Source organism: Sus scrofa, chromosome 6, assembly GCF_054392235.1.
Source record: "Sus scrofa isolate SSC_HxYL_T2T_F1_AM1 chromosome 6, Sscrofa_HxYL_maternal_Yorkshire_Landrace_v2.0, whole genome shotgun sequence".
NCBI classification, from domain to species: Eukaryota; Metazoa; Chordata; class Mammalia; order Artiodactyla; family Suidae; genus Sus; species Sus scrofa.
Window position 1 is genome coordinate 139,332,562 of NC_139388.1, and position 130,593 is coordinate 139,463,154.

General features: G+C 38.1%; 1 long non-coding RNA gene across 1 annotated transcript; it reads right to left on the reverse strand.

Moving 5' to 3' along the window:
* Positions 1 to 30,774: 30,774 nt before the first annotated feature.
* Positions 30,775 to 119,122, reverse strand: LOC106510698 (uncharacterized). The gene is made up of 3 exons (XR_014805171.1): positions 119,051 to 119,122; positions 43,148 to 43,256; positions 30,775 to 30,888 (listed from the first exon to the last, which is right to left on the reverse strand). It is a non-coding gene; the product is annotated as an uncharacterized LOC106510698 (long non-coding RNA).
* Positions 119,123 to 130,593: the final 11,471 nt, after the last annotated feature.

Here is a 130,593-nt window from a genome sequence, read left to right on the forward strand (position 1 = left end):
GAGAGGGATGGATGGGCATTTTGGGGGGTTTTTTGGATGCAAACTGTTGTATTTGGAATGGATGGGCAATGGGACTCTACTGTATAGCACAGGGAAATGTATGTAATTGGGTCACTTTGTTGTACAACAGAACTTGACAAAACACTGTAAATAAACTGTAATAATAACAATAATAATAATAATAAATTAATTAATTAAATGTCTTTTCTCGGAGTTCCTGTCATGGCTCACTGGTTAACGAACCCAACTAGTATCCATGAGGATGCAGGTTTCATCCCTGGCCTTGCTCTGTGGGTTAAAGAGCCCACGTTGCCGTGAGCTGTGATGTATGTCACAGACACAGCTCAGATCCCAAGTTGCTGTGGCTGTGGTGTACGCTGGCAGTTACAGCTCTGATTTGACTCCTAGCCTAGGAACTTCCATATGCCGTGGGTGTGGCCCTAAAAAAAGACAATAAAATAAAATAAAATAAAATATAAAATAAAATTTTTCTCTAGAGTTCAGTAAGAAATTAATTAAATAGTAAGAGCCCTTTAACACCATTAGAAAATAAAAGTTTTAGAATAATGCTTCAGAGAGGGCTTTTTTATGTATAAGATTGAATACTTGAGCATAAAAGAGTTAGATGGCACAGACCAATACTTAAAAATATTTCATTTTAAAATTACAGGAAAAACTATATTTATAAGTTGACACCTTTTTCTTTCTTCTGTTGGTTCCCAGGGATCTCAGTTCAAAAACAGACTTTGCATACATGTGTGTGTACAGCAAGTGTATGAGGCAGGCTAAAATTGGTGCAGGCTAAAACAACCAGCTACCAATGGGAAGTAACAATCTACGGCTCAAATGAATTCACTTTCTTTTAAAGTCAAATAACAATTAAGGAAAAGTTTTTTGTTTTGTTTTGGGTTTTTTTGTCTTTTTAGGGCCGCACCTGAGGCATTCACAGGCTACAGGTTGAATCAGAGCTGAGGCTGCTGGCCTATGCCACAGCCACAGCAACTCCAGATCTGAGTGGCATCTGCAACCTACACCACAGTTCATGGCAACACAGAATCCGTAACCCACTGATCAACGCCAGGGATGGAACCCGCATCCTCATGGATACTAGTTGGGTTCATTACCACCAAGCCACAACAGGAACTCCAGGAAAAGATTTTTAATTACTGAAGCAGTGGCAATCTTCACTATGAAACTATTCCTATGCCCATCAGCATTTTCTCTCTAGAAGAACTGAAGACAGGTTTTATGATTCACAGCTCTCAAAATTCATCCCTGGTATTTTTATGAGGTTCAAGATAACTTTGCAAAAACGAAGACCTAGATTGTCTGGACATCTTTCAGAAAAGAAAAGTTGAGGGATAATAGGAAAAATAATGTCAGCCATTCACCAGCATCTCTGGAAAACTCAGGAAAGTAGACCAAGTGATTCAAAAAGACATAGAACAGGAGTCCAAAGGCTGTAGAGGAAGACTCCCTAACTCAGGCTGCTGCCAGGGCAGAAAACTGGCACTGAATGGCCAGGCATTTTTTCCCCATCTGCGGTGCCTCCGGGGGAGAAGTGAGTATTAAACTACTCTGAACTGGCCGTGCAGAAAGTGTCAAATAAATGCTTGGGTCTTACTATCATTTCCCTCATTAAAAAAGGGAGGCGCTAAAAGTTTCATTTGAAAAACAGTCATTTTTCATTGTTTCTCAAAGGGAAACCTAAAATGATGTATGATTCCAATTAGATTCTTTTGTTGCTGTTTATAACACACAGTTTATCAACGGCTAACAGAAACTTGGGAGTTTACATTAATAGCAATGTTATTTTCTTATAATTTTAAGTTGAAGTTCAAAGTTTTTTAAAAATAAAAATGTACATTATGATTAGATTGAAAAAGATTTCCCGGGAGTTCCAGTTGTGGCACAGTGGTTAACGAATCCAGCTAGGAACCATGAGGTTGCAGGTTCGATCCCTGGCCTTGCTCAGTGGGTTGAGGATCTGGTGTTGCTTCCAGCTGTGATGTAGGTCACAGACTCGGCTCGGATCACACATTGCTGTGGCTCTGGCATAGGCTGGTGGCTACAGCTCCAATTAGGCCCCTAGCCTAGGAACCTCCATATGCCATGGGAGCGGCCCAAGAAATGGCAAAAAGACAAAAAAAAAAAAAAAAGAAAAAGAAAAAAAAAAGAAAAAATATGTTCATCAAGATAAGTTTTTGTAATTTTTCCTATTACATTTTAACGAATGTAAATCTTAAAAATAAAATATCAAGTTACCAAAAAATTTGGATCACAAAGTATTGTTCTCCTACTCCCCTCTCCTTCCCTTTTTGAATTGAGAAAAGTAGTTTGTGGAAGGATCTAAGAAATATAAAGCATAACTAGAAGATAGAATAAAAAAAGAATAAGATAGGTATGGCAGAGAGAAGTAACAGGGACAAAAATGATTATTATTTGCAATTTAATTTTATTTATAGAAAATTATATAATTTTATTTTTTAAAAAAGTATGCCAGAAATCCAGTTTCCCTGTCATGAGCTGTCATTAAAAGTGAAATTTTATTTACTTAACAAATAATTCTGGGAGTTCCCCTCGTGGCTCAGTGGTAATGAACTCGATTAGCATCCATGAGGACTCAGGTTCAACCCTTGGCCTTGCTCGGGGGGTTAAGAATCCAGCATTGCCATGAGCTGTGGTGTAGGTCACAGGTGCAGCTCGGATATGCATTGCTATGGCTGTGGTGTAGACTGGCAGCTATGGCCCTAATTCGACCCCTAGCCTGGGAATTTCCATATGCCACAGGTGTGGCCCTAAAAGAAAAAAAAAAAAATTGGAGGGCATTGCTATGGCACTGGATGACACTCTGGCATACAGCAGTGAACAAAACACCAAAATCCTTTCTCTTGGGGAGCTTTCATTCTAACGGGAGAAGACACTGGGCCCTGGCGCCAACTATTCCCTCTGTCATGACTGCTCTTACTGTTCTCTGTCAACTCCCTCTCATACTCCAGGCTTCCAGTGAGGAGGTAACCACATCAGCCCAGGAAGGATATGATGGTGGCTTGGACCAGGTTGTGGAAATGTGAGAAGAGGTTGAACATATTTGGAAGGTGGAGCCAATAAGATTTACTGCTGGATTTGACACAGGGTGGAAAGAAGAGTCAAAGGTGCCTCCAAGACCTCGGTCAAAGCAACTAAAAGGATGGAGTTTCTTTTAGCTGAGAAGCATAAGACTAAGGGAGAGAAGGTTTGGTGAGGGAGATAAAGATTCAGTTGCTGATATGATAAGTTTTAGATGTCTGTTAGAGATTCAAGTAGAAGTGTTGATCAGGCGGTATATACATGTCTGGAGATCAGAGTGAAGATGTAAATTTCAAATTGTTACAATAGATGATATTTAATACTAGGAGACTGAATGAGATCAACAAAGGAATAAGTAGTTAGAAGAAAAAGAGGAGGGGCTCTTACATTGAGTACAGGTTGATGATAAGGGAATAGCAAGAAAGATAAAGAAGTAGCAGATAGATAGAAAGCAAACCAGGCAAATATGGTATTTGGGGTGGGGGAGTAAAAATAAAAAAAGCAAAGGTGAAAGACAAAAAAAAAAAAAAAAATCAACTATGACGGATGCTACCAAGAGGTCAAATAAAGAATTGATATTTAAGAAAGTGAAAATATCTGGTGACTCTGACAACAGTACCGACTATATACTATATTAAATGCTATATACTATACTAAATACTATATACTACTAGCTATATACTATATACAAATAAATATACATTAAATACTAAATTTTACATTAATACATAATTTTTCATTTGCTGTGGCATGAGAAAAAGTTTGGAAAGTGAGTTACGAAGTCAGATCTCAAACCCAGGTCTTCAGACTCCAACTTTTTATTTATATACTTACTATAATCTTAGTATGTAGGGATAAGCAGCAGTAGTAATATTTTGATCTGGAAGGGAGTCTCATATGACTGTTGAGGTTATTTCCTGCTCAAAGGTGCCCAGCAAAGGGAACAAGTAGAGCTCTAAGTGTGTGAAGTTGCAAAGAGGAGATCACGCTGTGTACTGCTTTGTAAGCTACTTTTCTTTTCTACTACATTGAAAACATTTCTCACGTGGTCACATTTGGAGATTTTTGGCAACAGAGACATTCATTTAAAACCATAGGTAAGAGTGAAATAACTTTGGGAGAAATGAAGACAAATAAAATAGGAAGCCTACTAAAGATGTTGAACATAAGAGAAACAAAGAAGAAGCAACATGAGAGTTCCTGCTATGGCGCAGTGGAAACGAATCCAACTAGGAACCATGAGGTTGAGGATTCAATCCCTCGCCTCGATCAGTGGGTTAAGGATCTGTTATTGCCGTGAGATGTGGTGTAGGTCACAGATGCGGCTCAGATCTGGCACTGCTGTGGCTCTGGCATAGGCCAGCAGCACAGCTCTGATTAGATTCCTAGCCTAGGAACCTCCATATGTATGTCCCGGGTGCAGCCCTATAAGGCAGGAAAAAAAAAAAAAAAAAAGGCAACATAACTACAAGTTGGAGGTCATTAGTGAAATTAACAAAAGAGGTTTCAGTGGGGTGATGTAGCTCAAGCCAGACTGGAGATGGTTTAAGAGTGAATGGAGGTGAGGAGGAAAAAGCAATATGTGTAAAAACGTCTTTCGAAGAGTATTGTTTTACATGCATTAATTCATTATATTCTCACAAAACTTATGAAATAGGTACTCTTCCTATCCTCATTTTACACATGAAGAAGCTCAGGCTTAGAGAAGGTAAGTAATTTCCCCAAGATCACAGAGCTACTAGGTGGCAGAGTTGGAATTTGAACTTTAACTCTTAAGCCCATGCTCTTAACTACTCTTCTAAATGGCAAGATACATAGCACAAGAATAAGTACAGATTTAGATATTCTCTCATTCATTTGTTTAATGTACCTGAGTTAAAGGTGACAATAAACTTTGAGATGTTTAACACAGAATCAATTTTGAATATCTGAAAAACCAGATTTGATATTCAAAAACAGGCATTTAAAACTGGGGACCAAAATGTTAATCAATCACCAAAAATGCATTCACCACTTCCTATGTACTTAACAATGGTGGGATAACACTAAGTATAACTAAGTTGTCTGTTATCAACTAGCTGAATTCACTTGGCTACTACTTTAATAAAATGATGAGCCAAACCATTAACACTATGTGTAATCTAGGTAGTATTTGCTGATATTTCTATGTGGGACAGTGGAAAGAGATATTTGCAAGGTTGTTATAAACTCGTTTTAAAATACTCAAATCTAGTTTATTTTCCAGGCAATTTTTCTTTTTTTTTTTTTTTTTTAGGACCACACCTGCGGCTATGGAAATTCCCAGGCTAAGGTTCTACACCACAGCCACAGAAACACGGAACCCAAGGGTCACGTCTGTGACCTACACCACAACTCAGGTCAACGCTGGATCCTTAACCCACTGAGCGAGGCCAGGGATCAAACCCACACCTTCATGGATAGTACTCCTCCAGGCAATTTTAAAACTGGGAAAGGTTAATATTTCAACACTCTTTATGCATTTTTCTTTTTTACCATCCAATTACTCCAAAATCATATACCTTAGGTTATACACACACTTTACAGGTCATGTGGATATAAAACATGCAGTACCACACTGTTAAGAGTATTCTTACGTCTTGACATTTCCATGGATTTCAAAAGGTGTACAATTGGGTGTTTTATTTCCATTCCTATGTACTTGAATAGAATTTCCTTCAGTATTAAGTTGTTCCAGCTATTATCACACTACAATGTGTCCTTTCTTCTACATCAATCAAAATCCCTTTATTAAAAAAAATCTGTAATTTTTTACATTCTTCTTTGCATTGCTCTAATGTTTTTCCAGACTTTTTCACTTTATCACAGGATTTTTCCATGAGTGAACTTTCAGCCAAATTCTTAAGATTCATGCTTGATTTTTATACTGCATTGCTTCCCAAATTCTCCACAAGTGATTTACTATTAGACTGACAAGCTAGAAAATTCTCTAGGAATTCATGTGTACTTATAAACAGTCCCTAAAACAAGGTGTGTGTATTCAACTCCACTAACAATTAGTAATATATATGGATATATATCAGCATATGTGTTAATAATAATAATAATAGCTGCCATGTTCTCTATCTCTTATTTGGAAATATTCTTGGAAAATAATTCAAAATAGAATTGATGAGTCTATTCAAGGTAGAGCTATATTCCACTCATGCATATGGAATACGCTACATTCCACTTGTGTATTGCTATATTCCAATTCTATATAATTATATTGATTTTAAATTAATATACTTAAAATATATTAATAATTTAAATTAAACTAATATATATTAGTCATAACATGTAATTATGTTATATATTCATATATATATTGCTAGTAGAATAGAGCAAATCTATTGCTCAACTCTGATTTAGATTTCAGACTCTACAAGTTAGATTACTTTCCAAGAGTATTTGTTATTTCCAAAAAGTATCAGAGAATATGGTGCCTCTATATAAACAGAATGGTGCAGAGCAGCCAGAACTTGGCATTTTTCTTGACTGGGAGATGTTGACAGCTTTAATCAATCAGTTGAACAGCAACCGAGCTGCTTATGCTGGAGACCCACCCACAACAAAGGCCTCTAAGACAGCTCCATTGTCATGCTCACATCATTTCACGAACAGCAAGCATGCCCCTGAGATTATGCTCACCAGATCACCAGTAATTCTAGGACTCAGCTGAGAATTGGCAAAGGATCTCAGTCATCTTTGCATCCCATGCCACAGCAGCAACCCAAGCTGCTGCAATGACAACATTGGATCCTTAATCCACAGGACCACCGGGGAACTCCTACATCCCCAGTTCTTGGCATACAACTAATACCTCAAATGTTTGAGAAATGAATGAGGATAATGAATAAGAAGGCAGGATGAACAGTGTCACTAATACTGCATTGTAATTCTGTACCTCCTTTCCACCAACTGAATAATTTGAGGATCTCTCAATGTCCTTATTTCTTTTAACTCCCCAATCCCTTTCATCTAACTTATTGGTAAATTTAGTTGGTCCCGCTTCCAATATAAATTCCACCTCCATCCACTCCTCTCCTCCTCTCTGCCTCATAACATAGCCCAAGCCACACTCTTAAGTCTCACTTGCAGTACTACAAGAGCCTTCTTACTAGTTTCCTGCTCCCACTTTTGTCCACCTCCAACGTTCCTTACAACTTCCAGAACAGTTTTTTTAAATGTGAATCTAATCAATGCCCCCGACTTGCCTAACATGCATCAACAACTTCCCAATATGCTTTAAATGAAAACCTACCCTTCTCCTCCAAAATATCTACATAATCTAGACACTGTCTACCTCCCAACCTCATCTTCTGCCCTTCTACCCTGAGCCCACACATTTCCAAGCACCCGAGCCCTGTTGTAGTTTTTCAGATACACAAAGAACTTCAGGATTTGCACACATAATCCTCTCTCTGCCAGACTGAAACCATAAGAGAGAAACAGTTCCCCAACAAGGAAGGGGTTGATTCTTTAATGTTAGGGAGCATAGCTAGACATTTTCTAGTGAAAGTTTAAATTCCACAGTTGCAAAGAAAATGCTATATACTTACAGAAATAATTTTAAAAAGATTATCCCCAAATGAAAGAAAATCAAACAGGTGTTAGATTTCAATCCTATATTATTAAGCAAGAATTTTAAAAGCCAATCCTTTAGCAGCTCCTAGAAAAAAAAAAAAAAACAAAACAAAACAAAACAGAACCCTGAGAAAAAGAACTGTGACCTCAGAAATATTTGTCAGATCAAGAAGAAAAAATTAAAGAAGGTAACAGAGTTTTGCAATAACTTGATAAGCTTGATTTATTAATACATAAAATTTTGTACCCAATAAAACATTCTTTTCAGATACCATGGAATTATCTTAAAAGTTAATGATATAGTAACCCATAAAAGAAATCATAGTAAGTTCCAAAAAGCATAAATATTACAGTGTGCTTCACTGACCATAAAAGCAGGTATTACTAGCAGGCATCCTCCACACCCCCGTTATCCAGCAAATAATTTGCAACTTAAAAAAAAAAAATCTTTCTCCAAATTATTCGGGTTAAATAGAAATTGACTCTGAAATGACAGAATTTTTAAATGAAAGGCAGTAATAACACAGTGAAACTATTAAGATGAAGTCAAAGAGTACGGAATAAAAATACTATAACCCCAATTGTATTTCTCAGAAAATATGAAATATCAAACAAATTAATTCATCATTCTTCTAAAGGAGCTAATGAAGGAGTAAGTGAGCAAGCCAAAAGGGAGTCAAAAGAAGGAATTCATATAGATAGAAATAGAAATTAATAAACTAGAAATGTAGTGTTTCTAAAAATTATGAAATGGCATTAAAACCTTTTGCTAGTCCAAATAAGACAAACATATAGAAAGACTGAATAAGAACAAAAAAGAGAAAGAACAAATGATATGCAAAATTAGCAAAAAGAAAGCCAATCTAGTCACAAATACCGGTGAGACTGAAAATCTAGGAGTTCCCATTGTGGCTCAGCAGACTAAGAATTCGACATAGTGCCGCCTGTGAGGATGCAGGTTCAATCCCTGGCCTCGCTCAGTGGGTTAAGGATCCAGCCTTGCCTCAAACTGTGGCATAGCCATGAAGCCATGCAGCTGCAGCTCCAATTTGACCCCTAGCCCAGGAATTTCCATATGCCTCAGCTGTAGCCATAAAAAGAAGGAGAAGGAGGAAGGGGAGATGGGGAAGAGGAGGAGAAGTAGGAGAAGAAGGGGGAGAAGGAGAAAATCTAAATAAAATAGGTGATATTCTAGAAAAAAATAAATGATCAAAATTGACCCAAGAAGAAGCAGACAACCTAAAAGGCAAATCTTAAGAAATAAAAATTAAAAATTGTCAAATTTATACCATCCTAAAAGTCACCAGGCTTTTAACAGCTACCATTATTAATATTCAACATAAGCAAGAAGGATTGGCAGTTAGCACTTTCCAAGCACTGTCCTGAGCACTTGCATTACTTTGTTAGGTAACTACTGCCTTGCACCACTTTATAAGCAAAGAAACAGAGACAGGCAAAATACCTTGTCAGATTTCACACAGCTAACAATGGGGCAGGCCGGGTACTGGAATACAGACTGCATGTAGAGACCACAAAGCCTAACTTCTTAACCTCTAAGAAGAATGATTTCACATGAAAACAGGGTGTTATTTTTAAGAGTGAGAGAAGAAACACTAATCATTTCAGCAAGAGTAGAAAATTGATAAAATACAGTGTCAATTCCTGCGTTTGAAGAAACATTCACCTTCCTTCACAGAATTAAAAAAAAAAAAAAAAAAAGTATTTCTCAGGAGCTCACAGCAGGTACAATACTCAAAAGTGAAATGAGAGAGCCAAAATTCTCAAACTGGAATTAAGGCAGGAGATGTCCATAGGTATGTTTAGAAAAAATTGTCTTTCCCAGAACAAACAAGTTCGTTTGTTTAGCTATTAAGCAAGTTAAAAGGGTTTCTTTTACACGGAGGCATTTCTCAGGGGCTTTAATATGCTACTGTGTTTGTTCTGTGCCTCCCCTGGAAGAGAATTTGCTATGCAGTTTCCCAAGCTTCTTTGACTACTGAACCCTTTGTTCTCCCCCTCTGGGAACTAGTGTCCATACCTACGCCGTTTAGAAAAGACCGACCACTCTGCAGCCTGATAGAGCTGAAGGCATTTGTACTAAAAATCCCAATGAAATAAGGATTCTCACTCTGACAGCTTCTATTCAGCATTACTCCAGATGACCTCGCCAGTGCACAAGAGGAAAAGAATAAGAGGTACATATTGGAAAGGAAGAAAAAACAGTATTTGTAAACGATATGATTGCCTACATAGAAAACTCAAGATCAAGAGAGTCCATTAAATTATTGTCTTTAAAAGACAATAACTTAGATAGATTTTTAGATATGATAAGTATGTGTATAAACTGGCCTCTATGCTCAATGAGCTCCCAATTTATCTAGCCAGATTTATATGTAGTCAGAAGGAGGTGAAAAATAAGGATAAGAGAGGAAAACAATCATTGAACATAAATAAATCAGTTAATAATTTCCCCATCTTATCTCAAGAGTAGCAATAAGATTAGAGGGAAAGCACATTTCCCTTGTTCTGAATTTGGTATTCACGGAAAATTGCATCAACATACAGGATAGTGGCTAATACAGTTAGAAGTAAGTCTGCTTATAATTAGCTGTGTGACCTTTGATAAGCTAAATTTCCTGGGTATGAGATTTGGCAGAATCTTGGAATTAATACAAAAATTACAAATCACCTAATATGGACCAAAAGCCTTATAAATATTTACTTTGATATACCATATCACTTCAGAGAATTTATCATAATAAAGAAGTAAAAAATATGAACAATTATGCTCACATCACATTTTAAGAGTGCAACTTTGCAAACAACTTCAATGTACACAAAAGCCCATTGTTATAAGAAATTACAGTACATCCACACTGTGTACATAAACTGTGTATAGTACACTGACCTTAAAAATACTGTGACCACATGAGCAATGTTTGCAATGTATTACAAAATGAAAGTAACTTACAAAACAACATAGAGTGTGATCCTAGCTTTGCAAATTCACACACTTGAATGGGCCCCACTTGCCTCCTTTGCTGGGCACCTGTGAGCAGGAAATTACCTAAACAGTTAGATAGAGATGTCCTGGGGATCAAAATATTACTGGTACTTATCTCTACATACTAAGATTATATAAAGATGATTTGTATTTTCCTTTCAGGCTTCCCATGTATGCTTAACCTACCCAATTCTGTGGCACATTTATGCAATGGAATACTACTCAGCCATAAAAAGAATTAAATAATGGCATTTGCAGCAACATGGATGCAACCGAAGATTCTCATACTACGTGAAATAAATTAGAAAGAGAAAGACAAATACCATGTGATGTCACTTATATGTGGAAACTACAAGATGACACAGATGAACCTATCTACAAAATTGAAACAGACTCACAGACATAGAGAATAGACTTGTGGTTGCCAAGGGGGAGAGGGAAGGGAGTGGGATGGATGGGAGTTTGGGGTTGGTAGATGCAAACCATTACATCTGGAATGAATAAGCAATAAGGTCCTACTGTACAGCACAGGAAACTATATCCAATCTCTTGGGACAGAACATGATGGAAGATAGTATGAGAAAAAAAATATATATCTATGAATGGGTCACATTGTACAGCAGAAATTGAAGTAACATTGTAAATCAACTATACTTTAATTTTTAAAATCCCTTTAAAATTCAATAAGTGATATTTTATCTAGGTTAACCGCTAAACATGTTTAGTCCTCTTGAATAAAATTTCTCCCAGTGTGTTCTTCCATTCCATATTCAAATGTCTCTGATAACATGACCTGAGGGTCCACAACTGTAAGAGAATTTGTTCTCATGTTTAGCTGTAACCTGATTCCCTATAACTTCCATTCAGTGGTCATGGAGAATAAGTTTATTCCTATTAGAAACAAAAGTTCTTCAAAAAATTTTAAGACATCAATCAGGTAGCATTGATTCTTCTTTTCTCCAGATAAAATATCCTCCCAAATTTTTATATTATTCCTCTTGGTGGAAGAGATTTATAATATTTCCTTCCACATGTGAAAAGATCTTTTCACATATTTAGTGTGGGAAAAAGGTGAATACAATCTTGCCAGCTTCTCAAACTGGAATAGGCATGGTAAAAATAATAGTTGGAGTAACATTTTATGATGCAGCATTCTTGCTACACTGCCTTTGCTAATTTAAAAGAGCAAAGTTTTTAAAACATATTCAAATTATTAATCTATTTTTGAAAGAATCAATGTCTATCAAGTGTCTAAGCTGGATTTAGGGTAAGTTACAACCTAAAAAGTCACAGCAAAAGATCACATTCTTTGTCATTTTGTTCTGTTGTTCAAGAACTCTCATAATGATTCCGCCTCTTGGGTAAGGAGTTGGCAAAAAGAATTGTTCCACCAATTTCTATATGGGAGATGAGAGAGAAAAAGAATGAGGCCCATTGTTAATGAGAAATTTCTCAGCCCCAAAGATGTATAAAGAGTCCTAGTAACAGCATATCTTAATACAAAAAGTTCCAATAAAAGCAAAAAATAAAAATCATTATTAAAAAAATAAAAATAAATAAAAACAAAACAAAACAAAAAAAAAGCAAACAAAAGTACATAAATCATCCATGCAAGCCTGTAAAACCTACTTAGTCATACAAGCAGACTTACAGTATAAAATAAATAGAGAGTTCTCTTTGTGTCTTAGTGGGTTACCAACCCAACTAGCACCCATGTGAATGTGGTTCAACTCCTGGCCTCGCTCAGTGGGTTAAGGATCTGGCATTGCCATGAGCTGAGGTGTAGGTTGCAGATATGGCCAGGATCTGGTGTTGCTGTGGCTGTGGCACAGGCCAGCAGCTGCAGCTCCAATTCAACCCCTAGCCCAGGAACTTCCATATGCCACAAGGTGTGGCCCTAAAAAAAAAAAAAAGAAAAAAAAGAAGTAGATAGAAGGAAACAGAAGAATGGAATTGAAATATACTCAATATCTTGTAATGATCTACAAGGGAAAAGAATCTGAAAATGTATACTTTGCCGTACACTGAAATTAACACAGCATTGTAAATCAACTATACTTTAATTTACAGCATAAAAAGAAATAGAGAATTGAGGAAACTGTGATAACAGTCAAACGTGATAAAGGCTAAAAGACACTCCCACAGTCGCATTCTGGATAAAGGGCTGGGTGAGAACCTCTGGAGGAGGAAGGAGGAGGAAGAAGATAAGCACACAGTCCCTCTCACCCTGACCCCCTTGATTCTTCCATCACAGAGACACTGGGACATAGGGAAGAGACTCCACAAAGCAACGTCCTGAATTGTCTTCAGTTCTCTGGGATAATTTTTCAACTGGGAAGTTAAGACATAGGAATCTTCCCCGAACGTCGTTTCTCCAGGTATCCCCGTCCTGCACTGTCAATCTCCCCACCTCTATCCTGAAGCATTCAGACATGCTCTAAGGTCTCTTTCCTGGATCCCACCCACGCCCACACAGCTACTATTCCATACCCCTGCTCTGATTCACAACAAAGCTTAGCAAAAAGTCTCCCAGTACCCTATCACCACTTCTCTACCTTCCATTCCCTTTCCTTTTTAACAGTTTTTATTAATTTTGAATTGAATAAACATGCTTACTCATTGTACCTAGTGAAGAAATCCAATGGTACTAAAATAACCTTTATTTTATGCAAGGTCCCAATGTTAATAATGTGGTTCATCCATACCCCTTTCCATGCATGAAAACCTATATGCATGTCTACAGGGGCTTTGTTATCATATTCATTCTTTTTTTTTTTTTTTTTTTTTTTGTCTTTTTGATATTTCTTTGGGCACTCCCGCAGCATATGGAGGTTCCCAGGCTAGGGGTCGAATCAGAGCTGTAGCCCCTGGCCTACGCCAGAGCCACAGCAACATGGGATCCAAGCCGCGTCTGCGACCTACACCACAGCTCACGGCAACGCCTGAGCAAGGGCAGGGACCGAACCTGCAACCTCATGGTTCCTAGTCGGATTTGTTAACCACTGCGCCACGACGGGAACTCCTCATTATTCATTCTTACAAAGAGAAATTGCATTGCATAAAATATTTGCTACTCGCTTTACCAATTTGACAATCCATGATAGAATCTACTTCAATCTGGCTTCTGTCCTACTGTGCCCCTGAAATTGCTTGTCAATATTACTACAGTTCTCCCTGTGTTACTCACCACCTCCATGCTGTCACTTCTGCAGTTTTCTCTTTCCTCTGGTTCCCGGCAGAGTGTGAGAGAGGAGACCACCTCTACCGCAATCAAGCACAATCCTGGCTTGATTTTGTGATGCCTCAGTCCCTAGGGTTCTTCCTATCTCACTAGGTATCTCTGCAGTGTCTTTTGTTGGCCCCTCCTCTACTGACCCCTAAATGTCTGACATCTTGGGGCCTTTTTCTCTTTTCTACTTCTGCAATCTTAATTTGATATCTAATAGAAATTGTGTATTTCTCATGTCCAATTGAACTCAGAAATTCCCATTGCGGCAACGCAGAAATGAATCCAACAGTATCCATGAGAACATGAGTTCCATACCTGGCTTCACTCAGTGGGTTAAGGAACCAGTGTTGCTATGAGCTATGAGCTGTTGGCGTAGGTTGCAGACATGGCTTGCATCCTGTGTTGCCGTGGCTGTGGTGTAGGCCGGCAGCTGTAGCTCTGATTCGACCCCTAGAAACTGGGAACTTCCATATGCCACAGGTGAGGCTCTAAAAAGCAAAAAGTAAATTAAAAAATAAAATTGAATTCATCTTAACCACTAACTACCCATTCACTCCAACAAACATCCAAACGGATCATCAGAAAGGTCGTGGACCTAATAAGTTTGGACATCAAGGAAAACTTATAATATATGAATCATCAGTAATAGATGGTTTTAAAGCCATAGGTATGAATGAGATAATCTAAGGAGAGGCAACAGTCAGAGGCCTTCCCAAATCCCTTAAAGAAATCAAAGAAAAGGAATGTTTTATTATTTCAAGTTTGAGGGTTTTTTAAAAGAAAAACACAGTGTGGAGATTACAGATTATTTCATGACCGTGAATCAGCCCTTCAGTCCTAAAAAAGAGGCTCTGCTTGCAGATATTTGAATGGTTCAGAGGGAAAGACAAGACAGTCAGGGGTTACAAAGGACGAAAGAATCCAAACTGAGCCTAGCTGTGACACGGGCAGTACCAGGGGCCCCATTTTCCTAATCGGCTTTTACACACAACCTTTACTCCAGCTGGACTTCTTTGTCAAAAGCCAGAGAGCAACTATCTGACCACCATCTCTTCATTATCTTTAGAAGGAAGCTCATTCCTTGAGTTATACGTGGTTTTGAGAACTACGAAAACAGCAAGTGAACTTCTCTGGGTTTCTTATCTGAAAATCAATCCCACTGCTAAAGCCGGCTGAACCAGGTGAAATACTGACATCAAACTGCTGACATATAGAGCATATAGGCTGAACAACAGTCACATAAAATCAATGAAATAACCAAGAATTCCTGTCTGCCAGGTCAAAGTAACTCTTAAGACTTTTATTTTGTTTTTGTTTTTTGTTTTTTGCCATTTCTTGGGCTGTTCCCACAGCATATGGAGGTTCCCAAGCTAGGGGTCAAATAAGAGCTGTAGCCACCGGCCTACACCAGAGCCACAGCAACACGGGATCCGAGTTGCGTCTGCAACCTACACCACAGCTCACGGCAACGCCGGATCCTTAACCCACTGAGCAAGGGCAGGGATCGAACCCACAACCTCATGGTTCCTAGTCGGATTCGTTAACCACTGAGCCATGACGGGAACTCCTAAAACTTTTTAAAAAGTAGTTATCATAAACACATTGCTGATGCCCATGATCAGCCTTTTTGAAGAAGCGATAATGTGATCACATAATTTGGAATTTGTGTCTTTTTCTGAGTTACAGAAAACTCATTTATTGTGAGGCTGAGTCTATATAACAATACTATACTATATTCGTTAAATATAACAATTACTTAATAATATATCCAAACAAGTGTTTAATGTCATATATTCCAAGCATCAGAATGAACTGTAGTTTTTTGTTTGTTTTTTTTTTTTTTTTTGTCTTTTTGCTATTTCTTTGGGCCACTCCCGCATATGGAGGTTCCCAGGCTAGGGGTTGAATCGGAGCTGTAGCCACTAGCCTACGCCAGAGCCACAGCAACGCGGGATCCGAGCCGCGTGTGCAAACTACACCACAGCTCACGGCAACGCCAGATCGTTAACCCACTGAGCAAGGGCAGGGATCGAACCCGCAACCTCATGGTTCCTAGTCGGATTCGTTAACCACTGCGCCACGACGGGAACTCCTGAACTGTAGTTTTGAGGAAATCAGGAGTATCACCCATGAGTGTTCACTTTATATTCTACTTTAGCAATTCATTCTAACTCATTATCATATCAGAGATCAACTAAGTAACCTAGAAAAGTTTGCAGTCCAGATAGTAACCCAAAGAAACCATATCTTCCAAAAACAACATTCATTGCTTTGTTCAGTAACCAAACACTGACTGTTACCGATGTATTAGACACTTAGCCCAGTAGAGACAGCTGCATGATGCATAACCACTCCCACAACATAACCAGAGCCTATGCGAACACAGCTATGAATTCCGAATATTACCTATATAATAATGGGGTGTGTATATACTAGGTGGGTTTATTTTTTTTTTTTAACTTCCACTAATTAGAAAAGAGCTTATGCAGGACAAGGGAACTTTAGAACAATAGTAAATTGATAATGGTGAAGAAAGAATTAGTTCAAATCACTGAAATAAGGAAAAAAAAGAATTCCAAGAAGGTCAATTTTTTTGAAAAGGTCATAGAAAGAGTTGAATGTAATGAAAGTTTAGCCATGTCAGAGTTGAGAAATTTGGCTTATCCTTAAGGAAACAATGCTAAGTACACAAGAAAAATTCTCCCTTTGTAGAAGGAAAAAGTTCAGCAACCAAGAAAACATGCTGCACAAAGAGTGTCTAAACACCAGAAGTACGAAGGACAATGTAGCTCAGGACATAGGGTTGAATAGAATGGACGCTAAGAGCTGGGCCCCAGGCAGAGTTCCCAGGACTGAATTCTGACTCCACTATCTATTATGTTATGTGACTTTTGGGTAAGTTTTCAAACTTCACAGTGCCTAATTTTCCCTGGTTATACATTAAAACTAGGTCAATAATAGCCCTTACATTATAGATTTACTTTGTCATTTCTTCTCCTCCTCCTCCTCCTTCTTCTTCCTTCTTCTTCATTTTTTTATTTTTTTAATTTTTTTGGTCTTTTTGCTATTTCTTTGGGCCGCTCCCACGGCATATGGAGGTTCCCAGGCTAGGGATCGAATCGGAGCTGTAGCCACCAGCCTACGCCAGAGCCACAGCAACGCAGGATCCGAGCCGCGTCTGCAACCTACACCACAGCTCACGGCAACGCCGGATCGTTAACCCACTGAGCAAGGGCAGGGACCGAACCCGCAACCTCATGGTTCCTAGTCGGATTCGTTAACCACTTAGCCACGACGGGAACTCCTTATTATTATTTTTAATAGTTATTTCCCCAAGAAAATTTTTTTTTTCTAATGTACAGCATGGTGACCCAGTTAACATACAAGTACGAATTCTATTTTCGCACATTATCATGCTCCATCATAAGTGACCAGACATAGTCCCCTGTGCTACACAGCAGGATCTCACTGCCAATCCATCCCAAAGGCAACAGTTTGTATCTATCAATCTCAAGCACCCTATTCATCCCACTCCCTCCTCCTGCCCCCGGCAACCACAAGCCTATTCTCCAAGTCCATGACTCTTTTCTGTGGAAAGAATCATTTGTGCTGTATATTAGATTTCAGATATAAGTCATATCATATGGTACTTGTCTTTCTCTTTCTGACTTACTTCACTCAGGATGAGAGTCTCTAGTTCCATCCATGTTGCTGCAAATGGCATTATTTTGATCTTTTTTGTGGCTGAGTAGTATTCCATTGTGTATATATACCACATCTTCCTAATCCAATCATTCGTAAATGGACATTTGGGTTGCTTCCATGTCTTGGCTATTGTGAATAGAGCTGCAATGAACATGCAGGTGCATGAGTCTTTTTTAAGAAAAGTTTCATCTGGATATATGCCCAAGAGTGGGATTGCTGGGTCATATGGTAGTTCTATGTGTAGATTTTTAAGGTACCTCCATACTGATCTCCATAGTGGTTGTACCAGCTTACATTCCCACCAACAGTGTAGGAGGGTTCCCTTTTCCCCACACCCCCTCTAGCATTTGTTATTTGTGGACTTATGAATGATGGACAATCTGACCTGTGTGAGGTGGTATCTTGTGGTAGTTTCGATTAGCATTTTTCTAATAATCAGGAACGTTGAACATTTTTTCATGTGCTTGTTGGCCATCTGTGTATCTTCCTTAAAAAAATGTCTATTCAGGACTTTTGCCCATTTTTCACTTGGGTTGTTGGCTATTTTGCTGTTGAGTTGTATAAATTGCTTGTATATTCTAGAGATTAAGCCCTTATCAGTTTAGATTTATTTTGAAGTTTAAGTTAACTCATCTCCTTAAAATACTTAGCTCAGCTCCTGATACACAGTCAAGATCCAAACAAACATTTTCTGTTCTTGCTAGTTTTCTAGAGAATTCTTACTTTTACTCCTCATACATTTATAGAGTCCACCAAGTAGATTACACTCAGCCTGAGCTGTCACTAGGAGATAGATATTGGGAGAACAAAATTGATGAGATCCCTGCCTACAGAGGGCTTACAACTGGCAGGACAGAGAGAGAAATAATAGACAATCGCAACATAATGTGAACTTAGAAAAGGAAAATAGAAATATATACAATTCCATAAAAATAATAAAAACTAAAAATTTAGTCAACTACTGGGGTTGACTGATTCTATTTCTCAAATGCACAGGATGGTTAGGTGAATTGAATGGATCATCTGTTTTAGCATCCTAACAAAACATACCAGTTTTCTAAGTTAAGGCAGAGGCTGTGGGGAGAAAGCAGAGTAAAGAGTGACCACTTTTGCATTTGGAATGGATAAGCAATGAGATCTTGCAGTAAGCACAGGGAACTATGTCTAGTCACTTGTAATGGAACATGATAGAAGATAATGTGAGAAAAAGTGTGTATATATATGTGTGTGTGTGTGTGTGACTGGGTCACTTTGCTGTACAGCAGAAGTTGACAGAACATTGTAAATCTACTATAGAAAAAAAAATAAAAAAATCTTAAAAAATAAAATAAAATAAAAAATAAAAGGAACAGGAATAAAAAAATAAATAAAAGAGAGTGCCCAGCAGCAGGAATAGGCTGTTCAAAAGAGTCCCCAGAGTTCAAGCCCCATCCTTCCTGTAGAGAAAAACAGCAAATGTGAATTCTCTTCTCTATATTTCTCCTTCTTTGACCTTATCAAGAATAGAAATTTGCAAATTACAAAATTGGTAATATATTGTGGGGAAATTGGTCCAAGTAAGTGAATATCTGAATTAAAGAATTTTTTCTTTTTTTCCTTTTTTTTTTTTCAGCTGTAACAGTGGTATGTGGAAGTTCCCAGGCCAGTGATTGCATCCACACTGCAGCTGCCACCTGCACCACAGCTGCAGCAACATTGACTCCTTAACCTACTGTGCCACAGCAGGAACTCCTTGAATTAAAGAATTGTTAATTATAGTTTTTCCACTTTTAAGCATATAAAATAATGAAGCTGTTTCCCAGGCACCAAGAAAGATATTTAGAAAGCAGGAAGGACATGTATCTAAAATATATATATGAAATCATATATATATATATATATGATTCCTTATATAAGCAGGGACTCATAGTCCCTGTTTTCGAGGTGCTCAAAATCTAAAGAAAAGAACTCAGGCTACTGCAATTGTGTCTAATTTAACTCTTTGTTCTGGCTGCCTTTCAATGCATCCAAGAGCCTGGGTAATCTTTCTAAAATCCAGATTTGATCAAGACCTTCCTCTGCTTAAAAGCCTGCACTGCTGTTATAATAAAATGCAAACTTCTGGGCATGCCACATGCCCACCCTAACCCAGGCCTTGCTACCTCTGCAGCTGTTACTCAGCTCAATCCTTGACTGAATTAAAGAGGTCTGTCCCCGTTCTAACTGCTTCCCAGAAGAAAAGTAAATTCTGTTGGAAGGAAGAAAATATTTTCCAGAACCTCAAATTATCTCTATTACTCTTTATAAACAATGCTGTTACAGCCAAATGGTATCCCCCCAAATTCATATGTTTAAAGCCTAACTCCCAGTAACCTCAGAACGTGACTATACTTCAAAGTATGGCCTTTAAAAAGGTAATTAAATTAACACAAGGACAAAAGGGTGGATCTTAATCCAGTCTGACTGGTGTCCTTATAAGAAGATGAGATTAAGATGCAGAGGCAACCAGAGCACAGAGGGAAGATCATGTGAAGACACAGTGAGAAGGCAGCTGTCTTCAGGGGAAGGAAAGAGGTCTCGAAAGAATCCAAACCTGCTGACTTGTTGATCTTGGACTTCTAGCCTCCAAAACAGTGAGAAAATAAATTTCTGCTATTTAAGCCACCACAGAAACAAGATAATTTCTGGTATTTTGTTATGACAAACCTAGCAAATTAGTATACATGTCCAGAAGTTAATTTTTTTAAAGGAAAAAAGAAGAAGAAGAAAGGAGCCGACCACAAACTAAGGGGAAAAAATTACACAGAACAGGCTTGTGGGAGATCCAAATTTTGGAATTAGAAAAAATATTCTGAAAGAATTGTTATTTATTGTTCATAAATGAAAATGGAAAATCTGGAGTTCTCACTGTGGCTCAGCAGGTTAAGTACATGACCATGAGGATACAGGTTTGATCCCTGGCCTTACTCAGTGGGTTAAGGATCTTGCATTGCTGCAGCTGTGGTGCAGGTTGTAGATACTGCTGAGATCGAGCCATTGCTATGGCTGTGGTATAGGTCAGCAGCTGCAGCTCCAATTTGGCCCCTAGCCCAGGAACTTTCATATGCCGCTGGTGCAGGCCTAAAAAGAAAAAGGAAAAAAAAACAGGAAAATCTCATGAGAATAGTGAAAATAATTTTTTAAAAAACATTCTAAATATTTTTAAAATATAATCATTGAAATTAGGATAAGTTTAACAGCACATGAGACACAGCTGAAGACCAAAGTTATAGACTGGAAGATTAACCAAAAGAAAATATCCAAACTGATGCAAAGAGAGACAAATGGACTTGAAACAGAGGTCTAACACACATGTTATTGAAACTGCAAAAGGAAAATGGACAGAAGTATTATTTGAAGAGACAATAGCTGATAACTTCCCAAAGCTGAATAAAAGACATCAAGTCACAGCTTCAATAATCTCTACAAATCACAAGCAATGGAAACCACACCTAGGCATGTAGGCATTGCACAACTACTGGAAATAAAAAGCAAAGAGAAAATCTTAAATGCTTCCAGAGATTATTGCTGACTTCTCAAAAATAAAAAAACAATAGGATAACATATATAAAGTGCAAATAGAAAATAACTGTCAACCTAGAAGTCTATATTCAGCAAAAAAATGTTCTTTGAAAATAAATATGAAATATGAAGTAAAGATATTTTTGGAAAAACAAAAATTTGGAGACTTTATCACCAGTACACTAAATAATTCATTATATAACTAATGAAAATACTAAAGAGAATTCTTTGGGCAGAGGAAAATTATCCTACATGTAAGCCCAATAATTCCATAAGAAACAGTGATAAAAAGAGCAAACACATGGGTAAGTCTAAATGAATATTGGCCATATAAAACAATAATTTCTTATGTGGTTAAAAAATATATTGAATTAAAATGCATGACAGTAGTACAAAGGAAAGAGGTGAGAAAGTGGAATTAAAGTGTTCTAAGATCCAGAAAGTAATGTAAGTAGTACTATTATACTTCAACAAATTAAGGATGCATACATAGTGTAGATATTAATACTACAGGAAAATAATGGATAAGAGATGAATTATCTTAATTAATTCCTTAATTAACCCTAAAAAGTAGTTAAAAGAGAGAGAGAGAAAAGAACGTAGAATAGGTAGAACCAATAAAAATTAAAAGTTGACTGAATTAAAGACATTTAACTGCCATATATCAATATCTATATTAAATGTACCAAAATACTCCAAATAAAAAGATTTTCAAGCCAGATTTTTTAAGTACATTGTTACAGGAGACAGCTCTTAAGTAAGGGTAGAGAGCTGATGTTTATATGAGATCGGATGAGATCACTAGGGAGTAAGTTTAATTAGAGGGGAAGTCTAAGGACTAAGCCATAGAGCACTCCAAAGTTATTGAGAGGATGAGGAACAACAAGTGGCTCAGCAGAAACAAAATCTGACTAGCATCCAAGAGGACACCGATTCAATCCCTGCCCTGCTCAGTGGGTTAAGGATCCAGCGTTACTGTGAGCTGTGGTGTTGGTCACAGACGAAGCTCAGATCCCTCATTGCTGTGGCTGTGTCATAGGCCAGCAGCTACAGCTCCGATTCGACCCCTAGCCTGGGAATCTCCATATGCTGTGGGTGTGGCCCTAAAAATCCAAAAAATAAATAAATAAATAAAATGACTATTGGAGAGTTGTCATATGATGCAGCAATCCCACTCCTGGACATATATCCAAAGAAAACTATAATTTGCACCCCAATGTCCCAATCTTCATAGCAGCACTATTTACACTAGCAAAGACATGGAAATAACCTAAAAGTCCGTCAACAGATGAATGGATAAAGATATGGTATATGTATGTACTACTCAGCCATAAAAAAAAGAATGAAATAATCCAGCAACACGGATGCACCTAGAGGTTATCATATTAAGTAAAGTTAGAAAGAGAAAGACAAATACCATAGGATATGACTTATACGTGGAATCTAATATATGACACAAATGAAATTATTTATGAAACAGAAATAGACTCACAGACAGAAAACAAACTTATGGTTACCAAAAGGTAAAGGGGAGGAGGGATTAAGTAGGAGTTTGGGATTAACAGACACAAACTACTATATATAAAATAAGTAAAAACTTCCTACTATATAGCGCAGGGAACTATTTTTAATATCCTGTAATAAATGATAATGGAAAAGAATATGAAAAAAGATATGCATGTATATGTATAACTGAATCACTTTGCTATAAACCAGAAATGATAGCAACATTGTAAATTAACTATACTTCAATTTTTAAGAAAAGAAAGCAATGACTATTGGATTTGGCAGGATGGTAGTCACTGGTAACCTTGACACGAGCAGTTTGGGTGGACTGATGAGAGTAAAAATGTGACTAGAATGCGTTAAAAAAAGAAAGGGACAATAGGTATCCAAGCCATTAAGTACAGCTATTTCAAGCAGGCTTACTCTAAAGGAGAAAATGGGAATGAGGCAATGGCCAAAGAGGAAGTGAGATCTAGAGAGGTATCTTTCTGTTTTGTTTTGTTTTGCTAAGGGAGAAGGGAAAAAACAACCCATCTCTGTGCTACTGAGAATGATCCAGCAAAAAGAGAAGGGGAAAGTGCTCAGGTGATGTCTTAGGTAGGTAGAAAGAGATGTAAACTCATGTACAAGAGGAGAGATCAGCCTTCAATAAGAGCATGGATATTTTATCCATAGTAACATGGAGACACAGAGTCTGTGTTTAGATACGCATGGGTGGATGGATGAGATGGGAGCTCGAGGGTGTTCTCTGCAGAATGTTTCTATTTTCCTGGTGATATAGAAAGAAAGGTCATTACCTAAGGGTCAGGATGGAGGAGGAAATTCTCAAAACTTGAAAAGGAAAGTAATGAAATAATTGTCTAGGAGAGTGAAAGAGAGTGGACTACAGAAATAGGGTGTGACTGCTGAACAGCACAGAGGGGTCCAAATAAAGGCAGCTTGCAGGAGTAGAGAGGGAGTAATTAATATTAATCGAGCTCAGGTAAGAAGGCGGAGGGAGGAGGAATAAATACTTACAAGCTACTTGCATCTCTTTAGACTCAGGACCTTGTCCAGTGTCTCTTTTAGACTTTGTCTCACAAATCCATGGCTATGATCATATTTCTTTTGCCTTAAAATACTCTTTCTTCTCTCTTTTCCCTGGCAGAACTCTTTCTCATTCTCTGAGGCCCCCACTGGTCCATGGAAAATCACTGCATTTTTCCATCCTTTATGCTACCATTCCCCCTAGTACCTACCTCTCTTACTGTACTTAGCACAATGTAGGGTGATATTTTTAATTTAGTCTTCCTAATGAACTGTGGGCACCTTCAGAGTGAAGACTATTTTAAGCATTTCTGTGTTCTTACCCAACACACTCTCTAGGTATTCATCACATTCGACAGATGATTGGATTAGGAAGATGTCACACACACACACACACACACACACACACACACACACACAATGGAATACTACTCAGCCATAAAAAAGATCAAAATAATGCCACTTGCAGCAACATGGATGGAACTAGAGACTCTTATCCTGAGTGAAGTAAGTCAGAAAGAGAAAGACAAATACCATATGATATCACTTATATCTGGAATCTAATATACAGCACAAATGAACCTTTCCACAGAAAAGAAAATCATGGACTTGGAGAATAGACTTGTGATTGCCAAGGGGAAGGGGGAGGGAGTGGGATGGATTGGAAGCTTGGGGTTAATGGATGCAAACTATTGCTTTTGGAATGGATTAGCAATGAGATCCTGCTGTGTAGCACTGGGAACTATGTCTAGTCACTTATGATGGAGCATGATAATGAGGGAAAAATAATGTGTTCATGTATGTGTGACTGGGTCACCACGGTGCACAGTAGAAAAAAAATTGTATTGGGGAAATAACAATAAAAAAATTTCTGAACAAGGAACTGAATGGATAATGCTCTGCCTTTAATTCGAGTATCAGAACACACTTCAATCTTTTTTTCCAACAAGGAAAATTAAAAACTAGGCACATTTTTAACAAAAGATTTTTTACATGGCCTGTGTAATTATCTACAAGAGTGATATGAAAAGCGTCACCATTCATTTCTCTTCTTTGTATTCATATCTACCAGCTTGTAATGCCTAATTAAATGTACATTAAAAATCCACTCTTTCAAGTAGATAATACATAAGTGAGAAATAATCTACTTTTCAAGAAAATTAGTACTTAAATGTGGGCAACAGTTGTAGTGTGTTCATTTTGAGTTGTCCCGCCCTTCTTTTCTGACTTTACCATCCTTTTTTTTGGAGGGGGTCGGGGGGAAGGGGCCGCCCCTGCAGCATATGGAAGTTCCCAAGCTAGGGGTCAAATCGGAGTTGTAGCTGCAAGCCTATACTACAACCACAACAATGCTGGATCTGAGCCCCATCTGCGATGTACACCACAGCTCATGGCAATGCCTGACCCACTGAGCAAGGCCAGGGATCGAACCTGCATCTCCACGGATACTAGTCGGGTTCTTAACCCACTGAGCCACAAAGGGAATTGAGAACCTTCCTCCCTCACATCTAGCTAGCCCCATTTGCATGGTGAAAGGAATAGCTCCTGGAATTGCAGTTAGCATGTGACTCCCATCCCCTTAACCACAATTGGCTAGTGTGAAAGTAATCACCCTAACCAAGCTTGCCCAAAAAGAGCTCTGCCTCTAAAATCTAGAATTTGGAACAAAAGAAAAATTTAGTCTTTCTTCTGGTGGATGAACTTGTTACAAGTAAATTCAGAAACCATCTGAACCATATTCTTCCATGTAGACCAAAGAAGTTGAAATCTGTCTGTAGGAGAGAAAAATGATGCAGACTTGGAGTTCCCATTGTGGCTCAGTGGTTAACGAATCCGACTAGGAACCATGAGGTTGCAGGTTCGATCCCTGCCCTTGCTCAGTGGGTTAACGATCCGGCGTTGCCATGAGTTGTGGTGTAGGTTGCCGATGTGGCTCGGATCCGGAGTTACTGTGGCTCTGGTGTAGGCTGGCGGCTACAGCTCCAATTAGACCCCTAGCCTGGGAACCTCCATATGCCACAGGAGTGGCCCAAGAAATGGCAAAAAAAAAAAAAAAAAAAAAAAAAAGATGCACTCATCCAAAAGATAGTGAATGAGAGACATAGAAAAAGCCTGGTAGTATTACAGCACCTAGTTCTAGATGTAACTACTACTCAGCCCTTGGATACCATGAGCTATCCATGCATCCTCTTTCTGCTTTATCCTAGATCAGATGGAATTCCGTTGCTTGCACAATAAGAGTTATAAAAGAAATTTATTAGAAACTCTCCAACTAAAGTCTAATGCCATTTCCTTCTTTAACAAAGAAATGTAAGCAACTGTAATTAAATAATACAGGACACTTCCCAGCAAACCTCTCCCCAGTAAGGTGCTGGCTATCCACAAGGTAAACTTTGATGAGAGGATGGTTTGGGGACTCCACAGTGGTAGATTTAAATAAGTCTGTATGGCTGAGAGTGTTGAATAGTCACAGCTATGGAACACTGAGCATCTGGAGGATGGTAGAGAAGGATTATAGATCAGGAATAAATTTGCTAAAATGGAAAAAGACGAAAGTTGACATTTGCCAACTTTGCAATTCCCAACGTGGAACCAAGGATACCATTATTGAGATACCCAAGGAAAACAGTGAAATGCAATAGGAAGATCAAGAGGAAGAGGAGTAGAGGAAGGAGGAAGAGAGGAAGGAGAAGAGGAGGAAGAGGAGACAGAAAATGACCAAGAGACAGATGAGATGATCTCTCAAGTTCTCTTCAACTTTAAGAGGGAACATGAGCTGTGATTAGAGAGAGGCCAATTCTTGAGTGTTATAGCTCAACTGTAATAACAGCGCTGCTGCAGATTTTTTAAAAACAAACAAACAACATGCCTGTTAAATTATTGGGTGTTCAAATTCTAGCAATTCACTAGAAAAAGAAAATTTGATCCCCCTTGCATTTCTCATAACTGAATTTTTTTCTTTGGTAAAAGAAATAAATGATCAATCATCAGACATCATCACAAGGAATGGGCTAACTTAGGAACACATTAGGTTTGAGGCTTATTTCAAGATATTTTTCAAATGTTTGTGGCTTTACCAAACCCAACACACGTTTTGTGTTTTACCCAAACCCAATAAGTTTTGCCAAGTACTTTTTTACATTTAATTTTTTGAAGTCATGTATTTTGTGTGAAATTTAGCTCATATGTTTCTGATTTATTTATACACAAATAATCAAAACTTTGTTTTTTAAGAACGATTTGATGTCCACAGAGGCATTTTATAAACTGTCTAAAGTAGTTTAATAATTTTTAAAGATTTTTTCCCTAGAAATAGGCAATTTTTTTCCTTGCATTTACTTAAAGCTTCTCCTGAGTCCCCAAACTTAGGTCCCCAAAGTAATTAAAATGTAAAAGCTAGCAATTTTGGGGGTTTAGTTACAAATTAAGAAAGCTCCATGTTTTCCCTAGTAACCTAAAGATAGGAAACTGGGAGATTTTCTTGCTGATCCCATTTTTTGGGGGGCCCTTTTATTTCCTTTTTTTCTACATCTTACTAGTGAAAAAAATATTATGTATGTTTAATGGAAGAATTTAGTGTAAAGAATTTGATTTCCTAGAAACAGTGGCAACGTTGGTAAAGTCTATATTGCATGAGCAAATTTAGACAACAATTACATAAAAAATAACCATGCAGCACCATATTTTCACCATTAATGCTAAAACTAAAAAGACACTAAACAAAATTGATCAAATGCCGTTGTTGATGGCTAGTTCTCTGCAATAAAATGTAATCAAGGGAGCTAATTAAGATATCTTTATGCCTCCTTTACCTTTCCATTCTCTCCTTCACCTGCTCCATCTCTCTCATGCACATACACACACACACCACACACACATACACATTTTTAAAATGAGACAGTAAAACTTAACATTTGATGTCATAGTGTGATATTTTTCATCTTTTCTTCTGAATAACCTGGAAGCATTGTATAAATTATCTGTTTGTTTGGAGAGGTTCTTTGCCTCTCTGTAATATAAATACCAACAATAAGAAAAGTGTGTATTTCATTTGAAGATTTAACTCAACAAAATTATTTCTATCCTACATTAATAGCTTATCTATTTTGATTAATTTCCAAAATATACAAACACCTCACTCAGCTCAATATTTAAAAAAAACAACCCAATCAAAAAATTTCTATTTAGAAGATCTAAATAGAAATTTCTTCCAAGAAGACATACAGATGGCAAACAGCATGACTCATTATTAGAGAAATACAAATGAAAACTACAAATGCAAATCAAAGCAAAACTACAAATGCAAATCAAAACTACAAAACCTTACTCCAGTCAGAAAGACATCATCAAAAAGTCTACAAATAACAAATTCCAGAGACAGTGTGGAAAAAAGGGAACTCTCCTACGTTGTCAGTGTGACTATAAATTTGTCCAGGTACTAGAGAAAACACTATGGAGGCTTCTTAAAAAACCGAAAATAGAGTTTCATATAATCCAGTAATCCCATTCCTGAGCATATATCTGGAAAATACAAAAACTTTAATTCAAACATGTATCCCAGTGTTTACAGCAGCATTATTTATAGCAGCCAAGACATGGAAGCAACCTAAATGTCCATCAGCAGATGAATGGATAAAAAAGAGGTGGACTATAACTCAGCCATAAAAAAGCATGAAATATGCCATTTGCAACAACATGGATGGACCTAGAGATTATCGTAAAATAGAGAAAGATGAAAAATATCACATGATATCACTTGGATGTGAATCTTTAAAAATGCTATAAATGAGCTTATTTACAAAACAGAAATAGACTCAAAGACATAAAAAACAAACTATGGTTACTAAAGGGCAAAGGTGAGGAAGGAGGGATAAATTGGGGTTGAGGACTAATTGATACACACTACTATATATATAGAATGGATGAACAACAAGGACCTATCATATAGCACAGGGAACGCTACTCAATATCTTATAATAACCTATAATGGAAGAGAATCTGAAAAGGAATATATGTACACATACATATGTATAACTGAATCACTTTGCTGTACACCTGAAAAAAGCACAACACTGTAAATCAATTATACTTCAATAAAAATAATTAAATAACTAATTTTTAAAACTAGTTTATTCCTTTAATATTTTGTTCCTCTGTTGAGAATTCCTTCTATCCCTACAATACTAGAGGTGAACTTCTTAATCTTCTATCATTTTGCCTACGTATTTCATTCTTTTTTAAAATTATATGTACTGGACACTTACTGTAAACAAGGCATTCTTCTAGGTCCTAAGGATACATTCGTGATTAAAACTGACAAAATTCTCTGTTCATATAGAGCTGATATTCCAGAATATGTTATTACCATAAAATTAACTAGACAGAAATGATAGGTAGTAGAGAACTTAAAATTAAGAGTTATGATTAAGGATATCCCTCAGTGAACTAGCTATGGCCTAACCATCACTTTTGTCATCATAAGTATTTATCCTTAAGCTCTTTACAATTTCACCTGATATTTGTGCTCCTACCCTAATGTCTGCATCACAAAAATATCCCAAATAGATATTAGGACTAAAAACCACAGCCCTGACCGCTCTATGAATAGTAAATTCAACTCTCATTTCTACCCATGTAGCATACCATTCTTTCAGATGAAGGATTCCACCTCTGAAGCCTTAGGAGAAGTTAAATTATCATCATAAGATCACCAAATTCCCAAATAAGTGTCACCTTTACTGCACAAAGTTTGGGATGTCAAATTTGCTCAAACTGAATCTCCATAGACACAGATTTGGAATTACCTTTCCAGTGGGAAAACACAGCTTACCTGCAGCACTCAGCTTACAAAGAGGGAATTAAGCCGTTTGTGAAACATTGCATGTCAAGAGTTAAATAAGCCTAAAAATACACTTTTCCAAGTAACTACAAATTATTCCACAGGACAGAGCTTTAACAGTAATTCTCTTTTGCTTGAAATTTCTGGCCCAAGAGTGCTCTTATCACATGAGTCATAGACAAACATCCAGCAAATGGACTATTTTCTAGTCATATAGTGCAGCCACAGGAGGGAGGGCTGTGGGGTCGGTTCTGGATTAGAACACCACCTCGACCACTTTCTAGTGATGTGACATTGGCTGGGTCACTTTAACCTTGGTGAGATTTATAGGGCTATTATGAGAATCTAATGTACCAGATACTACCAGTTTCATCTCATTTAATCCTCACAGCAGTCCTGTAATAGCTCAATGAGAACACCATGTAATAATCTAACAGGTATTTTAGAGTTGAAGAAATAATTTAAACAAAATGTCTACCACAGTCCTCAGCACATAATAAACACTCTTCCACTCCTGTATGCATGTGCCTGAAGCCCCTTGTATGTGTACGCAGAATAAAATGTCTACAGCTGTTACTCACTTAATACTTGTCTTGGTCTTAATAAACTCTGCTCATCCTGTTTACACTCAGTTCTTGCATCACCAAGAGATGGTTATGGAGTGCATGACCCTAACTTTCTATCGCTTCAGACTAGCTGTCTCTTTCCTTTCACACGTCAAAAAACCCGAGAGGCATATTGTAAAGACTACAGATGAATGAGCTGAGTTACCTCACATTCCAGGAGATTCCATTCTTTTGGTGTCTCTTCAGAGAAAAAGAAGGGTCAACACGTAAGAGTGTCACTCCTTATAAAGAAAGATGGGTGGGCTTATCTTCCCTTGCCTTCTACCCTTTCAATGATTTTTATCATTGACTTGGTTGAAAGCATTAAGGAGGATCGTTGACTCTCTATACTAGTTTTTGGTTATGCAGAGGGGAAGTGCACACAGCAGTTTGGTTGGTCAGGAATTGAAGAAAAATCCCCAGAAAAGAGATAAAAGAATTCTCCCCTGGACAACAGGACTGGAGATTTCCTGAAAGGAGCTGGGAGAATGCTATGAAAACACCTCGGGTTATATAATTGCTGCTGTTCTTACCATTTTCTCTTCTATACAATCCTGAATTCTGAGTCACTGACTCACAACATCAACAAACGTGCTCACAGGAAAACCGTGGCAAATCGGAATGTTAGGACAACTGTCATCACCTACCTCGCTGGTTGGCTCTGAAGTTTAAATCCTTGGGACTCATCCCGTCCTGAGCGCCATGACCCATGGGGACCACCTCATGTTTTTCCTTTTTATGTTTCTGTTGGCTTTTTCTCCTGTAATTACAATAGTCATATGTTAGGTTGGATGGTTTCTCTGGCTATGTAAATCATATTTGTAGTCCATGTTTAAACTCCTTCTGTTTGGCAACTTATTCGTATACTAACAAACATTTCTTTTTCTGTAATGAGTTTTCTTAAGATTTATAAAGTTATTTTTTTTCTTAAGACATATATTAACTTCTAATTCATACATATAATGTGGATCCTCTATCCTTCTACTTAAAAATACTTGATTTCAGACTTGATAATAACATTTTTAAAGTGACTCCTCATTGACAGTTAGCAAGCTTCTGGCACATATTTTCAAGTTTTGACCTTCATTAAGCTGTCTAAATAGTTACCAAATATGTATTTATTGAAAGTCAAGAAACATCAAACTTACATATGTGTACAGAACTGCACTAAGTACTAATATATGATAATATGTTTGAGATTAAACTAAAGTAACTGCAGCAATGTCTATCCATGTATGATTAATATCAATAATAACAGAATTTCTTAATTCACTTACAAATGTAATTGAATACATGTAATAATTATTTCTTCCTTATATTAAGTTTTTAAACCCTTTAATAATCTAAGATCTTCTCTATTCCTGTAATATTTTAATTTAACTCTTTAATATTCTATCTTTGTGTCTAGGATACAAGTTAATTTGTTAACCAACAAAGCAAAATGTGAACTCAATCTTATTTTGTAAGTGGTGGCCCTACCTCCCACTTCCCTAAAATATATTGTAATTACTTGATAAGTACTTGTTTTCACCATGCAGTCATACTGTTTTCTTCAAGCAGCTGAGTAACTTGTTTTTATGTTTAACACTAAATGGTCTAACAGTTTATTACCAATATGAAGCTCAACCATAAAATTTACCCCATCTTCATGGCAGGGTCCAGTCTCTGGCAGAAGCAATAACCAAAATAGAACTTTATAACTTACAGAAATAGTTCTCCAAATAAATAGCCCTAGCTTGTTTTACTACCTAAGTTTTGTAATTTTCTCTCTAAAGCAAGAGCAGTTAATTACTCGATTCTCCGCAGTCTTTCATACAGACAAGGCCCAATTCCTCTAGCTGCATGACATGTACAGTGCTATTTACTGCTCACTTACCTGGGCACAGAGGGAAAATGTATGAGTTGATGTTGAAAAGCAATGAGTGCCTCATATCAAAAGATAATGCAAATACCATGTGACATTACATCATCAGAAATAAAGATTGTTTGACTGAATGCAGCAAATGGAAAAGGGAAATTGAGAAGTTGCCACGACATTTATTCCCACACCCTGGAGCCAAAGTCATGCTGGCCATCCTTTCTTATGCTTCTTTGTTCCAAATATTATATAAGACCCCACAAAGTTTCACAAATTTTGGTCTAGGTTGTCGGGGGGAATTCATCTTGCAACTCTGAGTAAGGCTTAGATTTTCATTCATGAAGTCTTCATTCTTAATGATTGGAAAAAAGAGAGCCATAAATTTCTTTATGTGTAAATCATGTTTTGTTTACTATGGCTTATATAAAGGAAACTAAAAAACCAAAATTCCATTCTGTTTATTATAAGAAGATTAAAGCACATGAATTGAATGATTGTAACAGGTGCCAACACCAGACTGATAGCAAGATTCTGGAAACTGAAGGACGTTTTTCCCATTGCGATGCTGATGGCCAAACAATGGCCAGAGTGTCTGTGATATTGTATGACATACAGGTCACTAGAATAACTTTATACTCAGTCTCAATACAGATGCAGAGAAACACTGATAAAACAGTAGATTCTCGATGCCCCAAGCTACGCCACCCAACCTCAGACATAAATATTTGTGGAACTTGTCATGATCTCACTTGTCTCCTGTCCAACAGAAGTAAAAAGGTGGGAAGAGGACCTTTGGAATCAAGACAAGGCAATGATACAAATATTTATTAGCTCTTTCTACACCTTCCTTGTTGGAACAAATATTCATATATGCACATTGATTGTTCTAAGGTACCAATCTTAATAAAGTTTCATTTCCTGAGTCCCACTCCAGCCTGATATCTTTCTGGATCATTCTCTCCTTAGACTTGATATGCAACCTTCTCAAGCTCCCTTCTCAGATTCTTTTATTTTTCCATGATGGAAGAGCTAAGGTAAGGAATGGGAAGTTGTCCAGAAACTCTTGAAATCTGCCTTTCCAAGAATCAGTTTGGGTTTTTGTTTGTATGTTTGTTTGTTGGGGGGGGGGGTGCACCTGCAGCATGTATGTAAGTTCCCAGGCTAGGAGTCAAATTGGAGCTGTAGGGCCCAGGCTACACCATAGCCACAGCAACATGGGCTCCAAGACGCATATGTGACCTACACCACAGCTCACGAAAACGCCAGATCCTTAACCCACTGAGCAAGGCCAGGGATCGAACACGCATCCTCAAGAATACTAGTTGGATTCGTTTCTACTGTGCCACAACAGGAACCCTCAGAATCACTTTGTTGACAGCGCTAAGAACCTCAGATACACCTGTACCTAAACCCATGTTGAAGTCATATAAAAATGTGTTAATTATTTTCATCATTTATCTTTCTAAATAACAGCTTAATCATGTTCAATAAAGTAAAGAATGATTATAGCAGTCAATTATATTTGGATTTGAGTCTTGGCTCAGACCCCTATTGATCATCAGCAAGTTGTTAAACCTCTACAAACCTCATTTTACTGTTTTGTAAATGGGTGGAATAATACCCATCTATTAAGAAAATTGGAAATAATATAACTTAGGCACCCAACACATAAAAGTACACAATAAATATGAACAATTATTCTTCTTAACTTGCTATGAAATTATTCCCAGAACCCTTATTCCTAAGCCATCACCCTGAGAACTTGCTTGGTCAAGCTACCCCCATTCTGTTTTTCCCCTTCATCTAATTTTTAAAAAGTCAGAGTGGTCCAGAGACAGAATGCCCCCCTTGGCCACTTCTTATGTTCTTGTTGGCAGACCTTTGCTTTACTGACTAACAAGTGCTCATTCCACTCCACTTCTAAAACCATCCGACAATGTCTTTCTCATTTCAGTTTCTGCCCCACTGCATTACCTCTAAAGCAAACTTTATAAACCAACTTTTCTTCTTCCACTTCTTCTTTTTTTTCCTTTCCCTTTCCCTCTAGAATAAGGGGAGAATGGGGTGGACTGGGATTTTGGTGTTAGTAGATACAAACTATTGCATATGGAGTGGATAAGCAATGACATTCTAGTGTGTACAACACAGGGAACTATATCTAATCATTTGTGATAGAACATGGTGGCAGATGATGTGAGAAAAAAATTTATAAATATATGAATGACCGCCACTTTTCTGTGCAGCAGAACTTGACAGAACATTGTAAATCAACTATAATAGGAAAAAAAATTATTTTTCAAAAAGAAAAAGGAAAAAAACTTTTAGGGGGGGGCTAAGCAAGGTAAACAGGAACACGGAGGCTGTGGGCACAAGGAGGTGTCTCAGCTGGAAAACTGGAGCCCAAGCAGGAGGAGGAGGACACTGACCTAAGGAAATGGTGACAGTGGTGGCCCAGTTTGGGGTGGCAGAGCTCTGAAATGGGTGAAAATAAAGTCCCAGCCAGGAGAAGGCCCAGAGTGGGTTGTCAAAGGCTGAGCAGGGTGAAGAAGGTATCCACACGGAGGTGTGGCCACGTGCAGGCTGTCAGCCCCATGAAGTAGGGAGAGTCTCTCTGTATGACAGCAATCAGTGTCACAGCCCAAGCAAGGTGAGACATCTGGTTTCAAAGCCTAAGCAAAGTAAACAGAAAACCAGCATGAGGGGGATTGGCAGCAGGAGATTGGTTATACACAGGAGAACTGAGCAAATAAATATACTGAGGATATTGGGAGCTAGATTTCTCACAGTTGGGGAAGGGAGTTACAAATATGAAAAGAAAGAAAAACTGGAATGAATCTTGGGGTATTAGCATTGGAGATATCTCTGTGAACTCAGGGTTTTGACATTTAAATAGAAATTTTAAAAATACAGATGTAAAAATATATATTTAGGAGTTCCATTGTGGCTCGGTGGAAATGAATCTGACTATTATCCATGAGGACACAGCTTTGACCCCTGGCCCCGCTCAGTAGGTTAAGGATCCAGCATTGCTGTGAACTGCAGTGTAGGTTGCAGACACAGCTCGGATCTGGCGTTGCTGTGGCTGTAGTGTAGGCTAGCGGCTATAGCTATGACTCGACCCCTAGCCTGGGAACCTCCATATGCCACAGGCACAGCCCTAAAAAGCAAAGTATATATACAAATATATATATATATATATATATATATATATATTTGTTTCTTCTCCTGGGAGACTTGAGTGGACAAAGCTCGGGAACATAAAATTATATATTATATATAATAGCAAATAAATAAAGAATATATAATATTATAATTATACATAACAAATAAATAAATCATATATAAATACAGTATTATATATTCCCCAGCTTTGTCCACTCAAGGGGTCTGGGAGCAGCAACATCACAATAGCAGCCATGAGTTTACCTAACACCACAATCCTGGCTTATAAACACCATTCTCTAATGACATGGATCAGAAGTCTTTGGAGAAATGAGTGTTTCCAGGACTGTGGCAGGGAAAATACAAATGAGCCCAGAATCTCTTCTTGTGCCGAAAGCACAGCTGTGTTCAAAGGATTAACGGGTTATGTCAAAAGGACACAGAAGGAGTTCCCGTCATGGCTCAGTGGAAATGAATCTGACAAGCCTCCATGAGGATGCAGGTTGATCCCTGACCTTGCTCAGTGGGTTAAGAATCCGGCATTGTCGTAAGCTGTGGTGTAGGTTGCAGATGCAGCTCAGATCCATCGTTGCTGTGGCTGTGGTGTAGGCCAGCAGCTGCAACTCCAATTCAGCTCCTAGCCTGGGCACCTCCACATGCCGCAGATGCAGCCCCTAAAAAAAACAAAAACAAAAATAACAAAAAAAAGGACACAGCAACCAGCTTGAAGATTATTCCCCCATCAAATGAGGGGATCACTTAAGATGAGAATAAATAATGATAGAAATAGATTATAATTTTTAAATAAAATAGGAATTCATAAGTCCACAGTGAGAGAGAGAGAGGGAGATAGATTAGACAGATAGATAGATAGTGGGAGGGAGGTGGAAGGGAAAAAGAAAAAGAAATAGTTTGTTAAGGAATAGGATGTCTAGCTACTCTCAAAGGACCACTTTACAAAATATTAATTACAAAGAGTAATTACAAAGGTAAACTGGCAGACACCACCTTAATCAAAGGATCAAAGATCATTAAGTGATTGATAAGCACGTCATCAGTAATGGGAAAAACAGAAATCCTGATGGAGACAATGAGATGAGCCTAGCACCACTTTTGTGATATTCCTGCCAAGGACACATAAGCTGAATCTTATCAATAGAAAACAAGAAAAACATTCCTCAGTGTGTTACTTTGTACAAAATAACTGCCCCATAATTCTCAAGGTCATGAAAGTCAAAAAAAAAAAAAGAGTGGGAAAAGGGGAAAACTAAAGAGGCATCTAAGACAACTGAGTGATTTTGACTTGGATGATCCTGCTACAAAGGGCACTTTCAAGATAATTCACAAAGCTCACGTGGTGTTTGAGGGTTAGAGGGTAGTGATGTGTCAGTATTAATTTCCTACCCTTGATGGTTTCACTGTGATTCATTAGGAGAATGTTGGCAGCGGTGGGAAATACACTAAAGTATCCAGGGGTGAGGGGCAACTTGTTCTCAAATAATTGAGGAAAAAAACTCTTTGTACTCTTTTTGCAATTTCTCTATAAATTTGAGATTACTTCAAAGTAAAATATATTTTCATAAGTAAACACACTGATATAAATGCACCGAAGTACAAAAACGTTCAACACATCAGAAAAAGAGAGAAGCCAAGCTCTCAAAACACATCAATAGTTTCTGCAAGCTACCTGACAAGTTTTATGCGAAGATTTGTAAAATAAAATCTGCTTTATTGTTCACTGAATGGCCATTTCTTTTCTGGCTGTCTGGCTGCCACCACCAAGGCTTGATCTTGTCCCTGCTTTTCAAGTGAGGTGCACAGAGTAGACACTGGAGCACAAGAGGGACTCTGTCTAGAGAAGAGCTCAGTAAGCTCCTGAGACAACTTGGAATGCTGAAACTCATCAGGGCAGCTCCCGTCTTTGTTTACCTACTGGCCTGGGAAACCCTCCACGCCATCACGATCTCATATCCAAGCTAATTTTTTAAAACCAAAACTGGCATTCCATAGGTCAATTTTAGTGCCAGAGAACCCGTCACACATGCGGTTTTGAGACTGTGCCATTAAAGAAATGGCAGGTACCCTAAACCAATGTGGCTGACAAGTTGATGGCAGGAAGTACATAGCCTAAGGAGGTATATAATGGTTGGCATGGTGACATTATTTATAAAGTGCAAAATCCTAGAGTGTAAAACAAAAAATTCCTGGGCTTAATGTCTCCAGGGTTTAATCATTTGAGAGTTGTCATATGGCAGAGTGTTCTAAATTAATCTAATTCATAATCTGATATAAAATGTATTTCTCAAACATAAGCTAGGTTTGGACCACCCCAAATGTGAATCTACTGTTGGTAACCACACAGATGGATTCATATCTTTAAATCAACAAGCTCCCTGTTCCAGCAGGGAGTTCATAACACAAACGAGGTAAAGGCAACCTCAGTCATTTTCCAAATTAATTATATATTTCCTATTGTGGTCTGCATCCTATTATATTCCCCCACACCAGGGGATGTATCTATTTTATCCTTACTTAAATGGTATCCGTATACTTACGCTGGTTTGTTTTTTTTCCGCCCTTAGCAGCATATTAAATTATAATTATTTCTCATGTCAAGGAATATTTTTCTGAACCCGGCTACATAAAATTCTCCTAAATAGATGTACCTATTTTTTGGAAGCTTGTTAGTTGCCATATTGTTGACAAAAGTTGACACTTTTTATCTGAATCTCTGATTGTTTCCTTGGCATAATCCCCTAAATGTGAACTGTTGAGCCAGTACGTGTACACACATTAGGCTTTGATAGTATGAACAAACTGCCCTCCAAAAAGGTCCTCCCCTGAGCTGCTTCCCCTGTCCCCCCTTCCCAGCAACTGAGTATTATCACATTTCAGTGATAGGAGTTGAATTTTGTTTGTTTGTTTGTTTGTTTTGTTTTTTTTTATGTGTGTGTGTTGCTGTTGTTGTTTGTTTGTTTGTTTGTTTGTTTGTTTTTGCATTGCTGTGGCTGTGGTGTAGGCCAGCAGCTACAGCTTTTATTTTATTTTATTTTTTTGGCTTTTTGCCATTTCTTGGGCCGTTCCCGCAGCATATGGAGATTCCCAGGCTAGGGATCTAATTGGAGCTGTAGCCGCCAGCCTATGCCAGAGCCACAGCAACACGGGATCCAAGCCGGATCGGCAACCTACGCCACAGCTCACGGCAACGCCGGATCGTTAACCCACTGAGCAAGGGCAGAGATCGAACCCTCAACCTCATGGTTCCTAGTCGGATTCGTTAACCACTGAGCCACGACGGGAACTCCGGAGTTGAATTATTAAAAAATTAAATAACTTTACCTAATTGAGTAGAGCACTCCTTGGGGGGAAAAAAAAAAAAATATATATATATATATATATTATATATTGCTTCAAGAGTTAACATCTTTTGAGCGCCAGGGGGGTTTTGGTTGTTTTTCAGAGAACACTATGGCCTTAAAAGGCTGGTTATCTGCTAATCTCAAAGTGAACAACTTTCTGGATCCTACCACCCCTCATAGAGCTGTCTGACTAAAGTAAATTGCCCCAAAAGCAAAGCACTGTTTGCTTCCTTGGATTGCTTTCTGAGTTCTACACCAGTCACTTCAAGTGTTGTAACTCATTTCTTTTTGCCAAAATCAGCTCACTCACCAACTGTTTTTAATTAGCTATGGTTAGGATGGCGTTGGCATTTTCTCCCCCTCCCGCTTTTAGAATACAAATTTCCAAAATAATTACCTATTAGGCTTGAAGTCTTAGGTTTTTGCTAACCCTGAGGGAGGAGTGTTTTGTTTTGTTTTGTGGGGTTTTTTTGTTTTTGATTGGGTTTTCTTGTTTTTTGGGGGGGGTTGGGTTTTTTTTTTTTTTTTTTTTTTTTTGGTTCGTGCTTGTTTTGGAAAGTTTGTAAAGCCATTTAGTTCTTTCCGCGGATCAGATAGCCAAATAAACATAGGTGCCATTTTTGACAGCACAGTTATTAAAATACTATACATTCTTTGGGTTATTCTACTGGGTTTTGGCTTTTTTAAGTACTATGGAAAACATAAGATTATTGATTCATTCACATTATTATAAAAATCAAGGTGAAAAGACACAAGATAACAATTGGGTTTAGCTAAATGGATCCATTTAGAGAAAAGTGCCCTTAAACGTGCACAAGCAGACATCTAACTTATTTGCTTGGTTTTTCAAAATTAACCTTTCCTGGAGTTCCCACTGTGGCACAGCAAGTTAACTATCCAGCACTGCCACAGCCAAGTGACCTTAGGGTGTAGGTCACAGGTGCAGCTCAGATTCAGTTCCTGGCCTGGGAACTTCCATGCACCACGGGTGCGGCTGAAAAAGAAAAAAAAAATTTAACTTTTCTCATACTGGCAAAAAGTAGAATTTCCCTCCTCACTATCCCATTGTTTTTTATTTGAAATATGTTTTATTGTACAGGGTAATGTAGTATAAAGAAAGACACTGTAAATGCAATGAAGGAGAAATCCATAATTACGATTGTGTACTCCTTTTAATTTTAATGTGTGTTTTGGTATAAGCGAAGTCTCATCCTAATGTTGCATAAAAAGTTATTTTTGCATTTACATTTCCTTGCTCTTACACAAGATCCATTTGGGATAAGGCAGATGGAATCAGAATTTTGCATTAATGAACCAGGAAGAATGATGCCTCATAAACAGTTAGGCACCATGAATGTCAGGTGCTATTACGTGTTCCGAATTACATCTGCACCATCGTTTGGCCTAGTTATACAAGGGAAAAATAACCAAACAATTGTATTTCTTGAGAACTGGACTGAGCAACAAAGTTAAATCAGGAAATGAACTCCACAGTTTATGAGGCTCCTCAGGATTCAGCTTGACTCTGCAATAGCTCAAAAAAAAATTTAATTTCAGTTTCAAAATGGAGCTTTTGTTTTGCACATATCCTCTGTGTGTGTGTGTGTGTGTGTGTGTGGTGTGTGTGTGTGAGATCTGGAGTTAGTTCCCTCATCAGACTTTCTTGAGAAGGGATGTGGATAATCTTTTTACTGGAGCAAATAATTCTGAAACTTTAGGGAGAACAAGTTATTTGCTACTTGGGCTGAACGCACTGATAATTGAGCTCCTCTCTGCACATTGGGGGGACCAGCTCCTTCATGAGTTGTGCCCACAAAACTCAGGCCAAGCTCTGGGCACAACAGACAAACAGGATTGCAGGGTGTGGAGTCAAAGAGTCCTGGGCTCTAAACCTGTTTCTGCTACTTGCTGGCTGTGTGGGCAAAGTCATTTGGCTTTCATGCCTCAGTTTTCTCATCTGTAAAATGGGAAAAATAGCAATACTTGCTTGACAGAGTGGTTATGAAGATCAAGAAATATAATGCATACAGAGAGCACTTTGCAAGGTTTAGAACATTAGGCACTATAATATTAGCTATTTTTATCTTTTTTTTTATTTTACTATCTATAGGCCAGAAAACTTAAAAACCCAATTTTTTTTCAATTTATTCAAAATTTAAGCTCATTGAAATGTTTCCAATTTTATCATTTCTTTTCCTTTGGCTACTCAAAAATAGCCAGTTTTAAAAATTACAGCATTTTCCAGACATATTAAGATATAAATATGAGATTTTCTTACATATGCATTATTTCACATTTTAAAAAATTTTCAAAATTTTTTTTAAAAATGGCAAAATCAAATGTTCCCATGGAAAGACTCAGAATAACTTTAAAATGCAAGTATTTAAAAATTTTTTGAAAATAAAATAGTGTTTGCTCTCCAAGATAAAAAGTTTTTGAAAACTTTAAAAATTACCCATGTGGTGGACTTGGAGAATAGATAGACATGTGGTTGACAAGGGGGAGGGGGAGCGAGTGGAGTGAATTGGGAGTTTGGGGTTAATATATGCAAATTACTGCTTTTGGAATGGATTAGCAATGAGATCCTGCTGTGTATCACTGATAACTATGTCTAGACACTTATGATGAAGCATGATAATGGGAGAAAAAAGAATGTATACATGTATGTGTAACTGGGTCACCATGCTGTACAGTAGAAAAAAAATAATAATGTATTGGGGAAATCTAAAAAACTGGTAAAAAAAAAATTATCCATGTGGGAGGAGAGAAAGATATTTTAAGGGAGGTATATTTTTCCACTTTAAAAACTAATTTGTCTATTTAACAAAATTTCATTCATTAAGCATCATTAGGAAGTTCCCGTTGTGGTACAGCGGAAACAAACCCAACCGATATCCATGAGGATGCAGGTTGGATCCCTGGCCTAGCTCAGCAGGTAGGGGATCTGGCATTGCCATGAGCTGTGATGTGGGTCACAGATTCAGCTCGGATCCTGCATTGCTGTGACTGTGATGTAGGCCGGCAGCTGCAGCTCCGATTTGACCCCTGGCCTGGGAAATTCCATTTGCCTGGGGTGAGGCGCTAAAAAAAAAAAAAAAAAAAAAAAAAAAAAAAAAAAAAAAGCATTACTAAGTACGTACTACACACCAAGTATCTACTAAGTTGGTATTAAACACCTGCTTCAAGTACCTGTGCTTAGCATTAGCAGTGAGCAGATGGAAGAAGTTTCTGGCTTCCTCACAGAGCTCACTGACACTGTTCAGCTCATGCTGCTCACAGTTCCAGCAAAAATGATGGGCAGGTCCTAGGATTGATCTTTTTAAACATATACTTCTTTAAGGGAGTTCCCGTTGTGGCTCAGTGGTAACAAACCCAACTAGTGTCCATGAAGATGTGGGTTCGATCCCTGGCCTCGCTCAGTGGGTTAAGGATCTGGCATTGCCTGAGCTGTGGTACAGGTTGCAGATGCAGCTCAGATCTTGTGTTGCTGTGGCTGTAGCATAGACCAGCCGCTGCAGCTCTGATTTGATCCCTAGCCTGGGAACTTCCATATGCCGTGGGTGCAGCCCTAAAAATCAAAAAACAAAAAACACATACCTGTTTTAAAAATGAATAAATACAACATCTGGGTTCTATTTACAACTCAATTTTTCCTGGAGTTTTTCCTCCTGACTCAGAACCACAATTTCTAAAGTCTGTGAGGGGTATTGATTTAGCCTTAACTCATACTTATTAAAAAAAAATCCAATGGCTGACAAAGTAAATTATATTTTTAATTTTGCTTTCAGCTACATTTGTTTTTTTTTAGAATCACATAAACTACCCCACAGGATAGTTTTGAAGATTAAATGCCACAGTGCTTATACAGGACCTCGTAGAGAGTAAGAATGCAATCGATATCATTCTCTCTGGTCTAAATCTGCATGTGCTAATATAATAATTCTGAAAGGGCTGTATTCATTTTGGTATTTCACAGGCGAGGAGACTGAGGTTCCAGGAGTGAAATAATCTGGCCAAATCTACAAGGTTAGTAAGTGGCAGAACCAGGATTCAAACCTAGACTTGTCTTATTCCAAAGTCTTTCCATTTGCCTCTATTAGGAGACTTTTCTGAATAAAATTGAATTTGTAAAGTTGTTTTTCAAACTCTTCTTTCTTCTTGAGTCCAGAATTCCTAGAGACTCCAAAGAGGTGCCTGGGATTTACTAACCACTATTCCAACAAAACTATACAAAAAAAAAAAAAATCTGTGGTTCGATTTTTAATAATTTCCCCACATTGAATAATTTCCCCATATTGAAAAAATCTGAAGGGTGATTTAGAATGACAGAAGCTTCACCTGAAAGCTTAAGGCCTGGACTGATAATATACAGTTTCTTTCTCTCTCCCACTTTATCTCTTACATAACAGAAACCAAAGAACAAAACATGGGACTGTCATGTAGAGATTCCCTTTCTAAGCATCAGCACACCCCCATATGGTGACACCTGCACTCCTACCTCACGGTTGAAAAACCAAGGCAACTTTGGAAACAAGACCAACACTGAATGACAAACAAATGGAGAGTACAAAAGATCCATTACATAAAAATAGGAATATAGCGGTGGCCAAAATTGCCACCAGCTTACTGATCCACGTCACCTTCTAGACCGACGAGGTAATTCTGCAGGGGAAACATGGATGGTTCAGATGTCGGTTACCCATCGGGAAGTCGGAAGGAGAGATGAAGACGCAAGCTGAGCAGTTACCCCTGAAATAAAGAGAAGCCTGTTCTTAGGGCGGGCAAGGACTCTCCATGAATAACAAAATGAACAAGACATGAAGTACTTTGTTTAAGGCAGAAGCTAAAATTCAATGATTTAATTGGGAATCTATAATTTTCTTAAACTGCACAGTGGTAATTTTAGTGTCCAATATTCATTTCAATACTCTGAAATCCCTGCTGATTTCTCACTGACTTTCTGATGTAAGCAATTTCTTGAGATACTTCCCATTATTCACCAATGGTATATATTTTATTCAATCTCTTACCTAACTGCAGAATCAACCCTATCTTTAATCTGCTCAGGCCTCGGGAATCATAGCAGAATGAGGAGGAATACCCCCAGAGCTCTTTTGCCTGGTCATTCCATCCAACCGCAACCTCAAGCACAGCTGACTGAGCCAAACACATATCAATACAAATAAAACATTGCAAGAGACTTGGCAGGTCTCTGCATGTTGTCTGAACATTTTCCACTGACCAATGCCAGCTCCGCCACCACTTAGCTACTCCTATTCTACTTGTAATCAAAACTCCCACATCTGGAAAGAATAATCATAATTTTTAACATGTTAGTCCTTAGAGGGCTCATGAGAGTAGAGAAAATAAGAAGCCCCCCCCCAAGGATGTCCAAGTCATTTAGAAAGTTAAGTTGTAAAAAAAATGAGTCTTTCTTTGCCTTACATTTATAGTTAAATGTAGTTTTAACTCTTTGTAGTTAAAGAAGAAGACCAAAATTAAATACACATGGGGCACTGTCTTTTACTGGAAGAATGTCTTGTCGATCTTATAGACTCTACTGGCACTAGCAGTGGTAGCAAGAGTATTCTCCCAGTAAACTCTTTAAATGTTACCTTTAGGATAATGTCATTCTTGCTGGTCAAATCCTTTGAAATCTTGATGACTATGGATCATGCAGCTTTCATACTGGGAAGTAGCAAAAAGCAACAGGAAGAACAAAGACAGGCCTGAGTTTCTATCCCAGCTCTGCTTTGTTCCCCCAGGCCAATTATGGAATTTTCAGGGCCAAGGTTCCCTCATCTACAACAGAGGTTCCAATGGAAATAACCTTGCAACTTCAAGAAAATTAAATGGAACAGTCCACAATCCAGCATAGTGCCTGAGACTTAATAGAGGTTGGTTGCAATAAAATTGAGTGAAAAATCAACATGATCTGAACAATCCATATTTCCCCTGCAGAATTACCTTGTCAGTCTAGAAGCTGACATGGATTAGTAAAGCTGGTGGCAATTTTGACCATGATTATATTCCTTTTTTTTTTTTTTTTTTTTTTTTGTCTTTTGTCTTTTTAGGGCTGCATCCACAGCATATGGAAGTTCCCAACCTAGGGGTTGAATCAGAGCTGTAGCTGCTGGCCTACGCCACAGCCATAGCAACGTGGGATCTGAGCTGTGTCTGCAACCTACACCACAGCTCATAGCAACGCCAGATCCTTAACCCACTGAGTGAGGCCAGGGACCAAACCCGCATCTTCATGGATACTAGTCGGGTTTGTTAACCACTGAGCCACAACGGGAACTCCATATTCCCATTTTTAAGTAAAGGATCTTTCGTACTTTCCATTTGTTTGTCACCCAATTTTAGCCTCCTAAAACACTCAAAAAAATAATAATAATGAAAAGGACTGTGGTATGATGGTTCAAAATTAATACACAAGCATACAAAGAATTGCCCCAATCTGGATAGGAAATACTCACTAAATATAGGAAACTCACTCTAAAGTAAGGATGTCAAAAGACTCAGATGCAGCCCTAAATTGATCTCTGCTAGAGAGTGATAACTGAGTTCCACAGGGGTCAAGCCCATCCAATGTCTCCCGTTACCTTCTTTGGGCCCGAAATCTCATTCCCTGGGAAAGCATATTCCCCAGTTTTGAGAACAGGGCCACAGACACTGCTCCAAGAGCAGCGGCAGAGGTGGAGATACTGACGTACAGTAGCCCCGGGAACAAGGCAGGAAAAACAGGGCAGCAGCAATAGCAGAAGCCAGAACTCACAGCCGGGAGTGCTCAGAACTTGTAGGCTAGAGACAGAGACACCAGTAATACATGACTACCCATGCTCTTGGTCAACTTGCAAACAAAGACTACAGACAGGAATTCTATTCTATTCAGTCAGTATTTATCCAGTCCCGTAAAGAAGCATGGCTTGGGGTCCACTTCTAACAGGGCTAGAATTTTATTGAAAGGAAAATAATTCTATGGAATTTTGGGTGTAGACAGATAGCAAAATGGATGTGAATGGACAGAGCCAAGAATATAAACAATCCTGACGCTGGTGCTTTCTTAATTATTTTGAAACAAGAACATCACAGAGCCTAGCTTCAGATTCCTTAGCTGTGAATCGAATACAATTCTACTTGCCATAAATGCTCCATAGGTAGTTCTAAATTTGTAATGAGATTATGTACTCATAAGTTCTTGGAAAGGAAGGATATGATTTTGTTCTTGTTCTGGGAAACAAAAGCAATTGGCTAGGACATCAGATGGAGGAAGCTTCAGCATTGGCGGTAATTTGAGTTTACTATACATCCAGTTCAGATCCCTCAAAGACCCTATCATCAAGCCCAGGAGATTAACATAGAAATAACCATAATAAATTATGCAGTAGATGAGCAGACAAATTGCTACAGAAACACAGTGAGCTATGCTGGAGAGGCCACTGAAGACATGACATACAAGTAGGAGTTTGCCAACAGAATGAGTGTGGAGGATGTATGGGTGCAGCTCAGAGGGGTGGGATCCACCAGGTAAGAGGGACCATATGAGCAAAGGCAGAGAGGCATGAAAGCACATGACGTGTTTGGGGATCAACAGTATTCTTGTTTGGCCACAGCCTAAGACACATGAGAGGGAATAAAAACTGGAAAATTCATCTAGGATCAGAGTGCAAAGCTATACTGAGGAATCTGACCTTTTTTCATTAGGCAACAAGAACGTCACTCAAGGTTGTTAAGCAAGGAGAGTGACATAATTGGATTCCTGTTTCAGAGCGCTTACCCCAGCAGCAGTAAGCAAAACAAATTGGAGACAATTACAGCGGGCCTTCTATTTATTGCCAAATACGTATCCCTTAAGTGCTTTGCTACAGGAGGCCAGGAAGAGGGGTGTCTTGTTCATCTCATTGGAGACACAGGGCCTAACATGGTGCTTGGCTTACGGCTAGGATTCATAAATATTTGTTGAACTAATTCATCACTATTGGAATGACTGTGGAGATTTTATACAGATGTACTTTAACCTTATTTAACCCTCAATGCTGAAATTTGCGACGCTCTTTTCACATATTTATATCCTGGTCATCTTTGTATTCCCAACACTTGGCTCATTCTCTAGCATACAATAGGAGCTCAATAAATCCTCGGGAATTGGATTGAACACGAGTACATTCACAAGACCTGCCCAGTGGACATGGGGAACGTGAGTACTGTTGACCTTCAGCAAAATGAAGGTGTCCAAATTATGACGGACATATTTCACTTTGACCTGAATTTGCAAAACAGCTAGGTCCACTCTTTAATTAGCCACCCTCCAAAAACCATATATATGTTTTTACTGGGATGTGTATTATGAAGTACAAAAATGTGACAAATCAGCTAACCAGACGATAGCAGAAGCCCATTGTTGACCCAAGTGGACTTCAAAGAGTGAATGAGCACAGTGCCCTAATTTCCAAATTGTGGTGAAAACATTAAATTCAAAGGGGAAAAAATCAGTGAGCCTATGAAAATAATTATTACCAATATTTGTTGCTATTTTTGTAATTATAAAAAAAAATCCTAACAGTAATTTCACATAGATTAAGCCAAGGTTTGTTCAATACAAGTCAACCATGTTTTCTGAATAACTCTTCTTGATAATGTATCAAAAAAAGCTCAAAGATGAGAAAAAAGATAGACACTGGTCTTTCTTGCTGTATGTGTTAAATACAATTGACTACGTTAAGAAACTTATTACTATTCAATTCTAAAATTTATGAGCAATGTTAGGTAGATTAAGCTGCCAAAGCAAATTTTATTTGTGGTAAAAATATTTTAAACTTTTCAAAAATTTAATAGAATTTTTATGTATGCTAATAGAAATTTTATGTATGCTACACAGGACTAAATCCAATGCCAAAAATTTGAACAGGCCATCAAACCAGTTATTCACCATTATATAGAATAATGAAACCTAATATTTTTGCTGAGTTCAGTCAAATTTATTTCCTTGCGTGAAAATTTATTTCCTTGCGTGAAAATAACCATATTGTGGGAGAGACGTGTAAATGATAATAATTAAGACTCAGTGAATACTAAAATGAGATGCCCCAGAAGGCAACTGACTTGGCAAACAAATAAGATAATTTATAAACAAATAGAGCTTAGTGTTCCAAGAGTTGCTGATGGAACAAAGAACAGCCCATTAGAAAAAAATATACATATAAACACAATGCTAGGGAAAGAGGACTTTGGTTGGTTACGAGAAATATTTCCAACATTCAGGAAGAAACATGTTAAATATGAGAAAATAAGAGCAGAAAAATAGCATACAAGTCCCATGGAACAAAAGGAAAGTAAAAAAAAACATAGCTGAAAGGGATCTCCCCCTCTGCCTTAGTCTGCTCAGGTTGCTTAACAAAAATACCTTAGACCAAGTGGTTTAAACAGCAGACATTTATTTTTCACATTTCTAAGGCATGGGAAGTCAAAGATCAGGATGCAGGCAGATGCAGTGTCTGGCAAGGGCCTTTCTCTTGACTTGTAGATGGCAGCCTTCTAGCAATGCACTCACATGGTCTTTCCTCAGTGCCCACACAGAAGGAGCAAGCTCACACTCTCTTCCTGTTCTTCTAAGGCCACCAATCTCCTCAGGACAGTCCCACACCCACCACCTAATCTAAGCCTAATTACCTCTCAAAGGTCCCACCTCTAAATACCACCATATTGAAAAGCAAAGCTTCAATATTTAAATTCTGAGAAGACACATTCAGTCCATAACACCCATAAATCCCTCAATTTCACCAGAAGCAATTCTTTCTGTCAGGTTAAGTTCCAGTGCCTTCTAGAGGTCCAGTGTCTAGAGGTGCTATAAGAAATGTTATTCCTGGAGGGGATAATAACCTACCTAGAAGAGGCTGGAGCCTATATTTGAGAACACAGTACTGATATTAGGAACCCAGGAATGAAATGCTAACAGGCACAAAAAAGAGGACTTAGTATCACAATGAACTGACTTTCCATCATCTACACAGATAAATCATAAAGACAACATATACCAAAAATATTCTAGCCAGTTCCTAACAACCATTTTAGGAATCTGCAATATGGCCTATATTCTTACTAAGTACTTACATACCCATTAAGAATTGCTTCTCTGTAGCTACCTAAATGTCCATCAGCATTCAAATGGATTAAGAAGATGTGCTACATATATATACAATGGAATACTACTCAGCCATAAAAAGAATGAAATCATGTCATTTGCAGCAAGATGGATGCAACTAGATTCTCATACTATGCAAAGTAAGCCAGAAAGAGAAGGACAAATAGCATCTATCACTTAAATGTGGAATCTAAAAGATGGCACCAAGGGACCTATCTGCAAAACAGAAACAGACTCACAGACATAGGTAACAGACTTGTTTTTGCCAAGGGGGAGAGGAAGGGAGTGGGATGGACTGGGAGTTTGGGGTTGGTAGATGCAAACTACTACATTTAGAGTGGATAAGCAATGAGGTCCTACTGTACAGCACAGGGAACCATATCCAGTCTCTTGGGATAGAACATGATGGAAGCTAACATAAGAAAAGAAATGTGTGTGTGTGTGTGTGTGTGTGTGTGTGTGTGTGACTGGGTCACCTTGCTTTACAGCAGAAATCAGAACATTGTGAATCAACTATACCTAAAAAACAAACAACAACAAAAAAGAATTGCTTCTTTGTTTGCTCTAGTCTTATGGGTCCCAGGGACACAAGCCCTACAGGCTTTCAGAGTGAAGTGTTTTGGGAGCCCATTCCACCCTTTCAGTTGGGGCTCTGGATGTGGAGTCCAAACCCTTCACTCCTCAGAGAGAAGCTGGAAGTCGGAGTTCCCTCCCAATGATATAGTGCTCTGCTGGTAGTGGGGCTCCTGGCAGGCGTGTGTCTTAACCTTTCCCACGTGTTCCTCTATGGGTATTTTCTCAGTTGTCAGCTGTAGCAGTCCCGCAGCTCATTTCTGGGTCTTTTTCAGAAGAAACTGCTCCAAGCGTAGCCGTGCATTCAGTGTGTTAGAAGGAAGAGCGGAGCTCGGGAGCCTCCTGTGTTGTCATCTTGAATGACTCTTTGTGAACTCCAGCATGACACTCTTCACAGAATCAGATAGTTTACCAATTAAAAGTAAAAATTGGTTTCCGCAGCAAAACATTTTTCATATACTTGGATTTTTTCTGGTAATATGGCATGATGTACTCTTTTTTTTAATTGTATTGAAAATTGAAAAATATAAAAATATTTTAAATGTAGAAAGAACATCCATCCATAGTACCTGATCAAAGATAACTAGAATTAATATTTTGATGTGCTTCTTTTGATTTCTTCCATATTTATATTTTAAATATAAATGAGTCCAGATTTTTCTGAATCCAAAGTCAATTAATACTGCAGTGAACATGCATAAAGCTTTTATTTTTCTCTTTGTTTGCTCTTTAAATATTATTTCCTTGGGATATATTTCCAAGAGACAGAATATGGAGCCAAAAGTGAGCCACAGAGAAAAGAATGGGTCAAAACATGATGTGTATTAACAATTTATCTTTCAAAAGTGCAAGCAATTGCCTCTTTCACTCCCTCCTTAAATGTTAGAATATCATCACTCTTCACGCTTTATGAATTTAATAGGAAAATAAAGCTTCATTCTTGTCTTAGTTTTTATTTATTTGATTATTTGCTATACCAAAGATTATTCCACATGTTTATTGGTCATTCACGTTTCTTCTTTTAAGGAGCTTTTTCTGTTCATGCTCTTTAACTATCCACTGCTGAGATCTCAGAACTTCTACCATAAATTTCTATATACCCTGTATATATTAACAGCAATACTACTTATCAAAACCGTTATAAATATATTCCTATTTTATTTATTTTAAAATGTTTATTATTTTCTTAAAGTACATAAAGATATTTTAAATATTTGTGTATTCAGATCTGTAAAACTTCCCATTTTCTAGCATAACATATTTCAAAAAAGAAACCTGGAGTTCCCGTCGTGGCACAGCGGTTAACGAATCCGACTAGGAACCATGAGGTTGCGGGTTTGGTCCCTGCCCCTGCTCAGTGGGTTAACGATCCGGGGTTGCCGTGAGCTGTGGTGAAGGTTGCAGACGCGGCTCAGATCCAGCATTGCTGTGGCTCTGGCGTAGACCGGTGGCTACAGCTCCAATTGGACCCCTAGCCTGGGAACCTCCATATGCCGCGGGAGCGGCCCAAGAAATAGCAAAAAAAAAAAGACAAAAAAAAAAAAAAAAAAAAGAAAGAAAGAAAGAAAGAAAGAAAGAAACCTTACCCCCACCTCATTTGGGGTAAAAAAAATAAAAGCATGGTCTTGACATATGTAATGCAAGATCTTGTTTTCTTTGACTAGGAAAGAGTAATAAATCCTAAGCTATGACCTCTGCAGGATGAGGTTCAACTAGAAGAGTCCAAAGCCTGGGATAGAATAACAGCCATCTTCCCAGATCAGTCAAAACCAGAGAAAAATGCATGTCTAGCACTTTCCAAATCTAAGAATCTCACCACTATTTTTTCTGGGAAATCTTGCCTGTCCAAAAGACCACAAACCACTTCTAGGCCTTCCCAATAGTAGGGAAATTATGCCAACCAAGCTTTGAAATTCATAGTACATAAATACAAGATAATATTCACAGTAGGACGACCACATACCACTATCAATATGCTTACTCAATTGATTACCAGGAAGAAGACAAAGCTTTTCTAGAGATAAGGCCATGGTATTTTTCCATCTGAAATATTTTTCTGCCTTCTCACCTTTTACCTCCTCTTAGGTAAATCATTCAACATCCAGATCATTGCCCCATCTTCTGTCAAATTTGCCATGATTACTCTGTTAAGTATAAGCTCCTTCTTCTGAAAGCTTTATTGTGTATCCCCCTTAAGTGGTTCTATCATAGAACCTTATTTTATAGTTTTTTCTACACTTGGTTTAACCCCTCCTTCTTATCACAGACACTGTTACCATCATCGCCGTCTTCATCAATACTAGACTGCAGCAATGACGTCTTCCAAGCTTTTATCGTCCTTGAACATAGTAAATACTCACAAAATATTTTCAGTTTATGTGAACAAATAAATCTTTTTAATGCACAGTTTCCTTTGCTACTCCCTCAAACATCTAAAATAGAAAATATAAAGGTAGCAAACAGCAAAACAATTTCCTTTAAGACAAATAGTTCTCTTGGTAATTTTCTGTGGCCACAGTCGCTGTTAAGTTACTATGAATCATAAAAGGATTCAGGGACTGATTTTTCCTCTAGTCCTATATCTGCTTGAGGACTATACTCCACTGTACTGTGGTGCATGAATATAGAAGGCAAAACTTCTAAAGACGTGAGAGCTGTATAACAGACACATAGGTGAAAACAATTCACTTAGCTTATGAGATAATGTTCGAAGTGAAGCATGCATGTTTTTCAACTCTTCCCTGATCTGTAATCCTGCTTGTCATCAACCTTCCTTAAGCTTTGAATTGAAGCTAGGTCACTCTTTGGTCCAATATCTCAATCACACTTTGGTTCAGCTTTCCTGGAGAAGCAGAGTTCTCGTCTGATTCTGGCCAGATCCCCCTTCATGATTTTAGGTTCTAAACTTCTAGAAGTCAACAGAACTTTAATTCTCCTTAACACTTCCTGAAAAGATTCTCTATTTTATGACCCTATGACCCCACTCAGCTTACCTATTTATTTTTCTTTGAATAAACATTTATTGAGCATCTGCAACATGCTCAGTCCTGGAGAAACAATGATACACATGGTGACACAGTTCCTGTCTTAGCAGATCTAAGAGTAATGGGAAAGGCGTGCAATTAACAAGTCCAACAAGATGCGTGAGAAATTAATTGATGCCTTAATTTCTAAATTTATTTATAGAGAGATAATATAGTTAGGAGTATTTGGGGGGATTGTTGTTGATTTTTTTTTTTTTTTTTTTTTTTTTTGCTTCTAGCGACTCACCAGCAAAATTTATATTGATCTTCCTTTCACAGGAGCAGACCTCTGTGTTGCAGAGTCTGTAGCTCCTTGTCTAAGTAGCTTGATTAATGTGTATTTGAATATGCAGGCCAAGTAAGAAAACCCAGCCAAGGGAGCTGAGAGGGTGACAGAAACAGAAACTGATGGTTGGCAGAGAAGGGGTAATGATCCAAACCCCACGTTCAGAGTGAGAGGTGGCCATGGAGGGAACAATGAAGGAAAAAAAAGAGAGGTGATTCTAGCCAGTTCATACCCAGCACCCTGGATGTGGCAGAGTACCTCCAGGGAGGTGGATACAAGAATGAGTACCATGTCAGCAGTAAATGCCTTGGCTTCAAAGACTGCATGGCAGGAAGGAAGTGGGTAACCCAGCAGAGCCTCTGCCTTTGAAAGGGCTGCATGGAGTCTGGAACAAAAGCCTCTCAGGCGTGACCCTAAGTACCCCTGACCTCTCCCTCATTTGTCTTGTGTTGCATGCACCCCAGGGTCCTGACTCAACCCAAAGGAGGAGGAAGCAATCTCAAAATAATATCTGAAATTGTATCTCTTCTCAACCTTGGAACAGGAACTGGAAGCTAGACTTTTAACAGAGAGAAATTTGATATTTCTTACACCCTGCGTGTCACAAACATTTCACAATCAGCTGTCATACGAGTAAGTACAACAAATCATGAGAAATGAGCTAAGTCTCCTGTCTTGACTACTCCATGCCAGATTCTCCCTACATCTCGCTCTCCCCCTTCTGAGACCTTCTTCACAGCTCCATGCTCCCCAGTCTCATCAGCCCATGGAGCTGTCAGATTTCAGGCTGCTAGTCCCAGGATAGATTTTTCAATACGCATTCAGGGAGCCTCTTCCTGCCTTGGTACAATGTCCCCTTGTCCACAAAGAGAATTAATAACTCTATTTGTTTTCATATTGAGTTGTTTATTAATTCTAGCAAGGCAACACAGCTTTTCATACACAAGGCCAAAGAAAGGTCTTTTTTTAATTGAAAGGCCTTTCCCTTTGGTTAAGCACTTAGTATGTTGAACACAGACTTCGTAAGGCATTCATGTAAAGAAACGAAGGAGGAAGAAGCTACAAACCCAGCTAGCCAGATCAGACAAGTTCTCCCTGAGGAGCCATGAGGTAGTAGCAAATATTACAGCCAAATTACCTTAAATTTTATTGCAAAGCCAAAACCTCATATTTACATGCATACAACTCTCCTAAACAGTATGAAATCCCTAATTAGTCCACAACAGTTCCATTAAAGAAAATCTGTGTTTTTTCCCCCACAAAGGGATCCATAAGGATGTAATCCAATGGGCCATCCATTAGTATAACTCATAGTATTAGCAAGGCCACTCAAATGGTAAACTCTCCATCTAATTGCCTATCAATCACCATTTATTATGGCAAACTCTTTGTTTAAACTCAGTTTATACTGATATACCCTGCCATGCCTCTTTGACCTTATTTTTTAACCCAGGCTTTCCAAAGAGTTTCTTAGAAGACATTGTTATTTTCATTTAATCATAGGTTATTCATGGACTGGCTTCTAATAAAATTTTCTTCTTGGCAACATTTAAATGAAGGAAGTTTAGGAATATCACATTATCCAGTAGGGAAATTATTTTTAGATCACCACCCATTCAGCCTCTTTTTTTTTAAGTATATTTATTTATATTTAAATATATTTATAAATAAAAATTTGTATTCAAATATATTTAAAATTAAAAATCTTATATTTAAATATATTTATAAATAAAGTATATTTATATATAATTAGACTATATTTTCATCAGTGTTTGAATGACCATTAGGGTTTACCCTCCAAGGATATCTGCGCTTTAAAAGAGGAATTTGATATAAACAAATGACATTCAAATTCGTTGGAATCGATGTGGCATCAGAAATTCAGGAGTCCCACTACTTCCTCCAGGAGCTGGGAGCACTGGAGTTGAACTTGTCCCATGTCTTGGCCCCACTGTGTTGTTCCAACAGCACTCTCAGTCAAACCTGGTACACAGGGGATGCCGAATGGGAGATTCGGGTGTGGGTGGCACAAAGATGGTCACAGCTATGAAATCTCAGCTATGTCACATAGGATAGGGAAGATGGGGGGAAGATGCCGCCTCCAGCAGGAACCATGTCAGGATCCAAACTGGTGAAAATCAGTGAAGATGAAACATGGGCCAAAAGGAGGCAGCCCATCAAAGCCAGTAATATCACCCACCATATTGGGACCCACTACCCCCAGAGAAACTGCTGGCATGCAAATTCTTTATATAACAAGACATGGGACATTAAGTAAATCAAATAGTTTATCGTTTCAGCATTCAGCCAAAGGCCTCCTCTGTGCACACTCTGTGTACATACCCTGTGTATATATGCATGATGTACAATGATAAAAAGGCATCTGTTGCACAGTAGAATTTTGGATGGGCTCCCATGTGTTTTACCCAACTAAATCCTTGAAACAAACCTATGCAGAACACAGCCTAATGCCCATTTAGAGGCTGGGAAACTGAGGCTCAGGTACAGAGGGAATCCTAGGTGATCATAAGTGGCTGAGCTCAGGCTAAAGGTCTTTTGTTCATTCAGTCATTCACAAAGTGGCCTGAATTTTTCAGAATTGAGTTTCGTATAGATCTGTCATCTTTTGAGAAAGACTGGCTATTGGGGCCAGAGGATTCAGGGACGTGTGAGAGGAAATACATGTTTCATTGACGTCTCCCCAGGACAGTCTTAGACAAAGAGGGAGATGCGGAAGGTAAAACAAACTTTATCTCCTTCAAACTGTGCTTTTCCCTTTTTCTCATCTCCCAGTAGTCTGGAGACAGATCACATTAGGGAAACGAAGCAGCCAGCAGGGACACTGGTGGAGAGCTGCCACCTTACACTCACTTCATCTCCACATCTCCATGAGTGGGTGTGAAAACCTCCACTTTACAAATGAGAACAGCAGGAGAAGAAAAGGAAGACGAGTCTGAGGTCACCAGGAGCACTGACCCACTACCGGGTCCATCCACCAGCCTGCATTTCCCTCCCATACATCCTCCCACCATCATGGGTTTCCTTCACCCAGACCCTGATTTTCTCTTTCCTGCTTCTACCGTAGTTCCATCTGACATTCATTTTTTAAACGTCTGTATACATTTAGTGAGCACCAGTGGTGTTCCAGGCTCCATGCTAGACATCAGGGAGGGAATGATGTGCATTAAGTTAGCACCTGCTATTCTAGTGAGGGACATGATAGAAGAACAAGTGACCCTACCTGAGGGAGAAGTCCAGGTGTGGCACAAGTGCCAGTCAGATGTACCTGGTTCAGCTGGGGGAGGTGGGGGGAGGCAGTGATCACAAATCAAGGGAGGTTGGGTCCCTCCATGACGAGTCCAGATCAACCAAATTCCTAACAACCCCTTTTGAGAGTCCTTTTGAAAATGAAAACCCAAGCAAACTACTCCACTTCTCAAAACCCTTCAGGGGCTCCCTAGCACTCAGAGAATAAAGGACTGGCTCTCTAGCCAGGTCCTCAAAGTCCTCCACCTTCTGACCTCCTCTCCCTAGGTCCCAGGATATCTACACTCTGTCTCCAGCAGAAGGGAAGCAAATGAAGGCAGTGTACGTCTAATTAATTCTCCATATCCAGGCCCAGAACAGGGGTGCTGTATAAGAGACATCTGATATATTTATGAAAAGAATGAATATATCCTTGAATTCTGAGTCATTGTCCCAAAACAGAAGGCCAGCTTGGCTTTCCCTTGTGTATCATGGTAGGAATTGCCCAAGCCCCCTGCAATATTGTCATTGAGGAGCAGGGGTGGATAAGGAATGAGGCACATGAGTTCCCAGAACACACCTCTGGCAGCCCTATTTCCTATGGAGACCCCCGTGAACCTTTAGGAGAGTAATCTCTAAGTCTTGACACAGAGGAGTCCCAGTTCGGTTTACAGCTTCCCCGAGAGCAGAGTCCATGAAAATGCCTCTGTGTGGCCTGTCCCTTTCCCCAGTTCTCTGCATTTTATCCCCAGGAGCCCCAATCCCTGGCACAGTGCTCTTTGCATACCAAGCATTTAGAACATTCTGGGTGAACGCTGAACACGCTACACTTCTTACCAGGATCCTCCTCTACCAATTTTTAAGCAAGAAGGTTGAGTGTCTGGGAAGGCTTCTTCTTTTTTTTTTTTTAAAACCTTTTGATGCCCTTCACCATTGAACCCCTTTTGTGTTGCTATTTATTTGTGAGATGTCAGAGATGGAAAGAGAAGAAAAAGAGGAGAAGAGGAAGCACTGAATCAGTGTGCACTATAGGCAGGCACTGAGCTGGGCTCTAGCCCATTACTCCCCATCAGGACCACTCTTCAAGGAAGGAAACATCATGCTCTTTTACAGTTAAGGAAATTTAGGCTCAGGGCCTTTAATAGCTTGATTGCCCAAGGTCAAAAGGAGTAGTCCACTTAGTGTCATTAATGTGTCTGCTTTCTTCTCACTTAGTCATCTAGTAAGTGATTGGAACGAGGATTTGAACCCAAGCTTATCTGACTTGATAGCTTAAATATTTTGCTTTCCAGATGAATCATAGTGGGCGGCCCTGGCAAATGATTATTTAATTCTAGAAACTTCTATGTTTTACCAGATATTTGACTTAAGAAGCGATGCCATCATTTTCCTTTCTAGAATCAATCAAAACCTCCAGTATCAGGTCCACGTCATTTCTTTGCCCAATACAAAAATGCCTACCAAAAGAGCCATTTTTTTTACCAAAAGTTTTGAAAATTCCATAGCTATCCCAAAAAAAGTCATTTACTGAATATGCCTTTTAGAATGTGTTGGCAGCCTCTAATGCTTTAGCTGACACCATAAAGCAGACAGGTCTGTGTGATGAAGAGTCGCCTAGAACTATTTGTCTCTGATAACAGAGGCTTCAGTAAGAGAGGGCTGGAAAGCACTTTTCCATTACAAGGTATTCCATAAATACTGACTGACAATAATACAAAACTATGCCAGACTGCAATAGGATGGCCCTTATGAATTATGTGAGTGAAAATAGGTTCAAGTAGAGTCAGCTACACTTTTCCATATCCTTCACAAACTTCAAATGGATTAACAAAAACTATTCTAAAATAGAAATTTTAAAATGCCTGCCCTTCTAGGAGCCTTTAAAGAAGGCTCCTTGGTTCTCATAAACGATGAAATGTGAGGATGTTTTGAGTTTAGAATGTACTGGCTAAAAAGGTGAGGGCCCTGTATAGCAGAAATGGACAGAACATTGTATATCAACTATAATAAAAAAAAATTTTTTAACTAAAAAAATAAAGTAAATCAGTTAACAAAAAAATTCTTTTTTTAATTTTTTAATTTTTTTTCCATTTATTTTTTTTTCCACTGTACAGCATGGGGACCAAGTTACACTTACATGTGTACATTTTTTTCCCACCCTTTGTTCTGTTGCAATAAGTATCTAGACATAGTTCTCAATGCTACACAGCAGGATCTCACTGTAAATCCATTCCAAGAGCAATAGTTTGCATCTGATAACCCCAAGCTCCCGATTCTTTTAAATTTTTAAACATTAAACAAAAGAACAACAGATATTCTTCTCTGGGTGAAGTAAAATGTTTTTCTTGTAGGCTAGAAAGTTGTAAGTATTGACAATGTTTGTATGTGGTACTTGGGAAGTAGTTATGCTGAAATAAGTAATCATCATTTATGTGACTTCAAAAAAAGAAAAAAGAAGAGAAAGGTGAGGCCCTTTGGGGTACATCAGACAGCTACAGCTTGAGAAAGGTGTTCAGGAAGAAAGTCGAGACACACCATTTGACTCAAGCGTTTAAAATTTTCCAGAGCTTCTCACATCTGTTAAGCCACTTGGATTGTTTATAAGGTCCTAAGAGACCAAGAACTTAGATTTTTTTCAAGTTCTTTCAATAGACAGCAGTGGAAAGAGAAACAAAGAGTTCTTTGCCTATTTTATGAGTCCTCACCATAGGTCAAACAAAGCGGGTCACACCAGCCGTCCATCTCCTGACATGGCTGCTTTCAGGGACAGAAACACGCGGAGCTCACTGGCTTTTGGAGATGAAATACAAAACCCACTGCTCTCCTCAACACGCTACACCAGTGTATGTATTCATCTAAGGACTATTTATTAAGCATCAACCATGTACCAGACTCCCTGTCCATGGCTGGGGATGCAGGAAAAAAGAGACTTTATCTTAAGGATGTGGCATTCTGTTCCCACTTCTATGTTCTGAAGAGAAGAGAGAGGTTCAGAGAAGATAGGTGTCCAGCTCAGCCATGGAAGGACTGAGCTCCAGCCCTCACCTGCCTCCTCGCAAGCTGCGCTGCCTCGAAGCAAAGCACGAGCATGCCATAGGGATCCCTTCTCCCCGTGGCTCATTTCCAGGCCAAGGAAAACACTGGCCTCCACATCTCAGACACTGAGAAATTCTGGGTGGAAGGAAGACAAAGGGAGGTGCCAAACATGTGGGCTCTCCCACAAATGAAGGACCTCAAGTTCTCCAGCCTGCAAAGTCGTTCTCAGCGCTAACAACTCACATATTCCACAGACACCAACAAGCGACACTTCACATCTGAAATCTGCTTTCTGCCCTGCCAGGTGTCCCTGTAGTTTGGCTCCACGTTCTGTCCCTGAACGTCTCAGAGAGCCTGGCTCTCCGCAATCCCTAACATCAAAGGGCCCTCTCCATGGCATTTAACACAATATGTGATTATATATGGGGTTTATTTAACATCTGTCTCTCTCTTTAAAATGCAAGCTCCCACTCTCTGAAGGAGAGAGACACTCTTCCATGTGAACACAAAGAGACCTGTGTTAGAAAAATCATTGCACAGAAAAGCATATCCATAGTTGCCTGCCCAGCTGGGACTGGGAATTAATGGTAAGTGGGCCCGGAGCCTTACTGAAATGATAGCGAAATGTTTGAATCCTGGACATTCGTTGCACAACTTGGTAAATTTACTAACAATCGTTAAATTGTATGTATACCTAAAGTGAGTTAACTATATGGTATGCAAGTTATATCTAAATAAAGTTGGTTTTAAATCATCATTTCAGACTTATTTGCAATGAATAAAAAATTGAAAACAGCTAATAATTTTATAACTTGATTATTGTAGAGGTTCAATTGAACACAATAAAGTGATTCAAATAAATAAACTAGAGCTATTAATATCAACATGAATAAACCTCCAAAACGAAAAATAATGACTGAGGTGTTAAAAGCAACTTGAAAAATAATACACATAATGTAAATGGTGATATTTACCTAAAAATTGAAAACACATAGAGAGATACTGTATAATGTTTATGAGTACATTATAAATGCAGTGATGGCGTAGAAATGCACAGGAGGAGTTCCCGTCGTGGCGCAGTGGTTAACGAATCCGACTAGGAACCATGAGGTTGCGGGTTCAGTCCCTCCCCTTGCTCAGTGGGTTAATGATCCGGCGTTGCCGTGAGCTGTGGTGTAGGTTGCAGACGCGGCTCAGATCCCGAGTTGCTGTGGCTCTGGCATAGGCTGGCAGCTACAGCTCCGATTAGACCCCTAGCCTGGGAAACTCCATATGCCGCGGGAGCGGCCCAAGAAATAGCAGAAAAAGACAAAAAAAAAAAAAAAAAAAAAAAAAAGAAATGCACAGGAATAGTAAACATCAAATTCAAGATAGCGATTGTGTCTGGAGAGCCAGGAATGGGGATACAACTGTATCTGCAATGTTTCATTTCTTTAAAATAAACATGGGAATATGTTATAAACCAAAAAAAAAAAAATTAAATAAAATGCAAGCTCCATCAAAGACTATAGTCCCTTCTTCCTACCTCCTGACTTGGTGACTAAATACAGTAGGTATTCAATCACGTTTGTTAACTGAGTGAATGAATGAATGACTATACTTAACCTATATTCTGAAACCATCACCAAATATTACCTGCATCAAAACACCTATTTAACATTGTACCTTACCCCCAAGAGGTAAAAATACTCTTTAACATTCAACTTTTGACTTATTCCATGACTACCACCTTCTAAATGTATAAAATAATTTACTTATTTATTATATTTATTATTTATAGTCTGTTTTCCTTAACAAGAATGTAAGCTTCACAAAGGGAAGGAAGGCAAAGGCCTGGAACTATGTCTGGCTCATAACAGATGCTCAACAAATACCTGTTAAATGAATGAATGAAAACCTCTCTCTTAACATGTTTTTTTACATTATGGGATATATATAAATTTAATTTCTGTGGGCATTGGACTAACCGAAATCTAAGAAAAAAAAATGTCAGTGATCAAAAATAGATTCACTTAGGAATTCCCGTGATGGCACAGTGGTAACGAACCCAACTAGGATCCATGAGGACGTGGGTTTGATCCCACTAGCCTTGCTCAGTGGGTTAAAGATCCAGCATTGCCATGAGCTGTGGTGTAGGTCACAGATGCAGCTTAGATCCCACATTGCTGTGGCTGTGACATAGGTGGCAGCTACAGCTATGATTTGACCCCTAGCCTGGGAACCTCCATATACCACAGGTGAACCCTTAAAAAAAAGAAAAAAAAGAGAGATTCATTTATATATGTATGATTACAAGTATTAAGGCAGAAGAGCTAATTAGCACATTTGTAAGAGATATTCAACAAAATGAGTTTTCAGTAGATTATCTAGGGTTATCAAAGACTTCTATCTCACAAAAATCCAAATTAATTGAGGTCTCATTGTTTAGGTATATTTTCTTCCATATTCCTTTAAAGAAATTGAAGTTTGGAAGAGGCTCTGAATTGTCAAAAATCTCATGTGAGGGTTTCTATGTGCCCAGATGAATGCATCAGTTCAACAAGTGTTTCTTGAAAGTGAACTTTAAGCTTTGCAACAGGTAGCACGGTGAGGTTCAAAGTAACAATGTTATTTTCAAGAAGCATTTACTGTCCTTCACTGCAGATATAAGGAACACTTGCAAAACAGCCAGAAAACAACAACAACAAAATGCCAGTATATCCAGAGCAAGGGTATAATAATAGGTAGAGTAGGTGCTATGGGAGTAAGAACAGGTAAGGACCAGTGGGCATCAAAATATTCAGAAAAGGACCCAGAAAGCTTTGACAAACTTTTTTTTAAAGAATACGAGCTATCTAGTCATCTGTATAGGGCTATGTATACTACCTGAATTAATGGAGCAGCACTAATAGACATTTTAATATTATTTAAATAATCATTAATCTGTCAAGGACTCTAATAGCCCCCTTCCCTCTTTCCAGGGGCTTGAACGATCTTAAACAGCTTCGAATAGTCTTTAGCAGTTTGGGTGCTAGCTCTTTTAACTTTACTGTCAATTCCTCATTTCCTATAAGGTACTCTTAAAAGATCGTAAATAGTTCAATGGCAATAAAATTGTATCCAGCTGTCAAGAGAAATTTCCATTTAATGAGAACACCGAACTGCATCATGGACCAGGAATATGAAATACTTAGGGAAAATCAGCACGGAATGTGTAGCCAAACTTCTTCTGTGGTGAAGACAGCCAGTGTTAAATTGGCTCAGCCCTCAGCACTTGAATATATACACAAACATCTAGCACTTCAGACAGTTACATGCCAGAGACAGAAGGATCATACCTGCCTCAGGGATGTGACCAGACTCAATATAAGATTGTGTCCTAAATCACATAATAGCAGGTCTGGAGCTTGTTTCAGCAATTCAGAGGGCTTACTATACATTAGCCTCAATCCAGACTACCACCCTTGGCAAATGAAATTAATGTAACCATGACTCTAATGGATGTTGGCAAATATAAGAGTTATTATCTTCCACTTATTTAAAGAACTCTTTGTATTACAATATCCCAATATAATTATTTTCTCCATTAGAGTTGAGCTTTACTTGAAGTTTTCTTTCTCCACTATTGCCTTTTCATTGTGCTAAAGCTAGAAGGAAGGCTAGGATACTTATGATGAGTAATGATGCCTGTCTCCCCAGCCTCTCCCTCCTCCCATCCACCAATGTGGTCAATCTGATGGGAAACACATCATCTAGCCATCTCAGTACCCACTTGTAGCAACTGCAACTTTTACATTAAGTTCAAAGGAGTTCTGTAACAATTTTCAACTAGTTCATTAACATACAGCAGAAGAAATATTGACAAGTGTGGGAGTCTCCGTTGTGGCTCACCAGGTTAAGAACCTGACTGGGCTCCCTGAGGATGTGGGTCTGAGCCCTGGCCTTGGTCAGTGGGTTGAGGATCCAGCGTTGCCACAAGGTGCAGCATAGGAATCCCACATGGCTGTGGCTGTGGTGTAGGCCTGCAGCTGCAGCTCCAATTCAGCCTCTAGCCTGGGAACTTCCATATGTCACAGATGTGACCATAAAAAGAAAGCAAGAAAAAGAAATGTTGGCAGCTGTGACAAGGCAGTGAGGGAACCAGGTGGCTGGAGTCAAAAGATTTTCTAAAAAAATGTAAATCAATAACAATGTATTATCAGTTTACCAACAAAAATATAATGTTATATTAATACTATGTTTAAGCTGTGATGAAAGAATTGATGAAAGAACTAATGAGAAAGCTATAGCCTATTTTTATAATTTTATATATGTATATATAGTCAAATAATAAGACCATCTTCTATAAATATAAAAATAATAGAAATATTTTAACTATTTTTCTAGCCTCATTTTATTAAAGATTACTTCAAACTACACGTCTTAAGTCTGTCTCACCCTTCTCAACTTCACTAGTAAACTTCCAGAAATCTTGATATCATTTGAACTTTAGCTCTAGACCATTCCTCAAGTCCTATCTTAAGAAATGATTTTTCATCTCCATCTTATCTCTTGACTAATGTTTCTACTATGTCTCCCGTCACCATTCCACTCGGTAAAAACCACACAATTTCTAAACTAAATCCACTTCTGAAAGAGCCAAACCCTCCTATCTTTAGAAATGCATCCAAATAATACACCCAAGTCTATGTTTTTACTTACAGACAAGTCTGTTAGTGAGTAACTGGAACAAAATAAGAGAAATGGGTATTATGCTAGATATCTCTAAAGTCTACAAGACAGGGTGGAGAGGGCAGTTATCCTTTATTCTTGGGTAAGACTGGGGAAAGGGTCAGGAAAGACCACCTAGAGATAATGAGAATACTTACCAGAAGAAATAGACCTACTTGAAGTAAGTCACTCTTCACCAGGAGACTAGAGAAGAGAGGAGAAATGACATGAGTGAAAGAAGGGTTTCAGTTATCACTGGTGAGTTAAAATAGCACCATATGTAGACCTGATTGCTACACTGTTGCTGATAATGTTGTTCTCTCCATCACTTAGTGACTCTGTGTTCTCTGTATAAAATCCTTCAATTGCTGGCATTGTTGTTAGTTTCTCTTCTATCACTGGTTTCTTGTATGTTCAAGTAAAAACTTGCAATGGTATTTTGAAAGTCATATCACATTTTTTTTTTACATTCTATTTTTTTTAATGGTACATTTTCTTTTTCTTTTTCTTTTTTTTTTTTTTAATTTTCCCACTGTACAGCAAGGGGGTCAGGTTATCCTTAGATGTATACATTGCAGTTACAGTTTTTTCCCCCACCCTTTCTTCTGTTGCGACATGAGTATCTAGACATAGTTCTCAATGCTATTCAGCAGGATCTCCTTGTAAATCTATTCTAGGTTGTGTCTGATAAGCCCAAGCTCCCGATCCCTCCCACTCCCTCCCCCTCCCATCAGGCAACCACAAGTCTCTTCTCCAAGTCCATGATTTTCTTTTCTGAGGAGATGTTCATTTGTACTGGATATTAGATTCCAGTTATAAGTGATATCATATGGTATTTGTCTTTGTCTTTCTGGCTCATTTCACTCAGTATATCACATTTTAAATATGCATATCTTATGATTCAGCTATCATTTTTCAAGGAATCCATCTTACAGAAATAGGATCATGGCTCAATAAACATGGATGAAAAAAAATTGTAGTGTACTGCATATTCTCATATGGTATTGAACTGCATATTCTCATGGTATCTGATTTTTATTCAAAGATTTGGAGCAAGTAATATCACTAATGTTTTCCTTTCTTTCCACAAACCTATATCGAGAGCCCTCTCAGACAGTTAGAGATAGTTCTGTGGCCCCTTTCTTACAATCTAAGAAAAGGAAAATAGAATCTAAAGTGAAACAAATGGTGAAAAGAAAGAAAAAATAAGAAAGTATCATCCCCTAATTTCAAAACGTACTACAAAGCTACATTAATCAAAACAGCTAACATATTAGCAAAAGGATATATAAGACCCCCTTGCCCCTGGCAGCCACTATTCCACTGTCTATGTGGAAAGCAATGTAAGAGTGTAATGTAAATTCTACAAGTCTGACTATTTTAGATATCTCATATAAGTGGAATCCTGTAGTATTTGTTTGTAGTCCCACTTGCCTATTTTTGCTTTTTTTTTCTGCCCCCTGTGCTTTTGGTATCATATCCATGAAGACCAATGTCATAAAGACTTTCACCTATGTTTTCTTCTAAAAATTTTACAGATTCAGATCTACAGTGAGTCTTTAACCCATTTTTAGTTGATTTTGATAACGAAACAACAGTTTTTTTCAACAAGTGGTGCTGGGACATGGCTTTCTCACACCACACACAAAAACTAGTTTAAATTGGATTAAAGCCCTAAATATAAGAGCTAAAACTAGAAAACTCTTAGAAGAAAACAGAGAAATAGATCTTGAATTTGATAATTGTTTCTTAGATATGACACTAAGAGCACAAGCAAAAAGTTAAAATAGATAAATTACACTTCATCAAAATTTTAAAACTTTTGTTCAAGACACTACTAAGAAGGTGAAAAAAAGACCCACAGAATGTGAGAAAATATGTGCAAACTATATATATGGTTAAATATCCAGAGTGTAGGAAGAACTCTTATATCTCAAAAACAAAATGAGAAAGAGGAGTTTCCATTGGGGATCAGTGGGTTAAGGACCCAGTGTTATCTCTGTGAGGATGTGAGTTTGATTGCTGGCCTGGCTGAGTGGTTTAAGGATCTAGCATTCCCAAAAGCTGTGGCATAGGTCACAGATGTGGCTCAGATCTGATATTGTTGCCATGGCTGTGGCATAGGCCTCAGCTGCAGCTCCAATTCAAGCCCTAGCCTGGGAACTCCATATGCTCCTGGTGAGGCTGTGTGGAAAAAAAAAAAAAAGAGAGAGAGAGAGAGAAACAACCCAATTAAAAATGGATAAGGGAGTTCCCATCATGACTCAGTAGTAAAAAACCCAACTAGTATCCATGGGGACATGGGTTCAATCCCTGGCCTTGCTCAGTGGGTTAAGTATCCAGAGTTGCTGTTAGCTGTGGTGTAGGTCACAGACGTGGCGATCCCACGTTGCTGTGGCTGTGGCATAGGCCGGAAGCTACAGCTCGGATTTGATGCCTAGCCTAGGAACTTCCATATGCCACAGGTTTGGCCCTAAAAAGACAAAAATAAATAAATAAGTAAAGGATAAAAAGTCTTGAAGAGACATTTCTCCAAAGAAAATATGCAAATCATCAAAAAACACATGAAAATATATTTAATGCCATTAGTCATTAGGGAAATGCAATTCAAACCACAAAATACCACTTCACACCCACTTGAACAGCTATAATCAAATAATGAACAATAACAAGTGTTAGGAGAGGTGAAGAAATTGGAACCCACATACCTAGCTGGCAGAAGTGTAAAATGGTACAACTGCCATGAAAAACCATCAGTGGTTCCTCAATAAATTAAACATGAAATTATCATACAATGCAACAAATCTAAACCTGGGTCTATACCCTAAAGAATTAAAAACGGATGTTTAAAAAAAACTGTTATACACAAATGTTCATAGCAGCACTATTCACAATAGCCAAAAGATGGAAACAACCCAAATGTCTATTAACTGGATAATGAGTAAATAAAATATGAATATCCATTCAATGGACCATAATTTACTCCATATAAGCTACAACATGGGTGAACTGCAAAACACTATGTTGTGTTGAGAGCTAAGTGAAGCCAGACCCAAGAGGTGTGTGATTCCATTTTTACAAAATATCCTGAAGAGGCAAATCCATAAAGACAAAGAGAAGATTAGTGTTTTCCAGGAGCTGAGAACAGTGGGGAATGGGAAGTAACTGATTCATGAGCTTTCCTTTGGGGGTGATGAAAATCTTACAGAACTAGACAGTGGTATGTGGTTGCACAACACTGTGAATGTATTAAATGGCACTGAATTGTACACTTTAAAATGGTTAAAAGGATGGATGTTATGTTATATCTATTTTACCACAATAAAAAATTAAGCTGAAAATATATTATCAGTTTGTTAGCAATCACAAAGACGACATAGATGATTTGTTAAATGAAAAGTTATTAAGTGGCAGAGTGGGAATCTTACAGGGAAAAACTGAGGAGTCGCTTCTCTTTGTGTGCCTATAAGAGAATCCTAATTATACATATGTCCATAGAATAGAGAATAATGGCAAGAAAAAGGAAGGGGAAAGATGAAGGAAAAAGGGACTAATTGATGTCCTTGATAAAACCAACCATCTACTAGAGAAAGCATTTAACTAACATAAGCATACTTTCAGCTTCACCTCACACATACATTTTCCATTGTAAATTTATGTGCAGAATTAGTTCTCAAGAAGCTGTTGTTCCCAAATGTCAGGAAAAAGGAAATACTTTCCTCGTCCTTTGTCGGTCTACGGCAGCATGCTTTGGCACTGCACAGCCCACCAGCTATAGAACCTCCTGAACAAGTTCAAGGTGCCTTTGACCATCCTGACTCTCAAAGGAGGAGTACTTATCTTGATTCCTCAGTGATATACATGCAATGGGACCTCTGTAGTAGGTAGCAGAGGTTTTAGTCAGAGGAGTCATATGCAATTTTAATTGAAAATAGTGTCTTTTGCAGCTTCTACCTACTCCACTTACTAACTGTATGACTTTGAACAAGCCCCCTCTGAAACTTCCTCACCCACAAAATGGGGATAAGAGAACCTACCTCATACTACTATTGTGATAACTGAGTTAATACACACAAAGCATTTAGAACAGTTTGACACAGGAAAGTGTAGGCAGCTAAGGCCTTGGCCTCAGGGTAGGGAGACTGATTTCAGGTGATACAAAGTAGAACAGGAGCAGAGCCAGTTCCTAGAGTTAAGGGATTGGCCACAACTAGGTAAGAGAAATTGGAAGTCCAGCTATAGTTACAGCAGGTGACTAAATGAAAACCAGGTCCAGGGCAGAAAACTGTCTTCAACTTGACCAACCATAATAAAGATAAGGGCAGAAGGCTGAAGTCCAAAACCCATTTCATTTAACAAGATTCTCTCAACTCAGACACTGCATGTAGAAACCATAAGGCACCATTGTTGAGCCACTCTTAGTTACTAAGAGGAAGCTCCAAACCAAGATTTAGTATGACTTTTAATTGGCTAGTGGCTTTAGGGGACTGAGCTACCAAATGGCAAATTACTAGTGGCAGCTGAGCCAAGCCAGAGAAAGCAGAGATCGACAATGAGGGTATTGTCCTCATTTTGCAGAAGATAAAGCTAAGGCTTGGTGAAATTGACTGACTTGCGTAAGATGACACACAACCAGAAAAGGATGGGGCCAAAGATGCAACCGAAAACTGTAATATTCAAATCCTAGGAGTTCCCATCATGGCTCGGTGATCAACAAACCCGACTAGGACGCATGAAGATGTAGGTTCAATTCCTGGCCTCACTCAGTGGGTTAAGGATCCAGCGTTGCCATGAGCTGTGGCATAGATGCAGACATGGCTCGGATCCCGAGTCACTGTGCTGTGGTATAGGCCAGCAGCTGTACCTCCGATTGGACCCCTAGCCTGGAAACCTCCATATGCCACAGGTGCAGCCCTCAAAAGCAACGCAACAAAACAAAACAAAATCCTAGATTTTTTTCAGCCCAATGGAGCCTGCTAGTTGCTTCCAGCTAATCTGCAGTAGGCTTAGACAATGACTCTTCTTTTTGTTCACAGGCATTATTCCAAATCCTAGTCAGCCTTGCTACTCACAGTGTGGCCCATGGACTAACCACAACAACAACCTGGAAACTTGTTAAAAATGCAGAAGCTCAGGCTCCAGGCCAGACCTATTGGAATCACAACCTGGTTTTAACAAAATTCCCAGGTGATTTGAACCTATGTTAAACTCTGAGAAGCACTGCTCTACACCATGCTGCCTCTCTCATTCTCACGGAAGTTTCTTTATTTTCTAAAGGAATAACATGGCTCACAAATCTAGAGCAAAAAGCATTTTGTATCATGGGGAAAAAAAGAGAGAAATTAGGGGGAAGGAGATTTCGAGGAGGCAAAGAACTTCCAACTGAAGAGACCTGAGGGTGGCATGTTTGACCTGATCTTTGAAGACAGGGTAGGACGTGTCCAGGCAGTGATGGTGGCAGGGGGGACATGGTGTGAACTGTGCACAGAGAACAGAGGAAAACACCCAAGGCTGGAGAGGGAAGAACAAGAACATGCAGGAAAATGGAAAGAGGTTCTGTCTGGCTGGAGCCTAAGGTGTTTGAGAAGCAACGAAAATATATGCTAGAAAGAAAAATTAGGACAGGATGGGGAGTTTATTGGATGAGAGGAATTAGGCCTTTATTGTGTAGGCAGTGCCCTACAGTTGAAGGGGTTTGAGCAGAGGACCGACTAGCTCAAAATTAACACTTAAGGAGGTTCCCTTATATTAGGTTATATTTCCATAGAGGACCAAAAAGGACACCTCTAGTGGCAGATGAAAGTTAATAAGAACAAAACTGCAATTACTACTTCTTAAAATGTCCCACTGATTTTTTTTCCATTTTTCCATTTTCTCCTTTCTCTCCCTCTTTCTCTTCTTTCCTCTTTTCTCTCTCTCTCTCCTCCTCGCTCTCTCTCTCCTCCTCGCTCTCTCTCTCCTCCCTCCCTCTTCCCCCCTCTCCTATAATATAAAAACTCATTGAGACGTAAATAGCCATTTCTCCAAAGAAGACATGCAGAAGGCCAGTAGACACATGACAAAATGCTCAACGTCATTAATTATTAGAGAAATGCAAATTCAACACTACAAGGAGGTACCACCTCACACTGGTCAGAATGGCCATCATTAATAAGTCTACAAATAACAAATGCTGGAGAGGGTGTGGAAAAAAGGGAACCCTCCTACACATGCACCATACCACAGTATGGTGGTTCCTCAGAAAACTGAATCTAGAACTACCATATGATCCAGCAATCCCACTCCTGGGCATATATCTGGAAAAAACTACAATCCAAAAAGATAGATGCACCCATATGGTCACAGCAGCACTACTCACAATAACCAAGACATGTAAACAACCTAAATGTCCACTGACAGACGAACAGATACAGAAGATGTGGTACATATATATATATACACTGGAATACTACCCAGCCATAAAAAAGAATGAAATGAAGCCATTCATGGCAACGTGGATGAGTTTACTAAATAAAGTCAGTCAGAAAGAGAAAGACAAATACTCTGTGATATCACTTATATGTGGAACCTAAAATATGGCACAAATGAACCTCTCCATAAACAGAAACAGACTCACAGACATAGAGAATAGACTTGTGGTTGCCAAGGGGGAGGGAGAAGAGAGAAGGATGGACTGGGAGTTTGGGGTTATTAGATGCAAAGTATTACATTTAGAATGGATAAGCAATGGGGTCCTACTTTACAGCACAGGAAACTATATCCAATCCCTTGGGACAGAACATGTTGGAAGAGAGTATGAGCAAAAGAATGTATATATATGTATGACTGAGCCACTTTGCTGTACAGCAGAAATTCGCACAACATTCTAAATCAAGTACCCCTCAATTTAAAAAAAAAAAAAAAACAGGAATCCAGAGCACTTGCTAATTAGCTCTTAGACCAGGGTTACTCCACAGTGAAGTATGGACATTTTGGGTCAGGCAATTTGGAGGATTGGAAGGGTGACTAGCCTGTGGACTGAGGAGGGTTTCACAACATTCCAGGCCTCTACTCACTAGATGCCACTTTCAACCCATTGCCCCCGTCCCCACCCCTGCCAGTTGTGACAACCCAAAACATCTCCAGACATAACGAATGACCCCAGGGGCCTAAGCCACCCCTGATGGAGAACCACTGCCCTACTGCACTGCAGACTATGGGCACACGACTCACATTGAGTAATATCATAAATGCAAGAGAGACCTGGGGATTCCTTGAAAAGCCAGGAATCCCGATGTGCATTTCTTTGGGTTCATTCTTTGGAGAAGCTTAACTTAAACTACAGGCCTACTAAATTTACTCTCTATTTACTAATTTTGATATTAATTAGTTTTCCTAAGTGTCCCACAGAAGCATCTGGGATTCCAAGTTATCCTGGAAAATGTTCCCTTTGCGTTGGAACGTGAGATTTGAGGTCCATGCCAAGAGGACAGAGAGTACCTAACTAAAGCATCTTTATAAGAGGCTACTCATACATAATATAATCAATTACAAAATCCCTTTAATGAGAACTCAAGTAGCAAATAAAAAGCAAGAATTAAAGACTCCACCCAGCCGAGCAGGAATTACAGTTACCACAAGGCTGGATGGAGAACTTGAAAAGAAGCAAGCGAAGCACTGTCAATACGCCTTTTCATCAGATTTAATTCACATAGCCTCAAACCTAAGGAGTTTCATCCAAAATTCTCAATGCAGTTTAGCGGGAGCCAAACCACACAGCTGAAACATTGAACTTCAGAAGTAAATCAAAACCCCGACGAGTTTTGCCAGCTCAGACCAGAGCCACACTTACAAAGATGACCAAGACCAGGAAGAAAGCTAGCGTGGAATTGGAGTCTTCAGCATTTCTTCATTTGTTGGTACTGGTTATTGGTCTTGCCAAGTCTTCAGCCGCACATTCAAGCCCTTGAAAAAACAGATTCCTCTGGGACTCTAAAGTGCCATTCATACATTGTTTGTTTGTGATTCTGGACCACTGAGTAAATACTGCAGCAAATCTTTCACAGTTATCTTAATGGAAATAGACTTCAGAATCTGGAAGAAACCAGCTACAGATAACTTTTCTCTAAAAAATTTAGTTGCACTATTATAATCTGTTTCTCATTATAGTTGTGCTATTGAAATCATGCATAGCCCATAAAATCTCAGAAAGAGCCACAAATAAAATAACAAGAGTTGAAAAGCATAATGCAGTTCTGTATTCCCAAACTGTTTGCAGAAGATGCTCAAAAATGTACAGCTCTTATATGTCTCCCTCTGGATCAAGTTCTATATAATTATTCTGGCAGAAATTCCCCCTATCTATATGGAGGTCCACAGGCGACAGATACTCAGAAAATAACAAACCACCAGGGTGGATAACTGAACTTTTGAACACAGGGTCAAGGAATTGGGGTAACCTCTTCTTGTATGTCCATTCACACACGGAGTGAGATGTGACAATGTCACCACCTCATTTTCCATTAGAAAAAAAATACGGGAGAGGGATATTAGTAACCATTTCAATAGATTGTCTCCATTGTAAATTTACTGTTTAATCACTTGACAAACATTTCTCAAATACAACCTGTGTGTGAGACATGTTTCCTGGTTTTAATTAAATTATAGTGTAAAGGAGAAATCACAGGTTCATGACAATTAACTAGCAGATAAGGTAAAAGAATAATAAGCACAAGAGACGTCTGGTTGACTACAGTGGGAATTTAGAGGAAAGAGAGATTGATTCCTGCTGTGAGAATCAAAGGAGGCTCCATGGAAAAGATGGCATTTGCTCTGGAACTTCAAGGCCAAGCTCAAATGCATTCCTAAAGGAAGGCTTCACAATTCCTATGGTCAAAATATTTCCCAGAAGTACTTTTTCCCAATTCTGCCATAGTTTTCTTCTCTGTAAACATCTGTCTTTGCACTAAAGAAGGCTCCTTGAGGGCTGGAGTGAGGCATTGTGGTATTTCTATGGCCCCAGTCGTGCCAGCACAAACTCTACACATCAGAGCTACTTAGTAAGCTTGTAGTTGTTTTTGTTTTGGGGGGTTTTTTTTGTTTGTTTGTTTTTGTTTTGTTTTTTTTGCTTTTTTAGGGCTGCACCCTTGGCATATGGAAGTTCCAAGGCTAGGAGTCAAATCCTGCTGGCTTATGCCACAGCCACAGCAACATGGGATCTGCGCTTCATCTGAGGGCTACACCATAGCTCAAGGCAATGCCGGATCATTAACCCTGAGCGAGGCCAGGGATCGAATCCGCATCCTCATGGATGCTGGTCAGATTCATTTCTGCTGAGCCACAATGGGAACTCCCAGCACTGCAGATTTTATTTGAACAGAAAAATGAGATGTTTTGTTGAAAATGGCTATTATCTGTGTTATTCGGGGCAGTGCCTTGCTTATTCCCAGACCTTGGTTCTCCCAGGCTATTGTAAGCAATTAAGAACACAATCCCCAACAACTAGAACTAGAAAGGAACGTGGTTGCCCTAAGCCTCTAACACTCCCTAAAATGTACCTCCCTTCTCTCCCTGACTCCAAGGGAGGTGGAATGGCTTTTGAGACTAATAAATTTAGGAATACCTGAGCATTCTCCCCATTTCTTCTTCTAGGAGCCAGCTTTGGGCACAGGTCTGCACCCACCTGAGGAAGCCTATCTTAGTCTGGCACCACCTGGGAATGGGTGTGTTGGAAAGTCTGACGAATCTGAGGATTCAATGTACAGACAATTTCAGTCTCATACTAACCTGCTTCTTCCAACTTTATTACAGATAGAGACCATCCTTTGAATTCAATCTACCTGTTCTAGTAGAAGGTAACTATCCATATGACTAGGAATATGTGTTTGTGTTGTTTAATGATGGTACCCAGCCTCTAGAACAGTGCCTGGCCCATAATAGGTAGTCAATAAATATTTGACCATTTGCTGAATTAGCTTGTTCAAAACCTGACTAAGAGAGAAGATACTATTTCTTGGCCCCCACTGATAGCCCTCAAACTACCTCGAATAGACATTTAATAAGTGTGTGCTAAGTAAATGAATGGATGATCCTCTCACCAATCACAACTTCTATATATTGCAAAAATCTTATCCCATTCATTATATTTTAATAGACAGGAGTTCCCAATGTGGCTCAGTGGGTTAAGAGCCCGACATAGTGTCCATGAGGATGACGGTTCGATCCCTGGCTTCACTCCATGGGTTAAGGATACAGCATTACTGCAAGCTGCAGCTTAGGTCACAGATGCAGCTCAGATCCGGTGTTGCCATGGCTATGATGTAGGCTGACAGCTGAAGCTCCGATTAGAACCCTAGCTTGGGAACTTCCATATGCTGCAGATGTGGCCTTAAAAAAATTTTTAAATAAAAAGATATATGGTTTAAGATGTGATTTTTTCCTATCTTCCAACATAACAGTTTTATTTAGCTAAGAGAATGTCGACTTTGCCTTCTACATTAAGTTACACTGCAAGTACTCAGTGCTCCACCTAATCAGCACCCAGGCCTGGCTCCAGTCTTTGACCTATGAGGTGGATTTAACCAGGAATACTTGTTCCCCCATACAGCCAATCGAGTGTCGTTTTATGTGCTGCCAGAGTATAAGCTGCCCAGAGAAAAATAATACAAGTGTGTTTTTAACTAATGGGGATCCTGACTCTATTATAAGTTTCCAGTCTTAGGTTTTCCATTTTCACATAAGTAGCAAGAAGATAGGAACAGGTACTTCTAGAACCTAACCTTCAGCAAATAATAATGTGAAATAACCTTATTACCTTGTTATCTTTCTGCTTCTGCATTGTTATTTAAGAAAAAAAAAATGAGGAAAATGGAGAAAGAAAATTACTTTTTTCTTCTTTGGAAATGAGTTATGAAGTCGTTTTAGTAAATTAAGACCGAAGTAAGTATCCAAAAATGAAAGTATCATCAGTAAAAAGTTTTAAGAGAACTATTCAATGTTTAAAGAGGTTTTTTTTTTAATATTTAGACTAATTTAAGATCAGTTTTTAATTTTATGTTTAGACTAATTTAAGATCCCTATGTGACCAAGAATTCTGATAAAACTGATCAAAACTCCTTACGCTCTTAAAGATTATCATACTAAGTGAAGTAAGTCAGAGAAAGACAAATATTATATGATATCACTTATAGGTGGACTCAAAAAATATTAGGATGAATTGATTTACAAAACTGGAACAGATGCACAGACATAGAAAACAAACTTATGTTGGCATATGCACACTGTGGTATATGGAATGACTAGCACAGGGACCTCTACCCAGTATTCTGTGATAATCTATATGGGAAAATAATATGAAAAAAAAAGAGAAAAAATCAAATTTATGGTTGCCAAAGGGGAAAGAGAGAGGAGGAGGGAGAAATTAGGAGTATGGGACCAATTGATAATAAACTACTATATATAAAATAGATAAGCTACAAAGGTTTACTATATATAGCACAGGAAACTATATTCAATATCTGGTAATAATCTATAATGGAAAATAATCTGATTTTATATATAATATACATATATATAAATAAGTGAATCACTATACTGTGCCCTTGAAACTAACATAATACTGTAAATCAACTATATTTCAATAATATATAAATAAATACATACTCCTTATGGTCTTGATCAACTTAAAACTGACATGGATCTTCAAGCTGAAAATAAACAGCTGAAAGTTTGTTTAGGTATATAGTAGTATCAGGTTGCCTGACGAAATAAATGATTCTAATAAAAAAAAATTGGGGGCTCAAGATATTCCCACTTGTTTTTGTTTTTCCTATGACAAAGCATTTTAAGTCGGTCATTTGTCTTTTCAATACGTTCTTTGGGATTCATATTAGGAGGCCAATCATTTTTACCACATCTGTAATGAATTTAAATTACAGAGATGCAGACGTGAGGAAAGATAAGAAAGGGGGGGAAGGACAGAGTTGATTGTACAGGCTAAATAGAGGAGGAAAAAAAGTATCCAAGTCTGATAAATGAACATAGAGCAATAAATAGGAGGAAATAAAATTAGAATAAGAAGTTAGCAAGGATGAGAGTATAGAAAGAAAGGCAGATTAAAGGTAGCAATTTCTAGAATGATGAGTTCACTGACACTGACTGGAAAGGAGTCTCTGCAATTCCTTACCCCGTCTCTATATCCCTACAATAGAAAAAGCAGTCGCATTCCTTAGGGAGGGCAGTGTTCATTAAACTGCAGTAAAAATCATTTATGGACACAATAATTCTGGATCTGAATTTATCCTTCTCACTCGTGTATTTCTTTGTATGGTTCTACCCCTCCACTGGGTTTGGCCTCCAGACGCTTGTTGTGCTTAATGATGACAGAACCAAGATAGGGCTTTGTCATTTGTGGCCAAAGGAAGAGTTCCACAAATACTTGGACACTACTTCAAAAGACAGTTGGGGTCTCTATCCCCTCTGTTTGAATGTGGGTTGGCTCTGGATCTACTAGGACCAAATCTGCAGCAGTTTCTGGGCCCAGACCATCATAGACCAGCAGTTCTAATTCCCATCTCTTGGAACACTTGCTCTTGGAACCCAGGTACCCTATGTTGAGAAAACCCAAGCATTCCCAAGGGAGAGGCCCAAAGAGAAAGGAAATAAGGACCCCCACCCCCAGTCTTGTTTCCAAGCTGAGCTACCAGCTTGTTAGCCATGGAATGATCCATCTTGGAAGAGGATCCACAAGCCACAGTCAAACTGCCCCAGATGACATCATGTGGAAAGGGGAACAGTTATCCCTGCCAAGCCCTGCTCAAATTGCAAGCTTGTAAGCAACATGGACAGTGTTGTTTTAAACCACTAGGTTTTGGTGTGGTCAATTATATAGCAATACACAACTAGACAGTCCTCCAGCAGAATAAGCATATAATAAGCATTTCAACAAAGCATCTCTAAAGCAGACAAATATTGAAAGAGGAAGGACATTTTGGTATCTAAATGAGGTGAAGAAATATTTTCTCTCTCTCATCTTTAAGGTCCTGTCCTTCAATCTTTTGTTTTAATATTGTAAAAAAAATAAATAAATAAATAAAAAATAAAGCCTTCAACCAGAAACTTCTGTCCTTGGTTACATGTGATTCATTGACTCACATGGCTGTTGGGACCTCAAAACATTAGAAACAATGACTAAGCCAAGCAAGTAGGAAGGCTCACACGTACCAGGCCATTTGTTCCCAGGAAGCCTGTTTGCCATTTGTAGCTGTAGTCTTCAGAAAAATCTTAACTGACAGAGGCGTGCCTTCAGAGGATATTTAAACTGACCTCATTTTGATTCTAAAGAGTTAGTCAATAAAATTTCTATGAGCAACTTCCTAGACGTTCGTGTATGACCCATTTTATTTTACTAGTTAACAATTTGAAGAGTTCCCGTCGTGGCTCAGCTGTTAACAAACCCAACTAGGATCCATAACGATGCGAGTTCAATCCCTGGCCTTGCTCAGTGGGTTAAGGATCAAGGCATTGCTGTGAGCTGCAGTGTAGGTCACAGACATTGCACAGATCCCACATTGCTGTGGCTGTGGCTGTGGCATAAGCCGGCAGCTACAGTACAGATTCAACCCCTAGCCTGGGAACTTCCACATACCTCGAGTGCAGCCCTAAAAAGATTAAAAAAAAAAAAATTCTATGAGCAATTTCCTAGACATTCGTGTATGACCCATTTTATTTTGTTAGTTAACAATTTGAAAATCAGCAGCAAGACGACTGGAGTCAAGCTAATCCGATAAATTCATTCAACAGCCTATATGTAGAAACCAAACGTTGCCTCATCACCCACATCACAGGTCAATGCGAGCACCACATTTCCCACGCTGCCTTGCCACGTGCTAATCTGTCCCCTACACAGGTCCTCCCATGCCTGGAGATTAAGACTCAGGCTTCATTGCCTTTGTATGCCCAGTTCTTAACAGTGTTTGGCATATAGTAAGTGCTCAATAAACATTTGCAAATGAACTGCTTAGTTACAGGACTAAAATAAATATATTTAAACATAGCCTAAAGTTGCCCACAGATGAGCAACCAACTCCTGCTAGAGACATAGAAAAATGGTTTTTCCCCCAGAGCTTTTCAATTCTCTTTCTAAACACAAACATGAATCTTATTCCTGACTCAATGTCTTTGGACTGTACTGTGATATTCAGTTTTATGACTATGACCAAAGTGTAGTATTTATTCTGGGCAATATTTAACTTATCCAGAATATTTAATTTTTAAAATTTGGGGCCCCTTTATTCCAACTAGAGCCTGAAGACAGATTAGGCATGTGAGAAGGCTAAATGGTTTTCTGCATTTAATGTGCTCATAGCTTCTGTTTAGACTTCTTCATCTTTTATAGGTAAGAGAGATTATAAGACAAAAGTGTGGAACATTAAAATATCAGGGAGTTCCCAATGTGGCTCAACGGAAATGAACCTATTACCCATGAGGACACAGGTTTGATCCCTGGCCTCATTCAGTGGGTTGAGGATTCAGCATTGCTGTGAGCTGTGGTATAGATCACAGACGCAACATGGATCCTTCGTTGCTGTGGCTGTGGTGTAGGCCAGCAGCTAGAGTTCTGATTCAACCCCAAGCCTTGGAACTTCCATATGGCCATGGATTCGAAACTTGAAAGAAAAAAAAAAATTCAGAACATTTTTTAGTAGAAGAAAACTTTATTTTGAAAAGAGTGATTCCCCTTCTTAGAAGTCTGACTTTTCAGAGATAATTTTCACCAAGTTAAAAAAAATAAAAAGATTATTTAATTCACCAGGTTTTTCTCTATTTCTATAAAAAATGCCCCAAATTTTGTTTTGTACAATATTTTAATACTGCTTCTCAAACTTTCTTTTTGCTAGTATCAGCCCATATATCTTTTTCTATACCTCCATCTTTCAAACTTCATACGGTTTGTTTTAAATATTTGCCTAATAAAAATATATATAGTGCTGGATAGTTTTAATCCAATTGCATAGACTGAACAGATGTATTGAAAATATTTACATTTATTGTGATAACTGACATTTTTTGGATTGATTTCTCCTGTTTTATTTTGCATTTTCTGTTTGCCATGCTCTTTCCTTGTTTCCATTTTTTTTTCCCCCAGATTTCTACGATGCCTCTTCTGCAGGTTTCTAATAATCTGGAAGTTATAGATTTTACCTTTACTCTGGGTCTTACTTTTACTTGCTAAAATACATACTGTGACAGACACTGGCTACCTGTTCCCAAAGCCCATTCTCTTTGTCTCCTGGGCACACTGCTGAGCTATCTTTCCTGGCCGCGCCTGAAGTTGGGTAGGTATGGTTCCTGGACTGGAATGCATATAGCAGTGAGGAGTGTCACTCCTGAGCTCAGTCCCTTAGAACCTCCATTCTCCCACCTCCACCTCCACCCCTTGCCAGTGGTATGTCAACGCCCTAGAAAAGTTTCTGAAAGCCTGTGTTGAAGATAAAGCATTTATGAGTTTGGTTTGTTGAGTGATAACATGGAAGAAGACATCGCTGGGATCTATCTCTGCCCCTAAATGGAATACAGGTTATAAAGAAATCAATTATATTGAATCACTGAGTTTTCACAGCTAAAGTCACCCGAATTTAATACATCACTATAAATGTTCATTTAAAATTAGACTTATAGTTCCCATTGTGGCGCAGAAGAAATAAAGCTGACTAGTATTCATGAGGATGCAGATTCGATCCCCAGCCTTGCTCAGTGGGTCAGGGATCCGGCATTGCCATGAGCTGTAGTGTAGATCGCAGATGCAGCTTGGATCCTGCGTGGCTGTGGCTGCGGTATAAGCCGAAGCTGTAGCTCCGATTCGACCCCTAGCCTGGAAACTTCCATATGCCATGGGTGCAGCCCTAAAAAGAAAAAAATTAGACTTACTTAGTATCTCTAACTGGCACTTAAGAATTTAACATGATATGACTACCCACTGGACTCCCCTTTCATCATATTATCATTATTTAGAGCTTGTTTTCACGTTCTTTTTAATGCATTGTTTCCACAGTCATTAATTACTCTCATATTTGTAGCAAATTTTGCTTTCACAATTTTTAAATTTTTTTTATTTTTACTAAAGTATAGTTGATTTACAGTGTGCCAATTTCTGCTGTACAGCAGTGACTCAGTCATACATATACATATATTTTTAAATATTTTTCTCCATCATGGTCTGTCCCAGGAGCTTGGGTATAGTTCCCTGTGCTGTACTGTAGGACCTTATTGTTTATCCATTTTAAATGTAGGTTTGCATCTGTGCTTTTGAGTATTGATTCTTGTATCCTATACCTTTTATCTAGGTTCACATTTCTACCATTAAGATATACGTCGTTTCTTCTCTTAGTGTCTATAGATAATAAACTTCCTTGTATTGTCCTCAGCTCAAGGGATAGCTAAGCTGGTATGAAATATAGGTTGACAGTTATTTTCTCTCAGTTTTTAGGAGACATTAGTCAATTGTCATCTGGCAATCTGTCGTTGCTGATACGAAATCTGCTATAATATCAATGCTGTTCCTTTGTAAGCAAACTGACTTTTCTCTTTGATAGTTCTTAAGGTTTTCTCTGTGTGCTTGGTGTTCTGCGCTTTCATCTCAATGTCTCCAAGGGTGGATTTATTCTATTATCTTATTTGGTACTCAGATTGCACTTTCTGATTCACATATATCTTCACATCTTAAAAATTCTCAGCCATAATTTCTCTAATCAATGCTTCTCCACCATCCACCCTACCACCTTCTTCTGAAATTCCTATTAGATGTATGCTGAAGCCACTCATTCTAACTTTCATTTCTCTTACACTGCTTTTTACATTTTTATAACTCACTGTTTCTCTGTGCTGTGTTCTGGTGGAATTCTTCACTGTTGTGTTCCAAACCATTTATTCTCTTGCCAATTAAGAGCAATGTAGATCTCACAGACATAGAGATGAGACTTGTGGTTACCAAGGTGGTTGCAGGGGGGAGGTGTGTGGAGAGATGGATTGGGAGTTTGGAACCAGCAGATGCAAATTATTATATATCTAGTGGATAAACAACAGAGTCCTACTATTGGCACTGGGAATTATATTCAGTATTCTGTAATAAACCATAATGGAAAATAATACAAAAAAGAATATCTTATATATAACATAAGTATATATATATAACTGAATCACTGCGCTATATATCAGAAACTAACAAAACATTGTAAATCAATCATAGTTAAATTTTAAAAAACACCAATGTGGATTTTATTCTCTTTGTTGGATTTTCATTTCAACAATTACATTTTTCACTTCTAGGATTCCTAGTTGGTTCTTTTCCAGCTTCACCTGTTCTTCGTTTTCATTTCTGCCTGTTTTGTTTCAAGGTCTATATTTTTTTATGTTGTTTCTTCTATTTTTTTATTAATGATTTTTAATTTTTCCATTATAGTTGGTTCACAGTGTTCTGTCAATTTTCTGCTGTACAAAAAGTGACCCAGTCACATATATATACATATACATTCTTTTTCTCACATTATCCTCCATCATGTTCCATCACAAGTCATTAGATATAGTTCCCAGTGCTATATAGCAGGATCTTATTGCTTATCTATTCCAAATATAGTTCCTCTATATTGGTCATATATTTGGAGCAGATAGGGAACTCCAAAGAATGAAATTAGCACACCATTTTGACCAAAAGTTTATAGTAGGTGAAAGTACAAACCAATAAACCCAGAATATAATGAATCAAACACAATGGAATGTTCATCATCGTTTCTTAACTTCTCATTTAAGTCTATGACCACAGATTGGAAGGATCAGGAACATGGTAGCTGTTTTCTATCCAGTCATCCAAGGACCAAGGGTTTTAGAAGCACTGCCACCTTCAATATAAGGCTTCCATAATCACTCTGGGTGTTGCCATCCCTTGAGATGCCATGGCAAAGCCCATGGAGGACCACACGTGAAAGATTTTATGGGTCAAGCTTAGAAGTATCACACAACTTCTGTTCATACCCCACTGGAGCAACATGGTCATCTGACTGCACCTAACCAGGGGCTAGAACCCAGGGTAGCTGTGCTGCTCTATGTCTTACTACCAGAAAGAACGGACTTCTAGTTGGCATCTGGTACTTACTCTTCTGAAGAGTGTACTAAGTATTACAGTGATGTCTTCTAACACTTTCTTTCCAGTACTTCAAAGCACAAGCAGTTTCAAATGTCTGTACATTCAAATATACAACTTCATTTCTTTCTTTAACAAAACTGTCCTCTGAGGTTGTTGTATGCTCATTCTTAAGATCACGAAATGGTTTACAACAAACCAGACATGATGCTGCAACTCCTGATTCTACCTTCAAGTTGTGTTTCTATTACTTCCTCCATCAACCATGGAATGTGATCCAGGAGAGTCACTCCCAGAAAAAGATATACCTTTGGACTGAAGTCTTCTATTTCTTTCTTTCTTTTTTTAAATGTATGTATTTTCTATAAGATATGTTACCCCTAAACTTATTTATGAAATCTTTTATCCCAATACACTTCTGAAAATCCCATTTTCTTAGAACACCAAGAAAGAACTTTAGGAACTCAGCTATGTTATAATGATAATAGCAACAATTTATTGAGAGCCCATTATGGAACAGACACAAGTGTGCTAAGAGTCATCACACCCATTTTCTCATTGAATTCTCTCAACAATCCTGATGGTGCTCATTTTTATTCTCATTTTATAAATGAACAAACTCAGAGAACTTGGGTAATTTGTTCAATGTCCCATTTAAATGTGACTAACTGAGCTGGGTCTCAAAACCAGGACAGACTCTAAATCCTACAAGCCACCAGAACTTTTCAAGTAAATGGATGCTCTATTTTAGCTAAGATGTCCACTCCAAATTACTATCAGCTCCTTTTCTTTGTTGAGATAAGCGGTGCCCTGTGAGCTTCAAAAATCTCTCTGTCCCATTTAAAATAAGATCTGGACTAAAGATAGACCTTTAGCAACCTGGTCCGTGACCCCTTTAACCTTAGCCTCATCGGGTAGTTCTTGGCTATTAGGATCTTTTCACTCTAATATTAAGAAAAGAAAGAAAAAGAGAGAGCAAACGTCTCCCTAAAACTTCACCCTGATCATCCCAAACAGGAGGAAGCTGTAGGCTCCCTAGACACCAAGGGCATGGGAGAGAAGAAAGGCAACAGAATGGATATGAAAAAGAGAACTTGGAACGTATTATATACCCATGTATTAAAGACTTCCTGATGTGACCTTGATAACTCCATTTTATCCTTGACCAGGCCAGAGCTTTTCTGTCTTGCAGAAGGAAGGAATGCTTTGAGCTCCCCATTTGAGCATAGCTAACTAAACTTTTTTGTCTCCAGAAATTGTGCTGCTGTCTCCCTTGGGAGAGAAGCCCCCAGTTGAGAATCACTGTGACTTCTCTATATCTAAGCCAACCAAGAATTTGTTGAATTGTACTTTTTTGTAATTTGTGTTACTAAAGCAACAGGTTTCCTCTTCATTTTCAGGTGTAAATGTAGGTAGTTTTGTGTACTAAATGTACTTTTTCAATCCATACATGCATCTCACCAGAGTCTGATGTTATTGCTCCATGATTGAGAATCACTGCTCAGAAAGACAGAGGAAATTATCTGCTGTTGCACCTTAAAATACTTTATGAATTTGCCTTGAAGCTTTAGAAATTTGAGGGAGTTCCCATTGTGGCTTAGCAGTAACGAACCTAACTAGATTCCATGAGGACGCAGGTTGGATCCCTGGCCTTTCTCAATGGGCTAAAAGATCCAGCATTACCGTGAGCTGTGGTGTAGGTCGCAGAAACAGATCAAATCTTGTGTTGCTATTGCTGTGGCTGTGGCGTAGGCTGGAAGCTGCAGCTCCGATTTGACCCCTAGCCTGGGAACTTCCATATGTCACAGGTGTGACCCTAAAAAGACAAAAAAAAGAACTTTAGAAATTTGAGACTACATAATGAGGTTACATAAAGAATTTCTCTTAACCTAAAATTGCCAAAAGAACCTAATAAACCCATGGCATTTCTACTATGGGTTATGGATGAAATATAAATAAATTTAATCCCCCATGTACAATAAGCCTAATAAAATTGCTACTTATTGAGCACTGGGCCATGGACTTTCATGCTAAGTGGGGATGGAGTTCCCTCTTTTCATTACTCCAACAAGTCCATTAGCAAATTCTACCCACAACAGACACAGAATTATTCCATCTCTCGCCACCTCCCGCCGCCATCCTTTCCAGCCCAATCACTGGGACAACATTCTCGTTAGCTTCCCTACTGTCACATCAGATGCCCTGTAATCCATTCGCGAAAGTACATTTTGAACCATGAATAAATAGTACGTCCTCTACATCATCCCCATGCTCCTCACACACATACAACCCACTCACACGCACACAATGCCCTGGATTCTTAAAACCCTCCAATGGCTAATTCCAGCACTTAGAATAAAATCCTAATTTTCCCCAGTTTAGAATGCCCTACTTGTCCATTCTTTCTTACTTTCCCAACCTCATCTCATCACATTCCTCTTTGACAGTGACTCAACCATAGTAAATTGTGTCTTTCTTGACTACGCCAAGCTCTTTCTATCTCCTAATTCTTGTCCTCAGTTCTCTCAGCCTGGAATGCTGTCCTTATTCATTCTCTGATTCTTGGCTCCTTCTCATCATCCAGCTCTCAATTTGAACACCATTTCCTCAGAGAGGCCTTCCTTGTAGAGTTACCAGATTGAGCAAAAATATAGGTCTTTCAAGTAATTTGAGTTTCAGATAAACAGTAAATAACATTAAGTTTAGGTATATCCTGTGGAATATTTGGGACATATGTATACTTTAGAAAGATTCATTGTTTATCTGAAATTCAGCTCTCACTGGGAGTACTATATTTTATCTGGCAATCTTACTTTTTGATCATCCAATCAGAAATATCCCCCCATACGATGCCAGTCACTCTCTATCAAATCCTCTGGCTTTGTGTTACCAACTCATCACTACCCAATATTATTTTGTTGTTTGTTTCCCCCCATAAGCTGTCTGTATTGATATAAAATTCAAGCTCACTGTAATCAGCCAATTTCTCTCTACCAGACATATTCTTGTCCAGAGTTCATATTCTGTCCAGGGGGCAGCTTTCATGCATAGAATGATCTTAATGTATGACTCTGAAAATGTAAAACTTATCTTCCTTTTTAGGATAACATTTAAAAGCCTTTGATAGAGTTCAATGTTTTTAATATATGTTAATTATAAAACTTTTTAAAAAATTACATGATTACTGATGCACAGATGAGTAACTTTATTTTAATGAAAATTATTTTATCAAATTAGATTTTTGACACTTAGAAGGAAAAAATGTTTATTCCATAAAGGTTATCTTCAGGGGAATAAAAAAAAGAAAGAAAGAAAAGCAATATAGTCAGCAGAGAATAGCCTTTTAAGGCATCTAAGTGATAAATGATTTAAATACATGGTACATTTGCACTTAAGTATCTATTTAGTCATTTCTGGGATTATCAGTTCTGAACCTCTATTCTACTGTTCTGATTATGAAAAATGTATCCAAATAATCCTACCCACAAGGCAGAAAAAAATGGAAAGAATTAGCATTCCTTAGATGGGATCTAACAATGAAAGTATAGGTTCAAAAGAAGACAATGTAAAAGAAACAAATTGATAAAAATCTAGTGCCAAAAGGGTGCAAAAGAAGTTATGTTATTATAGAGGACATTTCCTCTGATAAGCTGGACAAGTTTTTGATGAAACAACACAGAACTGTTCACAGGATACCAGAAACTAAAAATGCAGGGATTAAAGTGATTTTACTCAGTCAGATTTCATATAAAAACCGTAAAGTAAGATTGGCAGGTTTCACTCTCCAAAGGGACACTCCAAAATTTTTGTGGATACTCCAAAAAAAATGTTTCCTAAGCCCTAGGAAGTTTTAACACACCCACGAAGACCATGTCTACTTGTATATCCCCAAACAACTATTTTTCAAACAAGTGTTTCACTTGACCTCCATAAAGACCAGTTTCTAAACATTAGATTACATTGGCCAGAGCAACCATGAAGATGAATGGAAAGACATAGCAACTCCTTTTTATCATGTCTTTGCTCATAAAAACACATTTTAATGTAACTGTTATGTTGTTTTACGATAGGTGAATATACATTTGAATAAGAAAATGAGCCTATAAAAATGTTTTATGCATAGAATGATCTTAATATGACTCTGAGAATGTAAAACATCTTCATTTTTAGGATATCATTTTTTTATGGCTGCACCTGCAGCATCTGAAATTCCCCCACCAGAGACTAAATGTGAGCCAGAGCTGGGACCTAGCTGCAGTGACAGCAATACCAGATCCTTTAATCTGAGCCACTGCAGTCAGATTCTTAACCCACTGTGCCACATCGAGAACTCCTAGGCTATCATTTTTAAAACCTTTGTTAGATTTCTATATTATCAAATATATGTTTTAATTATAAGACATTTTTAAATTCCATGGTTATTGATGCACAATAAAAAATAACTTTATTTTAATGATATATATATATAATTTCATCAAATTAAAGTCTTGACATTTAGTAGAAAAAAATGTATTATGTCATAAAGGTTATCTTCACAGGAATCAAAAAAAAAAAAAAGAGAGAGAGAGAGATAAGAGGGAGTTCCCATTGTGGCTAAGTGGAAACAAACCCAACTAGTAACCATGAAAATCTGGGTTTGATCCCTGGCCTCATTCAGTGCATTAAGGATCCAGCATTGCCATGAGACTGGTGTAAGTGACAGATGCAGCTCAGATCCCATGTTGCTGTGGCTGTGGTATAGGCCAGCAGCTGCAGCTCCAATTCAACCCCTAGCCCGGGAACTTTCATATGCCAGAGGTATGACTGAAAAAAAAAAAAAAAAAAAAGCAAAAATTAAAAAAAAATTTTTTTTAAAGATAAGAATTTCAAGTTTGTTTGGAATAGGAATGTATATGTGTGCACATGGGTATGAGTGTGTAACCAGATGAAGAATCTTTGAAAATGACTTTATTAGAAACTGAATCCGAAATTGAAAACTTAAAAACCATATCAACTTATTCCTAAGGATCACTTCTCACTAGTGAAAAATTTAAAGTCATTATGATGCTAACCTTAAAGAAAGAAAAAACTTTAGTGTACAACTCATACAACTTTCTTGATCCACAAGAGTCAATATGGTAGAATAAGTACCATCAAAAACTCTGGGGTATATAGCATGGGTTCAAATTCTGGATTCATCACTTACATTCTCTAAGATGTTGGGCCAATTATTTCACTTCTCTAAACCTCAGTTATATCATTCACAAAATGTATGTCTTTATCACATCTATCCAGCAGATTGTGATAAGGTTAAGACATCACATGTTAAATGGTTAGATGGTGGCCACCTTACACCAAACTCTCAATAAATTTTATTGTGTTGGTTTATCATCAGTAAGGAAAGTCAGCATATTAACCACAATAGCTATTATGAAATTTACCACTTATAAGGAGAAGAAAGTAAAACAAATAACAAAGCTGACCGCAACATTCAGATCCAATCAACGTATTTTGACCACCTACTGAACACCAAACACTACCATACCTAGTGATTTTATATGCAGTTTTATTCATGATAATGTGAGGTCACACAAATAAAGGCAGAGGAACAACTGGAACTAATTTTAACATATGTAATTTTAATCATACTTAATGATAATTAATCTCATTCGTACATAATAATAAAATTTTCCGAAAAATGATACATCATCACATTTGTGTCCATACAACATAGTAATATGGTTAACTAATAGAATATAAAGACTTTGTAACCATGATTAAAAAATAGGGGGTACTGAATAATGGATAAAGGTTACACTGAAACTGAGAAACTTAGCTTCTAAACATAGCAGTGACAACACAAACTTGGCCAAATCATTTCCTCAGTTTCAGTGTGCTCATCTGTCAAATTAAGAGATTGCACTAGATATTTCCTCAGGTTGCTTCCAAGACTGATTCTAGGCCATCAACTAGAATTTGCAAAACACAGCAAAGCATCAGTGATTGCATTTCAACCCAAACATAACATTACAGTGGCTTAGCTCCATTACCAGCTAAGAGGAATGAGACATGTGGGGTCTGCCATCTGGAAGTGAAGTATGACAGCGCTCAGGAGCTAAAAACCAGGCTTGCTCTCCACTCCTAGTGATGTCTCTTCTCCAACCAACCACAACGGTGAGCACTCTCATGAATGCCCACCCCCTTCACTTGTAGGCATTCTTACCAAGCCATCACCAAAAACTTTTAGGAAAATCATCCAACTGCCTCTCATCAAGAAGCTCTGGCCTACTTCTGATGTGCCATGAAGTCAACTACCTCGTATCATTAATCAAATGTACCTCCTTTGAGAAAGGTTCCTACCTAGGACCCTATCAACTAAAGTTCTTCTTTTCCACTGCCAAGTGAAAGAGGGTTTGCACTAACCACCACCAAAATTTTGTGCCAGAAATTTTGAAGTGGGCTAATGTTAGCTTGATCATCATGCTTGTGTTAAGCAACACTTAAATAAACCCTGTGAGCATCCATTTCCTGAAATAATGAAGTCCCACTCCAAATCACATCAGCCTTGTTATTAGTCCCCACTGATGCAGGAAAATCCTAAATTCAAACACCAAGAGTGACATTAGTTCCATTTATCCAACCTGAAACTTAAAGCTTCCATCATCTACCAGCAGTACCATTTGGGCTTAAAAAGTAATGATATTGTTAAAAACACTCTCAGCTCTAATACTCACATTTTTATTGGTTATGAAATTCTACCCCTTTCATCTCTGTACATTTTGTATCCCTTGCCTGTGGTAGTTTCCTAGGGCTGTTCTAACAAATATCACGAACTGGGTAACTTTAAAACAGCAGAAAGTCATTCTCTCACAAGTCTAGATGCTAGAAACCCAAAATCAAAGTGTTAGCAGGGCCTTCCTCCTCCTGAAGGCTCTACAGGGTGATCCCTCCTACCCTCTCCCAGTTCTAGTAGTCCCAGGCATGCCTTGGCCTTTGGAGGCAAAGCTCCAAGAGCTGCCTCTGTTTGCACATGGCCAGCATCTCTGTAACATGTCCAAATTCTCCCCTTCTTATAAAAACAATCACATTGGACTTAAGGGCCACCCTAATCCAGTATGACCTCATTTTAACCTAATTATATCTGCAAATATCCTATTTCCAAATACAGTCACATTCACAGATGCCAAGATTAGGGCTTCGATATGTCTTTTAGGGGAACATAATTCCACCCCTTTTCTCTAATTATACTGGCAATGTCAACATCACAGCATGAAAATGTGAACAGAGAGGAAAGGTTTGGTAAGTAATTGGGCTAAAGAGATATCACCCATATATTCTGTTACAAGTGGAACTAGTCTTTTACACACTACAGTCACTAGTCTATGAGTTTCTCAAGGGTAGGGACCAGAAGGACTAGATTAGCAGGGCAGGTAGGGATTAGAGAACCCTGGTAGGAGAATTGCCCCTTCTTAGAAAATGGTTCAGGCTTAAAGCCTAATCCAGTCACCTTGTGCTCTTCAAGCAAGGTACCCAACTCAGCCAGCCAAGTCATCCTAAGGGGCTCTGAGGCTAAACCTCTGGTTAGGAGGAAATAATCACGATCTGCAAGCAGATCTTGAGAGTTTAAGGCTCCGTTTTCCTGGAATCCTATCCACCACCAGCAGTTGGTACCAGCAGTCGTTGTAGAAAGCAGACACTTAATTCTGCTAGGGTTTTGATTGGGATTGCTTTAAATCAACCCATCAATTTGGAGGAGGGTTGTTTTGTTTATATGTTGAGTTTTCCAACTCATGAGTATGATATATACACTGCTACTTCTTTGTCTCTAATTTCTCTCCACAAAGTTGTGTGCGTATGTGTAGAGAACTTGAGAAAGCAGATACAGAGAACTTGAGAAATGTAAATACATTCTAGAGTATTTAGTTTTTGATATTGTATATTTTTCTACAGAAATGAAACTGTTTTTGCTATACAAAAAGAATGTTGTGAGAAACACACCATTTCTCTAATTTTTTATAAAAAGAAAGCATTAATGTAGCCTATTACACAAACTGAGTTGTTTTTAATGGATACACACTGGTTCCTAATAGTCACAACAGCACTCTTTTTTCCTCTATGTTATATATGTAAATTTAATTATATATTTAATCATTTTAATTAATTTCTATATAACTTAATTTATATGTAACATGCAATTTAATTATGTATTTAATTATATTTAATAATTGCATATTAATTAAATAATTATGTATAATTATAAAAATAATATGTATTTGTGTATAATATTAATTTTGTATATATATTTATATATATTATATATTAAAATTGAAGTATAGTTGATTTACAAGTGTGTTAGTTTCAGATGTATAGCAAGTTGATTCAGTTATACATACATATATATCTATTTGCTTTCAGTGTCTTTTCCCTTATAGGTTATTACAAAATATGCAGTATAGTTCCCTGTGCCATATGTTAGGTCCTTGCTGGTGATCTGTTTTATAGATAGTAGTTTGTATCTGTTAATCACAAACTAGCACTCTTTTAATAATATGTTCTAGAAATTTTCCTGAGATTGGAACCAAATTGATCATCTACCATCTGCAAATTCTCCCTCTGTCCATGAGGAAATAAAAAACATGCTTATTCATGGCCATTTCATCTGCTCGAGTACCTCAAAGACTATTCAAAAAAACCTAAAATGGGGGGGGGGGGGTGGATGGGTCTGGTTTCTTTCACTGGTTGTCTCTGAATATTATGGCCTAATTCACTGAGGAGAAGGAAGGAGGGACGGAAGGAAGGTAAGAAGAAAGGGAGGAAGGGTGAAAGGGAAAAACCACTGGAAGTCACTTAACCAGTTTCTTATCTATTCCTGAAAATCCACTTTCTCTCCCTACTATTCCCGCCTCTATTTCTAGTTGAAGGTTCACTTTCCCTGACAAAGATGTTAAAACAAAAAGATAGTTAAGATATTCTGCTTGCTACAATACCCACAAGTCTTACACTTCTGTAGATGAATATTCACTGCAAAATGAAGGGAGAGGCACCAAAGGCAGAGATCATAAAGAAAGGAAAGTGCATACTTAAATATGAACACCTCTATGCCTCAGAAAATATCACGTCAATAGAATTTGCAGAAAGATGACAAACTTTCAAAATGGTTGCAAATTAATATCTTCATAAAAGCTTGATTGCCTTAGATATGAAGAGTTTTCAAACTCAGCTGGAAAATACAGACACAACAATAGAAAAATACATAAAGTTCAAGAAAAAGAAATTGAAGGAAAGTAGGAAGGGAAAAGAAGCCAATAAACATACAAAAATACTCATCTTTATTAATTTTCAAATAAATTGAAATTTAAACAAAGTATTTTGTATTTAACAAATTAGAGGAGTTCCTGTTGTGGCTCACTGATTACAAACTCAAGCGGTATCCATGAGGGCCAGGTTCAATCCCTGGCCTCACTCAGTGGGTTAAGGATCCAGCATTGCCACGAGCTGTGGTGTAGGCTGAGGACGTGGCTTGGATGGGGCATTGCTGTGGCTGTGGCATAGGCCTGCAGCTGCAGCTCCAATTCGACCCCTAGCCTGTGAACTTCCAAATGCCACAGGTGCAGCCCCGTAAAGCAAATAAAGAAAAAAGAAAGAAAGTATTTTGTTAAATTCAACATACATTGACCTTCTTGAAAGTCAAAGATCTAGAAACATGGACATTCTCATATACAATGCTATCCACTGGAGCTCTAAGGAGTAATATCTACATAAAACCTTATACTAAGAGTTTTACAGGCATTATCTTACTTAAAGTGCCTTCAAACAGTTTTCCTATAGCTAAAGTGTATCTTATGAACCCAGAGATCTGGCACCAAAAGACACTAAGATGACAGGGGTCATTTTGTCATGCAGTTCTAGTTATTTCCACTTCATTTACCAGATCAGTTCTCGCACTGACTGGGAAATGAAACTGTTAGCAACATAAATAAAACTTTCTCATTAGATATGCTTGGTTTAGCCTAAAACATCTAGCATTTGTCTTTGACAGTTAAAGTGCTCCTGACTTAAGACATTCAAGTGAGGGTCAATCTTATCTTTGAATTAGAGGCACATTCATCACTTTTTTTTTCCTGTCTGCTCAGATAGTCAGTCTCTTAATATAATCTTAAAATAGTTGTTCTTCCATGATTCTCTTACTTGTATCTTAATTATAAATTTCAACAGTATGTGTCAACTCTTTGGTGGATTTCCACCTCAGTACATTACATATAAGATAACTCTTCCCTCCTCTACAGCAACTCTTTATCTTTTCGTACATAATCTGATATTGTGATCAAAATATATATTTGATCTTTGTCCCCATTTCTGGCACAAGAGCTCCTAAAACCCTTGAATTTCCTGTGATGAGAGCTATCAATATATCTTTTATGTTAATGAGAGGGCTTTTAGAAATTGCCTAAGGATGAGGACTGGGCACCAGAGGACCCAACTGTGTGATCAGAGGTTTGGAATTTCAGTCCCCTTCCCCCCACATGCTGCAGGAGTCCAACCTCGCAAGAAGGGGGAGGGCTAGATACTAAGTTCAGCCACCAATGGCTGATGACTTAATCAATGATGCCCACGTAATGAAGCTTCCATAAACACCCAGAAGGACAGAATTCAGATTGCTTCTGAGTTGGTGAACACGTAGCGAATCAGAAAGAGTGACAAAAAAGCTCTATGCCCTTTCTCCATATCTTGCCCTATTCATCTCTTCCATCTGGTTGTTCCAGAGTCACATCCTTCTATAATAAACCGGTAATCTAGTAAGTAAAGTGTTTCTCTGAGTTCTGTGAGCCACTCTAGCAAATTAATCAAACCCAAGGGTGGGGAGGATGCAGGAAGGGGAGCAGGGGGTTGGTCTTTGAAACTTCCAATCTGTAGCCAGTTGGTCAGAAGCCCAAACGACCACCTGGACTTGCAACTGGCATCGGAAGTGGTATGTGGGTAGGGGTTGGAGGGAAGAGACAGTCTTAAGGGGCTGAGCCCTAACATGGCATCTATGCTATTTCCAGGTAGTGTCAATTCAATTGAGTTGAATTATAGTACACCAGGTGGAATCTGAGAATTGCCTAGTGCTATGGGAGAACTACCTTCATACACTGAAATTGGGTACAGAACCATTACATAGATTCTTCATTTTAGGTTCCATCCCACTGGGTATAATTTTCTATTTATTACCTTGTATCATAATGTCAAATGCATTTTATATATGAACTATGCTTTTAGACAAATTGGAGCTATAACCATTTTATGACTTTCTTACCAATTATTTTCTTACAGGAATTACTACAAACAATCCTTCCTACTGTTTTTATTTCTGTAGTAAAATGTTTGATAGCTTTACAGAGATGGCTTTTTCCCTTCTGTTCCATATTCATCTTGAATTGTTCTTACTAGGATGAAGGAAATCATTCCAGAAAGAAAGCCAAAAGAAAATAATTCTGAGGAGACAGACAAGATTCAAAAGTCAAGTTGTGGATGAATAGAAATTTTCACTGCAAGGTCAAATAAGTGAAGAAACTGTAGCACTGGAATAATTGAGTAAGAATACAATTACCCACAGAAGATTAATTCAGTTCTTCCACAAAGAGGCAACAGCCAGTTCTACATGAAACATGAAGCAGACCACACACATAAGGATTAAGAAACGTTGTCACCATCCTTAGATAAAAGTAACAGGTCATGGTAGCTGCTAACTTTCTATTGAAAAAAAGGCTCACTAGAAGAGGCATCTGGCATTTATCAGAGAAACAAAAACTAACATTCTATAATATTTCACACAACACTTTCACATCAATATTTCACTTAATCTTCCCCTAAACATATTATCTTGCAGATAAGAAAACTCTCCTAAAATTGTTAGGTTGCTAAGGCTAATAAGCACTAAAGTTAGAACTCTGACTTCAGCCTCACTAAACTAAATTCTATGCTTATGCTATTGTATTACTTCGGTAGACTGCTCGCGAAAAGAAACCAATATTGATAAATTGATAAATATTAAAGAGAAAAAAAAAAAAAACTAGTCTGAAGTTTCTCACCAGCCACTTCTCCTGGACAATTCATCAGTAGTAAGTGACACAAACAAAGCAACCAGTCAGAATAAAAAGTAGACTTAAATAATCAAGTGGGTAGATTATGGTTATATGACCAAGGAGGAGAAGTTATAAAGTGAACAAGTTCTTTTGGCAAGAAAATTAACTTACTGTTAGTTTTCCTGCTGAATGTCTCAACAATTTTCTATAATATCTGTGCCTGTGGATAACCTGCCCTAAGCAATTTTGCTGTGAGTGGGTCTTTACTGTAGACTGAATTTATCGTCCAGATAAAAGATACGCTTTAATTTGCATACCTATAGTACAACCCCAAGATACCACGATGAGTGTGACCAGGAAAAAATATAGTTCAGTGTTTGCTTTTATGCTCATTCATGAAATAACAAAATATTGTGTATCCTAGAGTTAAGTAACATTGGTTTTAAAAACCAGTAACCTATTAGTTCTGCACTAATTGTGGACCAGGGCCACACTGTTTCATTAGACTGCTGAATTTTAAGTCTAAAAAAAAAAAGTATTTCTGTGTTTCAGGGATGGGCTGGACTAAAATTGTTTTTGTAGCATAATTTTGCAGCCAATTAATTCTGTCTCCTTTGTAACACCCCAGAGCACCTGGAAGAGAGAGAACTCTGACCCTAAGAATTGAAAGGGAAATTGAAAACGAAGACATCTGGTCTCCCTGATGATAACCACACACTGCTCTGCTAGCACTTGCCTTGTTCTACCAATGTGTTCTGAGAATTACATCAGAGCCCCAGCTCTCTGGAACCTAAAGTCAAAAACTCTAAATTTTTACAGAGAAGCCCAGGCTTCACACAAAGTTTCTAACACTGTTATGCCCAAGAGAAGCTGTTTCTAATCTAGTACATCTCACAAACAACATTCCTCTTATGTGATGCTGATGAAGTGCCAAGTTCTGTACTTCTGAGCACTGTTTTTGCAACATGCAAAACCAGATTCTGTGAAGGGAGAACAGCTCCTTTATTTTTGCCATCATTTAAGCTATTTTGCCTTAACTAAATTTCCTAAGATTCTTCGTTTCGCCAACCGCTTTCCGGTCACTCTACCCTACTTCACTTTGAACATGATAGAAAGAGAGCACTGGACTAAGAATCAAGAGTACTGAATTCTGAGACTTCCTCTTCCATTAAGTAGCTGTGCAACTTTGGGAGTCATTTCACTGTTCACTGGCCTTTTTTCTTCCAGTGCCAAATGAGAGATCAAACTAGATCCATGGTTTTCAAGCTCTTATCCTTGGACTACAGAGACCAGGGGTCTGGAAACAGCAAAGGATTGTCTCTCAAAAAGAAAAATGTTTTATAGTTCTCGGCATATAGGTCCTTTATCTCCTTGGTCAGGTGTATTCCGAGGTATTTGATTTTGTGAGGTACAATTTTAAAAGGTATCGTATTTTTGTATTCCTTTTCTAATGTTTCATTGCTGGTATACAGAAATGCAACTGACTTCTGAATGTTAATCTTATATCCTGCTACTTTGCTGAATTTATTAATCAGTTCAAGTAGTTTTTGGGTTGAGTCCTTAGGGTTTTCTATGTATAGTATCATGTCATCTGCATACAGTGACAGTTTTATCTCTTCTCTTCCTATATGGATGCCTTTAAAGGAGATCCTGCTGAATAGCATTGAGAACTATGTCTAGATACTCATGTTGCAACAGAACAAAGGGTGGGGGAAAAATGTAATTGTAATGTATACATGTAAGGATAACCTGACCCCCTTGCTGTACAGTGGGAAAATAAAAAAAAAATAAAAAATAAAAAATTTGAGGACAAAAAAAAAAAAAAAAAGAAAAGAAAAATGAAAGGAAGAGGAAGAAGGGAGAAGAGAAGGAGGATGAGGAGAAGGAAACGTATTCCATCCAAGTGACTCATCTATAGCTTTTATATTTTTTGTAGACTGAGGCGCTTCATGAGATTCTACATAAGATTTTATATGACCCTATTTAAAAAAAAAAAAAGTAGTTCTGCTGCTGAAAGAAGTTGACATGATCTCTGGGGTTCTTTCCAGCTCTAAAATTCTGTTAATGATCATGACAGCCACTTTTCACTAACATTCATTTAGTGTCCCCTCTGGGCCAGGTTTCATCTATTATTTGTATTTAATTCTCATGACAACTCCGCAAGATATTTATTCATTACTCCATTTTCCTTTCTCATGGCTTATAGCTCCTTAAGGAGCTAGGATTTCCACAATTATCCATCAGGTCCCAAGACCATGTATTTTCTAGTCTCACTTTAGGATTCCAACATTGAAGTTAAATTAAAAATCTTTAAGAAAATTACTTAGACTATTAACAAGTTATGACAGGTAGAATAATAACTGCTCAAAGATGTCCATATCCTAATCCTCAGAAATTGTGAAAGAGACTTCACAGATGTGATGAAGTTAAAGACCTTGAGTTGGGGAAGTTTTTCTAGATTATCAAGGTGGGTCCCATAACCACAAAGGCTCTATAAAGAAAGGAGACAGAAAAGTCAGAGAAGGAAATATGATGAAAGAAGAGAACCAGACTAACACAGCATGAGAAAGACTGGACCATCCATTTCTGGCTTTGAACATGGAAAAGTGGTAACATGAGCCAAAATAAGGCTACCTCTAAAAGCTGGAAAAGGTGAGGAAACATTCCTCACTGGAGACTCCAGAAAGAATGCAGCCCTGCCAGGAGTTCCTGTCATGGCGCAGTGGTTTATGAATCTGACTAGGAATCATGAGGTTGCGGGTTCAATCCTTGGCCTTGCTCAGTGGGTTAAGGATCCGGCATTGCCATGAGCTGTGGTCGCAGACCCGGCTCAGATCCCATGTTGCTGTGGCTCTGGCGTAGGCTGGCGGCTACAGCTCTGATTAGACCTCTAGACTGGGAACCTTCACATGCCACAGGAGCGGCCCTAGAAAAAGGCAAAAAGACAAAAAAAAAAAAAAAAAAAAAAATGCAGCCTTGCCAACACCCTGATTTTGGCTTAGCAACATAATTTTGGACTTCTGACCTCCAGAACAATAAGAGAATAAATTTAAATTGTTTAAGCCACTAAGTTTGTGGTAACTTGTTACAACAGAAACTAATACACAGGGTACTGTTACGTGGCTGTTATTTTCTTTAAAGGGCTTCAGCATGGATGGCGTGACATCCATATCACATTATTAGATTGATTACAAGCCAGGTAAAATTAGATGCTCTAGTCAGAAATCTATACTCCAGAGGAGGCCAGCTAGCTTTACAGCCTTATGGCTATACCCCAGAGGTAGCTGTCACTAATGCTCCTTTATCATTTTCTCTGATCATCAGCAGATGTTTTATTAATTAGCCTATTTCACATCAAAAAGAGGACCTTAATGGTGAAATCAGTGGCTTCTCAGCAGAGTGAATATTAGAAATACATCTTCATTTGGTGAATTTAAAGGATTCAAGATATGTGAATTGGCTAAAATATTTCAAAATCAATCACTAACCTTGAATGAGCAGAATATAAGAATCTAGTGAGGAGTTCCCATTGTGGCTCAGTGGTAACAAACCCGACTAGTATCCATGAGGCCATGAAGACATGGGTTCATTCCCTGGCCTCACTCAATGGGCTAAGGATCTGGCCAAGCCATGAGCTGTGGTGCAAGCAGGCAGCTACGGCTCCCATTTGACCCCTAGTCTGGGAACTTCCATATTCCGTGGGTACAGCCCTAAAAAAACAAACAAAGAATCTAGTGACATCTTGAGCTCCATCCCTTCAGAATAGTGCCTGTGGCTTGATCTGTAACTAGTCCTGGGTCCAGTTATTACAGAAGTTTCCATTGACTAATAACAGTCCTAAGAAAATCTGAACCCTGCCTCGAAAACGTCATCATATTTGCCTTGAGAGAGCCATTCTTGCAGGGTGGAATCAAAGCACCAGAAAGCTCAGGCTCTATGAAGCATTTTGTGCCTGCTAGCCAATAAAGGTTTGTCTAACAAATGTCTATTTGAGTGGCCAGGGTTGGTCTAAGACATATTTCTTTTCAACAGCTATCATTAATTAATCCAGAGGAACCCCAAGTCAGGATGTAGTTAATTTAATCTAGGTCAGTTTATGACAATGGTCCATTTACAGGAGGTACTTACATTTGGAAATCATAAAACCCAGTCTTTCCTGTTTCTCTGCAGCAAAGACGTTTTCTATTACTAATGAGTGATCACTGTGAAAGGCTATTGTTTATTAACCACGAATACATTTCTGGGCTTTCCTTCACTAAATTATATTTGAGGTGGTCCAGTGGAAGAGAAGTAACAGGTCCTCATGAGAGACTCCTCTGAAAATATCCCCCAAGATCTCGCCATGATTGTTTGAGATATAACCTTCTATTATAGGAAATAGTGAGGCCATGAGCCTTTGTCCAGTGTTCTTAGTGGAAATTTAATGTCCAGTTTACAAGCGTGAAAGGTAAAAAGCGGGGGGAAAAAAAGCCAAGAAGCCTGCAGGGGGCGCTAAGGGAAAAAAGCAGGTAAGAACCAAGAAGATCCTGCATATGGGAAGATCTGACAAATTTCAAAAAAATCACTTGTTCTACCTGTCTCATGGCCTCCTGGGGGGGTGGGGGGAGATAGCAAGCCCAAGCAAGATAAAAAATATATTTGACAGAGCCTTCCCTGTGTGAAGGCGCACTGATCTGTAAGAAAAGATGAAAGAATAGATGATAGAGGGCTTGATAAATCAGATTTTTCATACACATGAAAACCACCCTAACAGACGTGTCATTGCAACATACTGTTTCAATTCTTTATTTTCTGCATTATTTTGAAGGGAAGTTTCCAGGCAAAATGCCTCATGATGGCTACCAATAGGCCATATGGAAATGATGAACCGAATATCTGTGTTTGCTTCCACACACATGAACTAATCTAAATGATTTGATTAACAGACTTCTCGGTCAAAAGGAGAAACTATGGAGTCAGTTGCTTGTTTGTTTCGCTTCATAGAATGTTAGGACTACAAAAAAATAAAATAAAATCATAAAATCTATTCTGGCCCTTTTATTTTACAAGTAATTAACTGGCCCAAGGTCATAGAGCCGGTCAGTGCTAAATGAACTGACTGTTCAATACCACCGTCGTTCTATCACAGCTATCTTTTGTATTCGCATTGTTTTATTAACTGACATGAAATTGATGGTGCATCTGGTAGCAGTCCAAATAAGACTTCTTTCTTAATTTGTTGACACTTTAAATAAACAATAAATTGTGTCTTCATTATGGAGCTACCCTTTGGCTTCCATTGAAACCCCACATGCAACATGCTCTTTCTACTTGCCTACCTTTGCCTAGGATTTTTCCATCTGCTTGGAATGTCATTGACTCAGTTCTGGGTCATTGATCCAGTTCTCCCTTCCCCACAAAGACCTAGGTCACCTGTCGAGATCTTTCCTGAACGCCCTGGGAAGAGTCAGCCACATGTGTTCCCTCTGCCCACCCTCACATAGTGTTCCTCATACTCGTTTTAAACATCTTTATGCATCTACATCTCCCACTCAATCCTGAATACCTTAAAGTCTCAGATTGTTAATTAATCTTTTTTTTTCCTTTTTTTTAACAGCTGCACCTGTGGCATATGGAAGTGCCCAAGCTAGAGGTCAGATCAGAATGACAGTTGCTGGCCTACGTCACAGTCACAGCCATGCCAATTTCGAGCCTTGTCTGTGACCTATGCAGCAGTTTGTGGCAACCCTGGATCCTTAACCCGCTGGGTGAGGCCAGGGATCGAACCTACATCCTCATGGACACTCACCTGCTGAGCTATAATGGCAACTCCAAAAGTCTGGGATTGTTATTAATCTCTTTGTTTTCTGCCCACCCTCTACTTTCTTCCTTGGCACTTAGCATACTATTGATTATCTAGCAAGGTTCAAAAAGTAAATCAAATCTTGGGAGATTAAGAGATACTTTTAGAGTCCCCATTGTGGCGAAGTGGGTTAAGAATCTGACTGCAGCAGCATAGGTTGCTGTGGGGGCATAGGTTTGATCCCCAGCCTAGCGCAAGTGCAGTAAAGGATCTAGTGTTGCCGAGCTGTGGCATAGGTCACAGCTGCAGCTCAGATTCAAACCCCAGCCTTGGAAATTCCATAAGCCATGGGTGTGGTCATAAAAAAAAGTCAGTGTATGAAAGAGACATTTTAATGTCATTATAACAATTATCAATATTTAAATGGAAAAAGTAGGAGTTTCTATGGTAGCTCATCAGGTTAGGAACTCAACTTGTAGCCATAAGGATGGGGGTTAGATCCCTGGCCTCACTCAGTGGATTAAGGATCCAGCAGTGCTACAAGCTGTGGCATAGGTCACAGGTGCAGTTCAGATCTGGGATTGCTGTGGCTGTGGTGAGGGCCAGCTGCTGCAGTTCTGATCTGACTCCTAGCCTGAGAACTTCCATATGCTGCACATGCAGCCCTAAAAAGACAAAATAATAATAATATAAATAAATAAATAAATAAATAATATAAATAAAATGGAAAAACAAATAATAAATAAAATTCACTCATTATGCAACATAAGAGAAAAGGAAGTGAGGTGTACACCCTCCCCCATGGAAACTCTAGTGGAGTCAGGTAAACAGACATAAACACTTGTAATATGGGTGTCAAAACTATAAAATTCTACAAGACCAGTTTCAAAACCTTTTCTCTCTGTTTGGTTTTCTCCTACTATTTTCATACCTTAACACCGGAATTTAGTGACTATTTCTTAAATTACCTAGCCATGACCTTCTTAAACAGAATATGAATTTGAGCAGCAGCACATATGTCTACTTACATTTACATAATTTCTATTCCAAATTTACACTGAAAATGACTTTGGTGGATGTGGTGGACATAATAATGGCTTGTAAAAATGTACATAGCCTAATCCCAAGAAACTGTGACTATGTTATGTTACATAGCAAGAGGGAACTAAGTAAGGTTGCAGATGAAATTAAATTGCTAATCAACTGACCCTGACATGGAAAGATTATCCTGGATTATCCAGTGGAGCCAATGTAATTATAAGACACCTTAAATGAGAAAGAATGAAGCAGAAGAGTCAGAGCCAGACAGATGGCACCATGAGAAGGACTGGAGCAGTTCAATTTGAAGGTGGAAAAATGGGGCCATGAACCTAAGAATGTGGGCAACCTCTAGAAGATGGAAATGACAAGGAAATGGGTTTTCCCCTTGAGCCTCCAGAATGAATACAGCCCTGCTGACACCCTTATTTTGACTCAGTAATACCCATTCTGGACTTCATACCTCCAGAACTATAACAGACGTGTGTTGCTGAAGCCACTAAGTTTGTCATATTTGTTACAGCAGCAATAGGAAATTATACAGTGAGAATCTAGTCATATGAATGCCATTCATGACCACATTTTCCAAATCACTAAAATACTTCAGGAATTTTTACAAATCTATTTATCAAATTCAATTAAATTCTACTTATTTATGGCAAGGTCTCTGATTTCCCTAATGAAGATTAGTTTATAAAACTAAAAGAATGTCAGTGGCATCAAGTATTACAAAGCAATGATCAGGTGCTCCACTGCTAAATATTTGCAGAGATCTAGAAAGGGAAAAAATTTTAGGAATAACTATGAGGTTTGAAAATTAGGTAGTAAAAGGAGCATTATATATGATATTTTTATTAATTATATTCTATTATATAAAGAATGTTCCAAATGTGAGTTACGCTGATATGATAATTTTCATAGACTTTTCTCCACATACATAACAAATGCAATAGAGAAAACTCAAGCGACTTCAGTAACTTTGATATATATTTCTCCTTCTATGGCTAGTGTTATAAAAATGGTCTCTAAAACATTTTGAGAATTTGTAAACATTCTGTTAAAATGACATAGTAATATTTATTTTAATTGACAAACGCATGTGTGACTAGTTGTCCTTCACCGGGGAAATTTTGGCCTTGGCTTCCCAATCCATTTCATAGTGCTTGGTCCACATCCAAGTATATAACTATTTGAGATTGTGAATGATAAGAATAATTGAATCCTGACAGAGGCATTTATCTGTCACTCTCTGGCACTAGAACAGTCAGTGATAGTAATGATTTTGATTTCCATGCTCTGGATTCTCAAGCTATGTCGATCAAAAAACTTTTCATGCTCAACCCTCATCTTCCAAGTATGCCTGTCAGAAGACACTAACAATTGGTATTCAAGTCATGCATATACTTAGTCTGCTTGGGCTGCTATAACAACACACCACAGATGGAGTATTTTATTTTTAAAAAAAAAAAGAAAGAAAGAAAGAAATTTACTCCTCAGGAAGGCTGGAAGTTCTAGAGTCTGGAAGTCTAAGATCAGGATGCCAGCATTATTGGGTAAGGGCCCTCTTACAGGTTCCAGGCTTTTTGTTGTATAACTACATGGTAGAAAGGACTAGATAGCTCTGTGGGATCACTTTTGTAAGAGTAGTAATCCCATTCACAAGGGCTCCACCCTTATGACTTAATCACCTTCCAGAATCCTCACCTCCAAACACCATGATTAGCATACCAACATGTAAATTTGGTGGGGGGGGGGACATAAACACTCTGACCATAACAACATACTAGCCAACATAGAGTGTTATCAACATCTTCCTCAGTGTCACCCTCTCTATTCTATCTCCACCTCAAGTCCATTTAGTCACTGTCAATTCCATACCAGCATTGTTTCTCAAACCTAACCCCAAGTCCATCCCCATTACCAACATTTTAGTTCAAGCTCTTCTCTTACCTTAACCTTCTGATCTGGTCCATCGCCCATATCACCTCCAAAATCATCCTTCCTTCCTTTGCAACTTGTATTTGCTACCAGTTTCCTACAGATTAATCATTAAATCCTTTATCAGTGCATTTAAGACTTCCACAGTTTGATGGCAACCTACTTTTCCAGCAGAATTTCATTCATTTTTCCCTACTTCCTACCCTCCCATGAAATAAAACTTTCCACTGTATCTTTCAATAAGTCACATCCTTTCATGCTTCAGTGCCTCTGCACATAGTGTTTCACATTCAGGCATTCCCTGCCTGGCAAACTCCTGGCATCCTTTTAGATCTGAATCAAATGGCCTGTCTTTGAGAGGTCATCTCTCATTTCCCAAAACATCAAACTCCTTCACTGTGATGCTACAGGTTTTTGCTAATATTATTATCATGCTAGTTATCATATTGAATTATAATTATTCTTATACATATTATCTTAATGAAATACAGAGAAAATCCTTGACTTGAACTGGGCTCCTTGCAATTGATACTGAATACCAAATAATTATTTTACATCTTCCTCTAGTTTTTGTAAAATATATAGGGTATGCAGTGGGGCACACTATGGGAAGAATGTCTAGCCAAAGCTTACATTACATTTCCTTCTCCCCTTCTGTAGCAAGAGAAGTGACAGTTACAGCATGTGTGTGTGTATGTGTGTGTAAAGTAGGATTACATATAGGTCAAAAAATCACCTTGGGGGACAGCTCCTTTTGGAGAGTAGGCATAGAGTGAATAGCTCAGTAATCTGGGGAAAGAGGCCTTTGTTTTCAAGGGAAACTGTAAAAAATTACCACAAACTTGTGACTTAAAAACAACAGAAATTTACTTTCTCACAGTTCTAGAGACCAAAAATCTGATAACAGCTTCACTGGGACAAGTCAAGGTGTTAGCAACTCATAATTCCCTCCAAACACTCTAGAGGAAAATCTGATTTTTGCCTCTTTCAACTTCTAGTGGCTGCTGGCATTACTTGCCTTGTGGTTACAACACTCCAATTACTGCTGCTGTGGTCAGATTGCCCTCTTTTCTATGTGTATCTTTGAATTTTCCATTCTCTTCCTCCTATAATGATCCATGTGATGTAATCCTGGACAATCCAGAATTATCTTCCTTTGTCAAAATCTTTAATTTAACCTCACCTGCAAAGACTTTTTTCCTTATAATCTTTGGTGTTCATTATTCAGCCTAATCTAAGTATTTAAAAAACAAAACAAAACCTCTCCATGACTAAAAATAAAAGGAGGAACAGATATTATCACCAAAAATGGCAGATTAGAAAAATGCAAAATTTCATTCCTCCGCAATCTCAAAAACTCATAAGTACCTTGTTTAGATACTTTGAAACTAATCAAAAACTTAGAACAATCATGGGACTATTAAATGAAGGAAAAAACTGCTAAATTTCAGTGTTTAAAGAATTCTCTGTCAAATCACTAGCTGATGAAACAAACTTCACTGGCCACACACATACCAAAGAATATATAGACTCTATAAAAATAGTTGAGAAAAAAACACTAAACAGACAACCATCAACCACCCAAAACAAGCAGCACACTGGGGAGAGGGTGGATTTTATTTCCATAGTTGCCACATTATAATATCAAAATATTCTTTTTTAACAAAAATTTACAAGATATGCAAATAAATGAGAAAGTATGTCTTAGTCACAGGAAAAAATTAATTAATAGAAATTGTCCCTAGAGAAGTTCAGATATTGGACATACTAGGCAAAGACTTTAACTCAAAAGTCTTACATATATTCAACAAAGTCTCATCAAATAGAGAACATCAGTAAGGAATCAAAAAGAAATTCTGATCTGAAAAGCAGAAAAACTGAAATGAAATATTCATTAGGGGGGTCCAACAAAAGATGCAAGCAGACAAAAGAAAAAAAAATCAGCAAATTTGAAGATAGCACAATTGGGATTATCCAGAAAGAAAAATGAATGAAATAAAAATAAACAGAGCCTAAGACATCTTTAAGATATCATCAAGAATACCAACACATACATAATGGTAGCCCCAGAAAGAGTGGAGGGAGAAAAAAAGGAAGAAAGAATATTTGGAAAAATAATGGTTGAAACTACCCAAATTTCACAAGACATGAATCTGCACATCCAGGACTCTCAATGAATTCCAAGTAAGATAAATCCAAAGATCTCTACACCCACACACATGGTAATCAAACTTGCAAAGAAAAATACAAAAAGAGAATCTTAAAAGCAAGACAAATTTTAAAATTTTTTGTTCCAGTTTCATCAAAAATGTCATTGGTAGTTTGATAGGGATCGAGATGAATCTATAGATTGCCTTTGGTAGTACAGTCATTTTGATAATATTGATTTTTCCAATCCAAAGCAGAGTATATCTATCTATCCATATGTTTTTGTCATCTTCAGTTTCCTTCACCAATGTCTTATAGTTTCCAGAATATAGGTCTATTGCCTCTTTAGACAGGTTTGTTCCTAGGTATTTTATTCTCTTTGATGTGATGATAAATGGGATTATTTCCTGAATTTCTCTTTCTGATCTTTCATTGTTAGTGTATGGGAATGCAAGAGGTTTCTGTGTATTAATTTTGTACCCTGAAACTACCAAATTCATTGATGAGCTCTAGAAGTTTTCTAGTAGTATACTTAGGATTTGCTATGTATAATATCATGTGGTCTGCAAACAATGACAGTTTTACTTCTTTTCCAATTTGGACTTCTTTTATTTCCTTTTCTTCTCTGATTGTTGTAGCTAGGATTTCCAAAACTATATTGAATAAAAGTAGTAAAAATGGACATCCTTGTCTTGTTCCTGGTCGTAGTGAGAAACCTTTCAGCTTTTCACCATTGAGAATGATGTTAGTGTGGGATTGTCATATATGGCCTTTGTTATGTTGAGGTAAGTTCCCTCTATGCCCACTTTCTGGAGGGCTTTTATAAAAAACGGGTGTTGAATTTTGTAAAAAGCTTTTTCTGCATCTACCAAGATGATCATATGGTTCTTATTCTTCTGTTTGTTAATGCGGTGTATCACATTGATTGATTTGCATATACTGAAGAATCCTTGAATCCCTGGGATAAATCCCACTTGATCATGGTTATGATCTTTTAATGTATTGTTGGATTCTGTTTACTAATATCTTATTGAGGATTTTTGCATCTATATTCATCAATGATATTGGTCTGTAATTTCCTTTTATGTGATATCTTTTTCTGGCCTTGATACAGGGTGAATTTGTATGAAAACATAAAAGACTCTGAATAGCTAAAGCAATCTTGAGAAAGAAAAACAGAACTGGAGGAAACAGACTCTCCAACCTCAGACTATACTACAAAGCTACAGTCATTGAAATAGAATGGTTCTGGCACAAAAACAGAAATATAGATCACTAGAAGAGCATAGCAAGCACAGAAATAAACGCATGCACCTATGGTCAATTAATCTATGACAAAGGAGACAAGAATATACAATGGAGAAAAGACAATCTTCAAAAGTGGCACTGTGAAAACTGGACAGCTATATGTAGAAGAATGAAATTTAGAACACTCTAATATCATACACAAAAATAAAATGTATTAAAGACCTAAATATAAGACTGTATACTATAAAATTCTCAGAGGAAAACAGGCAGAACACTCTTTGACATAAATTTCAGCAATATCTTTTTTGGCCCACCTCCTAGAGTAGTGAAAATAAAAATAAAAATAAACAAATGGGACCTAAACTTTAACGCTTTTGCAGTGAAGGAAGTTATAAATAAAATGAAATACAGGAGTTCCCGTCGTGGTGCAGTGGTTAACGAATCCGACTGGGAACCATGAGGTTGAGGGTTCGGTCCCTGCCCTTGCTCAGTGGGTTAACGATCCGGCGTTGCCGTGAGCTGTGGTGTAGGGCGCAGACGCGGCTCGGATCCCGCGTTGCTGTGGCTCTGGCGTAGGCTGGTGGCTGCAGCTCCGATTCGACCCCTAGCCTGGGAACCTCCATATGCCACGGGAGCGGCCCAAGAAAAAATAGCAAAAAGACAAAAAAAAAAAAAAAAGAAATACAACCCACTAATTGAGAGAAAATCTTTGCAAACGAAGCAACAAACAAGGGATCCACCTCCAAAATATACAAACATGTCATATAGCTTTATACCAAAAAAAAAAAACCCAATTAAAAAATTGTCAGAAGATCTAAATAGACATTTCTCCAAAGCAGACAGATGGCCAAAAACTACATGAAAAGATACTCAACATCATTAATTATTAGAGAAATTCCAATCAAAACTACAATGAGGTATCACCTCCTAACAGTGAGAATGGCCATCAACAAAAAGTCCACAAACAATAAATGCTAGAGAGGGTGCAGAGAAAAGGGAACACTCCTACACTGTTGGTGGGAACGCAAGTTGGTGAAATCGCTATAGAGAACAGTAAGGATGTTCCTTTAAAAACTAGATATAGAACTACCATATGATCCAACAATCTCACTCCTGGGCATCTATGTGGAAAAAAACATAATTCAAAAAGATACATGGACCTCAAATGTTCACGGCAGTACTATTTACAGTAGCCAACACATGGAAGCAACCTAAATGTCCATCAACAGAGTATTGGGTAAAGAAGATATGGTACATATATACAATGGAATATTACTCAGCCATAAAAAAGAATGAAATAATGCCATTTGCAGCAACATGTATGGACTTAGAAATTATCATACTAAGTGAAGTAAGTCCGACAAAGACAAATATCATATGAGATCACTAATATGTGGATCTAATAAAAATGACATAAGAGAACATACAAAACAGAAACAGACTCAAAGATCTGAAACCAAATTTATGGTTTCCAAAGGGGAAATTTGATGGAGGAGGGATAAATTAGGAGGTTGGAACTGACATATACACATTACTATATATAAAATAGGCAACAAAGGAACATTAAGGGGAGAGGTTTTTCTGGAAAACAAAGATTAAAGCTAGTATATTTCCCCAAATGTCATAAAGTTATAACCCATATTAATCAGTTAATTTAGTCTCATATAATTAATTTCTGGATGTAGTCATCAGATTTTCCATTAGAGTTTTATGACTTGTTACAAAAGTTCAGTGACAAAGTTTACCTCTGTAAACAAAGATAAAACATTTATCTTTTTCTCTCTACCTGATCCTTACAAAATTTGGCTTCTTCAAGTAGTTCTCCTATGGACTTAATGGTTTATTACAACTGGATTACAACTAGTTATACTCATCATTGTTTTAATTTGTGTTTTGATTTCCAAATTGCTTTTGCTTTGTGTCTCCCTGCTGCACTAAGACTTTTGTCAATGTTACTAGCTGTACTACTATCTTAGAAGATTGTTGCAGTACCCACTGTGTTAACCAAGGATACGATAAAACTGATGATGGCTAAACATGCTGAGGAAATTGATCACATTTATGACTCATAGAATAACTGTAATATGTGTGTTTCTAGATACAGGAATAAACAACAAGGGGAAATATCTCCTGGGTCATGATAGACTAGTGAGACAGAGAATCCAGAGAATCTTTAATTCTCAACATGGCCTAATCCAGAGTGGCATATCAACAAGAATTTTTGCCTGATCCTGGATGAGCCTCCAAGCACCGTAGGACAAAACTACTCATGAGATGTCTCCCAAACAGTGGTCAAATTTCTGACCAAGAGGAGGAACTGAGAAATAAAATATTACCTGCCACATTAGTAAACAAAGGATGTCACAGTCATCAGTGACTATGGCCACGTACAATATGAGCCAGTGAGCCCTGAGGAAACTCAGAGAGGAAACAAAGAATACCTGCCATTGAGTAGCCATCACACTGCAGCCACTCCTGAAGGTGAGCCCTCAGGATGTAAAAACACAGGGGACTGGCCCCAGATAGATGAGGTGCATATCAAAGGAATGATTTTAGTAAACGCTGATTCTTGCATCTTTGCATACACAGAGAAATACTGAATTCCTTAACTTGAGATATCTAGTTTACTTGTATTAACAGTAATCTTTTGTTCTCACTACCTGCCCTTTGTTGCAAAACTCCTATATATCCTAGCTTCCCCCTCGCCTCCTCAGAGCCATTTTCTCAGGGTTACTTGAGATGCTGCCTCCCATGCTTAAGTCCTCAGTTTTGTCCACTGAATAAAGCATAACTCTCAAGTTTAAATATAAAAACAAAAAGGTGTAGCCGCTATAAAAAGTTTGCATACTCTAGCACCCATGGCGGACTCCACTGTAGGCCAAGATTCACTTGGGCCAGCTTCTACTCAGTCATTTCTAGCCCTCCGTCACAATCAAAATGTTGAAAAGCAAGGGAGTTCCCATTGTAGCGCAGTGATAACGAATTTGATTATTATCCATGAGAATGCCGGTTCAATCCCTGGCCTCGCTCAGTGGGTTAAAGGATTTGACATTGCCATGAGCTGTGGTGTAGGTCACAGACAGGGCTCAGATCCTGCATGGCTGTGGCTATGGTGCAGGCTGGCAGCTGCAGCTCCTATTTGACTCCTAGCCTGGGAAATTCCATATGCCGCAGGTATGGCCCTAAAAAAATGTTGAAAAGCAAGACCATTTCTCCTCCAAGAAACTGAAGAGACAGGGGCCCCTGGATAAACCAACTTTGGGAATTTCATCCTCTTTCGAACAAGTGGTGTGCTCAAGCTTTTGCACTCTAGAAAATGAAAGCCACGTCTATGCTTAGACTGTTAGAGTGACACCACATGATCAGAAATAGTCAAAGTCCTTTTTTGCTATCAGTTCCTCAAGTGGTTGAGTCTCTCACTTTATCTCAGTGTGTATCTTTCCTTTTGCGCAAGCTGTTTATGAGAACATCACATCTTACATGGATTGCTCTGTGGCATCTACCACCACCAAGGTCCAGTTGTCCTTGATGTGAACCACAGCTAGAGAAACAGCAAGTTGGGGAAAGGTTAAGATAAGCCTTCAGTGCTTTTTGTGCCCTTTGTCATCAGTTCTGTAAAAACTGATATGACCAACACATTTTCCTTCCCAAAAGATGGATAAAATAATACAGAAAATGTTGCAGCTGTGGCAGAGTATGAGGCTTGTCCAGGTGTCACCAGGGTCATCCACAAAGGGATCCAGTGAAGGAGATTAAAGCATATTCTCCTGGATTGACAAATACTTCCACATGGCGGCTCAATTACTCTTACTATTTCCCCCCTCTCTCCCTCCCCTGGGCAATATAAGGGTGTTTTGCTTTACTTTGCCTTCTTGTTCTTCATGTTGTTGGTAGCAGTAATGAAAAGGAAATATAAAAAGGCAACGTGAAAATAATTTTGATACTTTTCTCTGGATCTAATACAAAGACTAAGACATTCTGTCTGTCTCAAAGCCAGCTCCATATATAAGAACTACCAGGGATACTTTCCATTGATGTAGAGTTCAGGGCTTTGTCCCAGGCCTATTAGTAATATATCTGTGTATCAGATTCTAGAATCTGCATATTTGCTGTGCTTCATGTTACATACTAAAGTTTGAAGCAAAGACAAAAGGCATGAAAGATGTCCTCAAAGAGACATTTTTTTTCTGTATTCCAAACCCTCTATCTGACCCACTGGTACCTAAGTCCCTAGAAGCCCTGGGCCATGTATTTATTATTCACCTAGCACTCATTCCTCAATCCATCATCCAAACTACCTTTGTTAAACACCTAGAATGTACCAGTCATTAGATTAGATGCTAACTAAACAAAGCTGAATAACTGTAACAGACATGCAATAAAAGTTTGTTGAATAAACAAATGATGAATGAATGAATAAATGAATCTTATAGATAGGAATCTTGGAAAAATGTTTTTTGCTGTATTGGGAAATCAACACATTAATCTTCTGGTCAACCACTTATTTTATGAGACATAATTCCAAATCATTATGTTGAATAAAAATAGTAATTTCATAACATCATCCCAAATCTTATCACAGTTTCATTCTAAGCATTACTGCTGTTTATAAAGTTGGTTATCATTCTTCACACTTGATAAAAGCAATGCTAAGCAGCACTGTTCTATATCTTGTACAAGGTAGATATCGCTTATCCAATGATCTTTATCTAATATGTGAATACCGAAAACAATCTACACATTCCCAAAAGTCATCCTCTGGGAAGAAGTGCCCTCTTCTCTATCCTACTTGCAGTGTCTATGTGCCACATGTCTATGTAGTAAATTTAATTAAAAAAATAAAATTCTTCCAGACACATTGTTTGCCTTATCTAATATATGAATTCCTAGAAAGTTCTATGTAAACTATTCTTTTTTTTTTTTTTTTATGGCCACACCTGTGGCATACGGAAGTTTCCAGGCCAGGAGTCTAATCCGAGCTGCAGCTGGGGCCTAAGTCACAGCCACAGCCACATCAGATCTGAGCCACATCTGTGACTTAGGCCACAAATTACGGCAACACCAGATCCTTAACCCACTGAGCTAGGCCAGGGATCAAACCAGTATCCTCACAGAGATGACACTGCGTCTAACCCACTAAGCCACAATAGGAGCTCGTAATTTATTTAAATGGAGCAGAGCATTTGAAGAAAATCTGTGGCACATCTATCTTTAGCAAAGAATATTAACATTTATTGAGTACTTATTATGTGCCGGGTAGTAAGCTAAGTGTTTTTTATGCATTATCTCACTGAATGTTGCAAACATCTCAATGAGGTAAGCAATATTATTAAATCAAGTTTGATGTGGAAATTTAATAAACATTAGATAACTTTCCCAAAAGCCCAGTTAGAAAAGAGAGAAGCCAGAATTTAAACCCAGGTCTGTCTATTCTTGAGTACCAGCTCTTAATCATTAGAGTTTTTATAACTAATTTCCTTTAATTACCACTTTAGTTAACACCCACTAAATATTTTCTATGCTTCACTTAACAGGAAGGTAAATCTTTTTAAGAATAAACAGCATACTGCTAGGAATAGTTTGAGCTAAATTAAAGTTAGTTCCTTTCTTCCTCTTTGGGGAATATTTGTTTGAGTGCTGCTTTCTTAAAAAGCTAAGTCCCAAGCCACTGAAAAGTTAGTCTGGTTAATGTAATGGGGGAGTGAAAACAAAACAGTGATGGAAAGACCATCATATGATAATTCTCATTAACCCAACTGGAAGACATTGTCTTACTGAACTACTTAATCACTGCAAAAATTTTTCTTATCAATGGCTGCAGCTTTATCACCGTAATCATTTGAAATTTTACTATGTGTGTTGTGGGGTAGGGGCGGTGTATGGGGTGGAGGGAGATCCAATCAGCACAGTTGTCCTCCTGGATAGCATGCATCCACTTATATCTATTTGCTTATAAAACAATTTCCAAATGTTGCATGTCATCCAGTTACCTGTCTCTTTAGTAATTTACCATTTGACCTTCTAGGAAAGGTTTAAATTTTTTTACCACAATAAACAATGGTATCTTTCCATGAAGGAAATGCACAGTAAGTGAAGCATTGTTGCAGATAAAATCCTTAATACATTCCATATTAATGTTCCTTGAAGATTGTCCTAGAAAAATTTTGAACCATGTCTACCTCTCCAAAGTTATCTCAAAAAAAAACCTTCTATAATGGCTTCTCTTACCATCAGATGATGACTTCTCAAAGAAGTGAAGAACAATCTCCATTCATTCATCCATTTCACAAGTACTTATTCAAAATCTACAATTTGCCAGGCATTGTGTTAGGTGGTGGGAAACAGAGGTGAATAAAATGAACATGCATGCTGCCCATGCTTCAGAGAACTGACCAATCTGAACAAGGTCACCTAGACAAAGAAAGTTCTTTCAGCAAATAAGCTCAGCCGTGCAACCCAAGACACAGATCTATGTTTTCCAAAGGCCCTCTCCCACATGACTTTTTGAAATGCACTCGCAAGACTACTATTATCAGAGCAAACATTCCACCCCAAAGTTAACTAAAACAGGAGAGGCAAATCTCCCTTTAACTGACCCTGAACTCCAAAGTCAGGCCAGATGGCTGTCAAATGCTCTGAAAAGCTGTATGGATGAATCATTTGGTTTGACTCAAGCCACTGAGTCATTCTTACTGTAACAAGTCATTCTATAATGTCAGATTTCTTAGTTACTCCAGGTTTGTAATAATATTGCTACTCTTCCAATTTAAATTAAGGACTCAGCATTGAGTCAAATTCTCATCAAGAAATTAGTCACCTAAAGCAATAATTCCATTTTTTCCAGGCTGTAGATTAGTCCAAGTTATCCTTTCTCTAACTCCCTTTTTCCTTCCTCTTCCTGTCTCCTAAATATAAATAGATGAACAGGAGTTCACCTTGAGGCTCAGCAGATTAAGAACCTGACACAGCCTCCATAAGGATGCAGGTTCTATCCCTGGCCTCGCTCAGCGGGTTAAGGATCCACGGTTGCCACAAGCTGTGGCATAGTTTGAAGATGTGGCTCAGATTCAGTGTTGCTGTGGCTGTGGTGTAGGCCAGCAGCTGCAGCTCAGATTCGACCCCTCTCCTGGAACTTCCATATGCTGCACATGCAGTCATAAAAAAAATAAATAAATAAATAAATAAACACACGTGCTCTCTTCCTAAGATATTAACTAATTTCCTCTTCTTTTTCTTCACTTGCGACCTCTTCCACACCTGCAGGGTTTTTTTGCTTTTGTTTTGTTTTGTTTGTCTTTTGTCCTTTTAGGGCCATACCCACGGCATATGGAGCTTCCCAGGCTAGGGGTCTAAGCAGAGCTGTTTGCTGCTAGCCTACACCAGAGCCACAGCAATGCCAGATCCGAGCCGCGTCTGTGACCTACACCACAGCTCATGGCAACGCCGGATCCTTAACCCACTGAGTGAGGCCAGGGATTGAACCTACAATCTCATGGTTCCTAGTCTGATTCATTTCCACTGTACCACCACGGGAACTCCCACACCTGCAGATTCAACAACTACCCTTCAGAGATGATCCTTGGTTTGGTATCACTCATCCAACCTTTTCTTCCTGAGAACAGTGCAATTGCTGCAGAAGCAGACTGAGACAGAAGGGACTTGACCTGGAGCTGCTATCTAACAGCTTGGAGATGAGACAAAGATGTGGAAATGGAAGAGTTTAAGCTAGGGACATGTTTAGTGGCCATGAATCGGGGCCAAGCAAAAGCATAAACTAGTAAGAAATTATGATGAACTAGTAAGAAGCATGATTCAGTGGACAGACAAGATTGGCTAAGGTTGGTCTGCACTGGAGGCAGAACCAGGGATTAGGATAAATTCTAGTGAGTACAATTGTCCATCTCACTTTCCCTTCCCTTTCTTTCCTGACCAATTCTGTTCTAAAGTCATTAGTGGGGGTATAACAATATAGTTATTTATGCTTAAGTAGAAGGTAGTTGTGAAGACACTGAGCAGGATGTTAAAGTCTAGCCAAGGAGAGAAAGGCATCTACCCAGAGAGGCAGACTACTATGGGGTATCATCATCTGAACAATGTGGAAGAGAGTCTCTATGAGGAAATCATCGACACTGGAAGTTGGCACAGTATCGGGAGTCAAAGATTGAGCAGTGTACCGAAGGCATCCATGTGAAGGAGGTTATAGGGAAGCACAACATGGCATGGGTCACTGGAGCCCATGTCAGGAAACACGACAAGATTCTGAGTGAGCTAAGAGGGCATCCACACAGAGTTAGAGTCCTGGAGTTGATGATAGCCTGCTGGTGGGAAAGGTCATGCCATGTTCAGATCTTGGCTTTTACATACTGTACCATATATTTCTGCTCTAATCTTTATTACTTCCTTCCTCTGCTAAATTTGGGCCTAGTTTCTTTTTCTTTTCTAGTTCCTTGGGTATGAAGCTAGGTTCTTTGTTTGAGATCTTTTTTTTTTTTTTTAAACAAGTCAAAGCTGAAGCCAAAGTCATGTCATGTATTGATCTTTTTAATAGTAAACCAACTTTACATTTCTAAGATAACTACCACTTGGTCAAGGTATTATTCTTTTTTTTATTTCATTTTTTAATGTTTTATTGATTACTTTAGTTGATTTACAACATTGTGGTAATTTCTGCTGTAAAACAAAGTGATTCAATTTTACATATACACACATCCATTCCTGTAGGCATTTGACACTACAAACTTCTCTCCTAGTACAGCTTTTGCTATATCCCACAAGTTTTAGTATATTCAATTTTCATTTTTTTCTCGTTACATTGCAATTTCCATTTTTATTTCTTTTTCAACCCGTTGGTTGTTCAATATTATGTTGTTTAATTTCCATATGTTTGTAAATTTTTCAGGTTTCCCTCTGCTGTTGGTTTATAGTTCCACTGTGGTCAGAAAAGTACTTGGTATAATTTCAGTCTTCTTGTAGTTGCTAAGACTTGTTTTGTGACCTACTATGTGATCTCTCCTGGAGATTGTTCTGTGTGCACTTGAGAAGAATGTATATTCTGCTGCTGTTGGATGAAATGTTTTATATATGTCTGTTAGATCTATTTGGCATATAGGTTGTTCATGTCGTTTATTTCCTTACTGATCTTCTTTTTGGATATTCTACCCATTATTGAAAGTGTGGTATTAAAGTTTCCTGTCATTATTGTATTGTCTATTTCACCCTAAGTTCAGTCAATGTTAGATTAATATATTTAGATTCTCTGATTTTTGTTGCATATATATATATATATATATATATAATTGCTATAGCTTCCTAGTGATTTGACTTTTTATCATTACATAATGTCCTTCTTTGTCTCTCATGAAATTTTTGACTTAAGGTCTCTTTTGCCTGATACAAATATAACCACCCTGCTTTCTTCTGTTTACCATCTGCATGAAACATCTTTCTCTATTCCATCATGTTAAGACTATTTGTGTCCTTAAGTCAAAAAAGGAGTTTCTCAAAAAATAATAAAATAAAATGAGTTTCTTGTAGGCAGCATATATTTTGGGTCATGTCACTCTGTCTTTTAATTAGGAAGCTTAATCCATTTACATTTAAAGTAATTATTGATAAGAAAGGATTTACTATTGCCATTTTTAATCATCTTCTGTTAGTCATGTAGTTTTTTGTTTATCTTTTCCTCAGTTTCTCTATACCTTTGTGTTTTCTTGATTTTTTTATATTGATACACTGATCCCTTTTTCTTTTTCCTTTGTATAACTTTTATAGGTATTTTCCTCATGGTTATCATGGGGCTTACATAAAATATCTTACAGTTATAACAGTATGTTTTTTTGTTGTTTTGGTTTTTGGTTTTTGGGTTTTGGGTTTTTTGTTTGCGATTTCTTGGGCTGCTCCCATGGCATATGCAGATTCCCAGATTAGGGGTCGAATTGGAGCTGTAGCCACTGGCCTACGCCAGAGCCACAGCGGCATGGGATCCAAGATGTGTCTGTGTCCTACATCACAGCTCACAGCAACGCCAGATCCTTAACCCACTGAGCAAGGCCAGAGATCAAACCTGCAACCTCATGGTTCCTAGTCAGATTCATTAACCACTGAGCCACAACAGGAACTCCCAGTATGTTTTAAGCCAACAAAAACTTAAGTTCAATCACATAAAAAAAACTTACCACTTTTACTCCCACCACACACTTTGTTTTGTCATCACAATTTACATCTACTTTTATGACATATTTTTTTACTTGACCATCTTGAAAGTTATTGTCTTTTTTATTTTTTTATTTAATTTTATTGGAGTATAGCTGACTTACAATGTTTTATTAGTTTCAAGTGTACAGCAAAGTGAATCAGTCATAAACATATCCATTCTTTTTTCCATAAAGGTTATTACAAACTATTGCGTAGATTTTCCTGGGCTATACAGTAGGTTCTTATTTATTATGTATCTACTGACATATTTTTAGTATTTTAATGCTTTTGCCTTTTAATTATTATAACTTAATTAAAACTATAATAAGTATACTTGAAAACCAAACACCATTATAGTATTAATCTATATATGTCTATATATTTACCTTTACCAATGATTTTTATACTTTCTTATGCTATCATGTTGCTGTTTCATGCTCTGTCATTTTAATGAAGAATTTCCTTTCACATTTCTTATAAGGCAAGTCTAATGATGATTAACTCCCTTAATTTTTATTTGTCTTGGAAAGACTTTATCTCTCTTTCATTTTTGAAGAACAGCTTTTCTGAGTATAGTATTCTTGGTTGGCAGGGTTTTTTTTTTTCTCTTTGATCACTTAGAATATACTGCTTGACTCCCTCCTTACAGTGGGTCTGCAAGGTTCCCACTGAGAAACTTCATAGTTTTAGGGTACTTTCCTTGTAAATAAGTTACTTTTCTTTTGCTACTTTCAAATTTTCTCTTGGTCTTTGACTTTTGAGGATTTGATTATAATGTGTCTCGGTGTTTTTTGGTGTTTTTTTTTTTTTCCATCTTATTTTAATCCTTTGTACTTCTTGGATCTGGATGTCCCTTTCCTTCCCCAAATTTGGGGAGTTTTCAGTCAATGTTTGTTGGTGTTTGTTTGTTTGTTTGTTTGTTTGTTTGTTTGTTTTGGCTGCACCCATGGCATGTGGAAGATCCCAGGCCAGGGACTGAACCTGAGCCACAGAAGCAACCCAAGCCAACTGGATTCTTAACCTGCTGGGCCACAATGGAACTGCTCAAAGTTGTTGTTTTTTTAAATAAGCTTTTTCTCTCTCCCCCCTCTTTTTCTCCCCCTCTTCCCCTCTGCTCTATTCTCCTCCCCTCTCCTTCTGAGATTCCCACAATGCATATATTAATTCTACTGTTGTTGTACCATAAGTCTCTTAAATGTTCTCATTTTTTCCTTCTTTTTTTTCTTTTGCTTCTCTGACTGGAAAATTTCTAATAATAATCTTCAAGTTTACTGATCCTTTTTCATGCTTTGTCTAGTCTTCCACTGAAGCTTGCTAGTGAATTTTTCAGCTACGTTACTATATTCTTCAAGTTCATGATTTTTGTTTGGTACCTTCAATATTTTTTATGTCTTTGTTAAACTTCTTACTTTGTCTATGCATTATTCTTTTGACTTTGGTGAGTATCTTTGTGATGGTTATTTTGAACTCTCTGTCAGGTAAATCATCTATCTCCATTTCATTAGGGTAAGTTTCTGGAGATTTATATTGTTCCTTTGTTCAGAATATATCTGCCTGCTTCTTCATCTTTCTTGATTCTCTGTGTTGTTGTCTGCACATTAGACAAATCAGCCACCTCTCTTAGTCTTCAAAGACTGGCCTTATACAGGAAAAGACCCCCACCAGTCAGCCTGCCCAGGCAATTAGTCTGTGCCGGTCCCATCAGTACTCTAAGACTGATAAAAACAGAAATTAGTCTTATAGGGAGGCCCCATGGAAAATTTGGAGTGCTAGACATTTGGACCAAATCTTACCCTGTCCCTAAGAAAAACTGAAATCTGGGAGAGAAGTTCTCCTTCCAGTTGTATGACACTGTGCTAGGAAATGAGATTCTAGAAAGAAGTTATCTTCTATATCTTATTGGCTTCAATGAGTATGGCTTTATGTTTTCCTGGAGTGCAATTAATTTCTAGAGTTCTCTCAAAAGGAATTTGTCCATGAATTAATGCTGAATTTGTGTGTTAGTAGGGGAAAGGAAGGTCCACAGCCTCCTTTTCCACCATCTTTCTGATGTCCCTAAACTCATTTTTAATATTGAGGAAAAGTCAATTCTACATTCCTAGTCATAGAGTCATAGCATGTATAGTTAGTATATTTTAATTATCATCCCATTCAACTGTGAATACTGGGCTTGAGTTCCAATGGCAGCTCAGAAACTACTTAAGAGTTACCAGCATTATGTAATAATGGAAGGCTAAGAATAAAGCAATATTGTGGTCAATATAGGGTTAGAGTTAGATATTAACTAATGAGATAGGTTTTTTTGAGCTTCAGAGGTTATTTGTTTTTTTAATTTTATTTTATTGGAATATGGTTTATTTACAGTGTTGTGTTAGTTTCAGGTCTACAGCAAAATGAGTCAGTCAGACATATAAATATATTAATTATTTTTCCCCATATAGGTTATGACAAACTATAGATTATACTTTCCTGTGCTATACAGGATTATTGTATTTCTCCAATAATCATCTATTTTATACAGTAGTGTGTATAATATTTTTAGGAAATAGAATGCTTGAGCATAATTTTACACTGGAAAGAGTATGGCATTGGGGGAAAATAGATTGAAGATAGTTGAGACCTAAAATATAGCTCAAAAGCCTAGAAGAGATGGATAAGGTTAACTATGGAAAGGGTAGAACAATATCTCTCCTAGGCAATCACAATAATAACAGCAACAATAAAAAAAAAAAACTAGATGTACTAACTTGTACAGTTACTTTGTGTCACATACCATGCATTACACGTACATTACCTAATTATGTCTTATATCAAGCCTGTGTGGTAGGTACTCCCCTTACACAGAGAAGGAAACTTAAGCAGAGTAAGTAATCTGCCTAAAGTCACACATCTAATAGACTGAAAAGCTAAGACACTCAGTCTGACTCCAGAGCCCCTGCTCTTGATCACTTCCATACTTTCACTAAGGAAGGAAGAAAAGATGATAAAAATAGATTTGATTTCAGAAGTGAATAGGAATAATACTAAGGGAATGCTTACCAGATAGCCTTGATGTTCTGAATAAAGGTAGAAGCATCATCCATTCAGGTAGGGACAAGTACGAGGCTGGTGACTGAAAAAAAGGAGTAGTGGTTTACAAAAATCCACATAAGACTGGAAAAGGAACCCCGATACTGATTAATAAGAGAATTTCTAAGCACCATCATCATCATCATATTTTCCCCCACTGCCAGCTGTGTTAGGAATGTCTGCACTGGTAATGGCACCATCAGCATGGTTACGCAAATTTCTTGAGCACTTCTCAGAAACCCAGAGGCAGGAACCAAGAAGACAGATCATTGATCCATAGCAGAGGGCTTGGGAAAGGGATGAGATGGACAGTAGAGGTCTTGAGGGAATTAAGGATAATGGTGAGAATAGTTGGAATAATTGATTATTGGGTCCAGGCCAAATTGGAAGGGAAGCAAAACTAATGAATTTCTGTTGAGTCAAATAGTAAGAATGAAAGGCACTTTCTTTTCGGTATGTAGGAACTTTTAAATTTATCTTAACCATTTTATTTTAAATCCTTAATTATATAAAGCAACGTTATCCCGTATTTGAAAGTTACCTTACATTTCATTTTTTAGTTGAAAAACACACATATTTGTTCACTACTAAGTACAATAGATCACAAATCAAGAGACATAGAACTAGTCCAACTTTGTACTAATAAACTATGTAATCAACGAATTCAGTCACCTTGTGTCTCAGTTTTCTTATCTGAAAAAGAAAGAAAACTGTATTTAATGAGCTAAAATTCTAGGCTTTATTTCTTCATTTTATTCCATGATAAAAATGAATTATAGAAATTTTCAAGCTAGTTCTTCAGTTTTACCATAATTAGAAACTGACTTTCCCAAACACATGTTAAGATAAAACATTTTTAAACCAAAGGGATAAACATCTTTCAACACAAACTTTATAGCTTCAACAACCACATGGTGAAATGATACACAAAACCAAATAGAAACCATTAGCTGCTCAACACCTCCATCTGCAGTGTCTCAATAGTCTTAAAATAAAATGATAATCCTATTTTATCATATAAAGACAATCCCTAGTCTTAAAGTTAATTAAACCAGGTTTCAATGTTAGCACCATGCTCAATGAGTCTGTATTTATTTAATTATTTAAGTTCAATTATTACTTTCTTTCGATTTACTCTTTACCCCTTTACATCATGTAGTTCTTACCCAGAACTACAGGCATTTATGAATCAGTATTTACTAAATGATTTTACTTATTTTTCTCCCCAGGGTTATTGAAATATAATATACACATGGTGTAAGTTTAAGGTGTACAACATAAAGATGTGTTATGTAGCTTACTGCTATGTGCAAAATACTGTGCTTATTAGCACTGAGGATGTAAGACACAGTTCTGCTTTCAAAAAAGATCTCAAGAAAATCACTGTAGGATTCTCACTGACATAGGTATGCTTCTGATCTCTGTTTCAGGAGCCCCAACTTGCGAACTCAAGTTATGATGATTTTAAGATTCAAATACATTATGTATAAAGATAAGGTGTATCCAGCAGAATTCTATTTACACTGGAGGTCAAGGAGCCTTGTAGAGAAAAACTCATTCTAGGTTGCCACCAGAATTGGCCCAAGAATACTTTTTCCAGTTTTATTGAGATATAACTGACATACAGCCCTGTATAAGTTTAAAGTATATAGCATAATGGTTTGACTTACATGCATTATGAATTGATTACCCCAGTAAGTTTAATTAACATCCTCCATATCATACAGATACAATAAAAAGAAAAGGGAAAAATTTTTTCTCCTTGTAATGAGAATTCTTAGGATCTGTCCTCTTAAGCATTTTCATGCATATCATACAGCGTATTAACTACGGTCATTATGTTTACATTCTTAGTACTTATTTAGCTTATAACTGGAAGTCTGTACCTTTTGACTACCTTCCCCCAATTCCCTCTCTCCCAACACCTTGTCTCTAGTAAACACAAATCTAATCTCTTTTTTCATGAGTCTGATTTTGGGGAGTTTTGATGTTGTTGTTGTTTGCTTGTTTGTTTTGATTCCATATATAAGCAAAAATCATACAGTATTTGTCTTTCTCCGCCTGATTTATTTTACCTTTCATAATGCTCTTAAGCTCCATGGTTCAGGGATATCCAATCCAGCATAGGGGTAGGTATAATTTTAAATTTGTAACTCAGATCATACAGATTAAAACCTGATTTCCTGGGAAAAGGAGGCTGTAAGAAGAGAGTAATTAATATGTAAAAGAGCTATCTGACTGAACTCTCACAGGGATATTCTGAGGGGAAAATGACACTGTTGGAGTCAAATTCAAGAAAAAAATTCCCTTTTAATTTCCTTTGTACGAATAGTGACCCAGTTTCTCCCATATGGTAAGTACTACATAAATACATGTGAATAGATGAATACCGTGTTCCTTCTTTTACTTTTGTAAGCTCTGGAAAATATGGATAGAACAGTCCCCATCTTTGAAAAAGTAATTATAATTATCATTGTAGGGGAAAAAATGAATGTGCAAATAGTTACAGAATCACAAAGGCAGGAGAAATTCATTTAGAAGGACTCCAAAAGTTAGAGTAGGGTTCAAGAGATGAATTAAAAGCTGAATGATAGGGAGTTTCCACTGTGGCTCAGTGGGTTAAGAACCCGACACAGTGTCCCTGAGGATGTAGGTTTGATCCCTGGCCTCACTCAGCAGATTAAGGGTCCAGTGTTCCCACAATCTGCAGCATAGATCATAGATGCAGCTCGGATTTGGTGTTGCTGTGGCTGTGGCATAAGCCAGCAGATACAGCTCTGATTCAACCTCTAGCCTGAGAACTTTCATATGCTTGCATGTGCAGTCTTAAAAAAAAAAAAAAAAAAAAGCTGAATGATAAAGGGTAAGAAAAAAATCAGAAAGGCAGAGGATGCAGCCAGGTAAGGGAAGAACCGAAACAAGAAACCTGAAAAGTTTGATGCATCAGGAGCAATAATAGCTCATTAATGGATGCAGAAAACCAGGGCTTCCTTCTTGATTGGTGAAAGAGAATAGAAAGCATGTTTTTGATGTTTTCCACCCCTCACTGTCCTGATATATTTCATGTCACTCCATTACTGACTACATAAAGATTCTGAATTTTTATCTTCTAAACTTCACTGAAAATTATACAGTCCTCCCTAAACATAAATTATACATACTGAGCTGAGCCAATATATATTTTTCTTGCAAAAAGTTTCATTCCAGGGAGGCACCTTCATCAGGATCACCTGTTTCCTGATGCAGTAGAGTCCTTGCAATATTATCAGTATACTTAATTCAAACTTGGAGGAGAACTGGAGGGAAAGAGAGGGAGGAAGAGCAGAGTGGGGAGGAAAAAAAAGGAGGGCGTGAAGGACAATGGAAAGGGAGATAAAGAGAGGAAGAGATAAGAGCTAAAAGATAAGGGGGGATAAAATGGAAGAAAGGAGAGGGCAAGGAAGGGAGAGAGGAAGAGGGAACAAGTGAAAGAGAGAGAGAATGGAAAAGTAAAAGAGGAATAGAGACAAGGAGGAATGAGAAAGATGAAAAGAGAGAGAAGAGAAAGGAAGAAAAGGAAGAAGCAGAGAGAAAAGAGAGGGAAAAAAAGAGGGTTAAGAGTGGACCTGATGAGGACTAGTTGATCTATCTTTGGAATAAATGCATGTGTCTATAGATATAAGATTTTCTTATGTATCACCTGATATTTCTTTATACACACACACACACACACACACACACACACACACACATATATATATGATGATTTTTTTCCATTATAGCTGGTTTACAGTGTTCTGTCAATTTTCTACTGTACAGCATCGTGACCCAGTCACACATACATGTATACATTCTTTTTTCTCACATCATCATGCTCCATCATAAGTGACTAGACATAGTTCCCAGGGCTATACAACAGGATTTCATTGCTTATCCATTCCAAAGGCAACAGTCTGAATCTATTAACCCCAAATTCCCAATCCATCCCACTCCTACCCCTTCCCCCACCCCCTTGGCAACCACAAGTATATTCTCCAAGTCCATGATTTTCTTTTCTGTGGAAAGGTTCATTTGTGCCATATATTAGGTTCCAGATATAAGTGATATCATATGGTATTTTCTTTCTCTTTCTGACTTACTTCACTCAGGATGAGAGTCTCTAGTTCCACCCATGTTTCTGCAAATGGCATTATTTTGTTTTTTTATGGCTGAGTAGTATTCCATTGTGTATATACCACATCTTCCTAATCCAATTGTCTGTTGATGGACATTTGGGTTATTTACATGTCCTGGCTATTGTGAATAGTGCTGCAGTGAACATGAACATTATGTAAGCAAGATGGCTATTCTGTGGATCTCGGGCAATCTTTCCTATAATGGGAACAGAACAAAGAGATGGAAATTTTATGTGAGCTCAACAGCTTGGACTTTCACATTTTTTCAAGGAAAGTTTTGTCTGGATATATGCCCAAGGTGGGATTGCTAGGCCATATGGTACTTCTATACATAGTTTTCTAAGATACCTCTATACTGATCTCCATAGTGGTTGTACCAGCTTACATTCCCACCAACAGGGCAGGAAGATTCTCTTTTCTCCATAGCCCCTCCAGCATTTTTTATTTGTGGACTTATTAATCATGGCCATTCTGACTGGTGTGAGATATAAGTTATATGAACAATTTTAATTTAATAAAGTCTAGATGAATTTGGAATTCATTTGCTAGGAAAATTAAATGTGTCTAGTTTTATACATTTGTTTTGGGCATTCATTACTTTTTACTAAACTTTAAATTTCAAAATACATTCTTAATGCTAACATATTTCACTCTTTGGTAGCATATATTTTCCTTTTTATTGGCTTCCATTTTCCATTTGTGCCCTTCTTTAAGAGAAATATTCCTAGATTTCTATTCCAAAGAATTTCATACACAAAAAAAACTTCCATAGATGATTAACTTTGGAATAGTCTTGTTCTTCTTGCATGGTTTCAACAAATACTCAGGCTATACATGGGAACTTATAAAAACTTTAACTTTTTTGGAGAGCAGAAAGTCTCCATGTGACATGGCTGATCTTTTTGCTATGTGTGTTATTTGTTATTAACCAGTTTCTTTTAGCAAGCAATCTGAGGAAACAATAGTAAATTAGTATTTCATTGCAAAATATATTGGTTTTTCATTTCAGCCTTTCATTCAAAATATATTGCTTTTTATCAGTAAAGAGAAATATTCTTTCAAGACAATTAATGTAAAATCTAAGACATTCTGCTGCATTTTACTTAAAATCTACCTTTAAGGTAAAACATATCTTCACTTGTAAACATCTAAGAACTACAATTAAATAACTTACAAACATTGTTAAGTTTTTTTAAATGTTTTCAATTTGCAGTAACTCAGTCTGATTCAATTTTAAAAACTCAAACATGTTCAGTCCTACTACTAAATCATCAACATCAATAAAAACAGGTATTGCAACATAAGAAAAAATTTTGCCAAATCAGATGATTTTTATGAGCTCAAAACCAATTTACCTTTCTACTCTATTTCAAAGGAAGTCTTGGGGCTTGAAATAGAAATCAAGATTTTCAAGATATATGACACTCCAATTCAAATTATTTTGCATCAAATTAGCATTTTTTCAAAAAAAAACAAAATAATTATAATAACATGAAAAATATTTAGTGACGTTATGAAATCCTACCTCCAACAATGGCGAAAGTATGACAACCAGCGAAACAAATTAGCAGCAACATCAAAGAAAACACTGTCAAAGCCCATTAAAAAAATACTGAACTTACTTCTCTTTTCAGAGGCTTTCCCCCAAAAAAGACATTGACTGGTTTCCATGATTACTCACAATGATACCACTTAGCCAACTTGCTATTGTGGTAGTTTTGACTTCCAGGTTAAATTTTAGTGCCAGAGAACATTCAGATTCCATTATCCCACTTCTTTTGGAGTAAAAATGGTAAACAACTATTTTTCCAAAGATGTTTTCATCTTTTTGATTTTGCCATGATTTTAAAATTTTCCAAATTTTTCAGTCTTCATGTAATGAAATTTAAAATGAGACTCCAAGGAGTTCTCATCATGGCTCAGCAACAGTGAACCCAACTAGCATCCATGAGGACAGGGGTTCACTCCCTGGCTCATGGATTAAGGATCCCGTTGCCGTGAGATGTGGTGTAAGTTGCAGATGCAGCTCAGATCTGGAGTTGCTGCAGCTCTGGCGTAGGATGGCAGCTTACAGCTCCAATTCCTAGCCTGGGAACTTCCATGTGCTAGGGGTGCAGCCCTAAAAAGACAACAAATAAATAAATTAAATTAAATAAGACTCCAGGACTGAAACCAGCTTATGATGAACTCAACTATGCCCAAAAGACTTTAAATATGATCCTCCAAGAGCTCTTGCCATCATGATTAAATACTTAAGAGTGAAATTTCTGGGTCAGACGGTAACTCTATTCCATTCTGAGGAAATGCCAGTCTGTCTTCTAAAGTGGCTGCGCTATTTTACATTTCCACTAGCAGCACGTCAGGATTATAATTACTTTACATCCTCACACCAACTCTTACTGTCTGTCCTTAATTATAAGCATTATAATAGGCATGAAGCAGTAGCTCATTATGGTTTTAATTTGCATTTCTCTAATGACTGATGAGGTTGAGCATCTTTTCATGTGCTTATTAGCCACTCATTTCTCATCTTTGGAGGAATGTCTACTCAAATCATTTGCCCATTTTTAAATAGGATCATCTTTCTCCTATGGAATTGTAAGTGTTGTTTTTATAGTCTTTGTATAAGCACTTATCAGACATATGATTTTCAAAATTTTTCTCCCAATCTGTAGGTTAGGTTTTCACTTTCTTGACGGTATCCTCTGAAGCACAATGAAGCATATGCCCACACACCCAAAAAAAAAAAAAAAAAAGGACGTTAATGTTCAAAGTGTGTTATTCATAAGAGCCAAAAAAAAAACAGGAAGAAACAAAATGTCCTTCACCCATTGAACAAACAAAATATGGTACATCCATACCATGGAGTATTATTTAGGATCAAAAATATAACGAAGTACTGATCGCTCCAACATAGATGAATCTTAAAAATGTTATGCATAGTGAAAACAATCAAAAGACCACATGATGTATCATCATATTTAAAATGTCTAAAATAGGAGTTCCTGTCATAGCTCAGCAGAAATGAATCTGATTAGTATCCATAAGGACGCAGGTTCAATCCCTGGCTGTGCTCAGTGGGTTAAGGATCCGGTGTTGCTGTGAGCTGTGGTGTAAGTTGCAGACACAGCTCGGATCTGGTGTTGCTATGCCTGTGGTGTAGGCCAGAGGCTACAGCTCCAATTTCATCCCTGGTCTGGGAATCTCCATATGCCACAGGTGTGGCCCCCCCCAAAAGAAATGTCTAGAATAGTCAAATTTACAGAAACAAGAAAATATATTAGTGAGAAGCTAAGGTAGGGAATGAGAGGGGGGAATGTGGAGTGGCTGTCAATGGTTTCTTTTGGGGGGTGCCAAAATGTTCTGAAATCCAATTATAGCGATGGTTTCACAACTCTATAAACATACTAAAAACCACTGAATTATACACTCTAAACAGATGAAATTTATGGTATGTAAATTATATATCAATAATGCTGTTTTTCAAAAAACATATATGGAGTTCCCTGGTGGCCTAGCGGTTAAAGATCTGGCATTGTCACTGCAGCAGCTCAGGTCACCCCTGTAGCATAGGTTTAACGCTTGCCTAGAAACTGGCACATGCCAATGGACACAGCCAAAAAACACTAATACATAGGAGCCTCCATATATAGGAAGGGTGAGCCAGAACCCCTTAACCACTGCTCACTTCCAAAATTCATACTTCTCCAAAGGGACTTAGAGGTAACTGTGCAATTGTACCCTATTGGCCCGAAGATTCCAAATGCCAGTGGGGTCCACCAGTCAGAGGACTGGTGATCAACAGAGTTTGGGTTTAGGATTTATCATTCTCTTAAATGGACATCCTTGTACAGTGAGCCCAGTGTTTTTCCCAACCCACACTGTGGTTAGTTCCCAAGTTTTGGGAATATACAGTTGGAACACACATCATCAACAACTGGCAAAATCCCACCTTTGGTGCTTTGTGCCATGGAGTGAGGCTATTATGGCAGGAAAAGTCAAGTGTTCTAAAAAGCAGTATCGTATCTCTGGAGGAATTGCAGGTTAACTACATCATAAAGAATTTGAGGAGTTCCCGTCGTGGCGCAATGGTTAACGAATCCCACTAGGAACCATGAGGTTGCGGGTTCGGTCCCTGCCCTTGCTCAGTGGGTTAACGATCCGGCGTTGCCATGAGCTGTGGTGTAAGTCGCAGACGCGGCTCGGATCCCGCGTTGCTGTGGCTCTGGCATAGGCCGGCGGCTACAGCTCCGATTAGACCCCTAGCCTGGGAACCTCCATATGCCGCAGGAGCGGCCCAAGAAATAGCAAAAAGACCAAAAAATAAATAAATAAATAAAGAATTTGAAAGATGCAGAGACAGTGATTCTCTCCTTATCCCCATTAAACTCACCTGTCTGACCACTACAGCAGACAGATATATCTTGGAAAATGACACTGCATTTTCACAAACTTAATCAGGTGGGAACTCCAAATCCAGCTGCTGTTCTAGATATTGTTTCTTTTTTTATTTTTAAATTTTTTTCAAAGAATAGCTAACTTACAATGTTCCTTCAACTTCTACTGTACAGCAAAGTGACCCAGTCACACATATACATACATTCTTTTTTTCACACTATCTTCCATCAAGTTCTAACCCAAGAGATTGGACATAGTTCCCTATGCTGTACAGAAAGACCCTACTGCTTATCCATTCTAAATGTAATAATGTGCATCTACCAACCCCAAACTCCCTGTCCATCCCACTCTCCCACTCCGCCCTGCCAACCACAAGGCTGCTGTCCATGTAGATATATACTCTGGTATGCAGTTACTTATCTGTTAATCTTTTTCCTCCATATCTCCTAGTGAAGACCATCAGAAACAGTTTTTTTTCCAGTTGGTAGGGCCAGCAACATATCTTTATAGTCCTATCTTGGAAGAAGCACAATTGGAAAATCAATGAAATAGAGGTAAGGATTGGGGAGGGAGGTTGTGTAAACAGCTGTCTCCAAATGGACACAGGGTGTATAAATACCTGTCCTCTATTAATGCTCACCAAAGAGGGACCTCGGCAAAGGAAAATCTGAATAATTACGTAAGCACGATGGCTATTCTGTGGATCTCAGGCAATCTTTCCCACAATGGGAACATGAACAAAGGGATAGAAATTTTACATGAGCTCAACAACTTGGACTTTCACTCACCAAAGCCTGTTCAGCTGTAACAGTGCAGAAATGACAAACCTGCCAACAACAGAGCCAAACACTGAGACCCAACATGGTACAATTCCCCAAAGGAACTCGCCAGCCACCTGATAGCAGGTCGATTAGCTGGGACTAATTCATCAAAGGAGAAGTGGAGTTTTGTTCTCACTGTGGATATGAATTTGCCCTTCCAGTCCTCAAAAATTTTGCTAATCCATGGATTTACAAATGCCTAATTCATCATCATATTCCACATTGCATTGCTTCTGACCATGGAACTCATTTCACGGTAAGCGAAGAATGGCAATAGACTCATGGTCATCAACTTCATGTTTTACCCTTTTTCCCACAATTCTGAGAACTGTGGGGTAATCTTTTGAAGACTTAGTTATAGTGCAAATTAGGTGGCAGCACTTAGTGACTCTCCAGTGATATTACCCAGAATATAGTATTTTCTCTGACTCAATCATCAATATATGGTCCTGCTTCTCCCATAGTTAGGATGCATGAGTCAAAAAGGCAAGGGATGAAAATGGAGTGACACCTCTCACTGTTACCTGTAGTAATCCACTAGCAAGTCTGCTTCCCATTCCTGCAGCTTTGCTGGTTTAGAGAGATCTCAGTTCTCCAAAGAAGAGTGCTCCTACCAAGTGACACATTAATGATTCCATTAAAGTGGAAGCTGAGACTGCCATCTGACCATTCTGGGTCTCTCATGTCTGTGAACCAACAAAGAATGGGGATAACCAGAGTGACTGATCCTAGCTTATCAAAACAAAATTGGCTTGCTACTATAAAATAGGAGAAGAGAGGAGTATGTTTAAAATGCAGGAGTTCTCTTAAAGTACACCTTAATGGTTCCAAGATTTGGTATCTAAGTCAAGAGAAAAGAATAACAACTCAAGGCAGACAGAACTGCTAATGGCTCAGACCCTTCAATTCGGAAGATTTGGGTCATCTCAATAGACACAGAAGAATGACCAGCTGAAGAGTTATAAACTATTTTTTTTCTCTTTTCCCCTTTCCTATTTTCCTACTACTAAACATAAGATCTGGTCATAGTGAGTGACTTTATATTTCAATATTTAAAATACAGGCTACCAAAGAGGAAGTGCGACTCAGATACGAGAGGAGTTCACATCATTCAAAGAAGGATAAAATGGCATGGGCTTGTGTACACTCCAATGGGGAGACGGTGATCACACTTTTGGTTGTATGAGGAATGTCTGCAGTAAGGATGATTGTTACCGAGTGTTCCGGGATGTTAAACATGGCTAAAAGAGATGTGTATACATACCAAGAAATAAAAGGTATGCTGTGCTGGATTGTGCTGTTGACAATTTGCTTAAAAGGCAAATTACATCTCCCAGAATCCTCTTCCCGGGGTGGTTTGGGAAAGGGAGCTTGTGAAAGAACTGCAAGATGGAAGTGAAGCAGGAGTCACTACTCTGAGACGTTCATCACCGTCAGACACCATGAAGGACGGATGCAGAGGTGCCCAGTATGTCAGCTGCTCTCATCTGCTCTTCACTTAGCTTGTCTTCCAAACTACAGACCCTGCTGACCAGCAGCAGCTTCAGGACGAACACCAGGATCCTGGCTGTGGACAGACCTTTTCCAACGGACCTCTCCACAAGCTCCTACTTCGAGGTCCCATTTTGGCAGTTTGACAACTCGGCCTTTCGGGATTGTCTGCACACTGTGACTTCTCTACTCACTCCAGTGCTTCAGGAGGATGCTCGGTGACTTGTTTTGTGCTCCTCTAACTCTCCCTTTCAGACCTGCACTTTCATACCTTTCCCATATTTGTGTAAGGTATAATTCCTATAATAATCCCTTTATTTCACTTCATGGTAGTTTGGCTTCTCTGATGAAGTCTAACTGATCCTGTTTCTAGCCGCAAGGGACTAATTGCTTACAAGTAATTTCAGGAATTATGTTGGGTGAGGGACCTGTCTTTCTGTAGCTATAACCCAGCTATTCCAGCTTTGTGCTCCATTAACTTGTTAGAAATCATTGTAGGACCCATATTTATAAGTTATTACCTTTACCTCTACTCCATAGAAAGGGGCCCCCTCAACCCACGATCACCTTTTAAGAGAGAATGTATTTTTGCCTAGAATCTTATGTCACTGAATGATTTATGTCTAGAATGTCATATGAAGTAAGTATG